General features: G+C 45.0%; 1 protein-coding gene, 1 long non-coding RNA gene and 1 pseudogene across 11 annotated transcripts; 1 reads left to right on the top strand and 2 right to left on the bottom strand.

Moving 5' to 3' along the window:
• Nucleotides 1-6,147: 6,147 nt before the first annotated feature.
• LOC144578238 (uncharacterized) lies at nt 6,148-14,677 on the bottom strand (annotated as a pseudogene). The gene is made up of 4 exons (XR_013523677.1): nt 14,319-14,677; nt 14,074-14,181; nt 8,045-8,096; nt 6,148-6,568 (listed from the first exon to the last, which is right to left on the bottom strand). The product of XR_013523677.1 is annotated as an uncharacterized LOC144578238 (transcript).
• PAXIP1 (PAX interacting protein 1) lies at nt 14,184-73,824 on the top strand. 9 transcript variants are annotated; one of them, XM_054237522.2, is made up of 21 exons: nt 14,184-14,329; nt 19,418-19,552; nt 24,863-24,906; nt 27,418-27,481; nt 31,997-32,159; nt 34,844-34,957; nt 41,992-42,627; nt 49,148-49,823; nt 50,305-50,399; nt 55,222-55,317; nt 56,228-56,365; nt 57,045-57,166; nt 57,573-57,757; nt 58,672-58,715; nt 61,116-61,186; nt 62,738-62,840; nt 63,917-64,085; nt 69,557-69,657; nt 70,761-70,895; nt 70,986-71,061; nt 71,143-71,398. In XM_054237522.2, exons 4-21 carry the CDS (start codon nt 27,423-27,425, stop codon nt 71,265-71,267), a joined length of 3,108 nt encoding a protein of 1,035 aa, XP_054093497.2. In that variant the 5' UTR covers nt 14,184-14,329; nt 19,418-19,552; nt 24,863-24,906; nt 27,418-27,422; the 3' UTR covers nt 71,268-71,398. The 9 variants fall into 9 exon arrangements, with proteins under 9 accessions (XP_054093497.2, XP_054093495.2, XP_078199502.1 ...); XM_054237520.2 differs by lacking the exons at nt 14,184-14,329; nt 31,997-32,159 and adding exons at nt 14,481-14,756; nt 73,351-73,824 and having other exon boundaries at nt 71,143-71,202; XM_054237519.2 differs by lacking the exons at nt 14,184-14,329; nt 31,997-32,159 and adding an exon at nt 14,503-14,756.
• Nucleotides 73,825-87,096: 13,272 nt separating this feature from the next.
• LOC128928439 (uncharacterized) lies at nt 87,097-112,610 on the bottom strand. The gene is made up of 3 exons (XR_008473425.2): nt 111,069-112,610; nt 90,456-90,613; nt 87,097-89,360 (listed from the first exon to the last, which is right to left on the bottom strand). It is a non-coding gene; the product is annotated as an uncharacterized LOC128928439 (long non-coding RNA).
• Nucleotides 112,611-131,750: the final 19,140 nt, after the last annotated feature.

Below are 131,750 nucleotides of genomic sequence, written 5' to 3' on the forward strand. Positions count from 1 at the left end.
TTTCCTTTATTGTTTTTGGTTTTTTTTTTTTTTTTCAGACTGAGTCTTGCTCTGTCACCCAGGCTGGAGTGCAGTGGCGTGATCCTGGCCTACTGCAAACTTTGGCTCCCAGGTTCAAGCAATTCTTTTCTTCTGCCTCAGCCTCTTGAGTGGCTGGGATTACAGGCACCTGCCACCATGCCTGACTAATTTTTGTACTTTTAGTAGAGTTGGGGTTTCATCATGTTGGCCAGGCTGGTCCCAAATTCGTGACCTCAAGTGAGTCACCAACCTTACTCTCCCAGAGTGCTAGGATTACAGGCATGAGCCACCACACTCAGCCTGAGACCCCATTTCTACACAAAATTTAAAAAGTTGCTGGTGGTGTATGCCTGTGGTCTCAGCTACTTGGGAGGCTGAGGTGGGAGGATGGCTTGGGCCCCATGAAGACGACACTGGAATGAGCTGTGATTGTGGCATTGCACTTCAGCCTGGGCATCGGAGTGACCCTGTCTTAAAACAAAAACAAAAACTCGTTTTAGTAGTGGAGGGGTTGGGAGTGGGGTGGTGGTGGTGATGAGATGGCAACATATTTTAGCATAAAGTCTTTTTTGATACTTTACATATAAGTATTGGGAGGAAGGCAAGCTCTCACATTTGAGGCTCCCTCCAGCCCTGTTCATACTCCTTGCTCTGAAAATGGTCCTCAGCAGCACCACACCCGCCATAATGGTGGGTAGGATGAACTCTCTCACATGTGGTTGAGGTAGTCATCCTTGATCCATGCCAAATAGCCACCAGTTATAAAATTTATTTATATTTATGTCAATCACAAGTAGAAGAGACCAAATAAATTCTTTCTCAAGGCATCAGAGATGTTTCATGAAATGGAGCATCTGAGGTTGGCCGTAGGAAGAGGTGAGATTTGCACAGGCACATGTGTGCAGAGGGTTGTTGGTGATGGAACACAGCCACGGCTGGGGTAGGAAAGTTCTGGATGTGTTTGGAGAGGCAAGGACAGTAGTCTAGTCTGCTGAGAGTGGGATTGCACAGGCCTGGTGTGCTCCGGCTGTGGCGTACAAAGGGCGTGTGGTGGAAAGCACCATCTTATGGAGTTCTCTGAAAGGCAGGCCGAGGGGATGGAACTTCAGCCACAAGTGGTGGGAAAGTATGGGAAGTTTTGGAGCCAACTTTGTCTAGTGTTTTTTTGGATATTATGGAACTAGTAGCACCACTTTGCCTGCTATTATAAACTGAATAGGGGCAGGACACATGTGGTGGTTCACACCTATAATCCCAGCACTTTGGGAGGCTGAGGCCAGTGGATCACTTGAGATCAGGAGTTCGAGACCAGCCTGGCCAACATGGTGAAACCCTGCCTCTACTAAAAATACAAAAATTAGCCTGGCATGATGGCACATGCCTGTACTCCCAGCTACTCCGGAGGCTGAGGGAGGAGAATGGCTTGACCCTGGGAGGCGGAGGTTGCAGTGAGCCAAGATTGTACCACTGCACTCCAGCGTGGGCGACAGAGTGAGACCCTGTCTCAAAAAAATAAAACAAACTGAATAGGGGCAGATGTTTTTCGAATGGAATCAAACGGAATATCAGTTTTCAGTGTCTCAGTTTCAGTCTGTAAATTTTTTTGATAGGAATTTAAAATAGTAGGATTCTAATCTATGAGAAATTTGGACAGTCATTTCTTCATATAAAGCTTTTCCCTGAGGGTCTCCAACCTACTCCTTTGCACGTGTCTCCCAAGCTCCACCCCGCAGCATCTTCCTCCAGGCAGGAGCTGACTGTTAGTTCTACCACCCCACCATGTTCATTCCCAAGCCCAGGCCTCTGCTCAGGATTCTCTTCCAAAGAGAACAGGCATCCCCCTCTTCCTATTGATCTTTGAAGGTCTCTCAAGAGATCTCCTCTAAACGGACCTCCTGAAACATCCCCATCTCCGTGGCATCTCATCACTTTGAATTCCATTACCCCTTACGACTCATGTTGGCGTTTGATGCGCTGCTTACAGGCTGGAACTCATTCATTCTACGGACGGGCCTTGACTGCAACACAAAGCCTGTCTGCAATGCCCCCAGGTGCTCAGTAACGGCTCGTTCAGCTACAGTGGATTCCCTATCAGTCCACTTGCCTGTGCTGTATACGTTGGGCTTGTGTTTTAAACTGTTACCAGTACCCAAGCATTCTTCATGTAACCTCTTGGTGGAGCGGGTGTCCCCCAGGTAGTGGTGCTATGGACAAGTGGCAATGCAGAGACAGGGAGGAATGGACAATGGTGTCCTCTCTCTGTCCGTGTCTGCCTGCGAGGGCTGGCTGCTCAAATCTCCATGCAGACGCCCTTCAAAAGTGGGAAGAGAAGGCAGACTCGGCCATTTTGTAGATGCAGCCTCATTTTTGCTCTCTGAAAACACATCGCTACGTGAAAACACAGTTTCCATACATTGTGTATATTTATAAACATGGAGTAAGATAACTTACTGATTTCCTCAAGCCGTATAGCTGTTAGGCTTATTATTCTGTTAGGTCTTCTCAAAATGTCATCCATTTAGTCCATGACAAGTCTGAGAAAAAGACGTGTTTTATTATGCCGTTCATACCAGATGATAGTTTCAGAGACTCTCCTTTTCATTATAACTATTTAGTACTATTTGACGTGTCATGACTGTTTTATAGTCTATAACAGGGATCATGCGACAGGGCTGTTTCCTGCAGAATTCTATGTTCTAGGATGCATTTAAAGGACGTATCCATTGAGTTCAAATTGGACAGAAAATATGGAATCTCAATTCAAGTTTTTACATACATCATGATGCAAAGCAAGTGGGAAATACCTTTGCAAGTATCTGATATCTCACCTAAAGTTCCCCTTAATCTGTCTTATTCCTGCCACTGATCATCACACAATAAGTGTAAGACTTGGCAATATTCCCTCTTGTCATCAGCTTTCCAATTATTGAAAATTAAGTAACTCCCCATAGAGGAGAAATCATTAAATATATAGTAAATAATGAGGTTAATTAATTTAACCCCTTCTAATTAGGAAACTAATTAAATCAGAAAATTGAAACTGACACGAGACATTAAACATAAAATTGTCTCTTCCACTTCACCAATTCCAGAAGAGGACTATATATTAGCTATGAAAAACATCAATCTGTGTATTCTTTCCAACCTAAAGAAAGTTAGATTTTTCTGCAGTATAAATATTACTTTTTGAGAGTTTACCTGTTTTCTATTTCTATTGTATATGAAATTAAAACTCTTTTCTTTCAATGTTTGTAAAGAATGAATTAGAATAAGTCTAAAAAGAGGAGTGTAACCCAAACTCTGCCAGTAACTGGGACACTGAGCAAGTCACTTGAATTCCTTGGGCCTCACCTTTCTCATCCTTAGTGTAGTCTCTGAAAGAAGTGGGATCGACTCCCATGATCTCGGGGATGGACAGAGTCCTACACAGGAATAACAGACCGGGCAGTTGGAGCTGGAGTTGTTAAAATCTTCGCAGGGTGGTATGATACAGAACCAGATCTTGGCTTAGGATCTTCATTAATTAGCTGGTGAAATGTCTGAGATAAAATTAAAGATATATTTTGCAAACAAGCCTGACTCTCTCTTCAACCCCAAACTGTCATGCCTGTCAACATTATTTTTGGATATAAATTCCTAACCTCTGGGAAATGTCCAGAGCCACAGCCAAATAAAGAATAAGATTGTACTGCCGGGTGCCATTAAAAATAATTTTTCTTTCTTTCTTTTTTCTTATTAAGATAGAGTCTTACTCTGTGGCCCAGGCTGGAGTGCAGTGGTACATTCTTGGTTCACTCCAACCTCCACCTCCTAGCTTTAAGTGATTCTCATGCCTCAGCCTGCCAAGCAGCTGGGATTACAGGCACTCACCACCATACCTGGCTAATTTTTGTATTTTTAGTAGAGACAGGATTTCACCATGTTGGCCAGGCTAGTCTCAAACTCCTGACCTCAAGTGATCCGTCTGCCTCACCTCCCAAAGTGCTGGGATTAAAGGTGTGAAAAATGATTTTTCTAAGCTTGAAAATATCTAAGCAGGTATCCTGCCAGGAATATTTTTTTACATTGTTTTCAGGCTCCATGCAATTGACAAGCACATGGGGCACTCTGTGGGGTGCGAGTGGGCAAATGAATACGGATTCCCAAAAGCCAATGCCAAAAATCATTTGCCAGCAGAGAATATCTTCAACAGACACGTGGTCTTGCCTACAGGAAGGTGAGTAGCCCCAGTCTGTAGGGATTCTCCCAAATGTCAGGACTCTCTTGCTTCAGTCTGTATTTCCTATACCTGGGACCTATGAACACCCACAGGAGTTAAGTGTAGCCCATCTAATCAAGGTTTTAGGAAGCACTGGTAGAAGCTGATGGGGCACAATTTCTTCTCCAAAACTTGAATGCTTAATTCATTTATTTTTTTAAATAACTGTAAACAAATGTGCTCAATTGACATGTTAATGCTACTGGGTATTTTTAGTCAAATGACCAGTACGATTCATGACAACAGTTTTATTTGCACACTTCAAAGGCAATAAATGAAACAACAGAAGTCTTCAATCACCCTCCAGCCTGGCCACTTCTGACTTAGCAAATATTTTGTTATTTCCTAGACTTGTATTTTGGTTTTGGTCTGAGGACCTGACATTCTCTAGGCTAGACCTACAAAGGTTGGGTCTAAATAAACTATTCTGTAGAAGAAGCAGTTCCTCTATGTATGCACATGTCTTTATGGTAAGATACAGGTGTGAGTCCCATGCGGGGCTGTCTCCCTGCTAGTTCACTGAATCTGAACAGGTATAGCTTCTAGACACCACCTAATCATGCCACTTAAGCTCGTGCTCGGTTGTGTGTGCAAAATTACTGGGAAGAATTTAGCTGCCCCAGACAAATATAAATACCACAGTGTGAAGAATCATCGACTTGAAAGAACCAGCAATAGGTGAGCATATTAATACTTCCTGGAAAACTGTAGGAAATTACTTGCTGGGCAGAGTGAACAGTTCTGAATAATGAGAAGTCCACCGTGATGTCGTAGAAACCATGGCATTATCCTAACTCTTAGGATGCTCTCTGAGGAGTGGGAACCATGACTTTACCTGCAACCAAGACCTAACCAAACAAAAGGAACCAGGGGCACAAGGCCACTTCCGCCGCAGCCGGACGTGGTGTACTGTTCCCCACCTCTGGTTGCTTTCCTGTGGGATTATAGTTCCTGCCCTGTTCACTGCGGGCTTGGCCTGGCGCCTTGCTTTATCCCTGGCATGGGTTCTCCAAATTGCCCCTCTCAAGCAGGGCCTGGGCAAGGGCTTGTGTGCAAATTGTTTGATTGGGAAAGCGACCCCAGGGAGCAGGGGTGCGGTGCAGGGGGTGAAACAGGGAGGGAGGGATGTGTGAGCAAACTGGCCACCCAATGGGACTTGGTACAAGATCCATGGGGACCTTTTGAGGAGCCTGGTGAAATGTCTCAAAAATGAGGCAAAGAAAGGAGAGAATTCACCAATGGGTTCTCACCCCAAAGTGATCCAGTAAGTACCTCCACAGGCCAACTCCTCCAACCTCCCCCTGGTGCCTGTGAGCATAAAGTCATGAGATTCGGACGCTGTGTGTAGCTGCAACGTAATTTCATGAAGGTTAACTGGTAGTGACAGTTGAGGTGAGGAGCCCTCTCCACATCCACCCGCAGGGATGCCCGTAGCGCGCTGGGCCAGTGACGGCGTTAGCTTGCATCCTCCCTGTTCGCAGTGGAGTGATCTTTCCCAGCTCTTCCATATGTCCGGGAAGAGGGGCATCCACCCGTTACTAGACTGAGAGAAGGCACATCTAGAGTGGCCGTAGAGGCCCCCACGATGGCTGCACTTTGGCCTGATGCTAGAGTTGAGTGGAAATTTTGCAATTTCTTCTTAAAAGACACACATGTGGAGTACAGAAGGGCCATACATTTACATTTGTGACTGAGAGGGAGCATTGGTAGGGCATACTGCTGTCTTCCCAGGAGGAGGATTACACACCCCGCCCACTGTGCCATGACTGGCCATGCGTCCTTGTGGGAGGGACAGATTCACTTCCACGTTGACATCAGGCTTGGCAACAAGACTGACTTTCTTTTTTTTTCTTATTAATACAGTATTATTTGTCTTTTCTCTGTCAAATCCTGAGCCAATCACGTTCCCCAGGGTACCTGGGGAGGTATAGGAAAAGGAACACACAGGGCTGACCATACATGGGAGTAAGAACTATGGGATATGGAGATGGCTCCTTCACATGGAGAAGAGGATAAGAAAGGCCACCATCAGGCAAAAGAGCCCCATGGCCTCCGAGAGGGCAAAGCCCAGAATGGTGTAGGAGAAGAGCTGTTGCTTCAGAGAAGGGTTCCTGGCATAACCAATGATGAGGCTCCCAAACACAGTCCCAATCTCAGCCCCAGAGCTGGCCACCCCAACTGTGGCAGCCCCAGCCCCAATGAACTTGGCTGCTGTGTCGATGTCCCTTGAAATGGTGCTGGTTTGGAAGCTGTGGCTAGAGACAAATGAGGTAAGGGACTGACTTTCAAATGGAATGTGTGTCAATCCCAAAGAGAAGTTGTATTAACTATTGCACAGTTCCGCCATTCTGCTTTCCCCTTGGTCACAGAACCGCCAGGGCCTTCTGCAGGGGTTCCAGAAAGAAGAGCAGCAGAGCCATGCCTTCCCAACACGAGTGGCTTTGTTTAAGTCACTGAACTTTGGGAGTTCGTTTCCACAGCATAACCTAGTAGTGAACGCTTACCAAGAGACCCACCTAGGCTTCAAATGACCACTGGATGTGCACATGGTAAGAGGAAAAAAGAGAAGACAAGTAAAGAAACTAAAGCAAGGGACTGAAATAATTTTACCTTAATAGACTCATCAACACTGGGCACTCAGTCAGTTATAAATCCTAGGGTCACTCTCAGGCTGTAACAATTCCTGCTATTATAATATTTAGCAGGGCACACATAGTACACGGTCTGGCGTAAATCAATTGCAAAGGTGGTCAGGCATCTTAATTTCTAGCTTCGTCGTGACTACCCTTCAGATGTGTTGAACGTTGGTTTGCCAGGGCTACTGTAACAAAGTGCCACATACTGGACAACTTAAACAACAGACATTCATTCTCTCCGTTCTGGAGGCCAGAAATCCAAGATCAACATGATGGCTGGGCCATGCTTCCTACGAAGGCATTAGGGGAGGGTCCTTCCTGGCCTCTTCCAGCTTCCGGTGTCTGCTGCAACTTTGGCGTTCCTCGGCTTCCAGACGCGTCACTCCAGCCCTTGTCACGGTCACCACTTGGCGCTCTCCTGGGTGTCTGTGTTCAAATTTTCTTCTTATATGAACACCAGTGACTGGATTTAGGTCCCATCCTCATCCGATAGGACCTCATCTTAATTATGTGGGCAAAGACTCCATTTCCAAATAAGGTCACACTCTCAGGTACCAAGGGTTAAAATCCCAGTTAAGATTCAATATGTCTGTTTACCCATGACATGAGTCAATCCCACACCTAGCTTGTCACAAAGTACTTAACTTTAAATCACTGGTAAGCAGTTTTCTCTTCTGTTATCATTGCCCCAGAATTATGCTAAGTCTCAAATGTAACAACCTCGTCTGGTGAGGTCCCAAGATCTTCATGTGCTAGACACAGAATATTATTTGTTATTATTCCCCATTTCTATCTTAAATCATCAGTTATTTAATATCCAAAATGTTCGCCCATTTATCTGGCAACATCAGTGTTCTGACCTCTCTTCAGTGGTTTCTCCTCTCCCTTCAGCAGCTGTTCCCTTCACACCCACTCCATCCGGGAGCTTTTCCCCAGCTATTCTGGCACACAGGGACCTCGTTTCTAAATCTCTGCTGCATTTCTACAGAATTCCACTAGTGTTCGGCTTGTGTGTGCAAGTATTTGTTAGTTTTTTGAGAGCAGACATATTATTTTAAGAATTTCTCATTGTCCCTATAGGGTTTTCCTGTCCATTACAGCAGGGTCACCACACTCAAATTAGGGTCACCTGAGAAGGTTTATCAAGGGACTGCTTACAACCGTATGGAGAGTGAAGGGGCCTGTGGGGAGAAGCAGGTGAGCCTTCACCACCCCCAGGTCCAAGGGACGAGAGGCAGGAAAGATTCCCAGAACCTGGAAGGAGACACTTGTATAGAATGGGCTCCTCTGCCAGCTCAAGGCAAGCTGATGAGGAACCTGGGAAATCAATATCCTATCCTCTCTCCTCCCCTGCTCACTTCCCAGCTTTCTGCTGAGATTCTCCATTGACCAAATTCAACTAGAAGCCAATGTGCAAGGGATTCTACTTACATAATCTGCTCAGGTCAGCTCCCAGGGGCAGAGAAAAAGGAGGAGCCTGATGGAGTCCAGATCTGACATGGGGAGCGGGACAAATGGAAGATATCCAACATGTCCCTCACAGGCCTCGGAGAAGTACCTTGTGTTTGCTTTTTAAGAAGAATGCTATTTATTTATTTAAGGACATACTCTCACTCTGTTGCCCAGGCTGGAGTGCAGTGGCATGATCTCAGCTCTCTGCAATCTCTGCCTCCCAGGTTCAAGCGATCCTTGTGCCTCAGCTTCCCAGGTAGCTGGGATTGCAGGTGTGCACCACCATGCCTGGCTCATTTTTTTGTGTTTTCAGTAGAGATGGGGTTTTACCATGTTGGCCAGGCTGGGAAAAGAATATGCTTAATCTTCTACGTATAAAGCCAGTAATCCCAAATTCAACAAATATCTATTGAGTAGATAGGTTTTTTTAAAAAAAAATTATCTTTGAGAATTTTGTTTCATATTATATTGCATTCTCTAATCTTAATTTGTATAAGAATTCTTTTGAAAACCAAAAATGGCAAAAATTGGCAAGATACCATCAATGCCATTTTCTTTTCCTGGACACATAAGAAGACCACATTACCTAGCAGTCTCCCATGCAGCTTACGGAGGTGTCAGGAGACGAGGTTCTGGCCAGTGGAAATGGCTGGAGATAAGTATGTCACTCTTGCTAGCCCAGCCATAGAACCTGCAGCATGATACTCTATATGCTTTGTCCCCATCTGTTTAGCTGGCAAAGCCACATGATGACAGAAGCCAGGTCCCATTTGGAAGAAAGATGTCTGAAGGAGTTATATGCAAGAAACTATTTTTGTTTTTGAGACGGAGTCTAGATCGGTCACCCAGGCTGGAGTGCAGTGGTGTGATCTTGGCTGAATGCAACCTCTGCCTCACTGGTTCAATCCGTTCTCATGCCTCAGCCTCCCAAGTAGCTGGACTTACAGGCACATGCCACCATGCCTAGCTAATTTCTTTATTTTTAGTAGAGACGAGGTTTCACCATGTTGGCCAGGCTGGTCTCGGACTCCTGACCTCAAGTGTTCCACCTGCCTCAGCCTCTCAAAGTGCTGGGATTACAGGCGTGGGCCACTGGGGCCAGCTGAAACTTTCCTAGTTTTAGTCCACTGAAATGTAATTACACCATGATCTTAATCCAGGTTTCTCAGCAGTGGCACTACTGACATTTTGCACAGGTTCTTCGTCATGGAGGACGGTCCTGTGCATTGCATGACGTTGAGCAGCTTCCTATCCTCTACCACTAGATGCCAGTGGCATCCCCTATCCCGGAGTTGTGACCACCAAAAATGTCTCCAGACATGGTTGCATGTGCTACAGGGGGCTAAATTGCCCATGGTCGAGAATCACTGATCCTGCTACTGCCCTGTTCTCAGTGTGTTGGGAGACAGGTCTGGGACATCGTTTCTGATCTTAGAGGATGGAACATTATAATACATTATACATGCATTCGTATTTTGAGATGATTGCTTCATTGGAGTATTGTAATTGCTAAACTGGAAACAACAAACGTGCAACAATATAGAATTCAATATTGTACATTCAAACAAGGGAGCATTATGTATCCATTAAATGATACAGATCTATTACTTATTGACATGGAAAGACGGTCTTGATTTTTTTTAAGTGGCAGAGTATGGTGTATAATTCCTTTTAGGGAAAAAATATTGATATGTGACAATGTGTAGAAGGATTTCAATAGTGGTTGCTTCTGTGTATAGGATTTGGGGTAATTTACACTTTTTCCTAACTGGTGACTTCTAGTTTTCCAAAATGGAATAGCTACATGACACTGGTGTCAACTGTGCTGATGGAATCTTTCCTACAGAGAGGCAATGCTCAAATTTTGAGTTCAGGTTCTCTTGCGATGAAACCATGAGCTGTTTGTGCCTGCAACTTAAGTATTCTGACCTTTTCACGAGAAAGTTAAATGTTGCCTATAAACCCAAACCAAAGGTTTACTAAACATTAATGATACCTAATTTAAGGGATGCACAGCTAGGAGCAATCGAGACCGAGACTGCTGGATACAATATAGAAATGCATTTTTGAAAAGCCACTTGGAAATAATCTAAATAACTGCCTAGAGTTTCCACCAGTAGGTTCGAGTTAAATATCCCCAACTCTACTTTTTAAAAAAAATTTCTCACTTATATTTTCCCAGGCTCAGCTTATCTAATTTTGCAAAATAGAACATGAGAAACATTATCATATTTACTGAACTAGTATTGGCAGTAAGCAGGCTGTTTAATTCTCCAAAGGCTGATTATCAACAAAATGGTCATGCTTTGAATTTACTTGGGGGAAGTCTAAAAATAATGCTCAGTGTCATATCTGGAAGTGGTATACACTTCAAATTATAGAAAGCAAATACAAAGCTTCTGTTTAACAAACTGATAGTTATTACCCTACAAATGGATCATCCTTTATGTGTCGCAAAACCAGTAATGAGAATTTTATTTAACTGTGAATAAGATACAGCAGTGTCGACATAGTATTTTGTTCCATAAGCAAAATGGTCATCTTGGGGAAGATAATTTCTGTGAGTTTACCACTTGTCTTTAAACACTGACTTGCCATCTTTATGTCCTCTGCTAGATGGGTTATTCTTCATGACGTCAGGGTGCCAGATTTTTAGACTTCCTCAGAACATCCTTTATCCACATGACATTAAACATTTTTATTTTTCATCATTGGTCAGGCAGTAGTATTTGAGAGTTTCTGAGGTCTATTTTGTGGGACACTGCCTCCACCCCTTCCGGGTGCTGCTGCTCTAAGATCCACTTGTGTGGACTGCTTGGCACAGTTCACATGTGGTATTCTACAAATTCTGACAGGTTGATGGGGTTTTAAATAGATTTATTTATTTAGAGATGCAGTTTCACTCTGCTGCCCAAGCTGGAGTGCAGTGGTGTGATCTTGACTCACTGCAACCTCTGCCTCCCAGGTTCAAGTGATTCTCCTGCCTCAGTTTCCCAAGTTACTGGGATTACAGGCATACGCCAGCATGCCTCGCTCATTTTTGCATTTTTAGTAGAGACTTGCATTTTTAGTTTCACCAGGTTGGCCAGGCTGGTTTGAACTCCTGATCTCAGATGATCTGCCCACCTTGGCCTCCCAAAGTGCTGGGATTATAGACCTAAGCCACTGTTCAGGCCTTAAATAGCAGATTTCTTAATCCCACAATTTGCCTTATTGACTATCAGAACTTGAAGTAGGGTAAGCTTGTTCTTTTGAACATTACAAATTGCTTTCTTAATTCACAAAATAAAATACCTAGTTGAAGTCCACTTCAGGCCTTTTAACATAAAATCACCTACTTAGTTTGTGTTTAACCAAGAAAAACAAAAGGACAACCAGGCACCATGGCTGACACCTGCAACCCCAGCACTTTGGAAGGCTGAGGCAGGCGGATCACGATCGAGGTTGGCAGATCATGAGTCAGGAGTTCGAGACCAGACTGGCCAACACAGTGAAATTCCATCTCTACTAAAAATACAAAAATTAGCCGGGGTGGTATGCACCTGTAGTCCCAGCTACTCGGGAGGCTGAGGTAGGAGAATCGCTTGATCCTGGGAGGTGGAGATTACAGTGGGCCGAGACCACGCCATTGCACTCCACGGGTGACAGAGTGACACTCTGTCTCAAAAAACAAAAGACAAAAGAAAAACCAAAAGGATAAATAAGTTCTCTCACACAGAAAGGATAAATTAAGTTTTCTCACACAGGTCAATAAAAAGGCATGATCTGTATTTGGACCTACAGTATTTATTACACTGGTATGTTCCCAACATAGAACATAAAACATCATAATGAAAATATATGCCAGAATACATCAAATATATTCTTAGGTAATAGAAGGTTTCCCGATTACAAAGGATGTCATACAAATTTAAGGATGGATGATAAATTCTTGGTTTTTCCTTCAGGCAAGCACTCAGTGTTTTTAATTACAGGTTGAGTAAGCTTTATCTGAAGTGCTTGGGACAAAAGTATTTCCGTTATTTTTGATTTGAAATATTTGCATGTATGTAATAAGGTATCTTGGTGAAGGGACTTAAATCTAAGTGGAAAATTCATTGGTTTCACATACACCTCACCTCACCCACATAGTCTTAAGGTAAGGTTATATATTTTAAATGATTTTGTGCATGAAACAAAGTTTTGATGGCATTTCTTAAAAAAATGTTTTCGCTGTTTTTTTTTTAGAAAGGGTCTCACTATATTGCCCAGGCTGGACTCAAACTCCTGGGCTTAAGCAATCCTCCTGCCTCAACCTCCCGAGGAGCTGGCACTACAGGTGCCCACCACACCTGGTTGGATTGTGATTTGACTGTGAACCAGTCGTCATGTCAGCACTCAAAAAATTTCGAATTTTAGAGCATTTTAGATTTCAGATTTTCAGATTAGGAATGCTCAATCTAAATTTGTAAAATAAGTTTTTGAGCCTTAGAATTTCAGATTGTTCAAGAGACAAATGAGAAAGACAACAACAACAACAACAACAAAAAACAGCAAACACTGGAATGATAAATCATTAAGTATATTTAAACGTGTGGTTTACCTTCTGCCTGTACGAAACCACTCATGACATACACACAGATTTAAAGACAAAACTGTATTCGCCTGATTAACAACAGATCGCATGTTGAGCAATGAACCAACACAACTTTTATCATACATTTAAAAAAAATGGTAGCACAAAGGCCAACATAAAGCCTGGAAAGTGATCTAATCTGTTACGTTAGTGTACCACAGAGGAATTCTGAAAGCCTTCTCTTTTGAGGCTGTCTAGCTGTCGCCCAAGCTGGAGTGCAGTGCCACCATCTCCGCTCACTGCAACTGCCCCCTTCCGGGTTCAAGCATTTCTCCGGAGTAGCTGGGATGACAGGCGCCCGCCACCACGCCAGGCTATATTTAGTAGAGACGGGGTTTCACCGTGTTGCCCAGCCTGGTCTCGATCTCCTGGCCTCGTGATCCGCCCGCCTGGGCCTCCCAAAATGCTAGGGTTACACGTGTGACCCACCGCGCCCGGCCCCTTCTTTTTTAAAACCAATTTCACTACCGTTTACTTAAAAATGGTTTTCTCCTTGGCAGTAGTGACTTCGGGTCTGTGGGGAAGACACCGCGGTCCTGGTTCGGAGTAATTTAACAAGCAATGCTCCAGTTCTAGGACCAGGAAATATTCCGACAATCACCCGTGAGTTTCTGGTCTCCGGTTTGCTGTGAGATTGGAAATCAACGTCGTAAACGGCCGCGTTCGTCATCAAGGCCTTATTTCTTCCCCCGACTTTCGGTGGCGCAGGTGTCTCGGGCAGGTGACCCCGAGGCCACTCTGCCGCGTTTTGGGAATTTTGGCGGAAGGGAGGCGAGGTGTAAATAAAAAAGCACCAGCATTAGAATCGCCGCTGTGTAGCATTAACCCGCCGAGCGGGGCTTCCTGGGGCTGGAGGTGCACCGCGGGCTCTGCCGTCTGGGACTCTCCCCGAGCGCGGAGAGGACGCGGCGCCAGGGACGAGGCCCGGCCCTTCAATACAGCCGGGCCTCAGGCAGTGGCGGGGCCGGGCGTCCCCAGCACAGGCGCCGAGGCACTACTCCAGGTCCGGCCGCGCTCTCGGCAACTGCGAACAGCCTGCAACACCCAACCCCACTCTGCCCCGGCTCAATGAACCCAAGGAGGCCGCAGACCGGATCCGGATCCGGATCCGGATCCGGACCCGCTCCCGCTCCGGCGCCGGCTCCCGCTCCGGCGCCCGGTCCCGAGGCCCCGCCCCTCCACCGCGCGCATGCGCCGCTCTGGAGCAGCCGCGTGTGGTGACGGGAGGGGCCTGCCTACTCCCCTCCTTCCCGGGACCGGCTCACTCCGGCCCCGCCGAGGGGGGCGCGTGTTTCCCCTCGTCCCAAGAGCCCCCTTATTGCAGAGCGGTGGCCACGGAACCGCAAGGTTTGAAGCTAGTCCATGGCTCTCAGTTCCCCGGGGGCCGTGGGCGGCGGCACAGGCGCGGGGCGTCACCGGCGGCCGGGCGGCTCCTCGGCGCTCCCCCTCGGCGGCTGGGGCGGGATGGTGCGTCCCGCAGGGCGCGCGCGGCTCCCGCGCTTCGGGCGCTCGGCGCGGGCGCGGGCGGGGGCGCGGAGGGCGGGGGAGCGGACCCCGATTCGCAGGACCCGGCCCGGGCCGCGCGATCAGGGCCGTTGGCTGGGCGAGCGGGGGCGCCGGGCGCCGTGGGGGCCGGGGACGGGGGGTGGGCGGGGCCGGGCGCCGCCGCGGAGCCTCCCGGGCCGCCGCGATCATGTCGGACCAGTCGCCCAAAGTTCCTGAGGAGATGTTCAGGGAGGTCAAGTATTACGCGGTGGGCGACATCGACCCGCAGGTACCGCGCCCGCGCCCGCGCCCGCCGCGGCTTCCCCCCGCGTTCGCGTCACCGTCCGTCCCCGCTCCCGTCCCCGTCCCCGCTCCCGTCCCCGTCCCCGCTCCCGCTTCGGGCGCGCGCTGGGCGCAGAGCGTCGGGTCCGGGCGCAGAGCGTCGGGTCCGGGAGGCCTGACTGCGCGGAGGGCAGGGGCGGCCGCGGGGTGGGCGCGGGAGGCCGGGGCCCGGGGGAGGGAGGGCGGGAGGGGAGGGCTGCCGGGTCGGCGGGGGCTCTGTGCCTAGGCCCCTCGTGCGCGCCCTGAGCCCCGGGCCTGGGGCCCTGAGGTCGTCGCCCCCCACCCAGCGGGCCCCCTTGCTCTCTGCTCCTTTCTTGAGGGTGACTGGCGCGGGGTCGCATCTCCCCTGCCCCGCGTCGGGTGTCGCGGCTCTGAGGACGAACGAGAGGTTGCGGGGATCCCCGGCCCGGGCAACTCGCGCGGGGCTCCCAGGCTCGCTGGGCCGGCGGGGGCCGTGTCCTTGCCCCGGCGTGGCCGCCTCCGCCGCCCGGGCAGTTGCGGTTCTGTGCGAGGCTGAGGAGCGCTCCCCTCCAGCCTGTGTCCTTGCACGTGGGGGCTGGCATTCGTCTTCCTTGATTTTCCCAGTTGGATGATTAATTTTATGGTGCCCTGGTAACACCATCACATTACACATTTAATTTTGTGTAGTTTGGGCTCATGCCAAAGGATACTGTGGGTTTTCCTTCGTATTCCTGTAATAATACATCTGTTTGATGTCACACAGTTATCAGCCCGTGATAGGAATGCATCTTAGTTGAATATCCTCTTCAGGTTAATCTTCAAAATATTTCCTTCGTAAGAGTTTAACTGTACAGTTTTTTTTTTTTTTTAATGTTGCCTTGGGGGTGACATCAGTGGCGCCCACCTTGCAGGATGGGGATGCCGTGTGAACAGTTAGGCCTGGAAGGTCGGAGACTAATATTTAGCAAGTGAACTTGGATGGAGTAGAAGACTGATTGGTCTTGGCCTTCTTGAGGTTCGTCCTTGTATCTTAGTAACTACTTTCTTGGATCCTTTTTGCACTGCAACTTTAGACCTGGCGTGGTTGCTCAACGCTTGTAATCCCAGCACTTTGGGAGGCCGAGATAGGTAGATCACCTGAGGTCAAGAGTTCGAGACTAGCCCAGCCAACATGGTAAAAACCCATCTCTACTAAAAATACAAAAATTAGCCAGATGTGGTGGCAGGTGCCTGTAGTTGTAGCTACTCGGGAGGCTGAGGCAGGAGAATTGCTGGAACCTGGGAGCCTAAGGTTGCAGTGAGCCAAGATGACGCCATTACACTCCAGCCTAGGCAACAACAGCGAGAATCTATCTCACAAAAAAAAAAAAAAAGAGAGAAACTTCTTGCTTTTCATTTAAAGAGTAAAACGGTTGCTGAACAGGGAGTGATCCAAATGAGTGCCTGTAACAGTGTTATAACAGTGTTAGCTTTTTCCAGTATTGATGATAATTTCCCGTTCCCCCCAACTTTTTTTTTTTTGCTCTCCACCATTTTTCTCTGCCCCCTCCTTCCTACCCTTCCTGTTTGATTGTAGGACTTTGGCTCTTACAAGGCACTTGAACCAAATTTTACTTAAAACCTGGAACAAGTTGAACTGGAATCATATTTACTCAACTGTAAATTAAATCTACGTGCTTAAAAATGTCCTTGGGAAACCACTTTCATCTGAAAGAGTATATTTTCTGAAATGTTTAGAGCCTGGATATCTGATTCTCTGAGTCTTCTGACTGTGGATTGTAAGTTCACATGTTGACCATCTAGTATGAGGCAGGCATGGACTGAGTGGAAGGTATAACATAAAGGTGAAGAGGACATGGTACCTGCCCTTGAGCATCCCTCATTGTTCGGAGAGGGAACACACTTGGACACATCACAGTACAAGGGGTAGCAGATTTCTCCCCTGGGGTGCAGAGCAGGCACCACTGAAATGTCACTAAGTAGATGTCATTTCACTTGGCTTTTGAGATCAGCAGAAGTTGGGAACATGAAGGAATATTTTCCCGTGGAACATGTGTACTGAGGAATGAAGGCATCGTGCATTGGGAATACATCAGGATAATCACTATATGTGGAACAGAATGACATGAGATAAATCTATTAAGATATTCAGTAGTGTGGAGATTGAAAGAAGCGCTTGGTTTTGGCATCCTCAAAGTCTGTGAAAACCGAATAAGTATTTTTGGTAGAGTGTCGGTGGAAGAAGCTGGTTTGCAGGGAGCTGAAGAGTGATTGGAAACTGAGAACAGAAAGGTTAGGCTGTTTAAGGAAATTTGCCCTGAGAAGGAAACAGAAGGTGACCGAGGAAGAGAGGGCTGGGAGGGATCTGTGTTGCATCACAAGCACATGGGAGGATGTGGGAGACTCACTGTTTACAGGTGGAGGGAGCATAGCTGTGGACAGGGAGAGACTGAAATATCGAGATAGGCTCAGAAAGACTGGAGGGCAGGAAAAGGAGGTGCCTTTTCACAGACAAGCCGAATGGATGTGTGAAGCTAAGGGTGCTTAGAGGTCAAGGGAAGGAGTAAAGGGAAGTGGCCTGTGGCCAGCGATCGTTGTTTTTCACTTATTAAATACTGAACCTCTGCCCTAGTTCATGTCTGTTAGTGCTCAGTATAGTATTGTGAAAAGGTTGCCTAGCTTGAGGGTCACTTTATTTTATTATTATTATTATTTTGAGGTTGGAGCAAAAGTTTTCTTTGTTTTTTGAGATGGGGTCTTGCTCTGTCGCCCAGGCTGCAGTGCAGTGGCACGATCTCAGCTCAGTGCAATCTCCACCTCCTGGGTGCAGGCGATTCTCCTGCCCAGCCTCTGGAGTAGCTGTGATTACAGGCACCCACCGACATGCCTGGCTCATTTTTTTTTCTTTTTTTTTTTTTTTGAGACGGAGTTTCGCTCTTGTTACCCAGGCTGGAGTGCAATGGCGCGATCTTGGCTCACCGCAACCTCTGCCTCCTGGGTTCAGGCAATTCTCCTGCCTCAGCCTCCCGAGTAGCTGGGATTAAAGGCACGCACCACCATGCCCAGCTAATTTTTTGTATTTTTTTTTTAGTAGAGACGGGGTTTCACCATGTTGACCAGGATGGTCTTGTTCTCTTGACCTCGTGATCTACCCACCTCGGCCTCCCAAAGTGCTGGGATTACAGGCTTGAGCCACTGCGCCCAGCCGCCTGGCTAATTTTTGTACTTTAGTAGAGATGGGGTTTCACCATGTTGGCCAGGTGGGTCTCGAACTCCTGACCTCAAGTGATCCGCCTGCTTCAGCCTCCCAAAGTGCTGGGATTACAGGTGTGAGCCACCACACCTGGCAGAACGAAAGTTTAATAAGTGAAGGAAGAACGCTCTCTGCTGCGGAGAGGGGACCTGGAAGAGCGTTGCTCTTGTTGGTTACTTGAGCTTTTGGGGTACCATGTCACTTTCACACTTGGTATACATTGTCAGCTTAGACACTAGCCACCTCCTCTGAAGCACTTGACTCAACTTTTCCTTCCCCCTCGTTTCCTTGGCTTCTGTGGACGCTCCTCTCCTGTAATATGTACTTCCCCACCTGATCCACTCTCTGGCCCCCCTCCCACTCTCACCTTCATGCTCATGGCTTTGGCTCCCGTCTCTGTAATATCTGATGGCTTTTTGTTAGGTGAGATCTTCTTCCTTTCCTAGCTGCAACTGGATGCCTGTTGCTGGATATTACACATGCCCCCTGCAGAACAGTGCCCACACTAAAACACGTTCCTGCATCCCCCACCTGCCGCCCTTCTGCTATCTTCCTTAGTGAGTGGTCCTCTTATTCCCCCACCATTTCAGTCTGGACTTTGCTCTTGTGCTTATACCTCTTCTAGACACCAAGGCTGGCTGATTCTTTCTCACCTTCCTCCTTTCTGCCCCTCGTGACATCCCTTTAGTGGATGCCTCTTTGACCTGGGTTATTGCTCTTGTTTCTTAACAGGCCTCTTTAGTCACCCAGCCAGCCAACCCAGTCCATTCTTTTCACGCAGTCATCTTTCTGTGAAATCTGTGCTACTTTTCCTGTGTGAAATCCTTCAGTGTCCCTGCAGATACCCCAGAATGAAGCAGACGTTTTTGCATAGGGTGTTAGAAAGCCCATTTATGGTCTGGTATGTATTTACCTGTTAGGTGCCTTCAACGCTGACCCCTCCTCGGTGTACGAAGTTTTGCCTGACACCCAGACGTTCACAAGGGTTCTGCTCATTATCTCCTCTTTCAGAATCTTTCCTTAATTGTGGTGAAACTCCCCATGCCCAGCCTTTATGTTGGAAACCCAGGAGCGCCATGTGCGTGGCCCTGCCACGGCAGTGACTGTGCTGTGTCCTGGTCTGTCCAGCCCATGTGTCTTGAGGACACACCATGTCCAGTACTTGACTCACAATAGCCTCCATTACTTGGTCAGTGAATCAAGATTTGCTGCCTTTTATTGTCCCCAAAAGTTTCATTGGCATATTATTCAGAGTAAAAGGCTGTTAGTTTTTATGTGGGAAATACGGTGTATTTTATTAAAAATTTCCATTATGCCCAATAATTATTTATATAAATCAAGAGTGCAGTGCAGTACTGTCTATTTTAACTTGTGTGGGTTTTCTTGCTTTTTAGGTTATTCAGCTTCTGAAAGCTGGAAAAGCAAAGGAAGTTTCCTACAATGCACTAGCCTCGCACATAATCTCAGAGGATGGGGACAATCCAGAGGTTGGAGAAGCTCGGGAAGTCTTTGATTTACCTGTTGTAAAGGTCAGTAGTAAATACAATTTGTTTTATTTCTTTCCTCATGTATCATGCAAGCACCACATTGAAGTTTCAGTATAGCTCTTTTCAGGGTCTTTGCTAAAGTCTTGTTTTATTTTGTATTTTTTTAGTTTTTTTTGAGACAGAGTCTCAGTCTGTTGCCCGGGCTGGAGTGCAGTAGTGTGATCTCAGCTTACTGCAGCTGCCACCTCCGGAGTTCAGGCAATTCTTATGCCTCAGCCTCCTGAGTAGCTGGACTTACAGGTGCCTGCCACCAGGCCCGGCTAATTTGTATTTTTAGCAAAGACAGGGTTTTGCCAGATAACTGTTGACATCTTTAACATCTCAGTAACTTACTTTCAGGCCCTTTCCGCTAAACCAAGGTAGAGCAATGGTTTCTGTATGTCATAAGTAATTCTAGTCATCCTTTATGCCTGCCACAGAACTCACCATATTACCACTGCCTGGAAGATTTCTAAGCCAAGGCAATCTGTCATGGGAAACAGATCTGATGCCTTCAATCACATGGGTCTTTGAATTATCCTTAGAGTGTATTTGATTCAAAAAGTGGGCTAAGGCCTGTCAGGAGGTGACATTTAGGACCGAGTTACTTTCCATCCCCACTGTGGCAAGTGGTGCTGATTTTCAGTTAGCTGAAGGGAGTCCCCCGTTAACTGTGTTGCTGAACTCCTTTCTGACAAGGGTCACGGTGACCTTTAGTCACATTGTCCACCCAATAGTCCACTGGACTGTATCCAACTTGAAGTCTGGGTAATTTATTACAGAAAATGGGGGATTCAGCTGGTGAGAGAATTGCTCAGATGTTGTTTACATGCTGTACTACTTTGTTAGGGCTAATAAGTTAGTTGACTTCTGTTGAAATGTATATTTTAAAAATGTGTTAAATTTTGTAATTCTGATGCTGCCATTTTATTTCAGATCTTCTCTATTAAGTATTTGTTTTAAAATAGTTCTATACCACTGCCATTTTATTCCGTCTTCATATTAAATGCTTTGTCTTAAAAAGAAATCAGTATGAAAGTTACTCTGGTTTAATAATACCAGTGTCAGGAATTAAGAAAGATTGCCAGCCTGGTGCAGTGGCACTTACCTGTAGTCCCAGCTCCTTGGTAGGCTGAGGTGGAAGGGTTGCTTGAGGCCAGCAGTTTGAGGCTGCCATGCACTGTGATCACACCTCTGAATAGCTACTAGACTCCAGTCGGGGCAAGACAGTGAGACACCAGCTCTTAAAAAACAAAAAGAAATAGGGTAAAAAAGTAGAAAGATTGCCATTAAGTCAAATTGCAGGGCTAGAGAAGCCACCTGGCTTCTGGGAAGTGGCGACCTTCCTAGTACCCAGGATTGGAAACTGCCTTGTAGGCTTACACACTTGAATTTCTTTTCTTTTCTTTCTTTCTTTTTTCTTCTTTTTTTTTTTTCAGATGAAATCTCACTTTGTTGCCCCAGTCTGGAGTGCAGTGGTATGATCTTTGCTCACTGCAGCAACCACCTACCAGGTTAAAGCTGTTCTCGGGTTTCAGCCTTCTAAGTAGCAGGGATTGCTGGGATTACTGGCACACGCCACCACACCCAGCTAATTTTTGTATTTTTATTAAAGATGGGGTTTCACCATGTTGGCCAGGCTGGTCTCAAACTCTTGACCCCAAGTGATCTGCCCACTTCGACCTCCCAAAGTGCTGAGCCACCACGCCTGGCCACAAACTTGAATTTTAAAAATAAATGTGAAAGTGGCTCTATCTCAAGAGAAGCTGCTTATAAACCAGACTCTCGAGACTGCTGTAGAAGTCAGAATGACTCTGAGTCTTGTGGTGGTAACAGCCATGCTCATGCACTCGTGGGCTTGTTTCAGCGTGGCCATCTCAGACCCACTGTGGATGCAGACCCCTTTGTGAAGACTGAGTATCAGCAGGTTTCCTGGTTCCTTTACGCAATGCCCCTATGTGTGACTTACCACAGGGATGAGGTCCTGAGCTGAGTCTTTGGAACATGTTTTTGTCCCTGGCTTGCCTCGTCGTCCTGGTTGTGGACAGAATTCCTGTCCCTTCCCCTTCCTACAAACTTTCTTTCTCTCAGACAATAGCCTGGAGCTATTGTCTCATTAAAGTGGCTTTGCATACCTTATGCAGATTTTTTGTGAAAGGGCAATCTTACTAACACGTCCTTGGGGCCTGGGTTGTTGTTGCCAGGCCAACTGTCTGAGGTAGTTCTTAAACCTGCCTGGCCCCAAACCCCCTTTTTGTAATAAATACTTCGTTAGCACCCCCCTTATTATCTAGAAATGAATTGATAGGTAAGCCAACCTTTAAAATACGTATGTATAAATTGTCCAAACTGAAACGTGAAGGAAAAATAAAAGGAAAGTAAATAATAAGTATATATTTCATTGTGTAAACACTTGGGCATAGCTGCTGCTATATGTAGAGTCAATGCCTGTAGCTCCTGCAATTGCAGATTGATCTCATACCCCACAAGTGGGGTCGCCGCTGTGAGGTGACATTTGAGAATTGTCATCAATTCCTGTAAAGTACTGAGCTAAACAAAGCAGTCTTCCTTCATTTTACATGGTATTCACATTCCCGGGGAAGTCAGTATGTAATAAGGCTAAGTAAAAATACCGTTACTTGTACAATTAGCAGTTAGCTTCTAGGATTACCATCATTTTGCCAAGGTAGTTTACTGTGTTCGAACCCAACTTTTCCTCCCTCTGGCTATATATAGTATTTTAAAATGAGTGACAGACATATTTCATCTGTACCCAGTAGCATTCCAGCTTGCTTGTAATTTGTGGCAGCACCTGTATTGTCCAGGGACTCCTGTGTTATGTTACAAGGTGGTAGAGTATTTCGGAGCTGATCCAGCAGTTCACCTTCACGCTAAGATAGTTTGGGTAGATCCTGATATTCTTTCTTTGATCCTTATGGGCCTGTCTTATTTTGGATCCTGCTGCTAATAGTTGAGTCTGAATTCAGCTGACTGAAGGCTGAGACCTGGTTCCCTAAGGCATATCCCTTGGCCTTTACCCTGATATTAAGTTTGACAATACATTTTAAAAATAAGCCATTTTTATGCACAGTGACAGTTTACCTATCATTTACATATTTGAATTTTATAAATGTTTAAAACTTCGGTGCCTTGCTTCTTTAGGCACCAAAACTTTAAAAAATTTTTTTTAATTGAGGTATTTTTCTCAGTAGCCTTTGGGCATCATTGGAAATGTTAATTTTGCTGACTTGTAGTGGGCTTATTTTACGTAATTTTTTTTGAGTCATAATCTCCCAGGCTGAACTGCAATGTGCGTTCTTGGCTCACTGCAACCTCTGCCTCCTGGGTTCAAGTGATTCTCCTCTCTCAGCCTCCTGAGTAGCTGGGACTACAGGCCTGTGCCCCCATGCCCAGCTAACTTGTGCATTTGTTAGTGGGCCAAGATGGGGTTTCACCATGTTGGCCAGGCTGGTCTCAAACCTCTCAGCTCAAGCGATTCGTCCTCCTTGGCCTCCCAAAGTGCTGGGATTGGCCAGGTTTATTTTTATATATTGTTCTTTGCCTTTGGGATAAATAGTTCTTTATTACTTTGCTTTTATAATTATCCATTTCTGCTTTATACTGTGGCCTACTTCCTATCTTTGCATTACTTTATCTAAACTTATCTAAAGTAGGGCCTCAGAGTGATTCTATTCTGCTTGGATGTGACTTTATGATAGCCAGCAGTCTTTAAACTGGGATACCCTACCCAAGCTCCCTGGGGGCAGATTTTCAGCATGTATGCTGAGTGGATGGATAGTTGTAATGGGATACATTTCCAGACTGGCCTTTCTTAAAGCTGCCTGAGAACATACCTGTGGTCACAGCGGCCCCCTTCCCACTTTACACAGGAATGATCAGACCTTCACCCATCCTAATCTTATAGTGCATTGCCCCAGGCTCTGAAAATTCACCAGATAAAAGGACCACTAGCAAGACTGGTTTTTGGGACTCTTCCCTTACCACTTAAACATGGGAGCATGAGCAGAGAGGGGTTTCTGGGAGTCACTATTGAGAGGAAAGCTTGGCCCAAGTGAAGCTGTCCTGAATTGAGAAGTGCCAAGGCTGATACAGATTCCTGATGCTGGCCCATTTTTTAAAATTTAACTGGAATTTTTCTAGGACTATCAAAAAATGTGAAGATATGTTGGATGAGGATTAAGTGCCTTCTTTCAGGTTTCGGTTAACTAATCCAATAACTTAGTTAAAACCTCTGGTAAAATGTCAAATCACCATGAAATAATTATCCCAGGTGTAGCTGCCAGTCTTTATTTTATTTCATAAATCGTTGAATATTCCTCTTCTCATAGAAAATATGCTTATTTGAAGTTATGCTTAAAAATTGTAGATGTCATCTAAAAAATGATAAGGGGGCAATTCATTGTCTGAAATTTATTTAAGGTGTACATAACAAAAATAGCTTGAAGATCATTAGCTTGGAAAATGAGGTGCAGGAGAGCAAAGACTGCTTTTCTCTTTTTCATTTTTATATCCCCAGCGCCTTGCACCATCTCTGCATAAAATAGAGTCTCAATAAATATTTGATGAATGAATTGATGGGTAGGTAATGAGTATATATGTATATTTCAGTTGGCTGAAGTTTCTGGAAATAAGCTGCCTTCCAGAATGTAGTAATGGGGGCATTACAACATTTTTAGACAGTAATTTTGTGAAGTAGAGCTATCAGGATAATGATTTGTGTAATTATAAAAATTAAACATAAAAACAAGATTTTTTTGGTAGTAATTAATCTGTTTTATAATTAATCTTAGTTTTAGAGTTTATGAAAAGATTCTCAGACAGTGAGAAATTATTTTTGTGCATTACAAACATTGTATCTATTTGACTTCACTAAAACAAACAAAAACCTCATGAGTTTGGGCTTGATTGAATTTGGGATTCAAAAAAGGAGCAGATGAGGGGCTGTCTATGCTCTGGATGAGGTGGAGGCGGTGGTGGGGCAGGATGGGTGGCAGTTCCTCGTCCTTCTAGTCATGGGGTCAGCAGTAATAAGTGTGTAACCTGAGATTTAAATGTTTATATGTATTTGTTTAAATATGGTAGTACTTTATTCTATGATTGGGTTTTTCATCTTGGGCATTAGTAACTAACCTTTGACTATCATATTTCTGTTTGAATATACATACTTGTAATCTGGATGTTTTAAAATATGTTATAACAGAGCCTTTTAATTTCTGAGAACAACACTAGTGCAATAATAACATGCCACTTGTACATTGAGAATACTTTTTGATTGAATCTTTTCTTTTTCAGCCTTCTTGGGTGATTCTGTCCGTTCAGTGTGGAACTCTTTTGCCGTATCCTTTTTGTGGAGGTTGGGGGAGAGAAAGGGTAACTGGGTTTAGGACTGAAAGAAATGATAGTTACGGAGTGAAAAGTGGATTCATTTGTTAGGACAGATTGTTTTGTCTGCATCTTATATTCCTAATATTTTCCATCCTGTTTCAAATTTTATGTACCTGATCCTTGTCATTTCTCATGTTGAAAGGGGGCTCAGCTGTGACAAGTAGCTTTAGGCCGGAGCTGGAGGCAGGAGTGCTGGTTCTCTTCAGCTTTTGTGGCTATAGCTTGATGAGGAATATTACTAAAATTCTAAGTCCATGTGAATCAAATCATGAATTGTTTGAAGAGTATATTGGGGAAGAAAACATGAGAAGAAAATTTTTAGTTTTATACATTGTTAATCCTTTTGATTGCATTGGGTAGAAGGAGTGTTAATTCAGCGCACATGTGCTGTGGATTGAGTACTGGAAATACAGTGGTGCCAAAGACCATTTCTGCCCTCAGGGAGCTTCCTTGCTTGCCTTCTCCGCTCATGGAGCATTTCTTGGATGTGCGCCTGCTGCGGCATTGTGTCAGGAGTCAGAAATGAGGCATTCTACAGCCCTGCCGTTTACTCTTCTAGGCCTGGGGGCTCCTTTTTCATCCTGAAAGGATGATGTTTTACTGGATTGTTATTCCCAGTGTAACTGCTTATGGAAATTATTCTTCTGCAAGTACCTGATACCCATACAGTTGCTCAAATTTTAGACCTGGCAAGATGCTATGTCATGTGCTCTATTTTACTTTGCAGCTATGCCAGGCAGTTCTCTTGAATGCACTTATTACCCACTGAATCAATGCAGATGGAAGGAAACTTACTATAATGAAATAGTTAGAACCACAGAGAGACAGAAAACATCCCTCTACAAGCAGTTCTTGGAGGATGTGTAGAACTTTAGCAACTCCACCTCGGAGGTTCTAATATTTCTTGTACGTACCTTAAAGAGTTGAAGGAAATTAATTCCTGTTTTTATTTTGTTATTATTTTTATAAGAAGTGAAAAAGATTGGGAATAGAGCTAAGAGGCTGATTTTGCTGTACTAGATAATTTACTCTCTGTATAAGACTCCTCAAGAAGCTGGGATCTTTTTTTTTTTTTTTTTTTGAGATGGATTCTTGTTCTGTTGCCCAGGCTGTAGTACAGTGGTGCGATTTCAGCTCACCGCAACCTCCATCTCCGGGGTTCAAGAGATTCTCCTGGCCTCAGCCTCCCGAGTAGCTGGGACGACAGGTGCGCACCACCATGCCCAGCTGATTTTTATATTAGTAGTAGAGACGGGGTTTCACCATGTTTGCCAGAATAGTCTTGATCTCATGACCTGGTGATCTGCCCACCTCAGCCTCCCAAAGTTCTGGGATTACAGGGGTGAGGCACCGCGCCTGGCTGCTGGGATCTTTGAGCTCTTACTTGCCTATCCATAAGAACAGACAAGGGAGCCCCAGAGACTTACTGGTAGTCAGTGTGCTCTGAGATTTGCCTTTGTTAATGTAGCCGCAAATCTTTGGAAGCAGAAAATCCATGAGCTAATGTAGGAAAAGGATGGAAACAGATCTTGGACAATGGGGCTGAAGGCATCAGGTTGCAGTCTACAGAGTTTTTTATAGTCAGGGAAGTCTCAAGTATTTATAAGAGTCATCTGTATACCTCTATAGGAGACTTGGAATAGAATTTTTAAGCTGATATTTTTCTTGATTCACCAATCTCAATATGTATATTTTTCTACTATAGGGAAAGAGAAGTAATACTTTGACCCATTTTGAATTCTACACACTCCAAATATTCAAAAACAGTCATTGTTTGCTCTGAATAGACTGAATTTACAGGCACATGGAGATCATAACTTGTGTCTTGTTAAATTCCCAATGCGTGATGTATAGTAAGTGCTCGTTAGTGATTTTGAATGAATTTTTAAGATCAGCTTTAGAAATAGCAAGGATCTTTGGAATTATACTTTCCAACTTTTGTTCTAAAAAAGGGGAAATTGAAGCTCACAGTTGTCTTGCCTAAGTTCACAAAGTTAGCAGAGATAATAAAACTAGAGCCCAATCCAGCTCTTTTATGAAGGGTTCTTCCTACTCTGCAACAGAAGCAGTCACGACGCTTTATTCTAAAGGAAACTTAAGACATTTTAATTTTGCTTTTAAAATAACTGCTATGCCATATGTGTGTATGTATGTGTATATGCATGTGTGTTTATACATGTGTATGTAGTTAGCTAGCTATGAGAGCTCAAAAGTCTTCCCCTGTTAAGTATATTTTATCCATTTGATTTATGATATAAGTGGACAGATTAGATTTCAAAATGTACTTTACAGAAGAGCACTCTGCCACGTCTCTTGGATTCCATTCTGCCCTGTACTCTTCTTTGGCTGTCTTAAGTCTGTCTCTTTCCTGAGTGGGGATGGAGAGGGTGGGGTAATATCTGTTGGTGAAGTACAGGTTGCACTGATCTTGTTTCATTGTAATCTTAATAACTGTCAAACAGAGTAAATGGTTTTTCTCCAGAATCATGTCAAATTTTTTTTGGAATCACTGCCTGCCTTTCTCAGGTAAGCATGGTTACAGCTAGTCTTGAGTTATTTATATGTGACACTTCTGAGTTTTTGTATGATTGGATTTATGAGCTGTTTGTTAACCTGTTTTAGAGAAGCTGTTTCCTAAACTGACTTTGTATTTAATATGAACTCATGACACTTAAAATTATTTAAATATTCATGCTTGCTTTTAAGATTTAAAGTTTCTAATGGGTGAAAATGGTCTTTCTTATTTAAAAAATTTAAAACTTCAATATGAAAAAAATATTAAAAATGAAATTAGAAGATAACAAGGAAAATTCAGTTAGAAATACAGGCAAAGAATTTTCTTAATAAATAAAGGGATCATACATATCAATAAGAATAAAAAAGACCTTAACAGATAAGGCAGAGAAATGAATTAGAAGCTATAAAGAGGAATTACTAATACAATAACAAAATATTTGATATACTTTATAATCAAAGATGTGAATATTTTAATAGCAATGAGATAAGAATTTTTGCTCATCTAATTTGTAATAGCGGCTGGTGGAGATGCTGAGGACAGACACTCAAGCTTCCTGCCTGCAGGAAGGGGAGTCAGTGCAGCAGCTTCCTAGGAAAGGGGAACAGTGTCAGGAGCCTGAAAATACTTATTTCATTTTCACCTGCATTTGTGTTGCGTTTAGAAACTTGTCCCGAGTTGATAGAAGTAAAGACAGACTGACACATAAAGGTGCTCACACTCACTTATAAGCATTGTTTATAAGATAGGAAAACCGGAAACGGTCAGATCATCCACTGTTTGAGGATGTTTGAGAAGCCTATTATATATACATATACAGTAGTGTAACTTCTTAGCTCTTTTTGAACTCTGTTTTATGAAAACATGTAAAGACATGGGAAATGTTTTAAGTGGCAAAAGCAGGCCATATCATAGGTATGTACAATATTACACCAACCAAATAAAGTATGTAAGAAATAGCTGAAATGAGGAACCAAAATGTTAACAGTGGCTAGTTCTGGGTATCTGAATATTTAATATTTCTTTATTGTATTTTGTTTTTCTAACCCCCAGCTAAGAAAACCCTCAAATCATAATACAAAACTATTAGAAAATAATCAAGTTGTTATTGTTTAAAGTCTTTTTAAAATTACGTGGAGTAATTTGTTTAAAATCAGTGGTCCTTAGGAAGGTAAAAGTTCACCGTAGAATATCCCATCTCACTTGACCTGGCAGTCCTCATCCAAGGCTGTCATTTTGGTGCTCATAGGTGGTACTTCTGAGAAAGTATTCCGCCATCTTTCTCCATACACACCTTTCAGACACGGGCACATCCCAGCAAGTTATTAGGTGAGATGGAGAGAAGTTTGGTCGTAATCTTGCTTTTCCTTACGCTTCTGTGGTAGGTGGTTACGGAGCTGGGTGGTGTTTGATTCAGCATTGTCAGGCTGTTGGCCAGGCTCAAAGGGTGCCGCCAGTCTAAACCTGATCACTCTCCTCTCTCCAAGCAATAAGTACATTTATCTGCAGTTACTGTGCTTTTGTTTGTGTCTCCTGTATTCTGGAAGTTCTCTAAAATCCTGGTTTTGTTTTTGTGACATCAGTTTGATGGAGATCCTTCAAATAGCCAAATTGGCTTTTTAAAAACAAATCTCTTTAACAGGAATTTCGTTGGTATTTGCATTTTGCAATGTTTTTTCATATCTGTTATAAATGTCTGTTTACATGAATGATCTTTAAAGTTGGCTATAATGAGAAAACCTTTTAAATGCTGGGTGCTGTGGTTACATGTAATTTTTATTGTTTTCCTCTACTTCTCTGTATGTTCCAAATTTACAATCAGCGTATCAGGAAAGTTTTAAAAATGAAAGCATTACTACTTATGTATAAACACAGTATACTTTGGCTAAAATTGCATTTTTTAATTTAATTTTATTTGCATTGGTTGGATTTCTGGGCTTCAGAGACTCAGAGCCAACTATCCAGAAAAGATTCCAGTTGAGTAAGAAAGGGAGAGAGGAAGAAGGGCCATGCTGAGTTAGGGACAGGGACAGGGACAGGGAGTGCTGTGGGCATTTTTCAGAGATGAAGGTCACAATGACATGGGATTTGGTGAAATGAATAAGAAAATCAAAAGTATGTGAATATAAGATGACTATAGAGTTTCAGAGGTAATTAGACATTGCTCAATATTAACTATGAGTTTAGCACCAGAGGATATTATTACTCTTCCAAAGAACTGATAGTTATGTTTAACAGAGTTTATATTTGTAATAGATTGTAATATAATAGACATAATAAATTAGGTTATAGTATAGACATATATACATGGTACATGTATGACAACTCAAGGGGCACAGGTATGGCTCTGTGAGCTTAGGAAAGAGGGCATTGGTCTGGATTGTGAGGCGAGGAGCCTTGATAGAGAGGATGGCAGGTCTGAGCGGATCAAAAGAATCCGCAGGATTCGAGGAAATGGGGAAGGGAGGAAGGCATTCTGCATAGAACAAGGTGGAAGAAGAAGTCAGCAGTGCACAAGAGGCTGGGTGAGAAGATAGCGCTGTCAGCCAAGGGTGTGCATTGGCAGGTAGAAGAAGTGGTCAGGCAGGTAGATGGGTAGAGATGATGGAAACCAAGGTATATGAGTTTGAAGTGGGTAGCAGGATGTTTCATCACTCTTTTTTTCTCATTTAATTTTGGATTACAAATATTTACCTCAGAAAACTTGGGAAACAAAAGCAAACAAAATTAGAATCACTTGTGATCATTGCAGGTAAACTGGTTTAGGAGCTCTGGGTATGACTTGCAGGGCAGGACAGGGGCTGGAGTTTGAACAAATGGAGATTGGATTTGCGGTAGCAAGTACAACATGGGAGTCAGCAACAGATGGGACTCAGCGGGTACCGGGGGCGTGGGATGCTGTGGTGAAAAGAATGAGAAGCCGATGCTTACCGTGTACCCTGTGCCAGATCCCATGGCGGATGCCTGCACATGGGGATCAGGAGCCAAAGATTATGTCATTGTTCCAGGCGGGGGGCACCAGTAAAGTGGCGGCGTCACTGATGGAGCTGGGAAATAGAGAGGAGCTGACTGGCGAGGAGAGATGATGACGTTGGTGTGAAACACACTTTGGGCTGCTGGTCAGGTATGGGAGTGTAGGAACTTGGAGATCCTGTGGCATGAAGGAACTTCCTGCAGAGCATAATAGAGAGAGGAGCAGATAACTGGGAATCGAGCCTCGGATAGCATGCATTGTTAGAGAGATTTGGGGAGGAATCAAAGAAGGAGCTTAAAAACAGAGATGATACTGAAGGAGCAGGATACTATTTTTAGAAGCCAAGATAAAATCAGACTTAATCAGCTTTATTTTTATTGCTGGAAAATAACCACCTGGGGAAAGATTTAGAACATAAATTGGTAGGAGGTAGTTGTCCATAGGTTTGTGTGTATCCTCAGTCCTATTCTGTGACCCAGTAAGAGGAGAAAAAGGATGATAGAAAGTGATACAGAATATAAGCTGGCTCAGTCGCAGGCTGAGGGTCTAAGTAGATGATGAAGTCACCGGTGCAGGCACTGTGGGAATAGGAAGGTGGATATCCATAAGGAAACAACTGGGTGAGCAGACTGGTCAGAGAACACGAATAGCTCGATTCTTAGCAGTGGAATAGTGTCATTTGATTGTGTGGTCTGGGAAGGGGCCCTGCTGGTGACAAACTGGGCAGAGGCACTGCTCACCCACTGTCAGATGAAAGGTCCAATTTTACCTTGGTGCTAAACTTATCAAGGGGAATGGGTGGGTCAATGGTGGACAAAAGGTAATTTGTTAGCAAGATCTTTGGTAGTGTTTTATATCCTTTTAGCAATTCAGTGGATAAGAAAATCCACCATCCAGAATTAGTATGGTCTTTATGGGCTTACTATACTTACCGCAGTTCGTCAGTTAGCATGATGAGCTGACATCCCTAGTGTGTCATGGGGTAAAATAAATGCATTTCTTTAAGTTGAGAAAGATTGTGCAAATAGGGGTGGGGAAGACTTTAATAGTCACTTCTATGAAGAAACCCTGGAAATAGTTTAAGAAAAGTGCATTGGGAGCACGAATATTTTGTGGTTGCTAAAAAAAAATGTTATTTTGGTTTTAAGATATGTTAACAAACATGTACAGTGTGCAGCTAAGGGACTTTGGTCCAACGAATCCTTGATGGGCACTTCCTTTGTGACAGGAGCAGTGCAAAGGGGTACATATTAATTCAGATGTAATTTCTCTCTCAGGAAACATACAGTCTAGGAGGGGACAGACCTTGGGCAAATACATTATGCTGCAACATACGCAAAAAAGAAAGTGGGCACCAGGTACAGAAACAGGGAGTGCTCACGGTGCTTATTCTGAACCGATTGGAGACTGTCAGAGGGGTCTGCACCTTTTCTGCACACTGGGACAGCCATGCGCACACAGGTTCACGTGCACACGCCAGGCAGGACCCCAGCTTTACAAAAGGACTGTTTGCTTGGTGGTTCTCAGTGACCTTCTGTCTTTTCCCCGTCAGGGTGTTGATACAAGCTGGAGCTCTTTGTTGGAGTCTTCCAGAGCTCTCCCAGGGAGAGGTAGGGAAGGGAGCTTGTCCAGCAGAAGTTGGGAAGCACAGAGATCATCTGCCTTCTTCTGACCCGGTATTGATGCAGGCTGAGGCCTCTGTTGTAATGTGCTGGGTAGGTTTTGGGGAATAGGTCAAGAATGTAATGGAGAGCCTGGCCAGGTCATGATTTAAATCTAGAAGACTAAAAAGTCCTTTCCATTCTGTATCTCAATCAACAGTATTTCTTGACTGCCTACCCATGTGCCTTGCACTGTGCTAGGTACTATGACAAATCTCAGAGAAGTTTAGGACATCATGTAAGACTCTTTAATAAGAAGTGTTAGAGTTCATAATTAAGACTGGACAAGGAGAAAATCCTGGAAGCTAGAATCAAGGAGTGTTTTATTGGGGATGGTGAGGCCTGAAGGAGAAGGGAGTGTTCCTGATTGGTTTAAAGGAAAGCTTTTATTCCCGGGGGCATAGACTTGAAATTCTAGTCCTCTGCTCCTGGTTGCTTTGGAGTATAGTTGGGAGGACAGACAAGCAAGCAGATAGTTGTAGAGTGTAAGAAGTATTTATCTTTCTGTCCAGCTTGCTGTGGGAGTACAGTGGTAATGCTACCTGAGCCGAGTCTTAGAGGAGAAGGACTGAGGACGGGCACAGCCGGGGCACAGGGAAAGCAGAACATGGTGAGGACTGCAGGTGCATGTGGGGGCAGTGCCAATGGGCAGGAGGAGGTGGTTAGGAGCCAGCCAGACAGGAAGGGCCCGGACACCACAGGGGAGTCTTTGGGGTTTAGCCTTATAGCACAGAGGAGACATCAAAGGTTTATTGGCCAACATGATAAGATTGGTATTTTGGAAAGATGGATTTTAAAAAAGAAAAGCACTTTCCCCAATTATAAAATTAATGCTTTTGAAAATTTGGAAAATACAGAAAAGTATAAAAATGAAAATAAAAATGTCCCCATAATCCTGTCACCACTAAGTAACTATTGTTAATATTTTGGTGTGGAAAGAGCATTCTTAATTATTAATGGTGCTGATGGAGATTCATTAAATGAGCTAGTATGGATGTTCAGAGTCATTTAATCCAAACGTACATCAGTGAAGAACTGGGTTATGGACGTTTTCCAAGTTGACATGAGCTAGTTGTTGGAGGCATTGTATTAATTCCAGTCTCCTCCGTTCCTCTCTATGTGATGTTCTTTCCACAGCAATCTACTGCACCCTGTTGAGGTCTATGCCTGTGATACAGGCCACATAGGGTATAGGACTAGATCTCCTTCAGTCAGTGAAATAAAAAGAATATTTAGCTGAACACATAGACAAATCTTGGTAATCAAGGCGTCTCTAGGTTATGTTTTTAATTTCACTTTTAATAAAGATTATATAATGACTCATTGGATTAATCTGTATTATCATATAATTAAATCTCAGCTCTCCAAAAGCTGCAGGATATAAGTGTTTTTGTGAAAGCCTCTAATAAAAATAACCTGGTCTGGTCTTCTGAAATGTGACATTGACTTACTAAATTAACAAGATATAAAATAATGATTTGCAAGGTGATTTTAGAAAGCTAACATGTTCTTGTTAATATTCATAGAGTAGTGTGTAATACAAAATAATTTCTAGAAATGTTTGTAGAATGGATGAGAGTAGATGAAGAATGCTCAATTATTGTCAAGCTGCGTACCAGCAGTTAAAAAGAGATTAACATGCTATTGGCAATACTGTTGACAGATTAACTTGAGACAAAGTTCAGGATTCTTCAACAACTATAATCCTCAACTTACAATAAATTTATCCAGAAAACATTTACTTGGTTAAATGATTATCTTAGAAAATAATGCTCATATCTTTATTTTTCTTAAATGTTCTTTTGCTTTTCAGACTCTAAAATTTCATTTTTTAAGAAGTTATTTTTGACTTTCCCATCAGTAACTGCCCTTAGAGAAGCACTAGAGAACAATGCAAAGATCCAGTTTGGAGTTAGACCTGGGTATAGACAGACCTGGGTTTTAAAAGCCAGCTTTTCCAATTACTAGGTGTGATTTAGTGTTTCCTTATCTTTAAATGGGGCTAATGATTCCTGTTTCACATGGTGGTTATAAGGGTTAGATGCATAGATAAAGCACTTGGCACAGTTCCTGGCACATAGTAGGCAGGCAATAAATGGTAGCTGTTTCTATTGTCACAGTGAAAGCCTGTTTGACCACATAAGCCATTGTATCTGGGGTCTTACTTCATCACTGCTCAAGCATAAGAACTTTTCCTTTTATGCTTGCCCTCTTTCTTTCCTGTGTTAAGTAATGTTTACATTTTCCCCTGAACTTATAAGCCACTGTATTTTTATCTTTGTTTTTATTTTATCCATTTCATAATTGGTATTTGTTACCCATTAGCATAAAGACATTTCTGAATACGATTTTGGTATTGCTGTTGTATTTAAACATTTTCAGAAGTGACACAATGAAAGCTGGAATGGCATACTACTTCTTCCTGCTTGTTTCCCGTCTATTTTTGTTATAGACTGAAATAATCCTCCATTCCGCTTTTTGGAATGTGGATATAAATATTTTTAAATTCATTTGGTGACAAGGCAAAATAAGTAATTTATATCTGTAAAACTATTGTGATAGAAGTTTTTATTATAATAAGCAGATAGCTAAGAGCGTCTCTGTTTTTTCCACAAATATTCTTAGGTTAATTTTATTAAGGGAGAAACAGAATTGTTGCAGGATATTGCTAAAATGAAAATATAGTCATGCACAGGTTGAGATTTATGGTAAAAGCCTTCTTTCTACCCTTGTATCAGGTGTCATCTGAAGACAGAAGTGCCCTGTGGGCTTTGGTCACGTTCTATGGGGGGAGCTGCCAGCTAACCCTCAATAAGAAGTGCACGCATTTGATTGTTCCAGAGCCGAAGGGGGTAAGTTCTTGAGCTTCTTTTAAATTACTATATTTCATTTACAAAAACATTATACTGGTTTATATTATTTATATCCGGCTTCATGATACAAAAGAAGTGAGATGATTGTAAATTATAAGCCAAGTATAGCGTTTCTAAATACTATGAAATCTGGCTTTATTTGATGGGGAAAATGGGAAAATTTTATTAATCTGTAGAATTTCCTTTCCAATCCAGTAAAACTTTGGTTCATTTTTATTTGTTAAAAAAGTGTATTTTTAGTTCCCTTCACCTTTTTTTTTTAAAAACCTCGTACCATGCGTTTGGTGAAGGTTTTGATCTGTTTCCTTCTTCATCATCTGGAATATATGAAAATGACTTTTGTCTTGATAAGCATAGAGCCCTCATCCCTGATCAATGGTGTGGTCATATGGATTGTGTTTCCCCAAGTGGGGTTCCTGGATCAGCAGCATCTGCCTCCTTGGGAACTTGTTAGAAATACATCCTGTTGGCCGGGCACCGTGGCTCACACCTGGAATCCCAGCACTTTGGGAGGCCGAGGCAGGTGGATCAGTTGAGGTCAGGAGTTCGAGACCAGCCAGGCCAACATGGCGAAACCCAGTCTCTACTAAAAGTACAAAAATTAGCCAGACATGGTGGTGGGTGCCTGTTAACCCAGCTACTCGGGAAACTGAGGCAGGAGAATCACTTGAACCAGGGAGCGGAGATTGCAGTGAGCTGAGATCACACCACTGCACTCCAGCCGAGGCAACTGAGCGAGACTCTGTCTCAGAAAACAAAAAGAAATGCAGCCTGCCCAGCCCCTTCCCAGACCTCGCCACTTGAGCCCGACAGTCTGTGTCATCAGGTCTTCTGGTGGGTGATTCTGATGCATACTCAAGGTTCAGAACCACTGTGCTATAGGTTTGTATAAAAAAGTAATAGAACATTTTCTCTTTCATGAACAGTTGTTTATACATTTGAGAATCAAGTTTAGCATATTTATAGTAGAAAAGTCTTTTGACGACTTAATTTTTTCCATGTATCAGTCATTGACTTAATTTTTTAAATTGCTTTCAGTCTGAGTTAATATTTTCATCTTTTTATCTAATCTGAAAGTATCCAATCACAAATCTAGAAGAAAAAAGTGTGCAGTATCTGGCAAAGGCACTGGAGTAAGACATAGAGTAAAGGGCTGGTACAAGCCTTACCCTGCCAAGAGCATTCCATTTTTTACAGTCTTTGAAACTAATCGGAGGTGATTGATAAAGGTGTGCTGTTCGTTATGCTGCTTTCCCAACAGCAGTGGAGATTTTGAGCTGGTGAGTTCAGTGGTAACTTAGTACGCATACTATTCAAGCAGAAACTCTTTCTATGAAAATATGTGATATGACTCTTAAAATTTAAGTAAAAAACCTATTTTGCATAACAATTTAAGTGATAAACAGTATGCTTTGGTTCAAATAATGGGTTCTTTTTACATTAATGTTGATTTATAGCAAAAATTTGGTTTTCATATAGTTAATTTGAAGGGGAAATGAAGTCTTTAACTTTTTAACTGAGCCAGAATTATAATTTAAGAGGCAGTATGTGAACAGAATGTGTTTGTCAAAGCTGTTTTGAATTGTTTTTGACTTTTTAATTCTACTGCCTTAATTTCGGTTTTTTTCCCCTTCCAAAACATTTTGGTGATAAGTCCTTAGTAACTCTTTGGGCTTTAGGATATAGTATATATTTTAAAGTATGTCTTGACTTTAGACTAATTTTTTAAGTTTATAGTGGAATCTTTCTAAATTTTTATTTGGAAGGAAAACTGTATCTAAATTGCAACATCTATATATAAATGCTTTAATTAAGCCTTATTTATCCCAACAAAGAGGCACTTAAAAGAAATCATATTATTTGGCTAAAACATGCTTGTGAGTAAGACAGCAAATATGCTACTATAATTATTTTTAGATGAAGCAAATACTCCATGTATTTTAAAAGTTGATATTAAACAAGATATTATGTATACATGTATTACACATGTATAAAGAGATTATCTAAGTCAATAGTGGAATTATAATATTGTCTTAAGTAATGTATTTGTTTTTCATTCTTGATTTTATTTATGGACTTGAAAAGAAAGATAAGTCTTTTTGCTTTTCCAATTTTAATTTCCCAGTTTTAAATGAACTAATTCAACGTAGGGGAAAATGAACTACTATTGTAATGCTTACTTTGTTTCTTCTGCACTGGTAAATATTTGTTAAAAGCAGATTTTGTATTTGTCGGTAATAAAAATAACAACACTAATAGGCACCCATTAGTGAGCACTTACTAAGTGCCAGTCCAGTGCTGCTCGTGGCATACCGTGAAGGAAGTCCTGCTGTCCCCTTAAGGAAACTGAAACACAGATACGCACCACTCCTTTCACTAACCCCTTTCTTACACACATTACTGTTCCTAGATAATTTTTTTATTTCTTGAGACAGAGTCATACTCTGTCGCCCAGGCTGGAGTGCACTGGTATGATCTCAGCTCACTGCAACCTCTACCTTCCCGGTTCATGCAATTGTCCTGCCTCAGCCTCCCAAGTAGCTGGGATTACAGGCACCTGCCACCATGCCCAGCTAATTTTTGTATTTTTAGTAGAGAGCAAATGTTGGCCAGGCTGGTTCTGAACTCCTGACCTCAAGTGATGTGCCCACCTCGGCCTCCCAAAGTGCTGGGATTACAGGCGTGAGCACCACGCCCAGCCTTAGATAATTTTTAAGAAGCCATAATGCCCACATGTAAAAAAGAGAAAGAAAGCAATTAATAATGAGAAGCATACAGGATTTTTTTAATGCTCAAGCATAGCTACCTGAGAAGACAATGAAATAGTAAGACATTACATGGACCAGAAGTGGTGGCTCATACCTGTAAATCCCAGCACTTTGGGAGGCCAAGGTGGAAGGATCTCTTGATCCCAGAAGTTTGAGACTAGCCTGGGAGACAAAGTGAGAACCCAGCTTTACAAAAAATGAAAAATTAACTGGACATGGTAGCTCATGCCTGTGGTCCTAGCTACTTAGGAGGCTGAGATGGAAGGATTGCTTGAGCCTGGGAGGCTGAGGCTGCAGTGAGCCATGATTGTGCCACTGCACTCCAGCCCGGGCAGCAGAGTGAGATCCTGTTTCAAAAAAATAAAAATAAAATTTATATGTATAACTTACATGTATGAGCATATAAAAAAAATATTACAATCATGAATATGGCAGCTGCAGAAAAAGACTAATGTTGTATATCTGTTGTAATAAGTGATCATTGCCCTTAGTAATATTCTAATAAAATTCAATTTAAAAAAACTGAGCAACTTGTAGTAAATTTTTGAATAAGAAATAATTCCTTTTATTTATTTATTTTCGGTAGCTGTTTTTCTGGAAGATTAATGTATATACCTCCAGCTATTTTTTAATATGAGTGGTGGTACATAACCAGAATGTTCGCAGGAGAATTTCTCAACTCTGCAGCATTGTCTTGATCACTGTAGGACTTAGCATTCCCTCAACCATTTCCTCCCCACTAGCTTTTGTAACAGATAAAGTAAGGCTGTCATACATTTCCAAAACTTGAGGGAGTAGTAACAATTCTTTAGTGTCACTGAGTTGCTTTCAGGTAAGATCACAGGACCAAAAAGAGACAGATGGGACTTTGTCCTCATGTCTGCCTGTTGTCTTTAAGAAACAGTGTTTCATTCCTGTTGGTTCATGGTTGGCCATGCACCCTTCTCTGCCTGGTGTTCCCCGCTTCACCTCGCCTCTACCTTGGTTCTTCCTCACCCTCGAAGCCTGAGAAGCACTAGTCTATAAAATGAACTGAAGAAACTGTATATTCTGGCATAGTCTATTTATAAAGCCAAAGTGGTTTTAAGCTGATGTAAATTATAGTTAGCTATTATATTCTTGGTTCCTTGATTACATCTGTGGCTTATGTAAGTAAATAAAAACAATATTTGAAAAATTAAATCCCTTTAAAAAGACTGAATTTTCATCATTCCCTTAAATTATTGTATTTTGTAATCTATTCAGACATAAATTTGTAAACCTAATAGTGGTGAATTTAAATAGTTTCTTCTAATTTATAAATTATATGAGTGTTAGAGACCAGCTGACTATACACAAAAATAACACTTCTTTTTAAAGGAAATGTTTGTTTTTGTTTTTTTAATGAGCACATAGCCAAAGCTTGTGCACATGGCATAATAAAACTACCTTTCACACTACTGAAGTTTAAAAGTTTCAAACCGAGAAGAATGAAAGAATTTATAACTTAAAGCCAACAGAAACAGGGTATGGTTATTAGTTGCTGGGGAGAGGGGACATGGTTGACTCTCAAGGTCCTTGGCGCTTAGTGAGTTAGAGGTTTTGAGGATACAAAGCTTAGAATAATGTAGCTGATAAATTGGCTCAGGCAAAGGCATCTAAACATTGCTTTGCTCTGAAATCATCTTTGTTGAAACAGTTACTGTCTTTCAGTTATAAAAACTGCCTGTCTTGTGAAAAGTGAGAGAAAACTTGAGTGAAATATAGTAAGGCTACCTAAATGTTTTACTTAGATTTCCATAGGAGATAGTCAAGTTACTTCTGAAAAGTGAAATGCCAGCATTCTGTCCAAACTAGGAGCTCAAGAGCCTACTGTATCCCAGCCTTTTATATATCTAAAATTTTCAGTGACTCCTCTTCATGGTAATAGTTTTCGTGTGTGTGTGTGTGTGTGTGTGTGTGTGTGTTGGTATTTGTTAAAACAGAATAAAAATAAGTTTCTTCATATTTTATTATTTCAGCAAATATCTTTTTACCTGGGAAAAGTAATATGTAAACCATATTACATATAATAAGCAGATATTTTTATATTCAATAATTAGTTCATAAGTATTTTGCTGTGTACCTGGACTTTATATTTTCCTAAAATAACTCTGAGGACCTTCTGGGATGGGTAGTTCAGAAATTGAAAATCTCTAGTAGAAATTTATCATCTGGGGAAATATTTATAAAATTTTATGCTTTTAAATGTTTAAGAACAACATGTTTTAGGATAAGGAAATTAAACATATTATTATGAAAGGTATAGGTAAATTGATTTACATCTTACATAGCTGTTGGAAGTGTAATTAGTATAGCCTGTTTTGGGAGGGGGGTGTAATTATATCTATGAAGCCTTAAATCTGTATTACTTTTCAAACCTCAACATCAAAACCTAGGAATTTGTCATGAAATGTAACTCCAGTTTTTCCTAGTAGTGAAACACTGGAAATAACTATGAGGCTAACACTGGGGGAGCCTTTGAGACTTCTGGGGAGATATGAAGAGGGCCTGATGGTGAGGCGAATCATAGTTCATTTTGCTGCTATGATGATTATGGTGGTTTAGAAAGTCTTTATCAATTTGAGATTCATGAGCGAAGTCAAGGAGAAGCAAGGTTTGTAAAAGGTTGCCAGTTACCGAAACTGGGTAACAAGTACAAGGGAACTACACTAGTAGTATTATTATTTTTATTATTACACTAGTCTCTAATTTGGTCTGTGTTTGAAAACGTACATTAAAAAGTTAAAGACGAATATGAAAGTGTACATATTGTCATAGGAGGAGGCTGGTCCCAATATAGTAAGTGAAAAAGGAACATCGTAAAGTATTTGTTCACTGTGACTATGTTTTTTCCCTTTGCCCTTTTAATATATGTGCGTATATATTTATGACAAACATAGTTTAAGCTATACCCTAAAAATGTTCATCGTGGTCCTCTCTAGTCAGTGTGATTATGATTACATCCATTTTCCTTTGCTTAGCTTCTTATTCATGGGTATCTCCCTTGACTAGGTTTTTCTTGTATTTTAAAAAGGTTTCAGAAAGAACAGCCTCACAAAAACAGGTTAAGTCACTGAGCAGTGTGCACAGCTCACTCTTTGCAAGGATCTGCGTCTCCTGGGTGAACAATGCTTCCCTATCCCATATGACTCTTATTCCACCCATAAATTGCAAGTGCTGCCTTGGGGCTCTGCAGCAGGATGTGGAGTTTAGGGCCCTGATTCTGTGTTTGCTGGAGAATTGCTGTTATGTGTAGGCTTTTGAAACAAAGCCACATTTACAAATTCATTATGTTAAAGTTGCTTTATTGTTGTATTACTCTTAGTTAGCAGTTTTTACATATTTTTCTCTTTCTTTGTTATTCCTTCTCCTGGGCCCTGCATATTCTGTGTCCTTTACCAGAGGGGTAAAGCTTGCCATGCATACATCCTACTCCAGGCATGTATATTTTCCTCTGGGCTGTATTTTCTGCTTTCTCGCGCAAATTGTCATCATTCCTGCCCCGCCAAAGCTCACCTTTCAACGGGGCTTTCGGGGTGTCCTCCAGCTTACGTTGTCGAGATCCCCTGCCAGTCCGTCACCACATGATTCAGCACTGGTTTTACACTGTGTTTGCATTTCGTATTTAATTTCTCTTTAGAACCAAATTGTGAGGCTTGGTAGGTCAGAGACTTATGGCATTCTTTGTGTCTCCATCCCTTAGTGCTACTTGGCCTATAGCATGAGCCCCATAAATACCGGATCATGAATAGAGCTGTTGTGTGCAAGTCAGCCACGCTCCACCAGTGCACGTGGTACATTGGCGGCACTCTGCCACGCGTTTACTTTACTTAACCGTCATGGAAAATTAGATTTCTAAATATTATCCATCCATAAAAACTTAGATAGCAGTTATTCATTTCATAATTTTCCGCAGGATTACAAGGTCTTCTTTTGTACTTAAAATATCATTTTAGAAAGTTAATTTTAACCCAAGTCTTTTAAGACTCCTACTACAGGCGTGAGACCTTACTACGATCACTGCTGTATGTATGGTTCGCTTGAACTTTTGCTTCATGTCCACCGTCTAAAAGATCAAACTTTCCTTATGTTTAAAATGGCAGTAGTAGTTGCTCAACATTTCCACTGCATTTCTCTCCCGAGTTTTTTTCTAAAACGCATAATTCTAGGAAATGTGATGAAATGTACAGCTTTGTTTTGTGTGTGTTTCTGCTTTCCTCACAGGAGAAATACGAATGTGCTTCAAAGCGAGCAAGTATTAAAATCGTGACTCCTGACTGGGTTCTGGATTGCGTATCAGAGAAAACCAAAAAGGACGAAGCATCTTATCATCCTCGTCTGATTATATATGAAGAGGAGGAAGAGGAAGAGGAAGAGGAGGAGGAAGTAGAAAATGAGGAACAAGATTCTCAGAACGAGGGTAGTACAGATGAGAAGTCAAGCCCTGCCAGCTCTCAAGAAGGGTCTCCTTCAGGGGACCAGCAGTTTTCACCCAAGTCCAACACCGTCAAATCTAAAGGGGAACTGATGTTTGATGACTCTTCAGATTCATCCCCGGAAAAGCAAGAGAGAAACTTAAACTGGACCCCAGCTGAAGTCCCACAATTAGCTTCAGCAAAACGCAGGCTGCCTCAGGGAAAGGAGCCTGGGTTGATTAACTTGTGTGCCAATGTCCCACCCGTTCCAGGTAACATTTTGCCCCCTGAGGTCCGGGCCAATTTAATGGCTTCTGGACAAAATCTGCAAAGTTCTGAAAGATCAGAAATGATAGCTACCTGGAGCCCAGCTGTACGGACGTTGAGGAATATTACTAATAATGCTGACATTCAGCAGATGAACCGGCCATCAAATGTAGCACATGTAAGTCACTCTTTCAAAAGAAAAATTGCAATATTGGATTTTAGAATTGGGTTTCACAGTCTGTTTCAGTGTAGTTTGTTGGTTGTGTTTTTTCAGACCAAATAACTTAAAAGCAGTATTTGTGTGAGAACCTATTTTACTGTCGTGTATGTATATGTGTGTATATATATATTTCAGAGTCATAAGGGCTACTGAAAGAGGGCAATCGCTCGCATTTAAGTGGAAGATTGAACACAGCTGAGTAGAACCAGGATGTCTGTGATGGAGTTCTGTCCCTTGAAGGGTTTTCACTTTTACTTAGTTTAAAATCAGCAATGGCAGCAAAGAGATTAGTGAAGTTTGCAGCTGTACCTGAGTGGTTTATTATGAACTTCACGGTAGTAATACACAGATAGCACAAATTCATGATTTGTTGAAGAAGCCTTGATGTCAGGTTGCAGTTTATAGTATGGAGCTTATTGATACAGAGTGGATCTTAAAAGTTTTTTTTTTTTATGCTTCAGCCTTCCAGAGTGCTGGGATTACAGGTGTGAGCCACTGCACATGGCCTTAAAAGTTTTAAATAGATATTTTTCTATTTAAGACAGAAAGAAGGTAGTTGAGGTGGTACATTGGCCACTGTTTGCATTTTTCTGGGCACTGGAGATAAAATGGTGAGTAAGGACCAATTTAGGTAGAGAAGACATACAGTAATTGAAGAAATATGAACAAAAGGACTGTTGATGGTGAAAGGTGTTTTGGAGAAAATAATCAGAGTCCCGTAACAGCAGGTGAAGGGAAGGAGGTGGTTTTAGATGAGATGGTCAGAAGGACCTTGGGCAGGAGGTGAATGACAAGGAGAAGCCATGGGAAGAACTGAGGGCACGGTTCCCAGGCAAAAGGAAGACTCAAACATGGGCATGAATTTGCTGAGTTCTAAGAAAAGAAAGTTAATGAAATTTGAACTTTGTAGGTGAATGTGTTCTAGGAAGAATTTCAAAGGGGCCTTGCCATATAGGGCCATTGTGAGGAGTGGACACTAAATGGACTTTGAGTTGGGGTGAGATACACTCTGATAGGTATTGTGTAAACAATGCATCGTAGAGGGATAAGAGTGAAGCAGAGAGGCCCCTTAAGGGGATATAGAGGTGATGTTTGAGAGAGAAAAAAATGAAGGGGAGAGTCCAGCTTTCTGGCTTGAGAATGTGAAAGAAGATGATGCCATTTCAGAGATAAAGGACACTGGGAAAGTGGCAGGTTTTAAGAATGTAAGTTTCTTTTCAGATGTGTTGGGTTGGAGGTATCTGATACATGCAGGGGAGCTGTCTGCTAAGTGGTGGAACCAGAGGAAACTGACTGATGCTGTGGAGGCAGATGTGAGGATGTGTAGTAGGTGGGGCAGAGCAAGAGGAGGGTCTGGGGCCAGGCTCTGAGGAGCCCCACCATTGAGAGCCAGATGGGCTATTCCATCTGATGATGACGCCCGGTCTGCCGTTTCACCTTGTTCTGGACACTTTCACTTCATATTTTTGTTTTCTGAATAACAGCTCAAATGTCCCAGAAAAATGGCTCTGTAGCACATAGGGACAGCCTGGAGCGGGATCCAGTATGCTCCACATCCACTTTCAGTGGAAAGGCTTGGTATTTCTCAAGTGGGGACATTCAGTATGGCCTGGGTAGAAGGTGATGTTGAAAATCAGCATTTTACTGGGCATGATAATAGCAGTGGTGTCAAAAGCGTTTAGAGTTGCTGTGGTAAAATCTTTGTCTCATCTCCCTTCCACCTAAACAACGGGTGTTAGTAGTACACAGTTCTTGGGATGATTGCAGCGGTTTGCTGGCATCCAGAGTAAGAGAGAGGCAAACATGCCCTTTACATGGTAGACAGCAGACAGTTAAGATGGCGGGGGGTTAGACAGTTAAGGTGAGAAGAGAGAGAAGGTCATTGGGTTTGAGGAGGTTAGATTTTCAAGTAGTTGATTCCTAGAAAAGGGAAGATAGTCTTGCTGGACATGGTTAAGACTCAGTTTAGGTTGGTGACCATAGCTTAGGATATTAACAAGAGGGAATAAAATGGAATCTAGCCTAGAGAGAAGGCAAGGGGGATTGAAGTGCAGTGAAGACAGGACAGTCCCAATGGTCAGAGTCACTGGCAGCCTGGCAGGACGGAGTTTGGTGGGAGCTTGGTATATTTGAATTGCCATTTTGGAGTCACAATAGTTTTAGGTGATGAAAGACATAATCCAGTAACTGACAGGCCACATTCTACCCAGACACATTTTAGTTTGGCCCAAATAATTTTTTTAAATTTATTTGCCCAAATCACACGATTCTTTGTACACATTGGATTTCTGGTTTAAGAGGTGAATGACCTGATAAAATGCCGAGCTGGCCTTCCTCAAGTCCTGGGTAGCTACAGTACCTTGCAGCTGAGCAGCAGCTGCCCATTAGAGAGGAGCTCCCGGATGTGCTTCCATGCCCACAGCTCCATGCTGCCTTGTTGGGTCCTGGAGGTCAACAAGCCTGCGACTGGCCATGGGTCTTGGGTAGTTGGGAACGTGTGGCTGAGGAAGTGGGGAGAAAGCCGCCAAGGTGAGGAGCTCCAAGAGCTGAAGGCCAGGGCTTGTCCAGATGGGTGCCCATGTGAATGTGGAGGTCAGCTGAGTTTAGGGAGGAGCTGGATGCACAGAAGGAGCAGCTCCAGCATCGCCCAGTGCTGAGGGTGCCAGCCCTGGTCCCCATGCATTCGTGTCCAGGAAGGTGGGTGGGATAAAGCCACAGGGTACAGTGTCAGCCACAGAGCAGCAAAGTGACAGTCCCACAGTGTTCCTGGAAAGCCAGAGGGCGTCATGACAAGTAGAAAGTAAAGGCCATAAAGAATGATAGGCTGGAGGCAAAGAGGATTCTAGCAATTTTGACCTAACACATGTGAAGAGTGATGATAATGCTGAGTTGGAGGAATTGAGAAAGTGACCAGTCCAGGCAGGAAGACTGGGATCCCGCCGTAGACCTGTCCTGTCAGCAGTGGGATATGCAGGACATGGACCATAAAAAATCTCTCATAGGGCTGGTGTGCGAAACCATGGATGAAGCCTCTGGCACCTCGAGAAATATTACTTCCTTTCTTTAGATGAGAAATTATGGGCAGAAGTCACCCATTTGAAACAGGAAATGTTCTTTGCTCTTCATTTATTCGTGGCGTCAAAAAGTGTTGATCAGTTACTCCTGGTTAGTTACTACTTATTTCTGTTTTATATGTTTTGGTTGTTTTTTTGACCAAAGAGTCTCACTCTGTCACCCAGGCTGGAGTGCAGTGGCACAGTCTCTGCTCGCTGCAACCTCCACCTCCTGGGCTTAGGTGTTTCCCTGCCGCAGCCTTCTGAGTAGCTGTGATTCAGGTGCCCATCACCACACCCAGCTAATTTGTGTTTATTTTTATTGGAGATGGGGTTTTGACATGTTGGCCAGGCTGGTCTCGAACTCCTGACCTCAGGTGATCATCTGCCTCGGTCTCCCAAAGTGCTGGGATTACAGGTGTGAGCCACTGCACCTGGCTTTACTTCGTTTTTCCAATAAAATGGATGTTGGTTTAAATACAAAGTACCTTACGTTTGTATTTGGATATAGAGACAAAATAATTTACTTTGAAATGGAAGTAATTGACTGCAGTAGGGAGTTTGGGCACATCTCTGCATTGGAGACAGATTCGGTATACTCAGCTGTGTGCTCTAGTGGTGGAAAACTGAGACACCTCCATCCATTTCTAGTGAGTGAATGGATCTGATCACTAGTGAGAAGAATTGCAGAGATTTTTCTGAGAGACTTTGAGCAATGCAAGAGAACATAAGGACGTTTTACTGCTAGACGTGAAGAAAATGACTTTTTGAAACTTTAGAAATATGAGACAGATGTAGTTAACATCAGATTCTGGGAGGTGGGCTGTAACTTACCGTCAAACTCCTCTTTATATTGCAAATGTATACTGGTTAGAAGCCATGTGGTGTGTAGCATGATGCTTTCTATATTGTGGCATGCAGTAACTCAGTATTAATGTCATGTAAAGGAGAATTTTGACAGTTGAATGGAAAAATTTAAACTGGACATTTATTCAGAATTGTTTGTAGTATAGCACAATTATTGTAATTGAGCAATTTAAGATTCTTTTTCGTGCGTTCTCCAGGGCTTACATGTATTCAGCCAGAAGCAGGTCAGATGGTTGACAAAGTGGTCACCTGAATGTGGTAGGGGTTTTGGGCAGCATCTCGATGGCTGGCCTTGCAGATGCCTCCTTTCCAGCCTACACCTCTCGCCACATCAAGTGGAGAAGCCTCCAGGCCAATGGCCGTCTTCATTCCTAGCTGGCAGTGTCGTCCTGAATCTCCATCTGTTCTTCTCCCCTAATGGGCTGGGTCAGCAGTGGGCAAGGACCTGTCTTAACTGAAGCCTGTAGTAGAAATAGCTGTACTTTGCCTCTTGTACTACCCAGGCCTCCCTGAGCCCTCTGACATCAGATGGAGCACCTTCTGCAGGCGGCAGACCCTGCTGAGTCCTCTTGGCCAATCTGAAAAGTCGGGGCCTCTGGCCTCTGTCCTGTCCTGACGTCTGCTGCTGTATTTGTCTAGGTCCTTTGCTCCTTCCTGAGCTCCCTTCCACCTGGGGTTGGAAGGTGCAGAGAGGCAGGGAGCAGTAGGTGGCAAATGACTGGTTCAGCCCCGTCCACGTGCAGATGGGTGTTTATTTCCTTACCGTCCCTCAGAGTTCCATGGGCTATTTACATATGAGGGAGAAAAAGTAATACGTGTACAAAATTTAAAAATTTAAATTATACCAAAGGACAGTGAAAAGTTCAACTCCCAGCCACCTCCCATCCCTCATTGCCGTTCACCTGCTCAGGAGGCAGCCACTATCTGCAGCAGTTTGTCGTGTAGGGTTCATGGCTGGTGCCCACTAGGCAGGCAGATGCCCTACACACCCACGCTTCCCTAGAAGGTTCACACAGCACCAGATGCTGCTGGGCTCCACGTGTGGCATGTGGTGGGGTGAATTTTCCCCTCTTCTTTTCTGGATTTTTTAAACTACTTTTAAATACAGAGATGAAACAGTTATCTTATTATTTTGTTTAAAAGAGATTTTTCTGCTTAGAGCTCCACTCAGATGTCTCTGAAGTCTTGAATCTCCTTAATAGAGATACCTCATACAGAAGGTAGTTTTTAAAGATGGGTGTGCCGAAGCTCTTGATTTTGACTTATTTCAGTTCTAAACTCAATTATTTATCACTAAATCCAAAATCTGTTACCCTTGTGGGTCATATAGCCTTTGCATTTTGGCATCTGTGTAAGTGAAACATATATGTTAGAATGTTTGAGATTTTGGTATAGTTCTGATATGTGTTAAAATAGAATTCCTAGAATTTTATTTAAATGCTTTTAATAGGGTTAAAAGTTGTATGGGTTGAGTTTAGTAAAATTTATTTTTACTGATTTCCATGGCCGTAAGAAGTTGGTTTCAGATTTTTGTTACTTGAGCATGTTGAACAGAATTCATTGTGTAACATGTCTCTTTTGTTTTATTCAGCACCCTGTAGCGTATTAAAAAAGTAACTTGCTCTGCTTGGTGGGTATCGGCTGGTCACCATCCTTCTCCTACTCCTCAGCATATGCAGAACTGTCAGCTTATTCCCTGTCATTGTGAAGCAGAAAGAAATAGAAGAGAAATAGTCTGGCTTGACTATTGAATTATTTTTTTCTAGCTTGAAATATTTTTGTCCCACATGAAGAACTCAGTCATTTTTGAGGAAGCATCATTTCCCAGCTCCGATGATGAGTTCTTAGTTGGGGGAATGTCACCATTTAAACAGCGCTGGTGGTATCTGAGCTGGCCTCCTTTTCTGTAGTGTGCCAGTGCACGGAGCAAGTTGACAGTGGAGCGAAGGGCTCTGGGAGTCACAGCTTGGGTCATGGCTGCTTTCCTCTGGAAGGTGATTCACTGAGAACCTTTCTTTACTAGACTCTGGGCCATAGGACAGGAGGAAATGGGAAGTGGCAGCTGTGGCAAGAAGGTTTGAGGCGAGGCTGAGCCCGATGACCAAATGCCTTCACCACCTGTCATTCCCTAGTGCATTCCTAGGCCAGGAGAAGGCCTGCAGAGCTGACGGGAGGCCGATGGGCAGTGGAGAAGTGTGGCAGCACAGCCCAGGGAGCGCCTAGGCTCAGCCTCCAGGTGCGCACAGGACTCACACGCCCTGCTCTGGCAAACCCTGTGTCATTGTCACTTTAATTTGTTAGCTTATTCCATTTTACTGATGTAGTTTCATATTTTGATGGTCTCTATGTATGAATTTACTTTGTGATATTGGTGTTACAAAATAAATATAAAAGCAAATGCAGTATCGTTTTTGAAGTTTCCAATCATTTGCTGTGTCTGCTTGGTTGAATATTATGAATAAATCTGTAGGATATGCTATTATTCTCTTGACTAAGAAACTGTCATTCGTCCATTTCAGGAACTGTTGATCATGTTTGACCTAACTTTTGTTTTGTAGATCTTACAGACTCTTTCAGCACCTACGAAAAATTTGGAACAGCAGGTGAATCACAGCCAGCAGGGCCATACAAATGCCAGTGCAGTGCTGTTCAGCCAAGTGAAAGTGACTCCGGAGACACACATGTTACAGCAGCCGCCGCAGCACCCGGTTTTACACCTTCAGCCCCAGCAGATAATGCAGCTCCAGCAGCAGCAGCAGCAGCTTTCTCAGCACCCTTACCCCCAGCAGCCGCCACACCCATTTTCACAGCAGCAGCAGCAGCAGCAGCAGCAGCAGCAAACCCATCAGCATCAGTTTTCGCAGCAACAGCTACAGTTTCCACAGCAACAGTTGCATCCTCCGCAGCAGTTGCATCGCCCTCAGCAGCAGCTCCAGTCCTTTCAGCAGCAGCATGCCCTGCAGCAGCAGTTCCATCAGCTGCAGCAGCAGCAGCTCGCCCAGCTCCAGCAGCAGCAGCAGATTCAGCAGCAGCAGCTCCAGCGCATGCAGCAGCAGCAGCAGCAGCAGCAGCAGATGCAAAGTCAGACCATGCCACACTTGAGTCAAACGTCACAGGCACTGCAGCATCAGGTTCCATCTCAGCAGCCTTCACAGCAGCAGCAGCAGCAGCAGCCACCACCGCCACCACCACCTCAGCATCATCAGCTTTTTGGACATGATCCAGCAGTGGAGAGTTAGTAATGGAGATTTTTTTTTCCTCCTAAAAGTCTTGTACCCGCATAAATGCTTTGAGAGTGTTTGAGTGTTGGGTAAGGATTCATATCAAAACAATTATTACAAGATGGAGAATGTGAGCCTCATACCTGACTAAGAATATAGTTATCACAGGATGATTATGCTTTCCTTTATACTTTGGGACATCGTATGCTGAAGTGAATATTGGGTCCCATAGAACATCTGGGTTGCCCCAGGGACACATTTGGGTATTTAATGGCCAGGCATAATTTATTTTGCTTTTAGTTTTTAATGTTTGTTTGATGCAGACAGTTAACTAGTATAATTGTAGCAGTATTCCCCATGCACTCTGATTACTGGCAGATACATGGTAAAGACTGGTGAACATAACAGATTCACATTGTAAGGTGCCACTTTTTAACTTGTGCAAGCACATTTATCAGGTTTAATTTTCTTTTTCTTACATAATTTTATTCTAGTTCCAGAAGAAGCCTTCTTATTGGGATGTGTGTTTGCAATTGCGGATTATCCAGAGCAGATGTCTGATAAGCAACTGCTGGCCACATGGAAAAGGGTAAGATTGTGCCTGGAGGAAGGATGACTTTGTGTCTGAAGATGCTTCTTTCTTACGTAGACGTAACTATGTTCACTAGACTGCATTCGCTGAGCTGCGCCTACATGTGTTCTGATGCGTGACAGGCATTTTGATTAACATTCTCTGACCTCAGGCACAGTGCTTTTCTGGGCATCAGTTTTCTCAGCTGTTAGATGAAGATGGTGGACATTTTTTTTTTCCAGCTTGGAAATTCCGAGAGGTACTAATTATTTGTATATAATTGGGATGATGGAAATAAGTTCGGGTTTTTGGTGTCCTGGGAGAAGGACCATTAATTTGTATGCATCTCAGTCATTTCTCTTTCTCCAAAGGTAACTGTTAGGAATCCCGGAATCTCTAGAACCTCAAAGTCTTTTAGCCCAAATGTGAAACTAGTTCATTTATCTATTTATTATCTTGCATGGTGGCCTTTAAAGAAAAGACATGCTTTTTCTTTCTTGCATTCCACAGAATAATACTGAGTCAAAAAAACATTTTTTTTTTAATAAAAACTGAGTTTAAATATGCCTCTAATACATTTTTAATGTGCTTCACCATAAACATCCCTAGTGCTTAAATCCCTGCTATATGCCAAGCCTGCAAGACCTAGGGAAGGTATGTGAAATCGCAGAGACAAAGAAAGCCAAAGAGCTGTGGGAGACGCAGGTTGGCAGGTGCAGGCCGTTGTGAGAGCCTGAGAAGGACCCTCACCCATTGTGTTGTGGGGTGATGTGTTAAGAAAAGTCTACTGGGAGAGGTGATTCCTGAACTGCTTATGGAATGGCTAGGAGTAAGAATTAGGCGGGAAGGAGTTTGCAAATAGTGCAGCACAGGCGAAGGCATGTAATTGGGGAAACTGACAGGAGGGTGCAAAGGATGGTGCCTCAGTGGGATCCGCAAGGCAGGAGGGGGTACAGGAGCCAGGGCTGGCCTGTCTTCCGTGTCTTCCAAGAACTTGTTGATGTACCGTGTGGTGGAATTTCGATGCAGGTGGAGTGATCGGCTGTGTGTTTTAAGTAGTAAAGTGTTGAATCTGAGAGCAACCAGGGAGATGACTGTGGTCGGCTGGGGAGAGAGGCAAAGGACATGCCGGGGTGAGGGAGGGAGGGGCAGTTCTGAGAAGGGCAGCAGCAGAAACTTTTTAAAAGTCAACAAGTGTTCAAAGGCAACATTGAGAAACTGTCCTGAGAAGTACAATGAAACTCAAAGATATGAAAGTTAGTGGAGAAAAGTTTGGGTTTTTGGTCTTGTTCTCAAGTTAAAGGATTTATCTGAGAGGTCTGACATTAAATAGGAGCTTGGGAACAGAGAAAATGAAGGCAAAAACGTTAGGAAAGAACGTAGCTTGGCAGCTGAAGGCTGTGTGCCCCCAGATTGAAGAGAAATGGAAGGAGAGCTGTGATAAGGCTTCTGGGAACGTTCACAAGGCTGGAGAGAACACTTTTCTGTCAGACAAACGCAAGTTCCCTGGAAGGGAAACTTGGACAGATCAGGAGTCGGGGTGGTTTCAGGAGCCAGCGACAGAGCAGCAGCTTTTGTTTTCGAGGGGAAATAATTTCCAACCTAAATAGAGCCTGTTAGTCACAAGAAATGGAATATGGATATTTGTATACTAATGGTCAAAAAAGTACCTCCCTTGTATTCTTCCTTAGGAAGCCACTATGCCAGTAGAGAGTAAGATGTGGTAAGAAATGAGGGATTTGACTCCGAGATGGGAAGAGAATTGCCAGGATGGAGGTGAGGGGAAATGCCAGATGAGAAAGTAGGTGTGGAGAAAACCAGACTTGGGACCAGAAGGGAGGCTTCCTGGGTAGCAAACAAACAAAGGCACTGGTAGATTCCGGAGGGACGGGTACGGTTGATCCCTGAATAGTCTGGGCCCTAGGGGTGCTGACCGCCACGCAATCAGAGATCTGTGCATCACTTGTGAGTCCCCAAAACCTGAATTACTGATAGCCTAGAGTTAATCCGAAGCCTTAGAGATAAAGTCAGTTAATGCAGATTTTATATGTCTAATACTGTATTTTTACAATAAAGTAAGCTAAAGAAAAGAAAATGTTATTAAGAAAATCATAAGAGAAAATACACGTACTATTCATTAAGGGGAAGTATGTCATCACAGCGGTCTTCATCCGCGTCATCTTCATGAGGAGTGGGCCTAGGAGGAGGGACAGGAGGGGCTGGTCTTACCTCCTCAAGGGTGGCAGAGGTGTAAGAAAATCTAGCTATCAGTGGACCCACGCAGTTTTCACTCCTGTTGCTCAAGGATCAGTGATAGTACATTCATTTTCTGTTGCTATGTAACAGATTGTCTCAAAACCTAGTGGCTTAAAACGATAAACTACTTCTCAGTTTGGTCATGGGTCAGAAATCCTGTAGCAGCTTGGTAGGGTGCTTGTGACTCAGCCGTCTCCTGGGGTTGCAGTCAGGATGCCAGCGGAAGCTGCAGGAGCCCCTTCCAGGATGGTTCCCTCACATGGCTATGAGCTGGAGGCCTCAGGTCCTCATCGCAAGTGAGGGCTGCTTGTATGTCTTCACAGCATGAGAGCTTGCTCCCTTCCCCAGAGGGCGTGACCTAAGATAGAGGGAAAAGCCACAGCATTACAGTGTCTTTTGTGACTGAGTTCTGGGAGACTCCCACTGTCAATTCCACCGTATTAAGTGACTAAGCCTAGTCCGTCCGTACTCAGAGCTAAGTGAGTAAAGCTCCAGCTCTTAGAGGGAGGATTATACAATAAATTGCAGACGTACTGTAAAACCACCACGTGTGCACTGTTCAAATAGTGAAAGGCATGTAGAAAACTAAGAAAAGGACAGATTCTGGGGGGACTGGGATGAGGCAGTGATAAGCACCAGGGAAAACCAAAGTGTATACCAGAAAGGAACTCTAATCTTAGGATACATTGTGTTATGTCACTGATGACTGATCTAAACAAGAGTCTTGATATAACCAAATCAGGAAGACTTGAGGAGTGTGTGTGTTATTTGGGGGAAGGGTGTCCACAGTGGGAGGTCAGTAGATAGTTATGTAAAACTAGAGAAAAGGAAATCATATAATGTGTTAGAATATATTCATAATTGCCTGTTTTGTTTTGTTTTTTAACTTTTCCTTCCTTTAATCATAAGCAAAAGAGTCACAGGGGTTAAAAAAATAAAAATGTCTCTCCTCCGTTCCCAAACCTGTACCCCAGCTTCCCTACCATGACTCCCTTCCTCCCCAGGGGGAAGCAAAAATGGGCAGGCGTAGCATCTGTGACTAGGAAGAGAGAAGCAGGGAGGTGCCGAGCTCAGTGCTGGTCTCTTTCCAAGTATAAATGCACGAGCAGAAAAAAAAATAAAAATGTCTCTCCCGCCTTCCCAAACCTGTACTTCCAGTACCCACCACCTAAGCACTCTCCGTTTTCTGCCGGTGCTTGGAGAAGGGTTGGCTGCTGTCTACTGTGCCTGCTGGGTGGGCACCCTGCCAGCCTCCTGCGACTCATTGTAGAAGCGATGACACTTGGGGTCCCCATGGACCGTGGGGGCTCCCTCAATCCTCTTCCCGCTGTTGGGATAACATGGGGAGAAATGCCAGATATAGGTGACGGGGGATGGAGGCAGCAAACCACATTGCTATGTATGTACCTATGCAACAATCCTGCATGTTCTGCACATGTACCCCAGCACCTAAAGTACAATAAAGTATATATATTAAAAAATAAAAAAATAATTGTCAGAGGAAACAGCTTTAAGGTGCTAAATGTGCTTGTTTCAGGGGAGTGAAAAGTAGGGATGGGCAAGGAGGCTGCAGTTTTGTTCTGTACCTCATTACACTATGTCGATGTTTGGCCATAGGAAAAATAAACATTTACGTCTTAAAACTAGTAAAGGAAACAATTGTTTTTTTGAGGAGACAGGTGGTTTTTTTGAGACCAAGTCTCGCTCTTATTGCCCAGGCTTGAGTGCAGTGGTACGATCTCAGCTCACCACACCCTCCCCCTCCTGGGTTCAGGCAATTCTCCTGCCTCAGACTCCCAAGTAGCTGGGACTGCAGGCACGCACCACCATGCCTGGCTAATTTTTGTATTTTTAGTAGAGATGGGGTTTTACTGTGTTGCCAGGCTGGTCTCAAACTTTTGACCTCATGATCTACCCGCCTTGGCCTCCCAAAGTGCTGGGATGACAGGTGTGAGCCATCACGCCTGGCTGGGGGCAGGTCTTCTTAAAGTTTATATTTCACCTAATAGGCCATCAAACTCTCCTTTTTCCGTGTACAGTATTTTGAGTTCTGACAAATGCCCACAGCAGTTCCTTCCCCCAGACAACCACATCTGTTTTGAGAAGAAACAGTTGGGATTTATGAATTTCATTCTGATTTGCTTTTTATTTCCCTTTTTAAGGGAGGTGGATCTGCCCACCATAAACCTTTTGCAATATCTGAAGATCTTAAGTGGTCATGGCTAGGGGCTGCTGCTGGCATGGGATGGGTAGCATCCTCTTCTGTTCAGGATAGCCACCACATCCCAGAACCCCCTGGTTCAGCTGAGCTTGAGAAACCCTAGGATGCATTCATTCCAGTGTTGTTCTCTTGTTTCCTGGAAATTTAGATTAAATTTATAGTATTGGAGTTCATTTTCATTGCATGGTGCTGGGTAGAAAAGTCTGCAAATATAACTGTTACATGTCCTTGATAACTTCGGGGAAATACATGATATAAATATGTGATAGAGTCTTTTGACAGCTGTCTGATTTGAAATTGGAAGTCTCCTCTATTCTGAATGATTAACATTGGTGACCGCATTGGTCGGGTCTTTGTGTCTAGATAATCCAGGCACACGGTGGCACTGTTGACCCCACGTTCACAAGTCGATGCACGCACCTTCTCTGTGAGAGTCAAGTCAGCAGTGTGTATGCACAGGTAAGGAAGACAGCCTTAACTGCCACCGGGAACAACATCTGTCATTTTTTACATGCAGTAAATGCTAGTGATTGATTATTATTTTTGGAAAGGACTTTTCTGCCTCGAAAGATAGGAAAATTGCTTCTTCCTGTGATGGATTCTTTGGTGGGATTGATACCTTTTGTGGGCACCATTGTCTTTGAGCAATGGAGAAAGAAAGGGATATTCCCAGGTGGTAAGAAGGGTGGACACTCCCTGCAGTCACCCAGCAACACTGTGTGCACTGGTGTGTGACTCCCACACAAGCGTGCAAAGGCCAGGTCCCTTGCAGAGCTTTTCTGAAACTACCGGATGCAAGCTTTCTCCTCAGTATTACCTTCTTGTACTCTCTGAAGTTTCATTTCTTTTCATAAAATTGTGCTTCTTGTAGACAGTTTATATATATGTGACAAATGACGTCCAAGATACCCCTCTTAAAGAGGATAGCCACTCGCAGGATCTACTCCAGTAAAAATGTGGAAATACTTCTGAGGCATTTTTTGTTTTCCTGTGGTTCATTTTAGGCAGATGAGTTTTTTCTACTTTTCTTACATGGAGCCCTCTGTGTTCTTACGCGGCACTTTTAACTTTGGTGATCATACATATTAGTTCATTCATCACTCAAGTTCTTCTTAAAGTTGTAGAATTTGTTGCTTTTGTCCTCAGTTGTAGACTCTTGTTTGCAGATAGATAGTAACATTTTTGGGTTATATTTCAAGTAACCAGCTACAGGGTTTTAATGTGTTACCTTAATCAAGTGCTAAATGTCATGAAATTCTCTTATGGGGCTGCCAGTGAAAATGGCATTGTACCTATACAACCTTACAATTTTCTTTAATCCCGCAGCAGAAAAACAAAAACAACAAACCTCTAACTTTTTGTTTGATAGGCAATAAGAGAAAGAAAGAGATGTGTTACTGCGCACTGGTTAAACACGGTCTTAAAGAAGAAGAAAATGGTACCGCCTCACCGAGCCCTGCACTTCCCAGTGGCCTTCCCGCCAGGAGGAAAGCCGTGTTCACAGCATGTGAGACAGAGCCCTCGTGTTCCATGCTTACATCATTCTTCTGCTTTGGCAGATGATCATGTGCTAGCACTTACCTGAGGCTCCCACATTGGCTTCCGCGTCAGAGCTTCTCTGTGTACTTTTGCCCATTTTATAAGTGCCTGCTCGTAAGAAGTAGCTTGTTTTCTTCCAGTTCCCCTTGTAACAGTCACAGCTTTCTGTACATAGTAGGTATTTAAATGGATTCTTTAGTCTTTGACCCTATTTAAAATCCAAAAATAAATCAGGGGTCTTGCACCAAAGGCCACCCCTACTGGGTGGAACTAATCAGTAGTCATGGGTCCTTCCACTCAGATGATCTCCGCATTGGAATCAGCGAGGAGGAGGAGCTGGCTCAGCCGGCTCGTGGTTACACGCTTTATGACATAACTGTTGGGATCATCTGAGCAGTGTTGCAGTAACAGAAACAAGGCATCTCACATTCATTCTTTTTCTTCTTCGGGCTTTGTGTATTACCTTTTTAGTATTTTAATAAAATTCTGGTCTTGACAGTTTTAGGAATGACATTACCAAATGTGTTCCATAATGCCAAAGAAATAGTGAAAAAATATATGTCATCTAAGAAGTAGAAGAAATCGTACTTGGTTTTGGTTTTTTGTTTTGTTTTGTTTTTACCTTATTTTCTCTCTCTTTTTCTTAGATTATTTCTGTGACTGGATTTGTTGATAGTGACAGAGATGACCTAAAATTAATGGCTTATTTGGCAGGCGCCAAGTATACGGGTTATCTATGCCGCAGCAACACAGTCCTCATCTGTAAAGAGTAAGCAAATTTTTGAAACCGTTTTTAATCTTAAATTTATACACCGTATAGTCAATTGTGCATTTTTTAGTATGTCATAGTTTTGTGATAGAAATTTGTGGAAATTAAACTCTGTTAAACAAAGTATGACAATGATATTTATAATAATGTTAATAGAAATACCTAGAAAACATTTGAATTAATGAAATTTGAATTAGCAAAATAGGAATAGGTGGTTTTGTAATTCTGCTTGAGCCTTGAGGTGGATGTTTTACTGCCATGCAGGGTCACCGTCAGTTTGCTAGGCTATGCCTTCCACTCATATTAGGAGAAATATCTTATTGCCTTTGTTGGAAATAAATATAAATTTGGACAGTTGACATCTCTAACATTTAATAAATATGTTTTCTCCTCAAAAAATAAAAAGACCAACCGGTTTAAAGTATGAAAAAGCCAAAGAGTGGAGGATACCCTGTGTCAATGCCCAGTGGCTTGGTGACATTCTTCTGGGAAACTTTGAGGCACTGAGGCAGATTCAGTACAGTCGCTACACAGTGTTCGGTCTGCAGGACCCCTTTGCCCCGACCCAGCATTTAGTTTTCAATCTTTTAGGTAAGTAAAATTCTACATGCTGTAAATCTTACTTAAAAGTACTAACATTGCTTCTACCATCTTTTTATTCATACTAATCACTGGGCTTGGCTTGAGCTTTCTAATCAGTTTTTGACTGATTTTCAATTTCCATTCTTTATTCTTCCTTTCTTCTCCCCACTCTGCTGAGGATTTTTGTTTGTTGGTTTTTTGAGACAGAGTCTCACTCTGTCACCCAGGCTGGAGTGCAGTGGTGTGATCATGGCTCAGTGCAGCCTTGACTGCCTGGGCTTGGGTGATTCTCCCACCTCATCCTCCCAAGTAGCTGCAACTTGAGGCGTGTGCCATGATTTGATGTTTTTGTTGGCTTTTGATCAACTCTTAGAGATGGAAGCAGCACTTGAAAGCTTTTTGATAGTCTTGTCTCTCAGGCCAGTTAATCTTTTGTCCAAATTGCTCCCTACCCTCCAGAACATTCCCCACTTTCTGTCAATTCAATAGAATTGACGTCTGTCCTCTGTCACTGTTGAGCTTTGACTGACTTGCTGTTACGTCCTGGATGTCCTCATGGCCCCTGTGATAGGCAGGAAGGTTTGTGCCTGCTAGAGGCCAGACTGTGTGAAACCCAGACTTGGACACAGGCCTGGAAAGATCTACCCAGACAACGCACGGTAGGGAGATTGCCGTGGGTTTTGACACAACATCTGCTTTGTTTGCCGCCACTGGTCTTAGTGCTCTTCATGCAGACAGCATGTAAAACGAGAGCAGCAGCATGCCCTCGCCTTGCCTGGAAAGCTTTTTTTAAAACTTCCTTAGAATACTTACATTTGTCCTTATTAAGTGTTGTCAGCTAAGCCACCTGTCTGTTGAGTTATCAGGGACTTTTTATTTAAACAGAGTAGCTGCCATAAAAAATAATGTGTTTCTCTCTTTAGATGCTTGGAGAGTTCCCTTAAAAGTGACTGCAGAGTCGTTGATGGTATGTCAGATTAATATAACCTTCCTTTGGCTATTACTGTATTATTAAAATGCAGTACGGATGTATTTGTCTTCATAAATTCAAATTATTTTAGTGATTTGTCAACATGATAACAAATGAAGGTTGTATCTACTCACTTGTTCAGCAAACCCTAGGACTGATTTTTCTCTTAATTGTTAGGATATGATTGTCATTTTCATATATATACATGTGAGAGGCTTATTTGCTTCAGAGAGCTGTGTGATTGCTTACAGAGAACAGTAAAATCAAAGATGACGTCTTGTTTTTTGTAGGGTTAACGAAAGGCAAGAAGCAATGGATGTGTAACCTACTTGGGGCTACAGATCAGAACTTAAGGAGTCCTGGGTCTCGTGATGAGGGGAAATATTTTCAGTGTCTCGAGCTGGGAGTCACATCCCAGTGCTTGAGGTCTCTGCTTTTCAGGGTAGGCCATTCTTGAAATTTGAGGCCATTGGTTGTCAGTTAGAAGACAAAGAGGTGCTTTCTGCCTTCTCATCAGTCAGATATAAAGAGTGGAAGATCACTTGTGTCTTCTCTTTCCCACATTCATGTCTACTAAGTTACAGACAGGGCCACTTTAATCATTTCTCTTTAGACTTTGTCTGCTGTGATTTCTCACTGTTTGACTGAACATCAGCACTTTGAGAACAGCAGTTTTTTTACTGTTGGCTTTTTTTTTTTATTTGAAGGCTTTGGTTTATGTTCATGTCATTATATATTAACCTTTGTTTTGAAAACCAGATTTCCATATGTCATGTACCTACCAAGTTTTCACCACATTTCTTTTGTATACAGTGGTCATTTAGGGTTGGTGCCACTTGAACAATTAGCTGAGGAGAATAGTCTCATAAGGATTAGCAGCTAACATCCAGGCTCGTGTTTCTGGTTATTCATCTACTGACTTACTCGTTTTTCAGATCTCATCTGGAAGTTGCTAATAATCATCCCAAGTCTCTGAGGAAGCCCTTCCAAGCCACAGTCTTGTTTTCTTCATGCTAATGATAATGTGATCATAGATATATTTTTTTCCTACTAGCTTACACTAGTAGTTAGGACTTTAATATGACATGACCAGTTCTGACACATCAGCAAAAGCAACTTTTCTCCCAGTTCATTTAACTGAAAGGAATTTTATGGTGGCTTTTAAGCTCACACTGGGAAAGTGGTCATCAGAGTTTTCCTCCCAAACCACATGGCTTAAATCCTGAGGTTGTCAGGGGCTCCAGATGTCAACTTCTCTTGTGGCTTTGCATCAGTAATTAAAAGCTAAAAATCTTAGAGACAGGCCAGTTTACCATTTTTGTCTTTCCCACCATTTGTTTCTGTTCTTGGTACCAAAGAATGATAATTTGGAGACTTAACTGCAGTCTTTGGAAATAGGGAGTTGAGAGATTGTTTTCTTATAACGGCTATAACAAGAAAAAGTATAAACTTTCCTGCAAATTACTATGAAGCTTGATTCTCTATGTATGACAGCGCTAACAGATTTTGAATACTTTCTTTAGATTTGCTTATATTTATTCTAGATATGGCAGCAGTATTTAGAAAAAGTAAGTTGTAGTTAAATTAATAAGATTGAGAGCAGTTCCTTCAAATAATAGAACATCTGGGAAAGACATGGTTGGCCCACACAAGTCCAAGAACCTCTGAGTTCAAATACGAAGGTAGGAGTGAGCAAGGAGGGGTAGAATGGAGATCTGACTGTGGTAGGGACCCCACAAGGAAATCCCAGCTTCTTTCTGCTCTCTCTTCACTTGGCATGGCTTCTGCTCCAGGGTTAGTGCTGCAGCCGGTCCCAGTGGAGGTCACCATGTTGCTGAGGCAGAGTGTGGGTTTTGGCACCTTGTCTGGCTCTTGGTACCAATGTTGATCAGATTGTCATGTAACATCTTTTGTGAAATCTCATTGGTGAAATTTCTCTTATAGGAATAGTCTTTTAGGATGGAGGTGTAATTTTGATCATGTTTTTCACATTCTAAATTGGGACATAGGAGAAAATACTTGAAATGAAAACCATTCTGAGAAGTTCAGCTTTGAGGGATGCATATATGTAACGTGGAGGAAAGAAAGGAACAAAGATACTTAAAGCACTGAAAGGATTTGTCAAATAAAGAGGGAAAGCAAAAAGCAAAAAAAAAAAAAAAAAAAAAAAAACCACACACACACAGTGCAGAGGTTCCCTCAGGAATATTAGCTTCTCCTGGCTTCCATTGTCCGAGTGATCTTTTGAGATGAAGACTAGTTCTGATGTGAAGAAGAGCATGATTCTTGTATATTATATGATTAAGTAGTTTGATTATTTGACACGTAAATCTTTTGGAAGCTACTGTATTACTTGGTAGGTTGACGGAAGTAAAGTAGACAATGTTCTAATTGCAGAGTGTACGGCTGCCTTCCAAACTGAAGCAGAATGAAGTAGCCAATGTTCAGCCTTCTTCCAAAAGAGCCAGGTAAGGGTAGTAGCCTTACATTTTTTATTGATGGCTTTCACAGGTCTGCTTTGGAAAATTGGTGGCAATTGAGGAAAGTTTCTAAAATGTTTTTCAGTAAATAGGATTTGAAAGAGTTTGCTTTCTGCTTTTCAACTTTATTGTGATATATTTCATTTTAGTGCTGGAGACAAATGGTGAATAATGACATAGGCCAGTACGTTTTTTATTTTTTAAAAAATTGAGTCTTTTTTTAAGCGATATACTATGAGAAGCCCCTCTCTACCATGGAAAACAGAAGCAGCAGTGGTGGGAATGGGGTGGGAGGTCCAGAACCCAGTTCAGCAGTACATCACAGAGCCCCAGGCTTCCTGGGCACAGCCGAAGAATCTGCTCTAGATACCTAGAGAGCATCTAGGCCATGGTGTCATCTCAGGTATGTTCCTTGGATCAGCCAGTTCTCAATGAGGACCAAGCAGTGTTGGCCACGGTGGGAAGGAGGATCCAGACCCAAAGCCTTGGAAGGACATGTGCAGTGCACGTGGTGTGTTGGGTTTTAGCTTGGAGTATGCAGATTGAGATGCATGTCATTTTAGTGCTGTGTCGGCCAACACGACAGTGGTGAAGTCCTGCCAGTCATTCCGTTAGTAAGGCATAGCAAGTGCAGGAGCAAACCAACAGGGCTTGTATTTTCTTCCTTGGTTCTAGAAAACTCTTTCCAAACTGTACATGGTGAAATATAACTGCCTGAATTGTTTGCAGTTACTAGGTTCCTTATCTTTTCTCTCCCTGCTCCTCATCTTTCCCTTCTTCCATTCCCCACTTCCAGAACACAAACTGACCTATTGACTTTAGTAATAAAATCCTAATTATGTGATTATATTTTTTGAGGCTGTCATCAACTTGCCACAAATAAATTTTAAAGTAAAATTTTCTTGGACTGTTTCGGGAAATAATAACTGAAAAGACCTAAAAAATTTGAGGGTTACGGAAAAAACAAAAACGGTTTCATTTAAAACGTGTGCTTGAGCAGAACCGTGTTTTTATAATTTGTGGTTGAAGAGGGCTAGAATACAAAGGACACTGGAAGCTCTAGGGGTACACATCTTGGCTGACTTATATTGATGGTGAACAGGCAAGCAAGGAGTGGCCTGAGTCACACAAGGTTATTTTAAAAACTTGATAGAAAAAAATGAAGTGATTAAGCAATCAGTGACATTTAGAAGCCACTTTGATATTTGCTTTCTTCTTAAAGCCCATTAAAAAAATTAATCCGGAGGGGATTGATGAAGAAGAAGTATTGATCTAAAAGGGAATTGGACACGTCCCTTGATCTTAACTAAAAGGGAATTGGACACGTTCCTGGGAGGCTTCAGAGATAGTCTTAGAAGGTGACTTTATGGAAGCGGTGGAAAGAAAGGAACGCCAGATAGCTTTTATACTTTTCCTTTAAGAGTAAAAACCACGTGCAGTTAAAGCTCGTTAAACTATTGAAATCCCTGTTTTCTAAAGAAAATTTTCATTTTAAGTAAATATGAAATCCCCACTGTTTCATGTGTATTTCTTCTACAGAATTGAAGACATACCACCTCCCACTAAAAAGCTAACTCCAGAATTGACCCCTCTTGTGCTTTTCACTGGATTCGAGCCTGTCCAGGTTCAACAGTATATTAAGGTGAAATTTCATCTACTTTGTAAAAGGATTTTTAGCAGTGTTTCTTTTTGTATATATTTACTTCAGCAGTTAACTTCCATAGTTTAGATAGCCAGGAATATCTTGTTGTTATAGTGCATGTTTATGAAGTATTTTTAGTAGTCATTATAGTAATCCTAGTCATTAAATGTTTAGTGACTTTCTGCCCTGTTCTGTGCTATTATTTCATACTTAGATACTTGCTTTCTTATTAGTATAGGCCAAGTTCCATGCTAATAGTCATATGAACATTTGCAAGTCTCCTTCCGTACCATATTCATGAAGACATCCAGCATGAAGGAAAACTGTTTTCAAGTTCTCTGATTGAAACAGTCTATTCACGATTAGTTATCTTGGGTAGAGTGAGGCCAAAGGGAGTATATTTGTTTAGATGATAAATGAGCACAGATTTTAAATATGCTTTTTGAAATAACAGCCCAGAGGATGATGGGATTTTGTTTTGTTTGGGTTAAGAGTCTAAGGTGACCTGTATTATGGTGGATTCATACATTTTCTTCCTAGTTGCCTTTTTAAGGAAAAGAAACAATTATCAATGCTACTATTATACATTTAGAACATATTAATTTCCCCACCTTTAAAATGTGAAGATAGTTATTAGGAGGTTGCTTTTTTATATGTTCATATCTTAGTCAATTTTTATGCCATTATTTCAAAAACCGAAGAGCAGGTAAATGTTCCTCATTAACACCAGTTTCGGCCTCGCAAGTCTTGGCTGTTTACCCTTCATTGTGAAGTGAGCTGCATCATTCTCATGTCATTTAACTTATTCATGGAGATGTTATTGATGTTTGATGGAGAATTCATACTTTTATCTTGATTTGTGTGGATCTGAACTACAGAAGTGTAAATGATACATCCTCCTTTTTATTTTTCTCCTGGAGTTCTGGGTTTTGTTTTACCTGTCACACTGTTGTCTGTGGCTGAGAATTAGTCATAAACCTTACCTTCAGATAGGTATTCCTCTATGTTACTCTCTGTCGGTGTGGCACTATGAATGCTGAACTTTTTCGTTTCTCACCTGTGTCTGTGATCTTCAGAAGCTCTACATTCTCGGTGGGGAGGTTGCAGAGTCTGCACAGAAGTGCACACACCTCATTGCCAGCAAAGTGACTCGCACTGTGAAGTTCCTGATGGCGATTTCTGTCGTGAAGCACATAGTGACACCAGAGTGGCTGGAGGAATGCTTCAGGTGCCAGAAGTTCATTGGTAAGAAGCAGCGCTAGTAACCTTACTTTTAATGCCAAATACACTTGTTTTTCTTGAATTCATCTCTTTTCATCCCAACAAATATCTAGTTTATTTTTTAACTATGTGATATTTATTTATTTAAATTTATGAATTTATTTCATATCCCCAGTGATTCCTTTGATCTATGTCTTTCTATTCTACCCTAAGTATGAAGGTTTTGGTAATTTGGACACTATTAGGGGGAAAACAGGCTCTATATCGCTCTTTTTAGTTTCCTGTTAGTATATTTTGTTTGGAAAGCTGGCTGTAAAATGAGATTTTTCAAAATGTAGGAAAGTATAATTTTTGTCTTTATTTGGAAAGAGAGCAGGTGTATATAAATGTCCTACTCAAATACACTTTGAATATCAGTTTATATAGGAGGGAAAGAGGTCTGCGTCCTCTTGCCCATCTTCCATTGTTCAGAGCTCCGAAAGAGAATTTCTTTTAAAAAAACAGTCACATTTAGAGATACTATATAAAGGATAGATAGATTGATATACACCTAAATGTTTCTAGAATCTTGCTAGGTATAGAATAAGTTATAAATTCTGAACGATTTTTTTTTCTTCATGGAAACTGGATAGCCAAGGCAGCTGTGTGCCCTTCCTACCCTGCATAGCAGTGGTGTCACTCTGCGGGGTTGGTGTCCTCTGCATCATCGAAGCCAGGCACCTCTCAGCTGCCCCAGCTGTGTCCTCCATCCTCCCCTAGGCCCTGTCTGGGTTGAAAGGTTTAGAGGCACATGCCCCATGACAAGCTTTACTGAATTCTCAGTCTTTTTTCTCATGTGGTCTTTCTGCCCCAGCCACACTGGCACTAAAACTGAACTCTTTGGCTACTCCACCACGTAGCGATGATACTGATCACCAACCCCTGATATAGAGCATCCACATGCTCATTTTTCTGTGCCGGTAGTTTGCCCTGTTTCGACGTGTTCTCACACTTTTCTCACCTATGCCTCCCTTGCACCCCGCCCTTTAAGCAGGAAGATACAGCTGCCAAAGGGAAGAGCAGGGTGTGTGGCTGAGGCAAGCAAGGCCTGCAGAGGAGCTACTGGTCCCCGTTACACTCTTGTGGCTAACTGAACCCTATTTACACTTTACCGGCACAAGTTGTCATTAAATCTATCTTTTAAAATTAAAGTATTTTAGATTCGTGTCACTTTTTTGGCCACTGGCATTTAAATATAATTCATGTTTATGTAAATAAATTAGAAGTATATATATATTAAAGTTCATGTAATCTAATTTTACACATGAGGAGATCCAGAAAAATAAAGATAACTTAAGATTGCTGTTCATAGCAAAGCTAGAAACAAACTTAAAATTTTTGATTCTGTATTTAAGGCAATAAGACATAGGAAAGAATAAATCATTAATATGAAGAAAAGACTAAATCCTAAACTATGATATTCAGGCAATTCTTGTCATTCAGTTAGTTGTACTCTGTAAAGTTGCACAGACACCGAGTGAATACTGTACTGTAGCCTCTGGGTAAACCCGGGGGTAGGCTCCTGAGAGCCTCTGCTCACTACATTTCCATCAGCCAGTCATACAGAACCTTGTTTTGTGTGTGCTTCTGTTCAGAGGCGCCTTATTTCGTGGATATCGTTACTTCATGGGCATCCAGCTCATGACCAACGGCACTGTCGCTCATTGCGTGAAACTTTCCTAACATACATATTTTCTCCAAAAGGCACATCACAGCCATCTTGCACTTAGGACTGGGGACATTTTAAACAGCAAAATCACCAACATAAAGCACACACATTTCAAAACAGTGACACTAAATTGATCATAAAGAGAATGCTTCTTCACCATTTCTGCTGGAACCGGAAGGCAGGGCATGGCCTTCTTCCTCCTGGCTAGGAATGTGCGTGTAGGTGACTGTTTCTTCTACAGTCCATGCATGTCCACAGATGACCCCTGAAGTGCCACAGGCACTGATTGTGGGTTCATAAATAAATTTTCAGAGGGGAGGAAAATTGGCAAATACAGAATCTGTGAATAATGAGGCTCACATGTATTAAGTGGTATTTAGAAATTTTTTTAATTGAAATTTTGAAATTTTTTCAAACCTAAAAAATATTAATGAAACATAAAACTTAAGGCAGAAGAAAAACATCATAGAAACAATTACTACAAACATTTTAGCTTCCAATTTCGTATAATGTTAACGTTATAAAATTTAGGATATGGTCTGCTCATTAATAGAAATAGTATAATTTCTTAGGCTGTGCAGTCGGAACATGGCATACACCAGCTTGGGCGGTGGGGAAAACGGTCTGTCATGCTCCCGCCTCTGTTGGCCCCATCAGCTGCTTCTTGGCAACACCCAGCTTTGGAGATCTTTACTGTTACTTTCAGACTTAGCTGATTTCTTTTCTCTTCTAACAAAGAACATGAAAATTCTTTGAATATTAGTTTGCCAAGCAGCCAATTTAGTGAACGAACAATTTACTTAATTTTTCCAGTTTCAGTTTGTGAAAATCTGGTTCTTTTATCTGCATATGAAGTTTACAGGTCATATTTGATGGGAAGTTTGGTTGATAATTAGGTGAATTTACCAAACTTTAAAGATTCAGCAAGCATACATTCATTTTAAGTATATAAAAGTATATAGCAATTTATAAGGGACAGTTTTTATCAATTTTTAAAGACTTCTGACAATTATTATTAATTGACAGATTTTCAGAGTTTTCATAGCAACATTTCAAGAAATGTGTCAAAAGTTAAAAGATCACAAAATGTTTCAATCTTCCTATAAATACGTGTCATATTCAGAAAAGCATTTCTTCTCCTCCGTTTCCTACCGACCATACAAGATAATACTGGCAGCTCAAACCCAGTAATATATACATCAAAAACAGAAAACAAGCAAAAGTGATTTGGGATTGGCAAACTGGGGTTGACAAGATGACACATATTTCAGGATTTGTGGGCTCTGTATTATTTCTCTTGCACATTCCTCTTCTCATTTTTAAGCAGTATTTTAAAAATGTGAAACCCATTCTCAGCTCATGGACCACAGTTAGCTGACCCCTGGGCAGGAGCAACCATGCTACGACAAAAATGCAGGCATCTGTTCACCAATGGCTAATCCCTGAGCCTACCAGCAGATAGAAAGGCTGCCTTTTCTATCTGAAAGAAGATAAAAATATCTAAAATTTGGAGAAACAAAGAATGATGAATTAAAAAACGAATAAAACAAGTACTACCACACGTGAGATGGTATATTTGAAGTGTTACTTTTAGGGGAAAAGTGAAGGCTGATACGCCTTCTGAAGAACTTGTGTGAGATCACCAAGAAGTAGTTAATGTTTATGATAGAGAAAATAATACCAGGCGCGGTGGCTCACGCCTATAATCCCAGCACTTTGGGAGGCTGAGGTGGGCGGATCACTTGAGGTCAGGACCGGCCTGGCCAACATGGTGAAACCCTGTCTCTACTAAAACATACAAAAAAATTAGCCAGGTGTGGTGGTGGTGGGCGCCTGTAGTCCCAGCTACCAGGGAGGCTGAGGCAGGAGAACGGCTTGAACCCAGGAGGTGGAGGTTGCAGTGAGTCAATGGCACGACTCCACTCCAGCCTACGCAACAAAGTAAGACTCAATCTTAAAAAAAAAAAAAGTAACATTGAAAAATAAAAGAATATATAGCTAAGATGATCCTGTCACAGATGAGATACTGACATTATGGTTTATTCAAACGAAGGAGCAGGGTTAACTTAGTAGTAGCTATCTAAAGACTCAGCCTGAACATTAAACTTTCCATGGAATACAGAAGAAATGAGTATCCCAGAAAGTGGTAATTATATCGATGTCTCACATTTTATATAAATTACACATAAATATAAAATTCCAAAAACATGTACCTACAAAACAGGTGGAGAAGAGAGTCCTTCCAACAAATGATGCTGAACAAGTGGACATCCATATGAAAGAAAAAAGAAATCTGGACACAGACCTTACCCTCTTAAAAAAAAAATCAACCCCCAAATGGAACACAGACCTAAATGGGAGATGCAAAACTTTGAAACTCCTCCAAGATAACACAGGAGAAAATCTAAGGGACCTTGAGTTTGGCAATGACTTTTTAGACGACACCAAAGACAAAATCCATGAAAGAAATAATGAGTAAGCTGGACTTCACCTATTAGAATGGCCAAAACCCAGAGCACTGACACCAGCACATGCTGAGGAGGATGTGGAGCAACAGGAGCTCCCATTCGCTGCTGCTGGGAATGCAAAACAGCACAGGCACCTGGCGGTTCCTTACAAAGCTAAACATACAGTTACCATATGATCAAGCAATTGCACACCTTGGTGATTTGCCAAAGCCATAGTTAGAGTAGGGCCTACTGCTGGCCTTGAACAGTCGTTGAGTTTTAACAAACACACAAGGACGTGCTTTTGCTATTACAGCATTATACAGAGTTCCACTGCTCTAAAAATCCTCTGTGCTCCACTCACTCATTCCTTTCTGCCTTCTGACCCCTGGCAACCACTGATCTTTTTATCCTTGCTAGAGTCTTGCCTTTCCAGAATGTTACACATTGGGAATCATTCAGTATATAGGATTTTCAGATCTGCTTCCTTTGCATAACAGTATACATCCAAGCTTCCTCTATGTCTTTTCGTGGCTTGAGAGGGCATTTCTTTTTAGCACTAAATAATATTCCATTGTCAGAATGTATCAGTTTGTTTAGCCCCTTACCTACACAAGGACATTCCAGCTGTTCGTAAATGTTGGCAGTTACCAGTAAAGCTGCTGTATATTAAAAGTTTGTATATTACAGTGGGGTAAAGAGGGGAGGGACAGCTATGGGAAGAGGGTTCCTTTCAGTAATTTTTTTACTTTTTTTTTTTTTTTTAACATTTTTGTTGTTAAAAAAATTATTACTATTATTTTGAGACCGGATCTCACTTTGTTGCCCAGGCTGGAATGCAGAGGTGCAGTGACGGGTCACAGACTCAAGCAATCCTCCCACTTCAGCCCCCCGAGCAGCCGAGACTACAGGCACATGCAACCATGCCAAGCTAATTTTAAAATTTTTCTGTAGAGATGAGGTCTCACTGTGTTGCCCAGGCTGTTCTGGAACTCCTGGCATCAAGCAGTTTTTCTTCCTTGGCCTCCCAAAGTGCTGGAATTACAGGCATGAGCCACCACACCCTGCCCGTTCTTTTCAAGAGTTTATGACCCCAAATGGTTAATTACTACTGATCTAAAAGAAAAAAAAAAAAAAAAAAAAAAAACACCTTTCTTTTCTTGGTCTGGCTTTTACAGGGAAGTAAATGAAATATAATGGTGAGCTTTAAATGTCCGAAGGCTGGACGGGTAAATGTAGCTGTGACTGTTATGTACTGAATAAGGGTGAGAATTCTGTGGGTCACACCTGCCACACTTCACCTGTCCGCACTTCAGAGCGTGTACTGTTCTGTTTTCCAGATGAGCAGAACTACATTCTCCGAGATGCTGAAGCGGAAGTACTTTTCTCTTTCAGTTTGGAAGAATCCTTAAAGCGGGCACACATTTCTCCACTCTTCAAGGTACCCTTTAAGGGAAAAGGCAATCAGTCCAAGTAAGCATAGCACGTGGACCCAGTGGAGGGAACGAAGTCGCCTCCGGGGGAGCTGGGCTCTCCCTGCATCTCAGCCACCCCTTGCCTTCCTTCTTGGACATGGCCACTGGAGGGCTTCCTCCTATGAACCACGTTTGCTGTAATGTTTAAAAATAAGTACACAAATTTCATAAATACATTTAGGGAAACAAGGTGTTCAAAGAGTGTGTTTTTGAACAGTTTAATTGGTTAAAGGCATGTTTATTTTTCTGCTTTTAATGAGTCTTTAGGGGACACTGCTTCATACTGTTGTCAGTAGATGTGTATTCAACTGGGGAAGATACTTGGGAAAATATTAATTCCATATATATAATTTCAGATCAAAGATTTTTAAATGTGAGATAGCTGTTAGAAGAGTTAGGAGTTCTTTTTGTATCAAAGAAGTAAATCAATAAAGATAATTTTTATCTTACTAAACTTCCTAAGGAGTCAGCAGGAATCAGAAATGATTTGGATACTGAGTTAAGATATATTTTACCTAAAATAGTCTTTCTAAGTGTTTGATTTTTTTCTGTGAGCAGTTTAAGACAATCTTATTTTGTGGTATGCTCAGGAGCAAGCTTGTTAGAGAATTCAGTCTTAAGCATCAATATCATTTCCTGCTCTGTTTGAGTCCAAATAATACAGAGAAAATAAAGAAAAGGGATAGCAGGCAGGCGCCGTGCCAGAGGCTATTGCTAGGCAGATGAGTGTGGTGAAATATAATGCTGATTTAAAATTGTATAAAAATTGTGAAAAATATTTGTGATATTCTTGCTTATTCACAAAACACTTTGTTTTAGGGACCCAGTTCTGGTTACTTTAAATCATCTTTGGCATACTTAACGTGAAAATGCTTAGATTCCAAATTTACATAGCTGATTCCTCTTCCACGTCAGAGTCAGTGCTAGTAGGAGAATAAATAGTACCTTCATCGTTTCATAAAATTAGAAATTCTGTCAAAAATCTCAGGGCAGAATCTATGAAAAATTACATACTCTAAAAGTTAAAAGCATTTAAGAACATAATACATACATTTTCATTTAATTTTAGGCAAAGTATTTTTACATCACACCTGGAATCTGCCCAAGTCTTTCCACTATGAGGTCAATCGTAGAGTGCGCAGGAGGAAAGGTGTTGTCCAAGCAGCCATCTTTCCGGAAACTCATGGAGCACAAGCAGAACTCGGTGGGTAGAGCGGAGTCCGCCACGAGTCCGTCGTTGTCCTGTGTCAGATTCAGGGTTCAGTCACTGAGAAACTCATTTTCTTTTCCTTAGAGTTTGTCGGAAATAATTTTAATATCCTGTGAAAACGACCTTCATTTATGCCGAGAATATTTTGCCAGAGGCATAGGTACGTTTCCCCGCTTGCGCGTGTGAGTGTGTGTACTCCCAGCAGTGCACCTCTAACAGCCTCTGCTTCCATCCCGTTCAGATGTTCACAATGCGGAGTTTGTTCTGACCGGAGTGCTCACACAAACGCTGGACTACGAATCATATCCTTTTCAAAAGAGAATAAAAAGGAAGCGGGTTGGATATGAAAGGGAGTTTCCAGATTAATAAGGTAGTACCTCTCCTGTTTTACAAGCCATTTTTCTTTTCTTTGCTAGTACGATTTATGCAGTGAACAGTTCTTTCTCTTCAGAATATTTATTTGAGTTGCAAGTAAAAACTTTCCCTTAACTTACTGAGAGTTCAGTTTTAATAGGTGATGTTGATTAGAATCTATGCTATTTATGTAGGCATTAAAGTATTTGACAATTAGATAAAATAGAAAATAATTGCAAAAAAAATCTTACATTTCTTTTTATCAGTTCCATTCTGAGTTTGTAGTTTTCAAAATGAAATTTAGTTCGTATAACTCTGAGATGGGAAATAAAAAAACTACTTAATAGAAGCGGCAGAATGAATATTAACATGTTAGGAAAAATGCAAAGGTCAGTATTTAGAATAACGACAGGCGATTTTTTCTATTTCAGACATTAAGGAAAAAATAAAGCTCAACATCTGTATGTGTAGCCCTTACTAAAAATCTCTGAATTACTATTTTAATGTATGAGCAGCCCATCAGTGAAGCAAAACATGCCTTCCAGGTCCTTATGGGAACATTCTGTTTCAACTTTCCTTTTCTGTTGCTGAGGGCCTGCTCTCAGGCCGTGTTTCTCAGACTTCTCCCTGGGGCTGGTGCAATGGGGCTGGAGGGCTGAGCTCCTCCTCTCTGTGAGGGCAGGAGCCTCTGTCACCCCTGAGCGGCATCAGCCTCAGTGGACCATTGCTGAGGAATGGTCCATTGCTCAGGGGGAATTTTGTGTTTGGGGTAGGACTGCTTCAGTAAGGCAGAGGTCAGAATGACATCCATCCTTGCTGAGTTTTTTTTTCTCTTCATAGGTGCCTGTTGCAGCCAGGTAATTACATTTAAGTATATTTACATTTAAATACATTGATATTCATCCAGTTATATTTGTCAGACATTTTCCTTTTAACCCTAAAGAGCTTATGGTTGTAATATCAGATAGAGGATGCTATCACTGAGAGAAAAGCACTTTTAAGAAGTAAAATTTGACTTCTTGTGGTGGCTCACGCCTATAATCCCAACATGGGAGGCTGAGGCGGGCGGATCACCTAAGATCAGGAATTCAAGACCAGCCTGGTCAACAATGTGAAACCCGGTCTTTACTAAAAATAGAAAAAAATTAGCCAGGTGTGGTGGCAGGAACCTGTGATCACAGCTACTCAGAAGACTGAGGCAGGAGAATCACTTGACCCTGGAAGGCAGGGTTTGCCGTGAGCCAAGGACGTGTGCACTCCAGTCTGGGCAACAAGAGCGAAACTCTGTCTTACCAAAAAAAAAAAAAACGGGGGTGGGGAGTAAAATTTGCCTCAGCTCCAGAAGCCAGTGTCATATTTAGCCATAACTAACCTGTCTAGCTGGAATGAGGCTTGGTACAGAAACTCTTATTCATACCAGAGCTTAGAGTATTCCATACCGCGATCTATTAGGAAATTGTTGCTCGCACTACTGATAAAAATGGTAAGAGGCCTGTTACATTTTTACAGATACCTATAAGCATTTAGTTTTTATACAGTGTATACCCTTGCGTTTTTTCAGACTTTTTTCTAGCATTCATGTTTATATTTGTGAAAGGCTATTCTTTACTACTTTTACTTTCAGAAGAAATTGCTTTAAAAGTCATACGGGCGACTTGTGATGTTAATTACCTTGGGGGCCTTTTTTCATAGCTATAGCTCGATTAATTTTGCCCATAGTGGGATGGACAGTGTAGAGTTGCAGAGGTCAGCGTCTGCTCCTGAGGGTAGAGGTAGGAGTCAGTTATTTGTGGTGGGGCCTTGGGGATGTCAGCTCTTGGGGTTATGTGTTGCACATGTTAATTTAAAGGACACTGCAGCTATTGCTGGCCCCAGCTCCTGGGGAGCTGGCACAGGGGCTGAGTGAGCCTGTCGGGGTGGGCTGAAAGTCGTCTGTCATGTGGGTGTGCAGCAGAGCAGCTGGTTTGAGTGGGTAAGAAAGAGGCCGTAGCCTTCCTACAAGGGTGTCCCTGAACCTGGGTGATGAATGTTGGAACCCTTGGGTTCACGTTTGTCTTTGCCTTGTGTTTAGAAGTTGTTTTCCTCGACAAGCCTACATATAAGTTTAACTGATGGTGTCTAGGCTGCTGTGTGTGTGGACTCCTGTGGTGCACGGCCGGCTGTCTGGCTGGCGAGGAGCTGCATGCTTCCTTCACATGCTCTTGTTTTCCAGCTGCTTTCTTGGGGGATCAGACAGCAAAGCCAGGAAGACAGATATAATTAATATACTGCATCTTTTTAAGATGTGCAATTTTATTCTGAGGAAACATAAATTATGTTTTGTATTATATGACTTTAAGAGCCCACATTAGGTTTTATGATTCATTTGCCAGGTTTTTAAATGTTTTCACAAAACTGTTAGAGGACTTTAACTAGTAATAAAATGGTGTAAATAAAGACCTTGCTATCTCTAAATTATGGATGTTTAAGATTTGAAATGTTTTGTACTTTGATTATTTTCATTTCTTATACTGTTTTCTTTTGTATTGATATCTTGCCCACATTTTAAATAAATGTACTTTTGAACTTAGAATTGAGTAATCCTTTATCATTCCACATTATTTTTGCATAACTTATAATTTACATCAAACTGGATCACATTTTAAGTGATTTCAAGACAAGCTATTTTCTAGTAAACTTTTTTTTTTTTTTTTTAGGGAGGGAAGGAGGAAGGGAGGAAGGCAGGAAGGGAGGGAAGGAGGAAGGTAGGGAGGAAGGAAGGGATGAAGGAAAGAAGGAAGGAAGGAAGGAAGGAAGGGGGTGAGGGAGGGAGGGAGGGAGGGAGGAAGGGAAGGGAAGGAAGGAATTAAAGCAATGAGAGAGACATTGCCGACCTGGATCTAGAGGTTTACAAGTTGATTTCATTTTTTGAGAGAAGGAAAGAAAAAGAAATGAGTGAGGAAGAGAGGGAGGGTGAATGGAAATATTGCTTTATTCTAAAAAAAATGGGTATTAATAATGGCCAATCAATGTTTCATTTAAACCTATGAGTAGGTGTGATGTGGTATTGACAAGAATGTATATTTTATGTCTTTGAAGTGGAGAGCTCTGTAAATATTTATTGAGTTTACTTGTTCCGGATCTGAGTTCGAGTCCTTGATATCCTTATTAATTTTCTGTCTCATTGAGTCTAAGTCTCTATGTATCTGAGTGTTAGGATCGTTAGCTCTTGTTGTTGCATTGATCCTTTTACCACTATATCTTTGTTGCTTTAAAATCTATTTTATCTGCTACGAGAATTGCAACTCCTGCTTTTTATTTATTTATTTATTTATTTATTTTTGCTCTCCATTTGGTTGGTAAATCTTTCTCCATTTCTTTGTTTTGAGTCTTTGTGTATCCTTGCATGTGAACAGGTCTGGCTGTAACATGACGTTGGGTTTTGGCTGTGTCTTTTGATTGGGGGATTTAGTCGATTTAAATTTAGGGTTACTGCCATTTGATGTTAACTGGCTGTTTGATCCATTCGTTGATGGAAATTCTTCTTTATGTTGGTGCTCTTTACTTTTTGGTATATTTTTAGTTAGGCTAATACTGGTTGTTTCTTTCTGTGTTTAATGCCTCTTTCAGAAGCTCTTGTAAAGCAGGCCTGGTGGTAATAAAATCTCTGAGTACGTGCTTGTTCATAAAAGATTTTATTTTTCCTTCAGTTATGAAGCTTAGTTTGGCTGGATATGAAATTCTGGGCTGAAGGTTCTGTTCTTTGAGGATGTTGAATATTGGCCCCCACTCTCTTCTGGCTTGTAGAGTTTCTGCTGAGAGATCTGCTGTAAGTCTGATAGGCTTCCCTTTGTGGGTAACCTGACCTTTCTCTCTGGCTGCCCTTAGTATTTTCTCCTTCGTTTCAACCCTGGTGAATCTAACGATTATGTGCCTTGGGGTTGCTCTTCTTGAGGAATATCTTTGTGGTGTTCTCTGTATTACCTCGGGTTGAATATTGACCTGCTTTGCTAGTTCAGGAAAATTTTCCTGAATAATATCCTGAAGGGTATTTTCCAGCTTGGATCCATTCTCTCCGTCGCATTCAGGTACACCTATCAAACGTAAATTTGGTCTTTTCACATAGTCCCACATTTCTTGGAGACTTTGCTCATTCCTTTTTATCCTTTTATCTCTAATCTTGTCTTCTTGTTTTCTTTCATTAAGTTGGACTTTGACCTCTGTTATAGTGTTTAAACCTGTGCATACTTCTCGGAGTTCCTGTATTGTATTCTTCAGTTCCATTAATTCACTTACATTTCTCTCTAAGTTGTCTATTCTCAATAGGATTTCGTCAAACCTTTTTTCAAAGTTCCTAGTTTCTTTACATTGGGCTACAACATGTTCTTTTAACTCACAGAAGTTTCTTATTATCCATTCCCTGAAGAGTGATTCTGTTATTGGGATGCGCTTGTTCTCCATCAAGCCTTGTTCCATTGTTGATGTGTGATCATCTTTAGAGGGAGAGGCATTCTGATTTTGAGTATTCTCAGCCTTTTTATACTGGTTTCTTCCCATCATTGTAAATTTATCCTCCTGTCGTCTTTGAAATTACCAACTTTCAGATTAGGTCTCTTGATTGAACGTCCAAGTTGTTAGTTCCCAGGGCCAGAACGGCGGTGTTAAGACTAATGGTGCTTTTCTGCCCAGGATTCTTCTGTCTGGCTTCCTTCTTGTGTCCCTAATGGGTGACTCTGCCTTCTCCGGGCTCCAAACCTCGGTCAGAAGGGGAACCAGTCTCGTTTACTCTGCGCCGAGAGCTGCCGCGCTGAGGTGCAGTCACAGCCGCTGCACCGGCCTCAGGAGTCGTGCTGGGGACCCGTGTGGGTCCTCCAAACCTCAGTCAGAAGGGGAGCCAGCCCTGTTTACTCTGCTCCGAGAGCTGCCTGTCCGAGGTGCCGGCGAAACCGCTGCGCCGGCCACAAGAGTTGTGCTGGCGACACATGTGGTTCCTCCACTGGGGATCTTCTGCTCCGTGAGCGACCAGAATTTGTCTGAAAGTGTGGTGTCCTCTAGTTCTCTGCGCTTTGACTGAGCTGCAATCCCGAGCTGTTATCGATCGGCCATCTTAGATCGTTCCCTCTAGTAAACTTTTACCTCAAGTAATAATTTCTGGAAGCCAGCCATTTTTTGTCACTGTAATAAACTCCATCCCAGGCAGGGGTGGGCTCAGATTATTTCACAGTCACTAAGCACAGGCGCAACCAGTGAGAACCGGTGACGGTGACGCTGCAGAACTTCCATCCCTCCTGCTTCTTTCCAGATCCTGTTGCGGTACACTCGTTGGATTATAGATTCATAAAACAGTGGGAGAGTGCCGGTTTGTTAGAGATGAGCAGGGCAGTAACTGCTAATACCTGCACATCCTGCAGGCCAGTGCTGTCATCAACATTCAGAGCCGACAAACGGTATCTACTTTTAAGCTTGTATTTTTTGCCTAAATAAACTGAGAGATATGTACTTATCTCTAAGTAGAGGGAGAACTGACCTTTTCCCCTCATGCACCACAGGTAGAGTTGGTGTTGCTCTAAAATCTCTTAGATTCTATAGAATCCTGCAAGTGCAGAAGTGCTTCATAATCAGAATAGAATTTTCATTTGCAAAGTATTCAAAGTACTTCCCTACTACTTACAAGCTTGAAGGAAAGTGATGATAATTACAGAATAAATGGGCCTTCTGGGTAGAGTATAATGCATGTTTAATCTTTGGTGGAGACAGGGTGTTTATATAACCAACGTACAAATATGACTGATTTGATTAACCTTTCAATTACTGCCGTTTTTTCAAAAGCTGCCAAGAAATAATCCTTTAAAACTCCAGGAGCTGTCTAAAGCCAACTGGCTTGCACAGCTGTTAAGCATTGGTTTGGTGACTAAGAGGGACTTAGATGAACATATAAAAATAAAAAGATTTCAAGTAAATCCTTCTTAGAAAAAATGATGAAATCAGAAAAATTATTACTTACAAGCAAAGGAATCTTTCTCTTTGATTTAACCCTGCTATTTTCGTCTGGCTTCGTTCATCTAATAGAAATACAATGGGAAAAATGGGTATAATTCAAAAATTTTTAGTAGCTACAACAAATGTTTTTAAATTAATATGTAGACAATACACTCATATTACCTCTGCCAGAAGTAATATTTTTAGACATTACTGAGGTATTTTTGCTTTTTGAGGGGTGCCAAGTCTTTAAAATCAGTGTGTATTTTACACTCAGACGTATCTCCATTCTGAAATTTTTGTTGGAAACACTTGATCTGTATCTAGATTTCATACCTCTTATCGTTGAAAAAGTATATTGCATATGTTTATAAATGCATGTTATTCAAAACATCGTTAAGTGTCTTCCAGTAACTGAATTAGTGCCAGTTTTTAAGTTAATGTAAAGTGCAATTAAAAATTAAGGTCCTCTCTTGCACTATGCACATTTCCAGTGGACAGTGACTGGGGTGGCTGGTCATTGAGAAGATGAACAGCCGTCTGTCACCATGCTGCTGCCCCCAATTTACCCTGAATTCTGTAACACTGTCAAGTAAGGATGGCAGGCAATTTGAACGCCAATGATGAAGACCAAGATTCTTTGCGTAGGATAATTAAAATGATCTACATGATAGGGCACAAGTGTGTTTTTAACCTATCTAGATGCTAAGTATTGAGAGGAAGCTTGGAAGAAATAATGAGTATCCTAGCTATAGGAGTTTACAGTCTCACTAGGAAAAGTTAAACAACATATGTCAATCTAGCAAATATTTGGTAATTTTAAAATATTTGAATAGTAATAGCTGCACAACTTTAAGAAATGTTTTAGCCTAGGAAATAAGCTAAAAGAAGATAATCGTATCATCAACTCTTTAAACCTAAGTGCTGCTCCCCATAAAGCTCTCCCAAATTACTTATTTTTGTTGAATTAAGGAATAAGCGCGTAATTACGTACAAACTTTGTAGGAAGTTTAACTACCTCCTAAAATGAACCACGTGTCCCCGAAGAGTTTCTCTTGCCCACTGCCCAGCCTTCATCCCTAAACTCTGGTGTTGCTGGGCTCCCTCCTCAGCAGTTTCCACCCTCTTTGGGTGCATCTAAACACAGGTCACGTCTCCTCATCAGCAGGGTTTGTTCCTCCAGCTGCAGAGCTGCTCCTGTCTACCTGTACCCACACTCACTGTTATTTCTTTCCTCCTGTAAGTCTTCGCAAGGTTTTACATGTGTCTCCTTTTCTCCAGTCTCTTCCCTTCAGGTTGCCTGCCTGCTGTTCTGTTCCAAGAGTTATTTTCCTGAAATAAGATTCTGCTTCTCATATTAATGCCAAAAAGAAAACAGAGTCCAAGATGATGAAATGTTTCACATCTTTTCTTGTTTGGAGGTCGAATCTCACTCTGTAGCACAATCTGGAGTGCAGTGGTGTGATCTCAGCTCACTGCAACCTTTACCTCCCAGGCTCAAGTGATTCTCATGCCTCAGCTTCCCAAGTGGCTAGGACTGCAGGTGCAGGCCACCACGGCCAGCTTCTTAATCTTTTATAACATCACCATCTACCCCCTTACTCCCATTAGTCACATGGAATCACTTGTGATTATGTGAGCCTGCCAAACACATCACAGGCTTCTCACACTTTATATGCCCTCTCTTCCTGTGAGAAGAGCTCCCATTCCTATCTAGGAAGCTCTCCCCTCATTTAGACTGTAAGGCCTTCCTGACCTTGGCAAACATTCTTGCTAGTTTCCTTAGCCCTCTCTAAGACAATGGAATTGGTGTCTTAGAGGTGAGTGGTTACTTGTTTGCAATCGGTTTCTCCCTGCCTTAAAGCCTCAGAGACAGACATAGGCCCTCTTCACCTATGTATCTGTGGTAGGCAGAATTACATCCCTCAAAGATGTTCTTGACCAGCAGTCCCTTACCTCTTTGGCACCATGGACTGGTTTCATGGAAGGCAATTTTCCCATAGACTGGGTGGGGGTTTAGGGGGTGTTTCAGGATGAAACTTCAACCTCAGATCATCAGGCATTAGATTCTCAAAAGAAGCATGCAAGCTAGATGCCTGGCATGTGCAGGTCACAACAGAGTTCATGCTCCTATGAGAATCTAATGCTGCCACTAATTGGCAGATACCAATACATGGAAAGACATCTTATGTTCACAGATTGGAAGACTTGATATTGTTAAGATGTCAATACTGTCCAAAGCAATCTACAGGTTCAATGAAATCCCTCTCAAAATCTCAAGGACATTTTTTTCAGAAATAGAAATTGGACAAGAGGCAGAGCTCAGGCGGTGATGCTTGTTTGCCCACCTCTTACCTCCTGCTGTGCTGTGTTGTGAATCACAGCTGATTCCTAACAGGCCGTGAACTGGTACTGGTAAGTGACCTGGTGGGTGGGGACCCCTGTCCTAGACCTAATCCCCAGAACCTGTGGCTTCTATGTTAGCTCATTGGCAAAAGAAACTTTGCAGGTGTGATTAAGGTTAAGGACCTCGAGCTGGGGAGATTAGCCTGCATTATCCTGGAAGGCCCGATTGAGTCACATGAACCCCTGACAGCAAAAGAGGAAGGCAGAAAAGTGGGTCAGAAAGATGCCATGAAATGATGTGACCACTGCCAGTCTGGAAGATGAGGGAAGGAAATGCCTCCACTTCAAGGGGCTGAGAATAGTCTTGAGTTACAGCCAGCAGGACCACGGGACCTTAGTCCCACAGATGTGAGGAACTAAGAGTGCTTTTAGTCCAATGAAACCCCACCAGACTTCTGATCTACAGAACTGTAAAACAATAGATTTTTGTTGTTCTTGTAAGCCACTAAATTTGTGGTGATTTGTTACAGCAGCAATAGAAAACTGACAGTATCCCAAATCTTTGTAGACTGCTTGGCAGTTAATAGGCATTTGCTCAAAATGTGTTGAACTACAATTATCAAGGCAAGATAAGGAAGAGTTTTAAGTTTGGGGGGAATATAATAAAAACTATTCCAGAGAGATGAATTTGAAAGTAGACACAGTGAAGGCAGGTGAGTGAACAGAACATGTTGGATTCATCTCTATAAGAAATGAGACACGAAGTTAGGATAGACTTAGGGAAAAAGGTTGTTTCAAAGGAAAACAGTATCACTTAGTTCATGATTTAAGCTAAAAATTTTACATTTGGAGAAAGAAAGTAGTGCTTTCGATATAAGCAAGGAACTTGGTAAGGAAACCAGAGAGAATTTTTGGGTGAAATTATGGCTGCAGTTTGGATAAGGGGTGTAAGCTGAGTTCTATACTGGGGAATTGTCAGAATGGCATTAAACAGTTGTAGGTCAGTGCTCCCTAATTGCCCTTTGTACTGCCAAGAACTGAGACTTGAGGACCGCTTCTCACTGGTCAGTGGAAGACACCAAATGAATGGTTGGCGAGGTGAGACGAGAATCTTGATGGTATGAGAGCTCAGGATTTGAGGAGACATTTATATCTCTAGCAATGTGGTGGGCAGCTACCTTGACTAGCCCTCCTTCTGAAAATGAAAAATGCTGACCTTAGATAGATATGGAAAATAAATCCATGAGCTGGCAAGACAGGAGTACTCAGGCCGAGAACTAAGTAAAGCGGAAAACTCAGGGACTAGCTAAGCACTGAGGGCAGTGCCTTGAGAGCATTTGTCCAAGCAGCTGAACTTGAGTTTCACAGCCTCACCATGGAGAAGGTAAGTACTCGGGGCCTGCCCAAAGTGAAGAGTCAAATAGAAGGTCCTCCTTCCCTAAGACTGCAAGCCCAAAGGGCTATCCCCTAGGTATAAATATGAAATAGAAGACCTCAATCTGCCCCCAACAACCCTGGGAGTCACTGCCAGTCTTGAACCTTAGGACTGCCGCACTAACTCACAATACATGGATGGTCCCAAAACCCCTCAAGCTCAGAATTTCAGCTAGTAGCACCCTGAAACAATTGCATAAGAAATTACAAATCCTCCTTGGAGAAACCGCCTCCCCCTTTTGGCCTAAACATATACCCCAGAGAAAGTAGCAAGGAAGCAAAGCATGAGGAACAAAAATGGACACACACCAGAGATACAAATAGGAAATAGAGCCACATAATTTGGAATTACGAGAGAACACAACAGAGTTAATATCTCTTGAGACAGGCTTAAAATATTAGCAAGAAATAAGAAACTATGAAGAATGACCCAGCAGGTTTGAAAAAGTATAAAAAGGAACAGGTAGAAATAAAATATAATTAAAATATAAAACAATGCAGTAGTTCACAGTTGACACCATCTTATATGTGGGAAACCCTAAAAACACCACTAAAACAAACACCAACCCGACAGAACTAATTAACTAGCAAATACAAAGTCAACACAAAAACCAGTTGTGTTTCTATACACCAACAATGAACAGTCTGAAAAGGCAATTAAAACAATTTCATTTACAATAGCATTAAAAAGAATAAAATACTTGGGAGTAAACTTAACCAAGGAAGTGAAAGATCTGTATGCTGAAAACTACCAGATATCGACGAAAGAAATTAAAGAAGATACTAACAAATGGACAGACATCTTATGTTTATGGATTGGAAGACCTGATATTGTGAAGATGTCGATACCATCCAGAGCAATCTATGGGGTCAATGAAATCCCTATCAAAATCTCAATGACATTGTTTTCAGAAATAGAAAACTTGACCATAAAATTCACATGGAATCTCAAGAGTGAACAGCCAAAATAATCTTGAAAAAGGAGAACAAATTTGGAAGCCCCACTTCCTGATTTCAAAGTATTATAAAGTGACGGCAATCAAGACAGTGTGATGTTGGCATGAAGACTTACTGACCACTGAAATAAAATAGAGTCTACAAATAAACCTTTGCACATATGGCCAAAGGATTTTTGTCAAGGGTGCAAAGATTTTCAATGGGAGAAAGGGCAGTGAATCTAACAAACGCTACTGGAAGAACTGGATATCCACATGGAAGAGGATGTTGCTGGAACCTTACTTTTCACCAGATGCAAAATGAACTCAAAAATCAAAGGCCTAAAGCTGAGAACTAAAACCATAAAACTATTAGGAGACAACATGGAAAAGCTTTGTGATGCTGGATTTGGCAATAACTTCTTCCATACAGCACCAAATGCATGGGCAGCAAAAGAAAATATAAATTGGGCTACACCAAGGTGTAAAATGTTTATATATGAAAAGGCAACCCATCTGGTGGGAGAGAATGCTTGCAAATCATATATCTGACAGAGGGTGAATATCTGGAATATATAAGGAAATCCTATGACTCAACAACTAAGAATCTGATTTAAAAATGGGTAAGACTTGAAATTCCTCCAAAGAAGACATATAAATGGACCATAAGCACATGAAAAAAAATGCTCAGTGTCACCAGTCATTAGAGAAATGTGAATTAAAGTCACAATAAAATACTGCTCCACACTCATTAGAATGACTACTGTCAAAAAAAAAAAAAAAAAAAAAAGGCAGGAAATAACACATATAGGTGGGGATTTGGAGAAATTGAAAATTCGTGCACTGTTGTTGGGAATGTAAAATGGAAGATAGTACTGCATGCCCTCAAAAAATTAAAAATAGTATTAACATGATTTAGCAATCCTACTTCTGGGTATATACCCAAAAGAATTGAAAGCAGGAGCTCCTCAGGATATTTATACACCCATGTTTATTGCAGCAACATTCACAATAGACAAAAGGTGGAATCAAATCAAGTGTTTATCGTCAGATGAATGAATAAGCAAATGTGGTATATTCATACAAGGGAATATCATTCAGCCTTAGAAAATGTCATTCAGCCTTAAAAAGGAAGAAAATTCTGACACACACTGCAACATGGACGAAGCTTCAAAATATAATGCTATTTTGGAAGAATAAGTGAAAGAAATCATACAACAGACAGATAGTATATGATTCCATTTGCATGATGTTCCTAGAGTAGTCAAATGTATAGACACAGAAAGTAGAATGGTGGTTTCCAGGGTGTGGGAGAAGCATGGAGAATTTTTTAATGAGCATAGAGTTTTAGTTTTAAGATGGAAAGAGTTACAGAGATGAGGTGGTGATGACTGCACAACAATGTGAAAGTACTTAAAAGTCACAAATATGTACACTTAAAAATGGTTAAGATGTTAAGTTCTGTGTTGTGTATATTTCATCACAATTTAACAACAACGAAGTGCAGAGCACTAGTTTAGCCAGTGAATTGGTGACAAGGAGGTTGGCCAAGGGGAGATTCAGTTGTGAATTCATATTTTGCTCTTCCACAAGACTTTCTTTGAACGTCTCTTAAATCTTGTGTTAAAAACCTGCTATGGTCTGGCTTTGTGTCCCCACCCAAATCTCATCCTGAATTGTAATCCCCATATGTTGGGGCAGGGACTCGGTGGGAGGTAATTGAATCATGGGGCCAGTTACCCTCATGCTGTTCTCATGATAGTGAGTGAGTTCTCATGAGATCTGATGGTTTTATAAGGGGCTTTTCCCACTTCGCTCAGCATTTATCCTTTTGGGCACCATATGAAGAAGGACATGTTTGCTTCACCTTCCTCCGTGATTGTAAGTTTCTTGAGACCTCTCCAGCCCTGTAAATTAAACCTCTTTTCTATATAAATTACCCAGTCTCCAGTAGTTCATTATAGCAGTGAAAGAACAGACTAATACAGTAAATTGGTACCACAGAGAGTGGGGTGCTGCTATAAGGGTACCCCAAAAATGTAGAAACAACTTTGGAACTGGGTGATAGGCACAGGTTGGAACAGTTTGGAGGGCTCAGAAGAAGACAGGAAAATGTGGAAAGGTTTGGAACTTCCTAGAGATTTGGAAGGTTCAGAAGACAGGGAGGTTATGGGGAACTTTGAAACTTCATAGAGACTTATTGACTGGTTTTAACCAAAATGCTGATAGTGATATGAACAATGAAGTTCAGGTTGAGGTGGTGTCTGATGGAGATGAAGAATTTGTTGGGACCTAGAATTAAGGTGACTTTTGCTATAATTTAACAAAGAGACTGATGGCATTTTGCCCCTGCCCTAGAGATCTGTGGCACTTTGAACTTGAGAGAGATGATTTAGGGTATCTGGTGGAAGAAATTTCTAAATTTCAGAAATTTCTTTAGAATTCCGCTTTAGAATTTTGCTTTCTAAAGCAAAGCATCCAAGAGGTGACAGAGCAAAAGTTTAGAATATTTGCAGCCTGACAATGTGGTAGAAAAGAAAAGTTCATTTTCTGGGGAGAAATTAAAGTCAGTTGCAGAAATTTGCATAAATAACAAGGAGCCAAATGTTAATCACCAAGACACTAGGGAAAATGTCTCCAGGGCATGTCCAAGACCTTTGAAGCAACCCCGCCTATCACATGCCTGGAAGCCTAGGAGGGAAAAATGGTGTCGTGGGCCAGGTCCAGGGTCCCACTGCTGTGTGCATCCTGAGGACTTGTTGCAATGCATCCCAGCTGCTTCTGCTCCAGCTGCAGCTAAAAGGAGTCAAGGTATGAGCTCAGGCAATTGCTTCAGAAGGTGCAAGCCCCAAGTCTTGGCAGCTTCCACATGGTGTTGGTCCCTCAGGTGTGCAGAAGACAAGTATTGAGGTTTGGGGACCTCCACTTAGATTTCAGAGGATGTATGGAAACACCTGGATGTCCAGGCAGAAGTCTGCTGCAGGGGTCATCTCCATGAGCCCTCATGGAGAACCTCTGTTAGGGCAATGCAGAAGGAAAATGTGGGATCAGAGCCCCCCACACAGAGTCCCCACTGGGGCACTGCCTAGTGGAGCTGGGAGAAGAGGGTCACCATCCTCCAGACCCCAGAATGGTAGATCCACCAATAGCTTGCACCGTGCACCTGGAAAAGCCAAAGACACTCAATGCCAGCTGTGAAAGCAAAGCCACAGGGGCAGAGCTGCCCAAGGCTGTGAGAGCCCACCTCTTGCATCAGTGTGACCTGTATGTGAGACCTTGAGTCAAAGGACATCATTTTGGTACATTAAGGTTTAACGACTGCCCTATTTGACTTCAGAGTTGCATGGTGCCTGTAGCCTCTTCATTTTGGCCAGTTTCTCCCATTTGGAACAGGCATATTTACCCATTGCTTGTAATCTCATTGTATCTAGGAAGCAACTAACTTGCTTTTGATTTTACAGGCTGATAGGTGGAAGGGACTTGCCTTGTCTCAGAAGAGACTATGATCTTGGACTTTTGAGTTAATGCTGAAATGAGTTGAGTTTGGGAAACTGTTGGGAAGGCATGATTGTGTTTTGAAATGTGAGAAAGACAAGATTTAAGAGGGGTCAGGGTGGACAATATGGTCTGGTTCTGTGTCCCCACCCAAATCTCATCTTGAATTGTAATCCCCACATGTTGGGGAAAGGATCCAGTGGGAAGTAATTGAATCATGGGAGCAGTTACCTTCATGCTGTTCCTGTAATACTGAGTTCTCATGAGATCATAGGGGTTTTCTTCCCATTGCTCAGCACTTCTCCTTCCTGCCACCATGTGAAGAAAAACATATTTGCTTCACCTTCCACCATAATTGTAAGTTTCCTGAGGCCTCCCAGCCCTGTAGAACTGTCAGTTAATTAAACATTTATATATATATAATATATATAATACCCAGTCTCTGGCAGTTCTTTATAACAGCAGTAGAACAAACTAATACAAACCCGAACATCCACATGTAGAATTAAATAATAGGCCAATGTACCTCTGTGTGTGTGTGTGTGTGTGTGTGTATGCTTTTTTTTTTTCCTGTTCTTTTATTATACCCCAAAAAGTTTTTGGCCTAGAAAAGATTTAAAATTTATAATAGTAAAAAATAAAAAACCACCACCCATAATGGCTACAGAAGAATATGTGGAGTGATGGAGGAGGACCCTCCAAGAATGTATGCCTCCATAAGAAAAGGGACACAGCATAAGCTGTCAAAATCCACTTTTTTCAGAACTCTGGAAATTAACAATAGGATTGCAACAGTTCAGAATGTTTATTCAAGAAAGTGGCTGAAACACAGTAAACAGCAAGCTTTGTGGAATTTTAATTTTGCCTCTTCTCCACTCCTACCCCTTCCACCACCATCTGCCCTGCAGTGGCCTTGAAAAGCAGCAGCCTTGGAGCTGTGGTAGTGGTGAAAACCAATAGCCTAATGGAAACTAGAGGGACAGGACAGCTTTGGAGTGCCAGAAACCTCATTCTTAGAGAATCATCACTCTTTGTCCTGGGCTGGCGGCTCCTCTCCATTCAAAGGGCTCACTTTATTTGACCTGGTTCAGATCTCCCAGCAAGGGAGATCCCCAGAGTGTTGGTGAAGATCAATCAGCACTAACTGTTCAACAGCCTGTTGGCTCCTTGTTATTTATGCAAATAACATTTGGCTCCTTGTTATTATGCCTGAGGTGGTGGTGCCACTTAGGGCAGATAAGAAATTGGACAAAAACCTTATAAGGCAAGTCTAGAGAGAGAGATGTTCTTAGGGGCTTTGAAAAGCTTCAACTTATTCCTGGAGGGTTAGAAGGCCTCCCGTGTGCAGGACTGCATGCATGCCCAAGAGAGACCAGGAAGGCCCTAAGTGCTCACTCCAGTGGCTCTGGAGGCTCTGCCCTAGCAGGAGTGAAGGCTAAGGTGGAGTTGTGAATTGTAGGGGTATTGAAGACATACCCTAATAACCAGCCCATAAGCAAGGGGAGGCTTATTGGTTGAAGACATTTGGAGAATTCTCTGTCCAATCATGAGTGGACCGCTAAGCTAACCAAGTGAATACTTCAGTGGCTGCACACAGACTTTACCAAAGCAATCCAGAAACATCACTAAACAAATAAGCCACCCACCACAACAATCACAAAAACAGCAGCAACTCTAATTTCCAGAGTTGATTTATTATTTAAAGTGTCTAGTTGTCACCCAAATAATTAAGAAACACACAAAAGAACAGGCAAGTATGGCCCAGAAATGTAAAAAAGTTGACAAAAGAAATTGTCCCATAGTAAGCCCACATGCTGGACTTACTAGACAGACATTAAACCCGGTATCAAAAATATTTTCAAATAAATAAAAGAACTATGTCTAAAAAATCAATGGAAGGTATGAAAGTGATTCCTCACCAAGCAGAAAAAAACGTCATTTGGAAATTATAATGAACAATATAGAAAATGGTGTTACGTATATTCAATAATAAATCTATCTATCATCTATGTTGGACCAGCAGTTCTACTTCCAACGAAAATGTGCACACAGATTCATCCAAAGACATGCAGTAGCTCCAAACTACAAACAATGTTCAATGTGCATCCACAGTAGCATGAAATAAATAGTATTATAGTAATACAATCAAATACTATAATAACAATGAAAAGAAATGAGCCATCGCTACAAACCACAGTTCAGATGAATCCCATTGGGAGAATACTGTACAAAGAAGTTAGACAAAATATAAATACATATAATGTGACTTCATTATTATACAGCCCAAAACAGGAGAGATTAGTGACAGTCAAAATTAGAGTTGAATTACTTTGGGGGAGGAGGGTGAGATTAGTGACCAATAAGGGCACAAACCCAGGTTCTGTGATGCTAGCAACGTTCTGTCACTTGGTTGGTGGTTACGTGGGTGCAGTCACTCTGTGATAGTTCATGAAATGCTATGATGTGTGCACTTTTCTGCCTGTTTGCCTTACTCCAATAAAGAGTTAGTAAAAACAGCAACAAAACCCTTCTGTTTCTAGTATCTCAGGCAATGGAAAATTCTAGACCATGGGCCAAAAATCTGGCCATCCACTATTTTTGGGAATAAAATTGCGAATGGGATCCAGCCACATTCACTCATTTACGTATTGACTATGGCAGCTTGACACCGCGACAATGCAGAGTGGACTTCACGCCCTGCCAAGCCTAAAACACCTCCTACCCAGCTCTTACAGGAAAAGTCTGTCCACCACTGCTCTAGCCAGGCCTAGCTCCCACTCTTCAGACCTTCGTTCTCAATCTCGAATGCCAATTTTTTTTCCTCCCAGCGATTTTGAAGTGGAACATGGAAACCGTCTGGGTTAGCTGTTGTAGGGCGCAACGCTGCGAGGTCACATAGAACGGAGGGCTGAAGCTGCCACACATCAGTACACATGACAGCAGGTGTCTCATGTGCAGAGGAGGGCGAGTCAGGCCTGCAGGGCAAGGATGCTGAGGAAATCGGAGCGGGGCATCCTCCCTTTGCTTTCCAGAACCGGGGAGGCTCAGTCCTGTATTCCTGCAGCTAGAGTCACGAGCTTTCCCCAGCGTAAACCCAAACCCTTATCTCTGTAGTTCTTTGAGTGGCATGCCTTGTTACTGACATTGCTAAGATGAAGATGGTCTTCTTCAGGCTGGGAAGAGGGCTTGAGGCATAGCGGGTGAGGAGGATGGTACTCTCCAACCAACAATCAACAAATAAAAATTAAAATAGGGATGCTTTGGTTGCCAAGAGGAAACGAAAACTTAACATTAAGATTCAAAGATTTTTTTTCATATCAAGATGCTCAATAACCAATTTCAGTCAGGCATGGTGGTCCAGCTCCTCAGGAGGCTGAGGCAGGAGGTTCGCTTGAGCCCAGAAGTTTGAGTCCAGCCTGGGCAACAGAGTAAGACCCCCTTCTCTAAAATAATAAAAAGACTAACAGCAAAATTTTGAATAATTTCAGAATTATTTAATCTGATTACCTTAGTTTATACGTTGAGAATAGTAAAGGTAGCTTTTGTTTGTTCGTTTTCCAATCAGGAATACCTTCCCCTCTCCCTCTCCCTGTATGTAACTGGGAGTCTGGGAATGTATTTTAGTGCTACCTGGGAGGAAGGAGAAAGAATGCGTACCTGGTTCACAAAACCAAACTGGTTCGGGCCGTTCTGCCCAGCTGCGCCCTGTGGGACTTGGTGGGGCTTGTGGTTTAGGCCTCAGAGCTCTGGGGCTTCTGGGGTTTCTGTCTATTATTCCTGCCTGGATGACACAGTGAGGTCTTCATTCTGGAGAAGGGACAGCTGGTGGGCCAGAGAGGGGGCCCTGCAGAGGTGTGCAGTGTCCTTCTCTGCTGTCCGTCTCAACCCGCTGAGTTAGGAAACCAGGAGGTAACCCCACCTGGAATGACACAGGCACCTAGGAGGAAGAGGGTAAGAACAAGGTTTAGGACTGTGACACCTGTTTAAAGACACACATTCAGGAGTGTGGCATACAGATCCCAAACATCCATTTTGTACAAGTTATTGTTACTGACTCACTTTTTGTTGTTTTGAGGCCGTCTCACTCTGTTGCCCAGGCTGGAGTGCAGTGGTCAATGGCAGCTCCCTGCAGCCTCAACCTCCCTGGCTCAAGCACTCCTCCCCCTCAGCCTCCCGAGTAGCTGGGACACAGGTGTGTGCTGCCATGCCTGGCTAGGTTTTCTTTTAATTTTTTTTTTTTTTTTTTTTTTTTTGAGACAGAGTTTCGCTCTTGTGACCCAGGCTGGAGTGCAATGGCGCGATCTCAGCTCACCGCAACCTCTGCCTCCTGGGTTCAGGCAATTCTCCTGCCTCAGCCTCCTGAGTAGCTGGGATTACAGGCACGCGCCACCATGCCCAGCTAATTATTTGTATTTTTAGTAGAGACGGGATCTCGAGCTCTTGACCTTGTGATCCACCCGCCTCGGCCTCCCAAAGTGCTGGGATTACAGGTTTGAGCCACCGCGCCTGGCCTCTTTTAATTTTTTACAGAGACAGCGCTTCCCTATGTTGTCCAAGCTGGTCTTGAACACCTGGGCTCAAGCAATCCTCACACCTCCGCCTCCTAAAGTGCTGGGATTATAGGCCTGAGCTACTTGCCCTGTCTGTTGTTGTTGCTTTGAATGAGTTCAGGAAATGCTACCCCCATGACACTTTGGAGTGCTGATCCCTGTGAGCTGAGGGCACTTGGGGATCAGCGGATGGAGGCAAATGTTTCCTCTGAGCTCCCGTTATCTGCCTGAAGACGCATTCTCCAAAAGGAACTCAGCTGTCATGAATCCCCTCCCCAGGAAGGAATTTACCAATCTGGGAAGATTAACACAGATCACAGGAGAGGACCCTGGAGGCTGACAACAGCCCAGACGACTATCACCTGTTCTTGTGCGGGTGGCATGAGATGTTTATGAACTCAGAGACATTTTATCTGTACAACAGCACAGCCTTTACTCACCAGCGTTCCCTGCCCAGGCTCTCCCACCACTTATGTTCTCACCTCCCCTGGAAGCCCCAGGAATTTGAAGTAGGCTTCGGCGGACTCCTGCCACTTCATCCGCAGCTGGGGCCGTGGTTTTCGCACACACTGCTTGCATCCGAAGATAACGGGCGTCTTTGGTAAGACTACTCTCAGGTTTTGGATCTCCTGGGTTTGGGCTGAAATTCAGATTTTATTTAAGTAAATGAATTTCATGCTCAGCGGGCTGACGCTGAAGCTGTCATTCAGGGCTTTAAGGCAGGACTTTCATCTGTTATTTCTCTAAGGATTCTGCTATTGACAGGTTTGTGGTTCCACTTTTCTGTTAGGTTAAGTTTTCACTCATCTTAGTTGCTCAGGTTTGCAAACTTTTCTCTCATTTGACTTGGTTAAAGAGAAAGCAGTTCTCTTCTTAAAAGGATAAAGTGAATGTTTGTGGCTTAAGCTAAACGTGTGGCTTTAAGATCCTAGCCAGGCTTTGGACCTTTGTTAACACTGAGATTTGTTTCTTCCTGAGTGACCAAAATTTGTAAAAGGCTTGGAATGGGGACGTGATAAGCTGAAAACAAAGAGCACTTTCTCCCAGTTGAAAGGCACCTTAGGCAATGGAGGACATATAGCAAACCCTGGAGAAGAACTCACAGGGAGAGTTTCCTAATCCCCGGGACACACTGGTCACTCAGGTTCTTGAACCCCCCAGGGACGAGGGAAGAAGCTACTTGACTGGCACCTCCAGGAATAATCCCTGCTGAGCTTCACACTGGACTCCACACATCTTTCCCTTTTAGCCTTTGGGCATTTTAAAAGAGAATCCAAATTAGGAGCAATCATCCATCTATAACCACATCCTCATTAAGCAAGGAGGCGCCTTTGGAAACTCCAGCGGGATTTATGTACAGGGCTTATGGCGCCACCTCCTGCCAATATTTGGAGAAATGGTCTTTTTTTTAGTGGGGGGAGGGAAGGAGGAAGGGAGGAAGGCAGGAAGGGAGGGAAGGAGGAAGGGAGGGAGGAAGGAAGGGATGAAAGAAGGAAGGGAGGAAGGGGGTGAGGGAGGGAGGGAGGGAAGGGAAGGAAGGAATTCAAGCAATGAGAGAGACATTGCCGACCTGGATCTAGAGGTTTACAAGTTGATTCCTTTTTTTGAGAGAAGGAAGAAAAAAAAATGAGTAAAGGAGAGAAAGAAAGAGGAAGAGAGAGAGAGAGGGTGAATGGAAATATTGCTTTATTCTGAAAAAAAAATGGATATTAATAATGGCCAATCAATGTTTCATTTAAACCTATGAGTAGGTGTATGTGGTATTGACAAGAATGTATATTTTATGTATTTGAAGTGGAGAGCTCTATAAATATTTATTAAGTTTACTTGTTCGTATCTGAGTTCGAGTCCTTGATATCCTTATTAATTTTCTGTCTCATTGAATCTAAGTCTCGTATCTGGGTGTTAGGATAGTTAGCTCTTGTTGCTGTATTGATCCTTTTACCACTATATCTTTGTTGCTTTAAAATCTATTTTATCTGCTATGAGAATTGCAACTCCTGCTTTTTATTTATTTATTTATTTATTTTGCTCTCCATTTGGTTGGTAAATCTTTCTCCATTTCTTTGTTTTGAGTCTTTGTGTATCCTTGCATGTGAACAGGTCTGGCTGTAACATGCCGTTGAGTTTTGGCTGTGTCTTTTGATTGGGGGATTTAGTCGATTTAAATTTAGGGTTACTGCCATTTGATGTTAACTGGCTGTTTGATCCATTCGTTGATGGAAATTCTTCTTTATGTTGGTGCTCTTTACTTTTTGGTATATTTTTAGTAAGGCTAATACTGGTTGTTTCTTTCTGTGTGTAATGCCTCTTTCAGAAGCTCTTGTAAAGCAGGCCTGGTGGTAATAAAATCTCTGAGTACTTGCTTGTTCATAAAGATTTTATTTTTCCTTCAGTTGTGAAGCTTAGTTTGGCTGGATATGAAATTCTGGGCTGAAGGTTCTGTTCTTTGAGGATGTTAAATATTGGCCCCCACTCTCTTCTGGCTTGTAGAGTTTCTGCTGAGAGATCTGCTGTAAGTCTGATAGGCTTGCCTTTGTAATTAACCTGACCTTTCTCTCTGGCTGCCCTTAGTATTTTCTCCTTCGTTTCAACCCTGGTGAATCTAACGATTATGTGCCTTGGGGTTGCTCTTCTTAAGGAATATCTTTGTGGTGTTCTCTGTATTACCTGGGGTTGAATATTGACCTGCTTTGCTAGTTCAGGAAAATTTTCCTGAATAATATCCTGAAGGGTATTTTCCAGCTTGGATTCATTCTCTCCATCGCATTCAGGTACACCTATCAAACGTAAATTTGGTCTTTTCACATAGTCCCACATTTCTTGGAGACTTTGCTCATTCCTTTTTATCCTTTTATCTCTAATCTTGTCTTCTTGTTTTCTTTCATTAAGTTGGACTTTGACCTCTGTTATAGTGTTTAAACCTGTGCATACTTCTCGGAGTTCCTGTATTGTATTCTTCAGTTCCATTAATTCACTTACATTTCTCTCTAAGTTGTCTATTCTCAATAGGATTTCGTCAAACCTTTTTTCAAAGTTCCTAGTTTCTTTACATTGGGCTACAACATGTTCTTTTAACTCACAGAAGTTTCTTATTATCCATTCCCTGAAGCGTGATTCTGTTATTGGGATGCGCTTGTTCTCCATCAAGTCTTGTTCCATTGTTGATGTGGAACTGTGATCATCTTTAGAGGGAGAGGCATTCTTATTTTGAGTATTCTCAGCCTTTTTATGCTGGTTTCTTCCCATGATTTTAAATTTATCCTCCTGTCATCTTTGAAATTACCAACTTTCAGATTAGGTCTCTTGATTGGACGTCCAAGTTGTTAGTTCCCAGGGCCAGAACGGCAGTGTTAAGACTGATGGTGCTTTTCTGCCCAGGATTCTCCTGTCTGGCTTCCTTCTTGTGTCTGTAATGGGCGACTCTGCCTTCCCGGGGCTCCAAACCTGGGTCAGAAGGGGAGCCGGCCCTGTTTACTCTGCTCCGAGAGCTGCCACGCTGAGGTGCCGTCACAGCCGTTGCGCCGGTCTCAGGAGTCGTGCTGGGGACCCCTGTGGGTCCTCCAAACCTCAGTCAGAAGGGGAGCCAGCCCTGTTTACTCTGCTCCGAGAGCTGCCGCACCGCTGCGCCGGCCACAAGAGTCGCGCTGGCGACCCTTGTGGTTCCTCCACTGGGGATCTTCTGCTCCGTGAGCGACCAGAATTTGTCTGAAAGTGTGGCGTCCTCTAGTTCTCTGCGCTTTGACTGAGAGCTGTAATCCCGAGCTGTTATCGATCAGCCATCTTGGATCCTTCCTCGGAGAAATGGTCTTATGTGACCTAAGAAGACCCTAAATTACAATGATCAAAGGGGAGTGTCTTTGAAATGCCTAGATTAGTTATTTGTGTGCACAATTTTAAAAAGCCAGCTATAGCATCAAAATAATTGGGAGAGTTACTTCCAGTGGACCCAGAAGCATCCAAAAGAGGCTCTGACTGAGTTCTTCCCTTACGGGAAGAAAATGAAAAGCTCTCTAAAACCATTACTGAATTTTAAACTCACTGAAATGTCTTCTCTCACTGCTCCCCGTCTCTCCCCTTATCAGAACTACCCAGCTCTGACTGACCTCCTCCTTCCCCGGCCCCTCCTCCTGCTCCCACTGGGTTGGCTCCATTTCATCCAGCATCTGGCAGAGGGGAACCTGCTTTGTTTATCAATCACAGTCCAACTTAAAGCCATAGTTAGAAGAACACCCAGATCCTCACCAGGGGCCTATTGGTTTTGCTAGGAAATTTGAATTAAATATTCAGACTTAAGACCCTAGTTGTTCTGACTTCTAGCAACACATTCACATGTTAATAGCAAAGGTAAAGCTTTTTTCCAGTGGGCTAGACAAGGCCCACTGGAAAAATCTGTTAGGAATCTTCATGAGAGGACAGTGAACAAACAGTTTGGATGGTGGGCATCACAACACTGCACGGGCCTGTTCAGAAGACCACGGTAGACAGGCCTGCAGGCCCGCAAGGCTTGGCATCGAGCTGTCCCTGCGGTGTTTCCAGTAGTCAACCGGAACAAAATACAATGCCAACCAGATGCAGGTGACTCAGTAATATACTTTGAGGCTGTGAAAAACATTTTAAAGGAATATTTAGGCTTATCTGAAGAAAGTTGTGCTAATCATCAAAAAGATACTCAACTCCAGTTTAAGAAATGACTTAGATGAATTAGCACACAGTGAAAAGACAACGCCCCAGGTGGACCACTTCTGCTACGCACAGTTTGGTCAGTCTCACTGGCCGGCTGTCCACACCTTAACTGAAGAAGAGAGAGGGAAGCCAAACAGTAGCGAGCCTAAACCAATCACGAATTTACCATCAAAATAGCTATTCACACCGTTTTGGCCTTCGGAATACCGCACAACCCCCTCATGGCCCCAACCTTCCATTTTGCAGTTACTGCAAAAAGCCTGATTACTTTAAAAAGATTGCCAAAAATAAAAAAGGAAAGAATGTTAACCAGTGGAGGCAGAAAAGAAAACATGGGCGCTCCAAGAAGCTTAGAGAGGCCTTTCATTTCCTCCTTACCAACACTCTGGGAGAAACAGAAACGGTTATAAACGGAGAACTCACTGCAGCCACGTGATCTGGAATTAATCCTGTCTTGTTGCGAGTTCCCATTCCTCTCAGTAACACACAATTCAAATGGCGGGCATCACAATCCGCCTGCACCTAAATCTCAGCTCGTAACCTTCCAACTGTGTTCCTCACAAGGAGTTCGTGCCCTCCTCTTTGTTCCATTGCCCCCCCCCACCCATTCAATAGGAAGAGACTTTCTGCAGTTATATGATACCCACATTTCTTTCTCCCAAAGGAAGGAGCTATATTTTAAATTAGATGATAAAACTCAATCACCAGACACAACAGATAGTTCAATAAATTTTCAAAATCTAATCTAACTGCAGTCTATATTGTCACGAAGGACAGTGAATTATTGCTTAAGGAGGAATTTACAAAATGTACTGAAGACAGTGCCTGATCCATTGCAGTCAAGGTCCTCCATTGATATAGGAACTATTATCTCAGCCACTCCAATGAAGATTCACATATACCCATGGAAACATCTTCCAAGTATCATACAACACCCCCTGAGAACTGAAGCCCTGAAGCTTGTAATGTCAGATTACACAGAAAGAGGATTAATCATTCCTTATACAAGCCATTGTAATAGCCCGATCCTCCTGGTAAGAAAACCAAACAGTAGAGAATGGAGGTTTGTACAAGACTTGAGAGCAATAAACAACATGGTAATCCCACGGCACTCTGTACTGTCAGCCTGTGTCACTCACAGCCCTTCCATCTAATGTGGAATTCCTTACAGTCATAGACTCATGTAGTGCGTTCTTGTAGACAAAAATAGACAACTTCTCTTTGCCTTCACTTGGGAAGACAGACAATACACTGGGTCACATATGCCCCCAAGGACATACTGAAAGCCTGACTGACTTTTCAAAAATACTAAAAGTAGGCCTCTCAGATGTTAGTTTCCTGAAATGCATGCATTAATCCAGTAAATAGATGACTTCCCTCTCAGAGAGCAAACAGGCTGCTGTGAATGATGGGCTACATTTGTGACAAAAGATACCCTCAAGGAAACATAAAGTCTCTAAAGATAAATTTCAATTTTGTCAAAAACAAGTGAAATACTTAGGCCACCTAATATCCAAAGAAGGACTTTTTATTAATTCAGACAGACTAGAAAGGATCTCAGCTTTTTACCACCAAGAACAAAGAGACGGTTGAGTGGCTTTTGGGACTGGCAGGATATCGTAGAAACTGGATTCCAAATTTTTGTTTAAAAGCCCAATCCTTACACTGTTACACATGGCTTGGTCAGTCTCACCGGCCAGTTTTATATATCCTCTTAAACGAGACCTTCTAACCCTCTAGAGACTGGATAGAAGAAAATCAACCCGGTGGCTCACGCCTGTAATCCCAGCACTTTGGGAGGCTGAGGCGGGTGGATCACGAGGTCAAGAGATCGAGACCATCCTGGTCAACATGGTGAAACCCCGTCTCTATCAAAAATACAAAAAATTAGCTGAGCATGGTGGTGCATGCCTGTAATTCCAGCTACTCAGGAGGCTGAGGCAGGAGAATTGCCTGAACCCAGGAGGCAGAGGTTGCGGTGAGCCGAGATCGCGCCATTGCACTCCAGCCTGGGTAACAAGAGCGAAACTCCGTCTCAAAAAAAAAAAAAAAAGAAAAAAGAAAATCAACCAACATTAGAAATGACTGAGGATGAACTTGCCAATGCTCCTTTTTTGGGGCATGTAAATTATGACCTCAGATTTTCATTGTTTGTACATGAAAATGATGGAAATGCTTTAGATGATCTGCCTCAGAAATATGAAGGCCAAAACAGACCTGAAGGCATTAGGCCCAGTAGCAAGAGGAACTGTGGTGGGAACTCCCCTTCCTGTTTTTTATCCCTCATTCTGTGGAAGCATTGCTACACTTGCACCACACTCAGCATCATTCTGCTGAAGGTGAGCCTCACATGAGTTTTACTTCCTTCAGCTTCTCCTATCACCTAAATCCCGACACTCTTCTGCCTTCATTTTCAGATGAAACACTGCACTAGGGCGTAGTCCTAACGGATTGGCTTCTCTCTCCTAGGACTGACCTGCAAGAGACTCCACTGATAAATGCTGGTGTTGTTTGAGTTACAGGCAGCTCTTATTTAAAGGACGGATAGGGGACTTACCGAGCAGGTCATACAATAGTATCTTCAACTGAAGAAATAGCAAGGCTTGCCTTCCAGAAGCCTCCTCGCCTCAACAAGCAGAAATGCACTGATCAGGGTTTGCCAATTGGAAAGGAAAACCTGTTGGTAATATTCATTCCTAATATTTAGTACATATGCTTTCAGAGTAGCTCATGATTTTGGAATGCTATGGAAACAGAATTTTCACCTCTCCTGGTCAATCCATAAAAAAATGGACACCTTGTTTCACAATTGTTGGAAGCCGTATTATTACCAAACTCACTGGCCATACTTAAAATTCCAGGCCATTCCAAATCAGACACTTCAGAAAGTAAGGGAAATCAGCTAGCTAATATGGTAGTGAAAAGAGCTACTCTAAACAGGAAAGATAATCTACAGTGATTTTAAAAGAAACACCTGCATTTATATAAAATATAGCTCAACCTGGTCTCCAAAATCAGAACATGAAAGTTGGAAAGCAAAGGGGGAACACACTTCCCAAAGACAAGGTATGACATGCACCACACAACGTGCCTCTATTCCTGCTGAATTGTTGATATCATTTTTAACCTGTGCACATGGCGTAACTCCTCAGAGCCTGACAGAGTAATTACTTGAGGGAAACAATACTTTGGAAACCTTCTCTGACTGTAGCACACAGAGTGTACAGTTGTTAGATTTGCCCCCAAAATACTCCAGGAAGGCCCCTGTCAAAGTATGTCAATTTCATTCCATCCAGTTGCTGCCCTCACAAATATACAAATATGTTTTGGTAATGATTTTCCTGCTTTCTCACTGGGTGCAGGGGTTTCTAAGCAGAAGAGCAATTACATTAGGGTGAGCAACATTCTCTCTGAAAAACATTATTGCATCCTGGGGAGTTCCTCTGGAGCTTCACAGTGGCAGAGGCACGTGGCTCACCAGACAAATAATCCAGCCAGTAGGTTAAATTTGGCCCATTCTCCAGCATTCTCATTGTATTGAACACCCCAGTTATGGGGGTTATTGGGCCACACCAACAGAATAATCAAAGCTCAACTGGCAAAATGTATGGAGGTTATTCAATTCCTTGGCCAAAAGCTTTTCCACTGTTTCTGCTTAATCCGAGGTCAATCCCTTTTGGCAAACACCAGTTATCACCATTCAAAGTCACAACAGGTGTATCTCCAGCATTTAATAGTGAAGGAGACATATTTAGCTATTGCAATGGCTTTAGGAAGCAATTAACTAAAAATTACGAATTGGCAGAAGAAGCTTTTCATACTGAGCTTGTGGGAGAAGAACATTTCAAGGACCATGGACTTGACCCATGAGATTTTCTCTATTGGAAACATTTCTTAAATAACTCTCTTCAGCCAAAGTGGTATGGGCCTTATTGAACATAGCTTGCTAAAGGTGTGGATTCACACTTCTCATCTAAAGAAGACTATTTGTTCTCGCATGGCTATGAAGAACAACTTGAGACTGGATAATTTATAAGGAAAAGAGATTTAATTGTCTCTTGGTTCTGGAGGCTGTACAGGAAGTATGGCTGGGGAGGTCTCAGGAAACTTTCAATCATGGTGTAAGGCAAAAGGGAAGCAGGTATGTCTTACATGGCCAGTAGGAGGAAGAGAACACAGGAGGAGGTGCTATGCACTTTTAAATAACCGGATCTTGTGAGAACTCACTATCACAAGAGCAGCAACGATGAAGTCCACTGCCATGATCTAGTCACCTCCCACCAGGTCCCTCCCCCAGAGTTGGGGATTACACTTTGACATGAGATTTGGGTGGGGACGCAAATTCAAGCCATATCAAAGGCTGAAACTCCAGGTTGGACACTTTCCCCAGAAGGTAATCTCTGGCTCAAAAATAGTCTATGCCAGGCAGAGAACAAGATAGTATTTAACATAGACAGCTGAAACCCAAAATGCTGGACAGACATTTAATACTAAGTCATTGATCTATGGAGAAGATCTTCTTTTATAAACTTCCACTGAACTTCCTTCTTGTGTCCTTAGTCCTTAAGTGATGGCATGACTATCAGCCTCTTTCTGCAGTGGGTCCCAGACTGTGCTGGTAGATCACAAAATGATGCTTGCTGGATATGTGACCTCTTTCCAGTGGTTCTGGCCTACCATGGTGGGCTTCTCTCTTCCAAGAGCAAGACTGGATGGAAAACTTATCAAAACTATCAGCACATGAAATCAACCTGGCATCCTTCACACTAGTCTAAGGATACACTGTCTCACTAGGTACTCAATGGACCTACTGATGACACTTTACAGAATGAGGAACATGAGAAGAGCTTCTTGGGAGAAGTGTATTGGCTTTTAGTCAGGCCCCACCCCAACTGAAAGGGAGAATGATAATGATACCTAATAGACAACAGGATTTCAGGGTGGCATAACACAAATTTGGGGTGGGTTCACTTAGCTTACTTCCTTTTTTCTTTTTCAGGTGGAGTCTCCCTCTGTCTCCAAGATGAGTGCGGTGGCATGATCTTGGCTCACTGCAACCTCTACCTCCTAGACTCAGGCAATTCTCTTGCCTCAGCCTTGTGATTAGCTGGGACTATAGGCACGTGCCACCATGCCCAGCTATGATTTTTGTATTTTCAGTAGAGATGGGGATTCATCATGTTGGTAAGGCTGGTCTCAAACACCTGACCTCAGATGATCCAGCCGTCTTGGCCTCCCGAAGTGCTGGGATTACAGGTGTGAGCCACTGCACTTGGCCTCATCTCCTATTATGACCACTTTAGGCAGCATCCCCTTTTGTGTTGGGAGCAAAAAAAAAAAAATCGCACCAAAGATAATGGCCCAACTGTGCTAGAAATATGGGTGGATACCAAAAATGCAGGGTGCCTTCACCCTTGTCTTACAAAAGCTGGATTGCCCTGCCACCAGTTAGACGCAAGGACTGGTATTTATTGGTTAGCCCCAGATGGAACATCTTGGCTACGTGGCACTAACATATGGCCATTGTTCCCCCCAGGATGGTAAGGACGATGTTGCCTGGGTTATGCTTGGGCACAAGGCTGTGTAGTTCATACCCTGTCAAAACTGGTAAATTGTCCTCATTTTCAATTTTGGTGGCTGTGTTCCATGTTCCATTGGTGTGATAATTTGGCTTCTGCCATCCTACCACAGCTGGGTATCAAAGTTGTCATTTGGCACGTAGAGGCCCTACCCAGTTGTGCACAGAAGACCCTGAGTGAGAGTGGCATGGGTATTTCGTTATTAAGTCATGACGTGGCTGTCATGAGAAAGGCTGTATTACAGAGCTGTGTGACCGAGACACACTCAGCATAGCCCGAGGAGAAGTGTGTGCTGTCATAAAAACTGAACATTGTGCCTACCCTCAGATGAATCAGATAACCTCACAGACTCATGACTCATATGATAACTGTCAAACACACAAAAAAAATCCTCTTCAAAGGGTTTGGTTGGTTCCCTTGTTCTTTGTTCCCCACTTCCAAGGTCAGACACTTATCCCTTGTGCCTCCCTGCCCGGTTTCGGTAAACAACTTTCCGGCTGGGCGTGGTGGCTCACGCCTATAATCCCAGTACTTTGGGAGGCCAAGGCAGGTGGATCACGAGGTCAAGAGATCGAGACCATCCTGGTCAAAATGGTGAAACCCCGTCTCTATTAAAAATACAAAAAATTAGCTGGGCTTGGTGGTGCATGCCTGTAATCCCAGCTACTCAGGAGGCTGAGGCAGGAGAATTGCCTGAACCCAGGAGGCAGAGGTTGCAGTGAGCCGAGATCATGCCATTGCACTCCAGCCTGGGAAACAAAAGTGAAACTCCATCTCAAAAAAAAAATAAATAAACTTTCCTGCCAGTCTTAATCTACAGAGCCACATCTGTCATTCACTCTAAGCTACCCCTCCTGCCACAATGGGTCTTCTCACCCAAACTGCCCTTCCCTCCTCATTGTGCATATCCCTGCACTCTTTAAGTTGGCCAATTGAGTTCAGCTTACATTTGCGGTCCAGCTCCAGCCAATGGAGTCAGGACACAGTAGCAGGGACAAACCACATTAGAAATAAAAACTTCTTCCCTTCTTTGTTCAGTGTGCTCTTGTAGCGACCAGATCTGTGAGCAGCACCCTTCTGCAGAAGTAGATTTGCCTTGCTGAGAAGTCCTTTGTTTGTGTGCTCATTTTCTTTGAGACTTCGAGCTTTTATTTCCAACAATAACCCGAATAACCAGAATTCCAGATCAAAAACCCTCCCTCTGGGACTGGCTAAGTAGGCATTTTGGCTGTTGGGGAACTTGCTGGCAAAAGTGGCTGCTCACCCTAGGAATCAGCATCATGGTGTGTTTCATCTTGCCCTTGTACACAGCACTGCTATGGTGTTTGTCTGCAACCGAGTCAATCTGCGGCTGAGAAAACTAGAAGCATGATTGTTCAGAGAATTGCTGTGATTGAAGAGGCAACTGTGCAGCCTGACTCAGGCTCTGGGACTACTCTTTCTTTGTTCCTTTGAAATTTTACCTTGGTCCCTTCCAGTCCTCCCTCCTGGGGAAGTGACTTCTGAGCCTCCCTAGCAATGTGGGGTTTGATAAGATACAGGGCCTGAGCACATTTTCTCTGCAATGCCAATATGGTTTGGATGTTTGTCCCCTCTAAATCTCAAATCGGGATTTGATTTCCCAGTGTTGGAGGTTGGGACTACTGGAAGGTGATTGAGTCATGAGGGTGGATTCCTCAGGAATGGCTTTGTGTCCTCTAGGTAATGAGTGAGTTCTTGCTCTATTGCTTCCCACAAGAGTTCCCAACAGAACTGTTTTTTCCAAAAGAGCCTGGCACCTTCTCCTCCCTCTCTTGCCTCCTCTCTTGCCACACAATGTGCCAGCTCAGCTTCCCCATCTGCCACAAGGAGAAATTTCCTGAGGCCCTCATAAGAAGCAGATGCTGGCACCATGCTTACTGTACAGCCTGCAGAACCGTGAGCCAAATAAACCTCTTCTCTTTATTAATTACCCAGCCTCAGGTATTCCTTTATAGTAATGCAAATGGACTAAGACAAATGCTTTCTCTGAACAATTTTGGAGGAAAGGGAGAAATGTGAAAGTAAAATTGTAGGGAGCTGGAGTAACACAGCACCTCTGGGGGGATCAGCAGCAAGGCTGCTGTGAACTTTGGTTGAACTTCAGGGAAGTGAAACCATAACAGGAGGATGTGTATGTCTTGGAGAAGAACAGACAGACCTAGAGAGAGAAGCAGCCTTCGCTGACCTCGCTGCAAGATAGTTTTTAGCTGAAGTATATTAACTGAAGTATGAGAATAATAACCACAGATTAAAAAAGTACATTGGGACAGGTCGGGGCTGGAGAGACTGCCGTCCTCACCTCCTGGACTGCCTTGTCCAGCTTTCTCCACGTCTGTGTCTATGTCTTTCTTTATCCCCCATTGTTCCTTGATGGAGTCCTTGAATGCTTGTTCCATGTGGGACACATCACATAAAACAAGTTTCAGGACTTTCTAAATGTATTTGCCAAGGGGGCAAACTTAAGGTCCAGAAACCAAGTCAGATAACAGCTGTGTTTCTTCTTGGTAGCATGACTGTAGCTATCTGGCCTTGCTGTGTTGAGATGTGACACATTAGCCAGGCTCCTATTCTTTGACACAAGGAGAAATGCCTTGCACTGGGAACTGGTCAACTCGTGGGTTGGTAAGAATTTACCAACAACAGTATATGTTTGAAAAAGGAAAATTTCTTGCTATGTCACCCATGCTGGAGTGCAATGGTGCAATTTCTGCTCACTGCAACCTCCACCTCCTGGGTTCAAGTGGTTCTCCTGCCTCAGCCTTGCAGGCACGCACCAACACATGTGGCTAGTTTTTGTATTTTTAGTAGAGATGGGGTTTCACCATGTTGGCCAGGCTGGTCTCTATCTCCTGACCTTGTGATAAGGTCACCCTCAGCCTCCCAAAGTGCTAGGATTACAGGTGTGAGGCACCACACCCAGCCAAAGGAAAGTTTTGTTAGAAAGAATGCTGCCAGAGAGTGCAGTGGGTGCCTCAGCTGGAGAGAACTGAGCACACTGTGGTGGATTTTTCCTTAGGGGTATTTATGGACTTCAATGCAGGTGCTGAAGGGTGATTTGCATGATAAATTATTACATTTGTAGACATTTTGGTGCCTCAATGTCAGCAAGTGTTGCACAATAAGTTTTGGCATGCATGCATTCCAGAGATGTATAGAAATTCCAGTGTAGGAAGTAGAAAAGTTCCTCTTCAAAGTCTCCTTTCTTGTTAAACAATAATAATAAATGTTAGAAATAATAGTCTCTTTTAAAGACTTTCTTCAAAGCCTTCTTGATTTTTAGTAGTGACTCTTTGCTAAGCCCTATCCTATGTAGCTATTAGATATAAAGGAGTAAGTACATTCTATGTCCTTGTGCTTTAACCAAGGTATTTGTGCTGGATATGCTCACAGGCACATAGCACATTCTATGTCTTTGTACTTTAACCAAGATATTTATGTTATTACTTTTTAAGTCCTTTTGCAAGCAACTTCCTGTCCCTTATTTGGACTTCCTTTTTTTCTTCTGTTCTCCATTACTCTTACCTGTTTAGAAAAGTTTTAAGTTGTTAGCCAATCAGGTTTTAGTTTAGATTGTGAGGTCTGTCTCCAACACAAAGAGATCAGGCACAGCAGTAAGGACGACCCCAAATGTGTAAGGGATAAATAGGTCTGCTTTTCCTTCGTTCATTGTACTCTTGTTAAGCAAGATGACTAACAGGTGCCCCCTTTCTGCAGAGAGTAAAATTGCCTTGCCGAGAGATCCTTTGTCTCAGTGCTGACTTTTCTTTGCGGCAATGAGCATCTGTTTCCAACATCTAGTTTTGTTTTTTTTTTTTTTAGATGGAGTTTCGCTCTTGTTACCCAGGCTGGAGTGCAATGGCACGACCTCGGCTCACTGCAACCTCCACCTCCTGGGTTCAGGCAATTCTCCTGCTTCAGCCTCCCGAGTAGCTGGGATTACAGGCACGTGCCACCATGCCCAGCTAATTTTTTTTTCTGTAGTAGAGATGGGGTTTCACCATGTTGACCAGGATGGTCTCGATCTCTTGACCTCGTGATCCACCTGCCTCGGCCTCCCAAAGTGCTGGGATTACAGGCATGAGCCACCGCGCCCGGCCCTAGTTAGGTTTTAAGTTGAAAAGTGACTAGAACCAGGCACCTTTAGATAATAGGGGAGTCTAAGGGCTTTTAAATCCCTCAGATATGGAGTTTTTGCCTCTGAGACCTGCATGATGTTCACCAGGTGATTTTGGCTTTTCTCATTCTTCATTCACACCTCGAGTAAATGATGCTGGAGCCAGAGACCCTTGTGATTGTTACCTCTTTACAATGAAATGTTAAGCAATGCTGGAGAGTGTAATTAATAGTGTCCAACTAAATCTGCTGTGCGTCAGCCTTTCTATGGAAAATGTAATTCACCTGCATTTTACCTACGTAAACAATCCTCACCATTCCCGACTCCAGGAGCACTGGTGACCGTTGCTCAGTGTTCATGTGTCCCAGATAGCTACCCTCAGCTTATACCTGAATAAACTCTTTTTTTTTTTTTTTTGAGACGGAGTTTCACTCTTGTTACCTAGGCTGGAGTGCAATGGCGCGATCTCCGCTCACCGCAACCTCCGCCTCCTGGGTTCAGGCAATTCTCCTGCCTCAGCCTCCTGAGTAGCTGGGATTACAGGCGCGCACCACCGTGCCCAGATAATTTTTTTGTATTTTTAGTAGAGACGGGATTTCACCATGTTGACCCCTGGATGGTCTCGATCTCTTGACCTCGTGATCCACCCGCCTCGGCCTCCCAAAATGCTGGGATTACAGGCTTGATCCACCGCTCCCTGCCCTGAATAAACTCTTTTAACTGGATCCCAAGCCTTTTGATTATTTCAGGTTGACCATTAACAGCCCCAGTTAGAGTCCTTGAGGGTGTCAATCGGGAAAAATTACGAGACGAGCCTCAATCACTTTAGGAGGTTTATTTGCCAAATTTAAGGATGTGGGCCTGGGAGACAGGTCTATGCCTTTCTCCAAAGATGATTTTGAGGCCTCCAAATTTAAAGGGGAAAGGGTACTACCTCGAGAAGCACACAATTCTCAGGGGGGAAAGGGCACTACCTCGAGAAGCACATAATTCTCAGGTAAGAGGAGGTAGGGAGAAGATAGTCATTCTTGCCTTTGCTCGTTCAGTAAATCAGCATTTTTACAGAAAGTAACATGGACAGATCAAGCAAGAAATCTGCACTTTTGCATCAGATAACAAAGGGGGCAAGGGGACAGTCAGACATGTATTCATGCCAGGTGGGCAGAGGGGTGATGGCATCTGTGAAGATAAGCTACCCATTCGCATTGCCATGGTGCATTCTCACAGACTTGCTTAGGGTAAATACCTTGGGGCTCACTAGGAATTCCTTGTCGGCAGAATATGAGAAGGCTGTGTAGTTTTGCAACTTGTAGCCATCTTATTTAGGAAGCAGAAAGTGGAGGCAGGCTTGTGTGACCCAGTTCCCAGCGTGGCTTTTCCCTTTGGCTTCATGAGTTTGGCATCCCAAGATTTCTACCCAAGGCTGGTTTTCAAATTACAGCAAATGAATGAGTTGTAGGTTTTTTGTTTTTGTTTTTTTTTCCTGTGACGCTTGTTTTCTTTTCCTTATAGCTGGTTTTCATTTCCTTTCCCATTTAAGAGTGTACTTAGCATTTCATCTTAAGGCATGTGACAGCCATGAAGTCAGCGTGAGAAAGGGAAGCGGGGGGTTCGTCTGTAATAAAAGCCAACCGTGGAGAGGAAAGAGGTCTTACTTACCTCATGCCCTTAGGCCAGTGGTCTGCAATGTTTTTTGACAGCAGGGGTGGGTTCTGCGGAAGACAATTTTTCCATGGATGGGGTGGGGGATGATTTCGGGATGACCAGTATGGGTCTACGGGTCAGAGGTTGGGGACCCCAGCCTTACACCATTGACAACATTTTAGAAAAGAATTCAGGTGAAGGCAAAAGGCTTCTCTGTCATCAGAGAAGCAAAAGCTTACAGCTTTCTAGGTCACAGCTGCCTGTCACAGAGACTCAGGCCCTACAATTTACATTCTTTTAGGGTACAATCCAGCTCCAACAGCTTAGATTTTGGATGACCTATTTTCACAAGACACAAGGTGATCGTTCTCCAGGATCGGACCTTCTGGGTGTGAATTCCGATGGCCACTTCCTGCTTGTGGCCTTGGATGATATGGCTAATTTCTGGGTGACTCGGTTTCCTTATCTCAATGGAGATAATAATAATAGTGGAATGATCCCGATACTCTAGACTGTAGCAAGTGCTACAGGAATGTCAGCTATTACCGCAGTCATTCTCAGCAGAAGCCCTTGTGGGGGATTTCAGAGGCTCCTCGATCCGTCAGCAAACACCAGCAAGGTACCCAGAAGCTGGCAGTGGCTGTCAAGGTGCAAAGTTTCCAGAACACACTCTTAGCTGGAGTGAGTTTCTGGGAGTTTCTAGAGCCATGCAGCTCAAATCTGAATGTGTGTCTGTACTCCTGGGGGGCATCCTAAAATGGACCCCGTTGGTCTGGTGGGACCCCAGCAATTGCCAGTGCACCACTGGTCCCTGCACAGCACTCCAAAGAGGAACCAGAGGGTCCCAGGCCCATGCCATGGCGAGGTGTGATTGCGGGGACCAAGATGGACACTCAGGGGAGGTACCCCAGCCCGACGTGGGGAAGTGGAGAGCTGTGCCATGGGCTGGGCACTGTCCCCTGGAGACCAGGCCTGGTGAGGGCCAGCCTGTGGGGAGGAGGCTGAGAAACAACAGCTCCCTCCCCTTCCCACCTGTGGGGCAGGCCTGCAGAGGGCAGGGCGGAAATCAATGAGATCCTTTTCCAGTCATCAGGCACAGTGGCCTGAACACCAGGATATTTTTGGGATATTTATTGCTAGATAGGGAACACATACTCCACAACTTCATTCCCTAAAACAAGAACCATTTTGCTGTGCTCAGGATCCTGTGGGCGGGGCACAGCTGGGGCTCCTGGAGGCTGTTCCACAACTCTCTGTCCCTTCCCTGGCTCGAGGTGACCGAGATGGCCCCATGGGGTGCCATGACCTCTGCATGCCATCCCTGTCTCCTGGGCTGGAAGATGTGAGCCGGCCCCTCGTGTCAGCCGGGGTTGCACGAGAAGGGCTGGGGGCTGACCAGTGTTGCTCTGCACACGCCTCTCTGGTGTGGGCTGGACTGTGCATTCCCAGACACCAAGGTGGATGCTTCGAGGCTTCTGATCACTGAGTGTCTGAAGTGACATGTATCACCACCGTGGTGCTACTGATGACACAGGGACAGGCAGCTCAGTGTTGGGGGAACTTCCCAGGCATGACACTGAAGGTGTGGTCTCTGGGGAGCCATCTGGAGACCAGTTACTAGTTTTATATATATACATATCTGATGACTAGTTACTAGTCATCTGGAGATTGGTTACTAGTCATCGGGAAACTGGTTACTAGCCATCTGGACACTGGTTATTAGTCTTCTGGAGACTGGTTGTTAGTCATCTGAAAATTGGTTACTAGCCATCTGGAGACTGGCTAGTAACTAGTCATCTGAAGACTAATGAATAGTCATCTGGGGAGACTAGCTACTAGCCACCTGGAGACTGGTTACTCACCATCTAGAGACTGGTTAGTCACCTGGAGCCTGGCTGGTACTCATCTGGAGGTTACTAGTCATCATCTGGTTACCGATCATCTGAAGATTGGTTACTAGCCATCTGGCAATTAGTTACAGTCAGTTACTAGTCATCTGAGACTGGTTACTAGTCATCTGAAGATTGGTTATTAGACTCGTGGAGACTGGTTAGTGCACAGAGCACTATCCAGAGGTCGAATCTCAGAAACACCAATTCGCCATCAGACGCAGAGGCCAGAGCAAGTGTGCTTGTCTTGTGATGTGCGCATTCTGTCCCTGCTCCAGCTTAGCCGAGGAGAGGAGTGATAATAATGAACAGTAATGATGGAAAGCAGTGCACAGTTAAGATGAATGTTTGCCAGATGCTGAGCTAAGTCCTATACATACACACACCCACTTGATCCTCAGACGCCACCTCCACAGCGGAGGAAGGCAGAGCACAGAGGTTTCAGTAGCATGGCCGGGTCTATCCCAGGCACAGGCTCCAACATCACGCCCTTAGCCACCATGAGTTACAGCAGGTGGTGCTGGGTCTCCCTCTACTTGGGCCTGTGGACAGAGCAGGGACTCTGGTGACACTTCCCACCCACCGGCCATCTCTCTCTGTCGGTGACATGCAGGGCCCTGAGCCAGGACCCTCCTGGGTGCCCAGGACAGCTTTCCTCTTATGTAAGCGTCCCCTGCTCTTGCTGGGCCTGCCCTGCCTTCCCCCACCTGCCCCCTACTCGGCCCATCTGCTCCCAGGCCCTGATCCCAGCCTCCCAGCCTGACTTACTGGCACACACGGGTAGGAAATGATGGCACCTTTAAAGATACAACGCTTTGGCTATGGAGTCACCTATTGAGCCAAGACACAGGGACCTGCGCCACACGTAGTTTTGTGGATTGGTGCTAGGAAGGGGTGGCCTAGGAAGGCTAAGGATGGAGGAGAGGAGAAGGGAAGCTGCAGTCTGCTGTTGCGGGGGGGCCTGGTAAAATGGCATTTTGGGGATGAGGAGACTCAGGATCCACCTGTAACCCCAGTCGCGCACTATGGGGGATCGCTGGGGACACTTCTGTCGCTTGTGTTTATTGCACTGAGAACCTAAGAAGTATGATATAAGAATGGCTGAGAGGCAGCAGAATGGCTGTGGAGCCCTGATTGCTGGTAACAGTGCTGAAATACGGAGACCTCCCACACGAGTGTGTAGCAGTCCTGCATGATCCCCTCTCTTGGGGGTCCCCGCCCACCAGTAACACCTCATAATCCTGCACCAGGGGAGCCAAACACCTGGCACGGGGGAGCTTGGAGGGGGCTGTTCCAGCCCAACGTGGGCAGCACCAGCAGGTGACTTGTGCCCCGTAGCTGTTAGTGCTCCGAGCATCACCCTGCTCTGAGGTTGTGTAGTGTCAGGTGTCCTGGGCTACAGGTGTGCTGGGCTGAGGTCGTGTGGTGTCAGGTGTCCTGGGCTGAGGTTGTGTGGGTGTCAGGTATCCTGGGCTGCAGGCATCCTGGGCTGAGGCTGTAGGGTGTCAGGTGTCCTGGGCTGAGGTTGTAAGGTATCAGGTGTCCTAGGCTGCAGGTGTCCTAGGCTGAAGTTATGTGGGTATCAGGTGTCCTGGGCTGAGGCTGTTCTTCAGAGAGGTTTCTGGTTGTCAGGTGACCCAGGCTAGGCTCTGTGAGTGTCAGGTGTGCTGGTGCAGGTGTCCTGGGCTGAGGCTGTTCTTCAGAGAGGTTTCTGGTTGTCAGGTGTCCCAGGCTAGGCTCTGTGAGTGTCAGGTGTGCTGGTGCAGGTGTCCTGGGCTGAGGCTGTTCTTCAGAGAGGTTTCTGGTTGTCAGGTGTCCCAGGCTAGGCTCTGTGAGTGTCAGGTGTGCTGGTGCAGGTGTCCTGGGCTGAGGCTGTGTGGGTGTCAGGTGTGATGGGCTAGGTCATGGGCATCAGGTATCCTGGGCTCGGCCATGTGAATGTCAGGTGTCCTGGGCTGCAGGTGTGCTGGGCTGAGTTGTGTGGGTGTCAGGTATCCCGGGCTGAGGTTGCGGGGGTATCAGGTGTCCTGGTCTGAGGCTGTGTGGGTGTCAGGCGTCCTGGGCTGAGGTCGTGGGGGTGTCAGGTGTCCTGGGATGAGGTCGTGGGGATGTCAGGTGTCCCGGGCTGAGTTCGTGGGGGTGTCAGGTGTCCCGGGCTGAGTTCATGGGGGTGTCAGGTGTCCCGGGCTGAGGTCGTGGGGGTGTCAGGTGTCCCGGGCTGAGGTTGTGTGGGTGTCAGGTATCCTGGGCTGAGGTTGTGTGGGTGTCAGGTATCCTGGGCTGAGGTCGTGGGGGTGTCAGGTGTCCTGGGCTGGGTTGTGTGGGTGTCAGGTGTCCTGGGCTGAGGTTGTGGGGGTGTCAGGTGTCCTGGGCTGAGGTTGTGGGGGGGTCAGGTGTCCTGGGCTAAGGTTGTGGGGGGTGTCAGGTGCCTATGGCAAGGATTAGATGAAATTCGCACAGAGTGGGATCTTCCAAATCCTCCTTCTGGCCTTAAGGTACCTGGGGGCTGGTTAAAAGTAGGCTCTTGGACACCCCTAAGACCTGCTAAGTCAGGCCTCCTGGTGGGGGGGCAGCCAGTGCAGCCAGCCAGGCCTGGGAAGCCCAGCCCCGTCTCCCCAGCATTCTCCAGTTCCCAGCAGCACCCGTCCTGGAGTCCCGGTGTTACCCCCGACCACCACGGTGTGGCGCTGGCGCGCGGCATCGCACCCTCTGCTGTCTGTGCCCGGAGCAAAGCCTCAGCAATGGTCATGGCTGAATGAATTGTGTCCTCCAGATTCATAAGTTGCAGGCCGAACTCCCAGGACCTCAGAATGTGGCTTTCTGCAGAGCCACATTATGGTATAATGAGGTCATGTGGGTGGGGGCCCTGATCCAGCAGGACTGGTGTCTTTACAAGAAGAGGAGATGAGGACACAGACGTGCATGGAGAGACAGTCGGGTGGGCACAGGGAGAAGATGGCATTTGCAAGCGGAGGGGAGAGGCCCCAGGCAGGAGCAGCCCTGCCCACACCAAGGCCTCGGGCGGCAGCCTCCATGCCTGGGAGACACAGACCCACTGCTGAGCTCCAGCCACGGTGCTGTGTGGTGGCAGCCAAACCCCAGCTGACGAGCATGCGGGGTCCTTCCCGGCTCTGCCTACAGCCGCCCACCAACCCCACTTACCGGCCTCGTCTTGCGGGTCCTCAGGCTCTGGGGGACGGGTGCCCTTTGGATTCTTGCAGTAGCTGCAGCCCTGGTAGCTACTGGGAGGAGGTCGCCGGGGCCAGGGCTGGGCAGCATTCCGAGCTGACTTCGTTTCACCTGAGTGAGCTGCACAAAGGTCACAGATGCCACCTTTTCTACCTGTGCCAAGGGGGCACTCGGCAACTCCTAGGCACTGATTCTGTGTCTGGGAAGATCACCGTGACCCACACAGAAAAAGCTGCTGTCCTCCTAGGTCCCACGAAACCAAAGGCCCCAGAGAACACGTGGCAGGCCCGGGCCTGGGTGGAGGGTGCTGGGCAGGGTAGCTGATGCCTAGTCACGGTGGAAATGTGGGGAGCACAGCCCCCCACCACAGAGGTTTCCCCATCCTGACCCCGGTGCCCCCTGCCCGGCCAGCTGCATGTGGCTCACTCAGCTCATTGCTGCACTCATGCTGCCCTCAGCTCGCTGGTTCCTTGGAAGCCTGTCCGTGGGTCCCCGCACCCCCCAACCCTGCTCCATCTCTCCTCTAAAGTGGAAGCCAAGAGTTGGTTCACAGTCTCTGTCGATGCCACGTTAGCCAGGGGAGTGTTTTCACCCCGCGGGGCTCCTCGAGCAGAGCTGGGAATCTTCCTCCAGGTACTAAGTCCAGCCCAGCCAGGAGGCCTCAGAGCCCGTGGTGGGGTGGGCACCCACCTGGCCAGAGCTTGGCCTTTGCTGCCATCTGCTGGCAGCTCTCAGATGACAGGTTGAAGGCCCGAGAAATGGTACCCAGCCGGTCCAGTTCAAAATAAGCAGGGCCAAGGCCTGAACTCTGCATTCCCGACCAGGTCCAGGGGAAGCACAGGTGCTGGCCAAGTGACAGTTCCACTGAGCTCGGCTCTGGACTGTGGAGGCCGGCCTAACAGTTCCTGCTGCTTGGGAGCTCGTGGCCACACGGCCTGCTCTGGGATTCAGAGGTTTGGCCTCTTGGGGACTCTCTGGCCAACCATCTCATTTCCATTGGTTGGAGCCCAAGAGGTTCCAGTGACCTGTCCAAGGTCACAGAACTGGTTCTTGAATAGTTGGGAAGAGACGCCCCTCCTCCAGCCCAGAAGTGTTCTCCAAAGACAGTTCAAGGAACGTGAGTCGGCAGACAGAGAGCAACACCGGGTTGGGGGAGACGGCAGGGAAGAGGGGCCTCGTGAAGCCGGGAGAAGTCTCAGCGAGGAGCGGGGTTCGGAGCAGAACCAAGCATGCCGGGTGCCTCTGTCTCTGTACTGCTGCATAGAGGTGGTTTTCACAGCTGCAGAAATTTGTCTCATTTCTGTCTTCAAAAACCAATTTGTACCCGCTGACAAGTTCAAAAGCAGGTGCTTTCAATTGTCCTTGGTACTTGCAGAAACTAACTCTCCTGTGATTCAGCCCCACTCCCCCACTGATTTTATATTTCCGATGTCGAGTTCACGTCGGCTTTTCCTGAGATCCCTGTGTGTCTAAACAGGAGGGAAGCTGCACAGAAATGTCTTCACCATAAAATACAGCAGCGTCGTGTTGGAGACACAATTTTGGAGGATTTTTCTTGGCAAACCCACTTTCCTCCCGCTTGGGATTTAACGTTTTTTTCTTCCACCATCTGCTCCTTTGAGGCTTGGAAAGGCCTCAGCTCAAAAGCTCAGAGCCGAGGGTGCTGATGAACCACACCTGGCCTCCGGAGAGGGTGCCAGGACTTATCAGTGTCAGCTTCACTCTTTACGCTCATGGCTCCACATTCTTCTTCTTTTTTCTTTTTTTGTGTTTTACTATTATTTTTTTTTTTTTGAGGTAGAGTTTCACTCTTGTTGCCCAGGGTGGAGTTGTGATCTCAGCTCACTGTAACCTCCACTTCCCAGGTTCAAGCGATTCTCCTGCTTCAGCCTTCTGAGTAACTGAGATTACAGGAGCCCACCACCAGGCCCGGCTAATTTTTTGTATTTTTAGTAGAGACGGGGTTTCACCGTGTTGGCCAGGCTGGTCTTGAGCTCCCGACCTCAGCTGATCCACTTGCCACAGCCTCCCAAAGTACCTGGCCTGCTCCGCAGTCTGCTAGTGTGCAGGGTGGAGGTGTTAGCCAGAGAGATCTACGCAGGAAACGGGTGAGTGACTGACTGCTGGTGAATCTAGCAACTTGCTGTCACATGGCAGGTTATTTATCTGTGGTCATTGTACTCTGGTACGCAGCTGGTTAGGGACAAGATGGGGTGGAACAGAGAGGCAGCCCACCGTGCATTCCTTTCTGTGTGAGACACAGAAACACGCTGTTTCTGGGGGCACAAGGAGATTTCAGTCTAGCTGGGGAAATAGAAACCACTCCAAGAGCAATTAGTAAGAAAAACAAATGTCATTACATGCCAACCATGAGGCTCTGAGCAGATGACACGGGGAAGACATGGCTCAATGACAAGAGCAAAACTTGACCCTGTGTTGCAGATAAAAGGTGCAGGGATCAGCAGCCTGTTTCTCTGGCCCTGCCCAGGTTGTCAGGGACAATCAGATTAACATCTGCTGCTGCTCAGATTCCATTATCTGATATCAAGCTGCTGTCGTGCTGGTCATTGAGCTGCATTTTGCAATTTTCTAAAATTAAAAGTAAAGGCCTTTGGTTGCCTGTGTGACCCCTGGGCTGGAATTTGAGGGAGAGCTGGAGCCTCAAGGATGTGCTCAGGTCCACAGAGACCTGCAGAAGGGTTTCAGTTCTCCAGCTCCTGAGGGCAGCTTTCTTGGCCAGGCCAAGGGAATTCATGGGGCTGACAAGGATGTCCAGATAGATGGTCTCCTGTGTGTTAGGGGAGGCAGGTGACTAGCATTTGGGATTGTATTAGTTACCTACTGCTGTGTAACAAATAACCCCAATACTTAGCAGCTTAAAACCACAAACACTTGTTATCTCCCAGTGTCTGAAGGCCAGGAATCTGGCTGAGGCTTGGTTGTGTGGCTCTGGCCCAGGCTATCTTTGGAGTCTGCAGTCAGGCTCTCAGCAGGGGCTGTAGCTGTCTCCGGCCTCTGCAAGACACACTGCTCAGGGCCCTCTGCTTGAGTGGCAGCTGGGTTTCCCCAGAGTGAGTGATGAGAGAGAGAGTGAGACATACAGATAGACAGAGACACACACAGAAGGAGAAACAGAGAGAGACTGGGAGAAAGAAAAGAAAAGGAAAGGAGAGATGGAGAGAAAGAGAGGAGAGAGGGGGAAGATCAAGCACCAGCCTTAGAAGCATAGTCTCTTATTGCCTCCTCTCAGCACTGATGTGTGGTCACTGCTGGTCATACCAGCCAGCCCTTGTGCAGTGTGGAAGAGGCCTCCTCAAGGATGAGCACCAGGAGGGGGATCTCAGGGGACCAGCTTGGAGGCTGGACACCACAGGGATCTTGGGCCAAACTATAGGATAGGACTGAAGTTCAGGACTGACTGTTACAAGGCGACCAGGTTCCTGGCCCTGCTGTGGAGTCAGAGGCCAATGCACCAAGACAATAGGGTTTGCAGCAGAGAAAGAGTTTAGTGGCAGCAGGGCTCCAAGTGAGGAGATGAGAGGAGACCCTCAAATCCATCTCCCTGAGGAGTTCCAGGCTGCAGTTGTTAAGGAAGGTGAGGGGCTGGAAAACTAGGGTGGTCGATTGGTCAGGGTGAGGAGGACAAAGAGGTCAGGAGGTGGAAGTTGCATTCTCTGGTGAGGAGTCAGTTTCTCTTGGAGTCCTTCAGACCAGCCGGTGTCAGTAGTTACACTGGTACACAGGACCTGAAAGGATATCTCAGAGAAATATTCAGAAAACTTAACATTTCATAATGTTCAACTTGTTCAAGGCATCTGTAATCTGTGACAGGCTTTATGTGATTCTGGGGTAAGAGGCAGCAAACAGCTATGAGGAAGGGGCCACGGAGCAAGCAGGCCCAGTGATCCATGCTGAGTGGTTGATTGGTCAGGGTGAGGAGGACAAAGAGGTCAGGAGGTGGAAGTTGCATTCTCTGGTGAGGAGTCAGTTTCTCGTGGAGTCCTTCAGACCAGCCGGCGTCAGTAGTTACACTGGCACACAGGGCCCCTGAACTTAGGGTTCCTCTGCCTGGAGCCCCCTTCCCAGGCATCTGCTCCACTCATTCTCTCCCTGCAGGGCTTTGTGTAGACTCCAGTTTCTCCGCAGGGCTCCCTGACACCTCCATGAGAATGATGCCCCCGCCCCACCCTGCCCTGCCCCACCCCGCCCCACCCCACCCCACCCCACCCCCTTCTACCCCACCCCACCCCACCCCACCCCCTTCTACCCCACCCTGCCCCACCCTGCCCTGCCCAGCCCCTGCTCACGCTCTGCTCTCTGTCTGTGAGTTGCCCTCTCAGGTAGCAGATTTCTCATATTTATTGTCAGTCCGTCCCCACTGGCATCCCACTGTGCCAGGCCTGGCTTCTCTGTGTTGAGTGCTGCCACCCTGTACTCAGTGCCCAGGGCCATGCCTGGCACAGATGCTGGGGCATGAAGAGGCAGTGGCATGTGGTGAGCTGGGGGGGCCGGTCTGGCCCTCATGCTGCCTGGATCTTGGTGCCTCGGGGCCCCATTTTTAGCGTCAGAGTGAGAATCATCCCTCTCAGGAAGGCAGAGCCGGCCTCCCAGCTCCAAAGCACCTGACAATTGGCTTTGTGACATTTGTGAGGTGACATTGAGGTCAGCCACGACTTATGAACTCTCACAGCAGGAACCCCGTGCATCGGGGGTGTAAGTCCCACTTTCCGAATGAGGAGACTGAGGCACAAAGTCACAAGCAACTTCTCCAGACCCCATCATGCAGGAGAAGGAGTGAGTCCGGATTTGTGCAGAGGTCTGACTTCCAATGCCAGGGATCTCGTGTTTTTTTTTGTTTGTTTGAGATGGAGTTTCACTCTTGTTGCCCAGGCTGGAGCACAGTGGCATGATCTCGGCTCACTGCAACCTCCGCCTCCCAGGTTCAAGCGATTCTCCTGACTCAGCCTCCTGAGTAGCTGGGATTACAGGCTCATGCCACCATGCCTGGCTAATTTTTGTATTTTTAGTAGAGATGGGGTTTCACCACGTTGGCCAGGCCGGTCTCAAACTCCTGACCTCAGGTGATCTGCCTGCCTCAGCCTCCCAAAGTGCTGGGATTACAGGCGTGAGCCATCGTGCCCAGCCAGGATCCTGTTTGAAAAGCGGTTTTCTTGTGCTGACTCCTAGCATGGCCCCTGTACACGGAGTTGTGGGATTCTTCATCCACTTCCCCTCACCTCCACATGCTCCGGGCCTCAGGGACCCCAACACCCATTGAGAAACGCCTGGGCCTTTTGCTCCTGGACACGCAATGCCGCCCTGGAGCCACCTCCAGTGATCATCCCGCTGGGGTGTGCGAGCAGGTGACACAGACCCTTCCCATTGCTGGCCCTCTCCAGCCCCTGCCATGCCAGGTAGCAGCAGGACCAGGGCTGAGCTGCCTCAGATGAGCTCCGGACAGCGTCCTTTCTGCACCGGTCCTACCCCAGTGGCAAGAGCAAGGCTGACTCATGAAAGAACCCAGCCATTGGTCTTATGTGGGTACCTGCAGTTTCCATGAAAATGGATGGCATCCCTCTGTGTGTCTATGACCAGCGTCTGAGAACTGACGGGGAGAGGCCGGCATGGGCCTATGGGAGAGGTCTGAGGCCTCCTGGGCTAGCGTTCTGGCTCCAGACCTATCTTTGCTCTGAGGATTAGATCAGAGAATTAGGTGAGCAGAGAGGCTGGCTCTCTGGGCTCCTCTGTGAAGCCGTAGGGCCCAGGAGCAGCACAGGCCCGGGTCCTTGTTCCTGTGTTTACATCCGTCGCCATGCGACTGCAGGTGGACTGGTGAGTCATGAAGGCCAGCGAAGTGAGAAAGCACCTTTCCAAAGAGTGTCATGAAGACTCTGCCTCCAGGTGTCTCTGGAGGCCACCGTCCCTCTGCAGAGGCCAAGCCCTGTACGCCCTGCTCACCCCAGCTGCTGCCTGAGCGAGGGCCCTGGACGCCTTCCGATCCCGGAGGAGAAGGGGATTGACTCTTTTTTCAATTTACACAAAGCAGGAAAGACAGTTAGCAAACCAAGCATCACATTCTGAACATGCTCAGCAGAGAGATGGCCCCAGATAAGCTCTGCTAATGTTACGACTCCTGATTAACCCAATTTATCAGTGTCTGCCTCAGATGAGCTCCGGACAGCATCCTTTCTGCAAAGAAGAGACACGTCTGCAGAATCCTGTCTTCCTGAGGACGCGCTAGGCCAGCAGCCCCCACAGCCTCCACCCAGCACTGCAGTCCTCCCATTTACATGTCTGCCTTCCATGAGCACGGGTCAGTGAGGGCCGGGGTGTTTTCCCACCGTGACAGCAAAGTCCTGCTCTGGAGAAAGAAAGCAGTTTCTTCTCCAACAGAAATGAATCCAGGCTGTCCCATGGTGGCTGGGTTGTGGGGTTCTCGTCCCCCAGCCCTCCAGCTCACTGCCCATTTGGGCCCTTGAGTGGCTGGGGTGACCTGGCTCTGCCTGTGTCACTATCCCTGCTGTGAGGGTCATTCCTGCCCAGAAGTCCAGGGTTACCCCATTGGTGTGATTTTTCTCCAGTGGCCTCCAAGCTCCTTGTGGCAAAGGCCAGTGTCGTCTTTGCCCTACAGTGCGGTGCTCCAGGCAGATGTTCGATGCATATCTGCCGAATCAACGAAGGAACAGTAAGGGACACTCAGCTCTTTCCCACAGCAAAACAAGGAGGTTGTGCTGCACACGGTGAGGATGCCACATGGCCCGGAATCCCAGCAGGGGGTCTCCGGCTGCTGTTTACACCTGGCAACAAGCGTTCCCAAGTACGCAGGGCTGCGGAGTAACTATGAGATTCCAGAACTCTCTTTATTCCCAACGCTGGGAAATGCCTCGGTGACCTGACAGCTGTCCTGTCTGCAGCTTCCCAGGTCATGCCCACACTCGCTGTGTCAGCCAGGGCAGCCTAGTGAACGCTGCAGTAACGAGCGACCCGCAGGGCAGGGAGCCTTAACACAAAGAGGGCTTGTTTCCTTCTCTCTCCGGCTCCCTGCTCCCACCTGCTGGCTGGGGCTCCTCTCACGCCTCCTCTGGAAAAGACCGACTGAGTCACCATCGGGATGGCTGACAGTTTTGTGGCTGAGAGAGATACTGGAGGCTGTGGCAAGACCACCGAGTTGCTCCAGCTCAGGCAGGGCCGGTCCCGTGATGCCCATCACAGCGCAGTGTCTGGAACTGGTTCCTCAGCCACAGGGGCCAGGGAGGGTCAGACCGAGCAGCAGGGCAGGTCTACTCACCGTCACTGTCGTCCTGCCCCATCTCTTAGCACCCAGCCAGGGTGACCGTCAGGACCCTGCTCTGGATAACAGCATCCTCACTACAGCTACCCCAGCCCGTCCCCTGTCCCTACACACCTTGGCGCACTCCCACCGCCGCCCTGGGCCAGGCCCCGTCCACTTTCCTCTTCCACCTGTGCAGGCCATCCTGGCCCCCTTGCTGGTGGGGCAGGGGTTGGTCTTCACACCCCCTCCAGGTTTTCCTCTTTTTTTTTTTTTTGAGAAGGAGTCTTGCCCTGTCACCCAGGCTAGAGTGCAGTGGTGCCATTCTGGCTCACAGCAACCTTCGACTCCCGGGTTCAAGCAATTCTCCTGCCTCAGCCTCCCAGGTAGCGGGGATTACAGCCGTACACCACCACGCCCAGATAGTTTTTGTACTTTTAGTAGAGACAAGGTTTCACCATGTTGGCCAGGCTGGTCTTGAACTCCTGACCTCAGGTGATCCACTGCCTCAGCCTCCCAGAGTGCTGGGATTAAAGGAGTGAGCCACTGCACCTGGCCCTCTCTTTCCTACTCTACGGTGAGGTTGGTCCTGAGGGCTGCCCTTGTGCTGCATCTGGGAAGGGAATTTACTGCCTTACACACCTGCTACTGCTGCATGGATGCTGCCAGAAGACAGGAGACCCCGGTCAGAGACTGGGCACCTTATTACCCCAGCACAGCCAACAGCACACATCGCCTCATCGCATGTTTGCGTCAATTTCCCAATATTCAGGGGTGGAGATGGGAAAGGAAGTTAAACGCAGTGGTGCCGTCATCCGGTCTGTGTGAGAAATTGACAAGGTGGGAATTCCTACGATGCTGCAAACCAGGGAGGGGGGCTTCCAGCCGGATTCCCGGCTCTCCCGGCTTGAAAGTGGAGACACGGGCTGGGCACAGTGGCTCACGCCTGTAATCCCAGTACTTTGGGAGACCAAGACTGGTGGATCATCTGAGGTCAGGAGTTCGAGATCAGCCTGACTAATGTGGTGAAACCCCATCTCTACTAAAAATACAAAAATTAGCTAGACGTGGTGGGGGTGGCTGCCTGTAATCCCAGCTCCTCCGGAGGCTGAGGCAGGGAATTGCTTGAACCTGGAGGCGGAGGTTGCAGTGAGCTGAGATCGAAACACTGCACTCCAGATTGGGCCACAGAGCTGTCTCAAAAAAAAAAAAAAAAAAAAAAATGGAGACACAAATGCCCCCAGGTAGTGCTCTGTGCCCTGCCCTGCTGTTGCCTAAGACTGGGGGGCAGCCCCAGGCAGGGACAAGCAGCTGTGGGAGAGGGCAGACCCTGATAGGGTGGGGACAGAGTGAGGACGAGGTGGGGTTTCACTCCCGCAGTCAGGCTTTAGGACACAACCCAAAGGAAGTGTAGATGTCAGGGAGAGGGGGGCGGAGGAGTTGCAAGGGGGCTGGGGCTGGCTGCTGAGGGGCTCCTGGGTCTGTATATTCAGAGGTGGGGGTTAGGTTAGCTCAGAAAGTCTGGGAAGGGGTAAGGGACAGAGAGAGCTAAAAAGAGAGAGAGGGAAGGAAGCAGGTAGGGGAGAGGGATAAAGAAGGAAGGGAGAAGGGAAAGACAGAGAGAGGGAGCTGGGGTACCTTGCCCCCAGTTAGAACCATCAGAGCAGTGGCAGACTGTGTGCCCAGCCCTGCAGGCTCATGGGTGCTCTTGTTTCAGACGCTGTGGCTGGATGGAAGGGCTGGGGTGGGAGGTAAGGCAGAGGCAGGCTGGTCAAGCCAGGCAGGAGAGAGCTCAAGGGAGGAGCTGGACCGGCTGCAGCTTCTAGAGACCACGCCGGCTTCTCTGTGTGTGGAGTTCGCTCTAGTGCTTGTCCCCGGCCTTCAACAGCAGGCCAGGGTGGCCCCCAGCACCGCCAGGGCTCCTACCAAGGTGGGGGTTGGGAGCGTCTGGGATGTCAGAGACCTCTGAGGAAGAGAAAGACAGTCACATATTCTGTGAGCTGATATGCCGCAGGCAGGAGCCTGGAGCCTGTGGTGACTACACAGTGGGCCGGAAGGGGGTCTAGGACGAGTGAACGGAGGTGGGCGCATGGCGTGAGGAGGCCCCAGGAATGGAGCTGGAGGGTCTGGAAGCCGAGGCTGGCGTGAGCCCAGGGTGGGAAGCCAGGGGTGCAGGATCTCCACCACCACTGAATTCCACACCTTTCTGAGCCGGGCACCTTTGGTGATGGACCCTTAGCTGGGAGTGGCATCTGGCATGGAGGACTCACTGGTTCCGTGCTTTCCTTCTGCCTGGTATTCTCCCAGGCTGTCAGGGAGCTGATGGTCCCACAGTGATCACTTCTGTGCACCAGGGGGACCATTAGCAAGTTCTCCCAAACCTCTGAGTGAGTCCTTTTGACCGAAGTGTGTTCCTGTTCTCTTTTCAGCCTCTCAGTCCTCAGCAGGGAAAGCTAAAGGACAGTGTCCTTCTGCCTCATTCAATGAGTGTCCTTCTGCCTCCGTAGCCATCACGCTGCTCGGCGAATAGTGCCCACTCCCTGGTGGCCTGCAAAGACTCCACCTTCATCCCTGTGATTGCGTCACTGATTCCTGCAAGGGCAGAGGGACCCCAGATGCAGGGCTGCTCCTTGCTCTGCATGGAGTGTGAGCTACATGAGGACGTCCAGCATGTCCTAGAGTCTCAGTGGTGTCTCAGTCCCATCCTGGCTTTGCTGGACTTTGATCCTTGCCCAGAAAATGATAATATAATTCAAATCTACTCCCATGGCTGTTGTGATGATTTAGAGCTAATGCACGTAAAGAGTAAGGTGCATGTTCCACCACCCTGTGAATGCTCCAGAATGTTCTAGAATGTTCTTGTCATCACTCCTTGTCATCTGGGGTGCATGTGGGTTAGTCAGCTGTGATGGCCCATGCCTGGGACTCTGTGCTCTTTTTTCCAGGAAGAGAAACCGTGAAGGTGAGTGGGGCTGCCATGAATGAGGAATCCCTGCCCACCCACCAAGGGTCGACATGGCCATGAGTGGTTCCTGCATGCTGGAGAAGCCAACACACTCTCTCCTGCCTGTAAGGGTGCGCTGAAAGGCAGGTGACAGTGATGTTATAAAATGGGAGAGGTGCCCTGTCACCTCCAGACGGCACACAACTCACCTTCACTCAACTGGCCACAGGTCACTCAAGCCCTACCTCAAGAGGGATCACTGGTGGGTCAAGGTACTGGGCGCGAAAATCACTTTTCTGGTCGAATTCTCTCCCTTTCCCAGCAGAGGACTTGGAGGCTGCGGTTTTATGCCTGAGACCGGGCAGCATCTTTCTCATGGGAGTAAGAGAACCAGTGAGGGCAGCCCCACTATGGGCCGCAGGTGGCCCCCTGGGCATGGGTGGGGCAAGGACCCTGGAACAAAGGCCCCGTGGCAGCCACGTGACCCGGGCAGGGCAGGCAGAGCTGCCTTCTGCAGGGTGGGCATGAAGGGGAGAGTTTGCCAACCAGAAGTGAGACCTTCCCAGCCTCCAAGGTGTGCCCCTCCCCACCCTCTCTTCTCCATTCTCCCCACTGTGGAAGGCTGTCTGGGAGGGCAGGTGACCCTGTCGCCTGTTTGCTACCCATCCATCCCCCTTTGTGCGGTGGTCCTGTCTGAAGGAGTAGAAAGGGCAGCAGTGCTGCCTCTCGGGGATGTGAAAAGCACAGGAGCCCAAACACATGGGGTGGGAAATGGCGTTCACCACTCTCTCACCCAAGCCTTCATGTTGCTAAGGAGGAGAACAGCGTGGGAGGCCGAGGTGGCTGCTGAAAGTCACAGAGAGGGTGAGTGGAGGAAGTGAGTGCCAGTCCCGTCCCCTGGCAGAGATCAGGGTGTGAAGGGGGTCCAGATGGTGAAGGGGTGCAGTGAGTGAGGTCAGGTGTGCCCTGTGAGCACCGTTGCTGAGAATGTGGACCAGTGCAGCCACCACAGAGAACGCTGTGGAGGTTCCTCAAACATCTACAAACGGAACTACCTGCCATCCAGCCATCCCAATTCTGGGTATTGACCCAAAAGAATTAAAGTTAGTGTTTTGAAAAGGTGTCTGCACCCCAGGTTCATTGCAGCAATATTCACAGTAGCCAAGTTGTGGAAGCAACCTCCATGTCCATCAACAGATGAATGGAGTAGGGGCCATCGCCACACCAGGGAGTACTATGCAGCCGTGAAAAAGAGGAAACTGTCATTAGTGACAGCACAGATGAACCCAGAGGACGTTATGTTACATGAAGTAAGCAGACTGCCGTCTCTGTCTACAATGACCTGGACACTGTCAAGCTTATGGAAGCAGGGAGGAGAGGGGGGTTCTCCAGGGCTGGAGGAGGAGAGGGAGAAGGGGAGAAGAACGATGGAAACAGAGACAGAGAGAGTGGAGAGAGAGAGGAGAGAGACTGGAGAGAGAAAGACTGAAGTGGTGGGCTCTGAGGTGCAGGATGGTGCCATGTGTCTAAGTGGGCAGCAGATACCACAGAAGCAGCTGTCTGACCTGAGCCAGTCACACAAAGGAGCTGATTCCCAGCTGTGTGGGAGCGTCTGGGTCCAGGCACACTTGGCAAGGAGCCCTCGAGGCTGGCAGGGGCCTGAGAGGGCCGGGGGCAAAGTCCGTGAAATGTAGGTCATCACCGGTGATGAGACCCACTGGCACCCAAAGGCCGGCAGGTCAGCGAGCAAGGCTCTCCACTGGAGTTGGTTCCGCGGATTTCACTGCCAGTATTCTCCGTGGGCAAGGGTGGTATTTTCAACATTTTTTTTTTTTTTTGAGATGGAGTCTCACTCTCTCCCCTGGGCTGGAGTGTAGTGGTGTGATCACAGCTCACTGCAACCTCCACCTCCCGAGTTCAAGCCATTCTCCTGCCTCAGCCTCCTGAGTGGCTGGGATCACAGATGTGCACCACCACACCCGGCTAATTTCTGTATTTTAATAGAGACGGTGTTTCACCATGTCGGCCAGGCTGGTCCAGGCCTGGGAGCTCCACCCTAACCCTGCTGTAATTGATACTTTATGACAATGTAACTTTGAAGCCATGGGCTACCTCCCTGTGCCCGGTGATGGATAGTTGAAGAAATGTTTGCAGGGAGTGCTAGTAGCTGCGGCCTGCTCTGGCGTGTGTGAAGTCTGAGAAATGATGCCTGAGCCTGCTTGGAGGTGTGAGCCTCCGGACCCCAGAGTCTGGGGGCCTTGGCTGTGCTCCTCACGGTGTTTAGCTTCCATTGTGCTTCCCAGACAGCCTTTGCCTGTCACGGAACTCAGTAGAACTTGAGGCTGCAATCTCTGAAAGTCCTACTGAACTCAACAGAACCCCTTGAGGCCACAGTCTCTGGTGGGGCGTGGAGCTCAGCCTCAGGGTGGGATTCCAGGAGCAAGGAAATGCAGGGTGTTCCAGCCCAATGTGGAGCTAGGACCCCACACCCTCCTGCAACTCATTCTGTCCATGTCTCTCTCTCCAGGTGCTCAGAACTGCCACATGAGCTGGGCGCCGTTGTTGGGGGAGGGAGGGGTGAGGTACAGGAAAAATGCACACTCTCCCTGACCCTGGGAGCTTGTCATTCGGGTGGGAAAAAGCCCATTTTTATTTGTGGACATGCCTGCCCAATGCCACAGAAGAAACGGTGTCTGGGATGGAGGGTGTGGGCGTCTTCCCTCCCTGGGCTGCAGCCTCTGTTCATTCTGGAAGCCCTGCCCCATCAATGAGCCCGTGTTCACCCGAGGTAGCGCTGCCCTGATGGAGAGTCTGACACCTGCTCACTGGAAATAAGTGGGAAGGGGTTTGGCCCTCGATTCCCAACTCCATTTTCAGTGATGGCAGCCTGGGCGTTTGACGCTGGCCATGGTGGAAACACGTACCCCACGGAGATCCGCAAACTCTGTAGATCGGGGTTTTCTTTTCTTTCTGTTAGGAAGGCAGATGCCAGCATGCCACTGAGGCAGTCATCTAAGTCCAGCTCCAGGTCATCAAAGCCCTCAGTTGCTGGAGTCATAGAAGACGCCCCCAGCCAATGGCCTGGTTCTGCCTCCTGCCCAGCAAGCACACATGTAATTCACAGAACAATCCTTCTGACTTTTAGACAATACTAAGATTTCCACAGAAATGGTTATTTAGAAAACCACACATCTGCTAATACGTCTGAGCCACAAAACTGCAGTAGTCTTGGTGCATTTGAAAACGGAATTTGGAGACATTCATGGGGCCTGTTTCACTACTAGTCAATGAATTCATCATATTTATGTATTTATGGGCCAGACGTGGTGGCTCATGCCTGTAATCCCAGCACTTTGGGAGGCTGAGGCGGGAGGGTCACTTGAGGTCAGAGTTTGAGACCAGCCTGGCCGACATGGTGAAACCCTGTCTCTATTAAAATACAGAAATTAGCCGGGTGTGGTGGTGCACATCTGTGATCCCAGCTACTCAGGAGGCTGAGGCAGGAGAATGGCTTGAACTCGGGAGGTGGAGTTTGCAGTGAGCTGTGATCACACCACTACGCTCCAGCCCGGGGGAGAGAGTGAGACTCCATCTCAAAAAAAAAAATGTTGAAAATAACCACCCTTGCCCACGGAGAATACTGGCAGTGAAATCCAGCGGAACCAACTCCAGTGGAGAGCCTTGCTCGCTGACCTGCCGGCCTTTGGGTGCCAGTGGGTCTCATCACCGGTGATGACCTACATTTCACGGACTTTGCCCCCTGCTCTCTCAGGCCCCTGCCAGCCTCGAGGGCTCCTTGCCAAGTGTGCCTGGACCCAGACGCTCCCACACAGCTGGGAATCAGCTCCATTGTGTGACTGGCTCAGGTCAGACAGCTGCTCCTGTAGTATCTGCTGCCCACTTAGACACATGGGACCATCCACCACCTCAGAGCCCTCCACAGCCCCCAGGTTCCAGCCATCATGACCAGCAGGAGGCTGCTGCAGGCCCTGGGCTGCCCAGGTGGTCCCAGTTCTCAAAGATTCTCTGGACTGACTGCATGGATCTCCCTCTGGGCCTTGGAGAGTGCTCCCTGCCTCTCAAGCCAAGCCAGCTCTCCCTCTGTCTCCCAGAAGGCCAGTTCTTCAGCTCCTGTGGGAGGGCATCTTGCAGACCAGTGAGCCCTGCTCACCTCTCCAGGCACCTGGCCAGACGGCCTTTCTTCTCTTCCAGCCCAAAGAAATCAACCTGCTAAGGCCAGCCTATTACTCAAATACACAGAGGTCACACCATTCACCCACTGTGCCCAAACGTGGGTAGACTCAGGGTTGGGATCCAGCCTCCCTTTCGAGGGGGAGCGGGTGGTGGCAGCATGCTTTATTATCTGGGACCAGCGACTGTGTCTCTCTGTTCCTTTTGTTTCCTCTGCGCAAAACGTAAATAATAGTAACACAACCTCATGGGGCAGTTGTAGATTAAAATGTGTTAATTGTGCAAAGATTAAATGTGTTTATCCACCAGAATGCTAGCACAGCACTTGGTATGGAGCAGGCTTTTCATGAGTGTTAATTATTATCATTAATGTAGCTATTGTGGTCTTCGGAGTGAGTGGATGCACAGTCATCTGCCTCGTGTCTAATGCAAATGCTTAGTTGTCCCAAATAACTGACGACTACATGGCATTTGCAGTGAGAGGTTCCAGGCCCCAGGAGCAGGCTGCTGCTGGTGCAGGCCAGTCCTCACAGTGCAGGGTGCTGGCTGGCATAGACTTTGACTGCAAAACACAGAAGAGGCCAAGATAAAGAAGATAGAGAGTTCTAATGAGGGACACCAGGGCTGGCATAGTGTGCCCGCCTGCCAGGAGCCAGGCGGCATCTGCTTGCTGTCTGTCACCCTCAGCTCAGAGCTTCCACCTTGCAGACCAAGGCCCTGCTGGACCTTCAGGAACCCAGAGGGAGGAGGGAGAAGATGAGACCAAGGTGCGTCCCTGCTGCCTTTTGAGGAAGTGTCTTGGCAGCTGCCATGTGGCATGACGTCACACATCCCAGTGGCCAGAAGTGAGGCTCAGCGCAGGGCTGGAACAGTCTTTACTCTGGATGACCACGGGCCCAGTTAAAAACTGGGGGGCCCACTTCTAAGAAAGAGGGGTGGTGCTGGGGTGGACTCCGGGCCGTGTCTGCAGGAATTTTTCTACCGTCTCACTTCCTGCCATCTGTGAGCCCTTCCTGATTTAGCAGGGATTTGATGCTTGGGACTAGGAACCAGTGACCTACATCAGATGGTTCAGAGTCTGTGCCCACTCTTGAGGGTACTTATGTCCCAGCCTATCCAGTATTTACGGAAAGGGTTGTCCTGCAGAGGCACCAATGCAGGTCCTGGCAGAGTTTGAGGGTGGCTGGGAGTTGTGTTAGTTATCCAACGCCGTGTGACAAATCACTGCAAAACTTAATGGCGTCAAACAGCAGCAGTCATTTACGATGGCAGCTACTTTAGATTTGGAATTCCAGAGCACCTTGCCAAGGATTCCGTGTGAGAGTCTCTCCTAAGGTTGTAGTCAGATGTCACCTGTGGCCATAGCCACGTGTGGGACCGACAGAGGATGGAGGTTTCACTGCCGTGGTGAAAACTAGCTACTTCCTCTGGGCTAATCATTGACATTTCTGCACCTTCTTTCTCTCATCTGTGAAACGGGAAGAGTTGTGTTACTTGCCTCATGTCCTTCCCGAGGATGTTTTGAAACTCCAATAATAACAACGGGGAAACGGCAGTGAACGCATTCTCCTTGGGCTGAAGCTCACGGCTGCTACTCAGCTGAGTGGGAAAGTCTTCTGTGAAAGTCTCAAAATTTGTTAATAGCCCTTTTCTAGAGAAAGTGAAAGAAAACAGTGAGATTCTCTCATCGTCTGGAGGTGCCTCAATGATGCACCCCATCCTGAAGCTGTCTCATAGAGTGGGATTTTTAGGGGAGTTTAGTCCACACCTAAACACGTAGGTGGCTCCCCTCCATGGCTGGAGAATTAGAATTGCACTGGCTGCTGGTGGGGGGCCTCAGTTCCTCTCCACATGGACCTCTCCATGGAGCTGCTTGAATGTCCTTGCAACATGGTGGCCAGCTTCCCATAGAAGGAGCCATCTGTCCAGGAGACAGACAGAAGCTGCAGTACGGTTAATGATGGAGACTTGGCAGTCACGCACCATCACCTCTGCGGTATTCTGTTGCCACAGGGGTCAGGCCTGATTCCATGTGGGAGTGGATTACACAGTGACAGGAATACCGAAAAAGGGGACAGGGTTGGCAAGGTGTTGGTGGGCGGCTACCAAAGTGCTTCTTTCATCAGCTCAGCAGGACTGCAGCCCCATTCATCACTGTGCAAGTTCAGACCCGCAGAAATTAACACCACGAATCTTCACAGTTTGACTCTAGGTCTCCTGAAGGGTCTCTTGACCCACTGGGATAATTAATTTTGGAAATGGAAAATTTCCCCTTTTTCTTCAATGGAAAAGCTTTGAATGGGAGTTAGGGTTCTAGAGCTGGTTCAAGTAAAACCTAGCTACAATCTCTGGGCAAACCACTGACATTTCCTGCCCCTTCTTTTTTCCATCTGTGAAGTTGGAAGGGTTGTGTTATGTGCCCCATGTCCTTCCCAAGGATGTTTTGAGACTCTAGTGGTCACGAAGGGGAAACTGCAGTGAACCCATTCTCCTTGGGCTGAAGCTCATGGCTGCTACTCATGAGCTGAGTAGAAAAGTCTCAAATTGGTTAATTGTTCTTTTCTAGAGAAAGAGAAAAGTCAGTGAGATTCTTGCATTGTCTGGAGGTGCCTCAGTGGCTCTTCCAGTCCAGACGCTGTCTTAATGAGTGGGATTTTTAGGGGAGTTTAGTCCACAAAGTCCAAAGCCCATTCGCATGAATGTTTGTGTTTCCAGAGGCCATTCTTGGTGCCACCAGGATGGTATTAGATGTGCAGGGACACACACATTGGCACGCGATTTCAGGAGCTCATAGACACCCTGCAGCCCATCCCTGAATTTCCCTTATGGTGGAAGTTTCAAATTAATAACTCTTGCCTTGCAGGGTGATACGTGAGAGTCACTTAGGGCAACCGAAAGAAATTAGGCCATGTGTGAAAGAAAGCAGGCAAATAGTTTAATTAAAGTGGACATTCTGACACAGGCTCCTGCCAGGCTGCAGCTGCCCTCTGGGAAAATGGGTCTCATTCTAACTTTGTTAACCTTGGCTTGGCCTAGAGTCAGAACTGCAGACCGAGTCTCTCAAAAATAGCTTCCTGGGCATGCCAAGGCTGTGGGGCCCGGGGATGAAGGCCAGCCTTCCTACAAGGGCACAGCCTCGGCGTTGAGACCTACACATGTTCTAAAGGCAAGTGTCTGGCTCCGTTACTGCAAACCTATGTCCACTGCTAGAAAGTTAATTCCTGCGAGGAGCTGATCTAGTCCCTTCCCTGCCCTGACGGTAATGACGCTTACAGTGATCACACCCCTCACTTGTGTAGCATGTGGGTTAACAAGGACTTGATCACCCCACGTTTAACCTGTACAGCACCCTGAAGAGGCTGGTAGTGGTTCCATTTTAAGAATGAGGAAGTTGAGGCTCAGAGACGTGAAGTGGCCTGCCCGATGTTGCACAGCCGACTGCAGCATGTGGTCTCAGGCCTCACAACCCCAAAGATGTGGCTCCTTCTGCTTCGTGTCACCATCTTCCTCACCATGCAGACCGTGTGAACCCTAGAACGGCCCCGTGGAGGCTGCTGAGGCTGCCAGCCCACGTTCCCGCCAGGCTGACACAAACCACGTTAGATGAAATGGATGACAAGTCATGGGTGGGGTCAGCCTCTGGAAAGTCAGTCCCATCAGTTATGATAACTAAAGTCAAATCCAGAGAGCCCCAGACTCTCCTCCAACTTAGGAACTTTCTCTGCTGGGGCCCAGGCTGGGAGGGAGGGGCGGCTTCTCCGTGCCGAGGATGCTGCCAGTGGGTCCTCCAGGCTTCTGCATCAGTCACTGGGCTTTGGAGCGAAGGCGCCACCAGGCCTGCAAGCGGTACCTGGGCTCCATGGCAGAGGTGTGGCAGGAGCTGAGCTGCCCCCAAGCGAATCCCCTGCAAGTCAAGGGAGGGGTTCCAGGCCGGCTGTGTCTGGTTTGGGTGGTGGCAGTTCCCTGACTGACATCGTGGAACCAGGGTGCGGGCCGTCTGCGTGGCCCCGTCTCTCTGTGCAGCACACGGCACTCGGGGTGGTTGGCCGGCCCGGTCCTCTCCGGGTGGAAGCCGGCATCCCCACCAGGTGAGTGGTGCTGGGCTCGCCGAAAGTCGACTGGGCCCACAGCTGTTTTGTCTCATTTCCTTTGTAGTCGTACTTCCCACTCCAGTTGTAGGTTAAATTGGGATCCCTAGAAACGGACTCTCCCAGGGAGCGCTGCCGCGGGCAGGTTCACTGGAACTGCCCTAGGGAGACGCGCATGGGGGCTGAGGGGGACGTTGCCCTTGAGCCTCAGCCTCAGCTCGTCCCCCAGGACGTCACCCTTGAGCCTCAGCCTCAGCCCATCCCCCAGGACGTCACCCTTGAGCCACAGCCTCTGTGGCTGGGATGACCTTTGAGATTGTCCTAAATTGAGACAGAGTGACTGGGTATTGGTACCAACCAAGGTGCCACATAGCCAAGGACAGTCACACAGTCCTGCCATGTGGCACTCCTGGGAGGGGCTGTGACCTTCAACCAGGCAGGTCCCCTGTGGGCGGGGTAGGCCAGCCAAGCACCCGGCTGTGAGAAGTTCAGCCCACATGCTCAGGAGCGGGGCCACAGTAGGGCCTGGGCTCTGAGAGGGTCCTGGGTGGAGCACAGTAGTAGCCACTGAGCCGAATTGGATTCAATTCACTTAAACTCTGGACAGTGAGCATAAAAACAAAATGGTGTCATTCCTAGAAAAATGAAATTGATTTGGAAAAATTCAGTAAGGACAAACTGCTAAAATAAAGGAGTTGAAATAAGCTGTGGGCAAGACAACTATAAATGACCGGGGACCGCATGTAAAACTCGGCAAGGACCTGCCTTCAGATCGCTTCACCACAGGCTTTCCGTCCCTGTTCCGTTTACGGAGTTGAGTTTTTTGTGCTGTGACACCTGAGCTTGTGGTTCACACATGGATATGAGCAGAACTCTACTCACAGAGCTCAAGAAGGCGCTGAAGATGAATGAATGTTTGTCTGTGAAATGAAACATTTGAATGGATGTAAATACATTCATATCATTTTGAAAAGCCTTCTCCTATTTCCCAAACACTTCATTGTCCACCCGGCTCTGCATACAGTGTTGAGGCTTCCGTGAGCTACTGAGCCAGCCCAGTGGAGGCACAGGGCACATTCCCACTGAGGGAACCGCGGGCATGGCGGCTAGGTCACCGTCAGCATCCGCCCGTTTCCTGCGGACCCCCAGACTGTGATGTTGTGACCTGGCTGGGTTCTGCCCTCTGATCGCAAACGTGGTTCTATGTGTTCAGGCTTCTGCAGTGAACAAAGCAGACACAAATTGTGGCTTTTTGGGGTTTCCTTTACTCGGGCAGGCAGGGCGGCAGTGCGTTCGTTGCTAGGCACACCCACGGTGGGCCTGGCACATGCTATGTGCGGCCCGCACTTTCTCCTGCGGGGAGGCGAAGGAGGGGCGCGGCTGACCCGGCTCTTCTGTGTGTTTACCTACCTCCTTGAACTTCTGGTCACTTCTGATCCCAGCCTGGGAATCAACACAGAGCTACCTTGCGGCCATGCATTGGATGCAGGCAAGCCAATCGGTAAGAGGATTTCTAGAAGGGATCCCTGAGCTGGACAGGAATCGGAAGGGCCATAGCGCTGTGGTTTTCTCAGAGCCTGGATCCTGGAGCCCACGGCTCTGAGAAACCAGCCGAACCCAGCTCCGTGCTGCCTGGAGACTGCTTGGGACACCCACATGTGAGGATGAGCACCCCAAGGGACCGGGCCAGACCCCCTAGCCCAGTTCTGCAGAGAAGGGTGGCTGGCTACTGCTGGGGCCCTGAGGCCAGGCCTTGTGAGTTGATCAGGAAAGAAAACACAGCAGGGAGAGAGGGCGGGAGGAAGGCGGGGCTGTGGCCGCGGCCTGTGTGGCTTTGCGAGACTTTCTTGCCTTCTCTGGGCTTCAGATTTCCTAACTGTGTAGTGTCAGTGGCTGAGTTCGGATGGAGAACGAACATTTCGGAGTGTGTGGTTTGCAGAGGGGACAGGAGCAGCCCTGGAAGGCTGCCCGTCTGCCCATCTCGACCCCTGCGGAGGCCCAGCAGGGAAGCCAGTCTCCAGAGGCTGGGTCCACCTCCTCTGCTCCCTCTTTCCCCAGCCTCAGAGTCCACAGGCCCCTCAGCAACTCTTCTTTGGAATAAAAGAACATGTATTTTCTCCCTGGAATGAGAGGGTGAAAATAAACAAAGACCACATGGGACA

This window comes from Callithrix jacchus, chromosome 11 (assembly GCF_049354715.1).
Source record: "Callithrix jacchus isolate 240 chromosome 11, calJac240_pri, whole genome shotgun sequence".
NCBI lineage: Eukaryota > Metazoa > Chordata > Mammalia > Primates > Cebidae > Callithrix > Callithrix jacchus.

Coding starts and splice junctions, on each gene's coding strand:
- PAXIP1 (XM_054237519.2), top strand. CDS start 14,676: ATGTCGGACCAGTCGCCCAAAGTTCCTGAGGAGATGTTCAGGGAGGTC. Junction 27,482..34,843: donor TCACTGCCTGCCTTTCTCAG/GTAAGCATGGTT, acceptor CCCTTGTATCAG/GTGTCATCTGAAGACAGAAG. Junction 62,841..63,916: donor AGGTTCAACAGTATATTAAG/GTGAAATTTCAT, acceptor TGTGATCTTCAG/AAGCTCTACATTCTCGGTGG.